The sequence below is a fragment of the Enoplosus armatus genome, chromosome 19, assembly GCF_043641665.1.
Source record: "Enoplosus armatus isolate fEnoArm2 chromosome 19, fEnoArm2.hap1, whole genome shotgun sequence".
Taxonomy (NCBI): domain Eukaryota; kingdom Metazoa; phylum Chordata; class Actinopteri; order Centrarchiformes; family Enoplosidae; genus Enoplosus; species Enoplosus armatus.
In genome coordinates, this window is record NC_092198.1 from 15,581,385 (window position 1) to 15,721,515 (window position 140,131).

A 140,131-nucleotide genomic window follows, 5' to 3' on the forward strand; every position below is an offset into this window, starting at 1 on the left:
CAGGTCGAAGAACAATTTCCAAAGAACAGTTACTTACAGTTCTGTACTGCATTGCTTTTAGTACAGACACAGAGCATGTGTTCATCAACAAACATCCAATCAATATCTTGTACGGCTCTCATCAGTGTTTGATTGTTACTGCTCAGCTCATTGTGACCGCACATTCAGTATAAATGGCAGAGCTGTACATAGCATGCCAGTATATTCAATGTGATGAGCTAATAATGATAATTAGTGGCGCTCAATGGGAAAGTCACAGTACATATGATCATGCTGGTAACTGCTCACAAGAGCGTGTGTTTACCCAGATGATTAGAAGACATCTCAAAGCTATTCTTTTTTTGTTGAGACAGTGGAAATCACACTCTTAATATAAGGCTTCAGTAGTCTGAATTACACGAATCAAATGGATGTCAGGAGGAAGGAAAAAATGTGTCAATGTTCATGTGAGTACCTGACTATTGTTTTAAAAGAAAGACGATGAACCTCTCCTTTAAACATCTCATTTTACTGTGTGAGTTTAAACTTTAAGAGCCTGTTTAGAGATATCTGATTCAGACTGAAGGTTCAGTCTCGACCTTGGAAACAGCAGGTTTGACAAAAACATAATAATTGTCCTGCTCTCAGGACTCTCTCGCAAAGGGGATCCTGATCTCAATGAGATTACCTGATTAAACTGCACTGTTTATTAACATGGACCTGGATTAACAGAGCATTATAAGCTAACTCATAAGCTAACTATAACTGCTGCCATTACCACCTGTTTGCCTCCTACTATTTACTGTACATGTGCATTCCTGTTCCACTGAAGCTCCTCTTTCCACTTGCCCATTTACTTTAATTACCACCTAGTTTCCTAATAGTAGGTGGTATGTTGACAAACTGAGGAGGGCTTTTGACTATAATGTGGGTGCTTGTTCTTGTGTTAGAAATGTAGTAATTCACTTTGTGGATTTACAAAAGGGAATCAGGGCTACACGTGTGTAATAAAGAGATTACGTTACTGCACTGAAAAAAGATGAATGTGTGAAAGTATTCGCTGCTGGTTGTGTAATCTCATGGCTGAGAGTCAACACTAATGAGAGATGGCTCGCACAGTGGCAAGCTGAGCAGTTTAGTCTTTAATAATGCCTAATGATTTGTGACAGCTGAAGCATAAACAATGTAACGTGCAGAGAAGAGAACAAACCCCAGCCCGTCACTACACAGAAACCTCCCCACTCATCTGAACAGAGGTTCATTATTTCCTTTAAAGAAGATCAAAAACACATGACGTGGCTATATTTGGCTGTTTGTGTTGTGAATGAAGTATACTTTTCATGGGAAGGTTATGTAATGATGCTTTGTTTGGCTATTTGAATAGTCAGTGTGACCTGTTATATCACAAATCAAATGTGCAAAACTGTCACAATCACCTTTGCCATGAAATCTCTGATATGGAAACATAGAAAAGTCCCATCTGACCACAGAGCTCTCATCTTTGTCCTTACAAATACAGTTTAGTGTAAATTGCCCTATTTTTCTGTGACACTTTCAGACTTTTCGTAGAGCTGGAAATGCTCTCTGTGGTTAACATAATCTTGAGTCAAGTTTCTGCTTTCCTTTACTAAATGTTTCATGCCGCCCACATCTCAGTGCCGCCCGTGAGCAAAACAAATGTGTTATCAAGTGCACAGTTTTGTTTTCCTTGTACACCGTTTAAGAATGCAAGAAAGGCAACAGATGTCAAGCCTGCACCGCAATTCACAATAATATTGTCTGGTTACAGAGTTGTTGTTGAACAAATAGAATCCCATCTTTTTTTAATTTTTTATTCTAAGTTCTTCCTTGAAGTGCAGTACAAAGTTAACTTTGTTTATCACCTTTTGACTTCTCTGTGCAGGAAGTGGCCCATGCATCAACAGGCTATACTCAGAATTTCTGAAAAGTGTTGTAACACAGAAAAAGAAAAGCCACTACAGGTGTTGACAGTTTTTCAACAAAGTCTGTTTGGCTTTAGCACTGCTGTGACACTATACTGTATTTCCGTTGAGCTTTCTAGTACTACTTCTACCACTTTGTTTATATGATATATATATACACACACACACACACACATATATATATATATATATATATATATATATATATATATATCAATTTAAGATTGACAGTTCATTCTTGACCCTGGAAAGTGCAGTTGACAAAACAATCTCATCACAAGGTCCATTTAGGTTTTGATGACAATTCCAGGTCAGGACATAACTTTTCAATCCTTAAACCAACATGGATGAGAAGTCCTTAAAGTGCTCAGAATAAATGGAAACCGCCACAACTGGACAAGCTGAGGAAGATTGTATGATAATGATAAAAAGCTCCAGAACTGTTTACATAGAGGCCATAGATAAATGTTATTATTAACATTACTGTTGGTGGTGGTAGTATTAGTAGTAGTAGTGGTAGGAGTAATTGTAGTAGTAGGACAAGTAGGAGTAGTAACAGCAGTAGTAGTAATAGTAGTGATAATCGTACTAGCAGTAGTGGTAGAAATAGTAGTTGTAATAGACATAGTATTGATAGCGGCAGTTGTAGTAGTGGTAGTAGTGGTAGTAGCCTAGCAGTCGGTAGTAGCAGTGAAAGCTGTAGTGGTAGTTAGGTAGGTAGTAGTAGTCATGGTAACTGCCTTGTAGTCGTTGGCACAGTAGCCTACTTAGCAGTAGTAGTGGTGGCAGTTGTAGTAGTAGTAGTAGTAATAGTACTAGCAGTAGTAGAAATAGACGTAGTACTGAAGACGCTAGTTGTAGCAGCGGCTGTAGTAAAAATGAAGCTCCTTTTAACGAATGTTTATAAAGGAAGTGACGTAGCGGCCGTTATATTACAGTTCCTGGAGACGGTTGCTACAACATTTCGTTGCATCCATCCCTCTTGGTTGTGCTAGTAGCCTGCCTAACGGTACCAAACAGTAACGTTAGCTAGTTAACTATTTCAACTGCGGTGTGTGATGGTTTCTGATAGTTTCTGAGAAAATGGCGTTTGTTTCGCACAGCCAGAGAGATCCAAACGGAAAATACATCTTCTCAAGTCGACCCAGAGCTGTTGAAACCCGGGAGCCTCGGTCTGATCAGTATGTGTGTTGCCTGTGTTTTTGCAGAGTGCTAACGTTGCTTCAGTGTAACTAAATGAAGGCAGATAGACCTAGCTACCATAGCTAACCTACATCACAATATTTAATCTGATAAAAAAAAAACATTGCAGACTTCCAGTGTAATGTAGTCTACAGTCAATGCGAATGAAAAGAAAATCTAGTTACACGGCTTTATTAACAGGAAATGTGTCAAAATATGTCAGCTGATTAACTAAATGCTATATTGACAGTGGTACAAAGTAACTAAGTACATTTACTCAAGTACTGTACTTTAGTACACTTTTGAGGTACTTCTTTACTTGAGTACGTCCACTTGATGGTACTTATATAACAACTCTACCACAGTTCAGAGGCAAATATTGTACTGTCATATATTTGACAGCTACAGTTACTAACTAGATAAAGATTTTACATCAGCTTATAAAACGTCCTCCACCGCTGTTACCAGACAGAAAGAAAATGCCTGAAATATCTGCCAATTAAATGCCACCTTATTCAACTGCCAAACACCAGCATAACATGGATCTGCATCACCTTTGAGGCTAAAAAGTGTCAAGGTCAGCTACTAATCAGCTGACTGCATGACTGCACTGTGTTTTTCCTTGATAATGTAGGACACACAGTAATTATGGAAACATTATGTATGACCGGCGTGTTGTCAGAGGAAACACTTACTCCCAACACATACAAACTGTAAGTATGAAACATCCGCTTAACTATGCTTGAACTCTGGTAGGTTTGCCTTTCTTTGGGCCACTATCTGAAAATTGTGTATTACCAACCACCTTTGACAGACTGCTCAGCCAGACCCTGTTGAAACACAAAGACAACAGGAGATCAGGAGGAGAGCCATTGCTCAAAATCGAGCTAGGGAGCATTTCAGACCCAAGACTCCCGAGGCCCTGCAGGGCAGAAAACACATTGATGTACAAACAGGTCAGACATTTCTCTAGCTTCAGAACACCTGTAGTATTTTCAATTCATTATGAGTTTGTCAAATGTGCTGTTGGAATCCAAATCTGATTTGTAATACTGCAAGCTTTCTTTTCAGAGCTTTATCTTGAAGAATTGAGTGATGTTATAGTGACTACAGATATTACGTGCCAGACTGATGCTTTCTTGGACAAACCAGCAACCCCACGCTTCATACCTGCCAAATCTGGCAAAGATGCTGAAACACAGATAGAGGAGGGAGAGGTAGGTAATCCAAATGGGAGGTCTGGCCTCACTTTCTATACTTAATTGCCTTAGCATAGTTCTAATAAAATTATTAGATCAGTTTATAGTTGCATAATGTCTGGAAGAGCTACTCCTACTAACCTGGGTTACACCACCATGTCATCAGGGCTATCTTAGTTGTAGTTTAGAGACTACAGATTTACAGTATAACAGAAACCCTGTGTTACAAACTTGGGGTTTGGAGTTTAAAAGACAGTTACCAGAAAGGGAGATTATAAAAATATAAAATATGTTGCATCATGGTGAATGTGGGAAGCAGCGTTTTTTTTTTTTTTTTACCTTGACCCATACTAGGGACAAAAAGTAAGGATATGTTGGCAGCCTCTGCTTTTATTCTAATCTCTCTCATGAGTCCCCCAACTTTATGGAAGTGCAATACTCATTTTCTGGATACCCCTTGGAAATAATTATTCTCATATAGGATGTTGATGAGAAAAAAACATGTACAATGTTTGCAGGACTTTAAAATGCACAATGTAACACCACTTACTACTAGTGTCCTCTGCAGTTGTTTGACTTTGACAGGGAGGTGCAGCCAGTGTTGGAGGTCCTGGTGGGTAAGACAATAGAACAGGCTCTGGAGGAGGTGATGGAGGAGGAGGAGCTGGCCTCTCTCAAGGCCCAGCAGAGGGCCTTCAGAGAGCTCCGAAATAACGAGCTGGCAGAGGTGCAGCGGCTTCAGGAGCAGGAGAGACACCACAGTGAAGAGAAGGTATGCAAATGATATAAAATCCCTTTCAAACCGCTATATACGAACAAGTTTATCCCAAAGGTGGAAAATCAGAGAAAACCAGGACATCAGTCCTGAACATTCAAGAAATGGCATCCTGAATTTCCATTTTGTTTAATTTCATTGTCTTTTCTACTTGAATTCCAAAAAAAAATCAGAAGGGCTTTTAGATTTAGATGTCTGAAACCCGGCTGCTAAAAGCATATTTCCATCCAGATTCTACATAAGCAATGTGACCATACATGACCTGAGCTGCTGGTTATTTCACAAGAGAGATTTCTATATTTATGTGTTTTCTCTGTACACTTCTCACTGCTGTGGGGCTGTGTAGGAAAAAGGTTATATCAAGTGCACCAATCCATTTGCTAGGCTGTTTGCTTATGTTGCCTGGGAGATACCGTCGTCAATGAAATCTGATCAATCAATAACCTCACAGTCCTGATGAAGCAGATCAGCTACGTCTTTGAGCATTAAACATTTATTTATTTATTTATAAAGTCTACTTATCACTGGCCTTTTTTGGAATAATCTAGTAATGCAATCTATGAAGTTATTAAAATCCTGTCCCTATCTGTGCTGCAAAGTGTTCCTCGAAACCACTTGTCACAATCAAAGAACGTGTCCACCACTATGACGGCTTTTCTTTTTCTTTTCCAGGGTGTTTTTTGAGATCTTGATCTTGACTGTAGGTTGTGTCTCTTTCTTTGTCCATTCAGAAACGGACGGCTATCACTACTCCATCTGAATCACCATTATATCAAGTCGACAGACTTGATCATTCACATTCAGAACCTGAGTTTGTGTTTAGCTGGTTTGTGCTTGCTCCTGCCCTCAGGAGCGTAGAATCGCCCAGCAGAGGGAGGTGCTGAAGAACGAAAGAGAGGTTGCAGAGAAGATTGCTGCCCGGGCGTTCACCCAGCAGTACTTGGCTGACCTCCTGCCGTCAGTCTTTTCCTCACTAAGAAGACACGGATACTTTTATGATCCCGTGGAGAGAGGTCAGCCTTCCTTTGCTGCATTGCTCTCCGACTCAGCTTTCTCATTTCTGACACATGAGGGCATCACTGCACTCCATTTCATAGAATCTGTAAAGTGATCTGTGACTAGTAATAGATGAGCTCATTGATACTCTGTGAATGAATATTTTGATATGAGTGTCTAACCTTTTATCATGTTTGTGGTTCTGATTTCCAGATATTGAGACTAATTTCTTCCCATGGCTGATGGCTGAGGTTAACAACAATTTGGAGAAGAGATACATAGCAAGGGAGATGCTGGACAGTAAGGGAATACATATATAATATACTTCCCTCAGTTGTTTATGAAACATTCCTCTGCTTAAGCTGAGCAATGCTTTAATTTGTAAACCTAACCCTCTAATGCACCATGTTTTTTGTTTTTTTAGCATTTTTTTCTCCAGGTTTGATTTTCTGACAAAGTTAATCCTACACAGCAACCATAAACACACCATCATTCAGCTCCAGTATTTATTTATTGTGTACACTACTAGTACAAAATTGTACACAAGCTCAAGCCCCGATTTGTCACAAAAAAATACTTACTTGATTGATAAGATATGTATAAAATATATATATATGACCTGCCTCCATAATAGTCTTGGATAAAAACTGAAAATTGTAAAAAACTACAACTAATCTACTTGTAACTGTTGTGACTGAGCTTTCCTGCTAAAAAAAACAAATGCTACAGGTATAAACATAACGTGTATAAGTTGTTGGAGGTAATTCAACATGTTCTAGAGGCTGATGTTATTATTCCTGACAGCTAAAAGGTATTTCTCAAGTCCCCCTCCAGGGGTCTTCAGGTCACAAGCATTGTTGGAGTGCCATCTAGTGATTCTTTTTAATAAGTACAGAGGTCATTAATGTCAGACATATTGTACACAGAGCAGTGACTGAGATGCCTTCATGCCGTCTCTCTCTTTCAGCTATCATCCATGATGTCGCCCAGAAGAGAGCGGAGGGCTTCAAAGAGCCGGAGACACAGCCAGCCGAATCCGACATATAGAGAGATTCAGTGGAGATGATTCACTGAGGAAAAGGCCAAGGTCATGAATGTATTCTCAAAAATAAAGTTTTTTCACTGACTAAACTACCACGAGTCGTCTCTTTGAGAACACAATACTAGTTTGTGTGTGTTGTTTAAAAAAAAGAAGAACACTAGTCTAATAAGGATTATTCTGTGATGACGTCATGTGTTTCAATTAAAATCAATATTATAATTCTAATGATTTGTAGTGAATCTGAAATAGTGGGAAATCAAATGCACACTTTTTTGCACACTTTTGCACTCATTTGTGTGTATTATATATCAAGGCTCCCTGCTTGTCTGAAGAGATTATGTAGCTTTATGTAACTTTCTTCAGTGTTTGAAGCAGTCGAAAATACTTTTTAGAATATAATGGGTACAAATGATCATTTTTTTCATCACTGAAAGCATTCATTTGATTTTTGTTATCCCAAGGTTTTCACTGTATATCACGGAGTTTTGCAACAGTTAATGAATGAAGCATTATGAGATATTTCATTTAGCTTGAGGGTTCGTTCTTGTCCTAGGAAAGCAGTTCAACAAAGAAAGTAATTTTTTTTCTGAAGCTTTCGTCCACATATTGTGGCCTTCATCAGCAGATTTCTGTCATTAGTGGGAGGATATTTCATGGCTGGTTTAGTCAAACAGATTAGTATAAAACTCACAATGCTCTGGTCACAGTATCGGATGTGGCCATGCTAGAGGCTCTGAGCTATTCTTACAAGAAACACCTTTTAGACAAAATCAGCTTTTGTTTTTTTCTACTAAATGTGTAGTTCTTACAGCAGTGTGACATTTCAGTCACAGCAAAACCAACAAAAATGGTATGAAAAGTCTTCGAAATGCATGCAAGGATTTGTTATTAATCTACAATCTTCCATGTCGCTGCCAATGAAAGATATGAAGTTGCTTCCTCCTGAAGTTCTTTCAGGCATGCAGTGCATTTGCTGCTTATCACACGAAAGTCCCAGCCTGTTAATCGGGCTTTCAAAACACCCACCCCACCACAGCGAAGCCTTATCTTAAATCCGAATCCGAATCCCAATCAGAAATAGTTTATTGATCCCCGGGGGGAAACTGTTCAGTATCGGTGCTCCCATTCAAGAGTATTTAGAAATAAGAGTATGCACAAAATATAAAAAATAAGAAATAGAAAATTATACAAAATAAAAAAAGTATAAACACATTTACGTAACATTTAAGTGAAAATTAAAAGTAAAAAATATATACAACAGCAATATATGTATATATATATATACTTGGTGTCTGACACTCAGAGGGAGAAAAAGAATGAATCAAAGAGGGAGATCAGCTGAACAACAGGTTTAAAGGAACTCCAGATATTTAGAGGGCCATTCAAAGTGCCTTCCTGTGACTTCATCTATTTGCATCTGGGATCGCTCTGCAAACAGTTCATTCAGGGGCCCTGACAGGCAAATTCAAGAATGTTTTGCATTGCTCAGACAGACTCCCTATTCCCTCTAAATGTATCTTTCAGAGTTCTGCATAAGTTTCAAACAACCACTTTTTTTTATCTTCAAAAACTATTGTTTTTTAGTAAGGAGTTAAGATGATGATGATGAATATAGCAGGTTAAGTAGCACAAAGTAGTCGGCAGAGCTGTCGCATCACTCTCTGGTGGGAAGTAGGTCTAACCTCCGATATATACGGCTCTATTTTAATCCCGTCGCCTCATTGGTCAGCTCACCTATGACACCGCCCCTCTCACTTGGCAGCGCTTCCCCGGTTCACTGCGGGGCGGATGACGCGCGCTTCCCCAGTGAACTACAGTGTGACAAAAAAAAAGTTTCTGTGCAGGAGGCGACACCTCAGCTGATACACGAGGTTTCAATTTATGTATCCAGAGTCATAGATTGTTTCAACAGCCACTGCTCACAAGATTGTATTCACATCACTGTTGTTATTATCTCAGCTAAACTGACTTACACGGTATTTAAAAAAACATCAATTAAGAAGGTCATAGAAATCACTGAGCAGAATCTGTCAATTAAATTTAAAGGTGTGATTCATGGACATATAGAATATATGATAGCCTACTTGATTTTGATATTTGATGTAGGAAGAAGGATATTTATAGCCCCTTCTATAGGCTATTTGTGTTATTGTATGTGTGTTTTCTTATGTTATGTTATGTCATAGTCTGCCACTTATTGTCCATGAAAATCAGAAAATATATTTAAAACATTGAAGTGTGATTCAAACAATAAAATCTTTAGATAAACTCCAAAATAAGAAAGCACACATAGGCCTAAGTAATAAAATCTATGATTATATATATATTATATTATTAAGTTTTTGAGCTTGTGCAAATATAATAAAAGTATCAGTGATTATCAGTATGAGAGATAAAATTATATAATTTGGACATACTAATTATACTGTTGGTTTTGACCTTTAAAATGAGAAAATGATAAATCATCATTAAAGTACAATTAAATGGACAATTGCACAGAAAGTCCACATTTATTACCAGAGAAAAGTAATAGCCATTCAGCATGTTTTCAGTAGGCCTACATTTTAGGTTGACCTCTTTGAGTTTTGGGTTTTATGGCCCCCCAAAAACCATCTTCTCATGGTGAATTCAGTTTCCATGCCAACGACCCTCATAAACATCATTATCTGACTGTTGTGGTTCGAGATTCAAAACTACAAACTGCCCCTTCTGTGGGTGGGGAAAGACCACATTCAGTTAAAATGTCCCTTAGACTATGATGAAACTGTCTCTGGTTTTGCGGGGAAGCCCCCCAGAGTTCCCCCATAGGACCCTGGTTTGTGAACCAGTGCTCCTCCAGCCTACCGGTGACAGCAGGAACAGGATCGGCCGGGGCGCCACGGTGGGATGGATGAGCGCCATATTGCGCCTGGGTGAACAGAGGGAGGGGAAATCTGCGGCTGCGAGCTTCGGACCGCCGAACAATCATCATCTCATCTCCAAACCTCACCGGCTCCGGTAAGACTTTGAGTAAGTGGACACCCTGTCCTCTGCACTGTCTGAAGCCTGCAGCACAGCGAGCTCGAAGCTGTGCGAAAAAAAAGACACTACTTTTCGCACTTTTTCCGCGCACTTTCTGCTGCTCTGCACAAAGGAGGCAAATCACACAACAGGTGTCTGTGGGATTACAGTGAGGATGTGGCTGACTGCGGCACAGATGAAGCTCCTGCACAAAGAGCAACGTCATTACAGTCCGAGTTTAAAGACCCAGATACTGAATCTAAAAAACATTTGTTTTCTTGTGGTATATTTGTCCTCTACCGGTGCCGGTCATAGAGGTGGAATTTCTCGTTTGCTTGTCTTGAATCGTTTCCCTGTCGCTGTGGGTGTGTAAACTACCCATTTCACCCACAACATAGACGTAACCCGTGGAAATATACAATGACAATCATCACTTTTATTACATATTCTTACAGTGTAACAACCTCAAAAGGTTATATGCGTCTGAGGCAGAGGTCCTGACCACTGATGGTTATTTGTAGTGAAAAGCAACATTGTTTCTTTGCCTTTTAAAGCGACATCATTAAGCGATACAGACCAGCACTGACAGTGCAAATGGCTTCCATTCATCTGAATTGGGGTGTGGGTTTGTTAGCAGATGAAGGCGTCAAAATAAAAGGCTAAAACAAAGCAGGGTGGGGACTATAACTTTATCATAGCTGGTGGGTGAGGCACTTTGAGTACCATATTTAACCTGCCTGGTGCCTGAATGAGTCAATACTGTCAAGGTGGAATAGAAATGCACTTCCGGCGTTAGATTTCACAATAAGATAATGTAACCACTGCAAAAAGGTTTGGCTGGAATATACAAGAGGTAATGCTAAATTCATTATACTTGATGGTTTTACGGAATTAGTTTTATCAGAGAGATCCACAGTAGGCCTTAAAATTATTACAAAACTATGAATTTCATGAAGGTTGTAAGTACTGTGTCCAAATCCTTTTTGTTGATTAATTGATTAGTCAATTGACAGGAAATTAATCGACAGTTATTTTTTTAATTCTTCAAGTATTATTGTATTTTGAGTGTCTATGGGCTTTGGACTGTTGGTAGGACAAAACAAGACATTTGAAGATGTCATCATGGGCTCTGGGAATGTTTGGCAGATTTTTTTTTACTACATTCAGACATTTTATAGACTTAATAAGTACTAGTTTTTGAATAAACATTTGACAGATGAATACAAAAATATTGTTATTTACTGTCAGTTGCATCTGTTATTTATTTTGTTATGCTGTTATTTACCGCGTTTCTCTGTGTCATATTATTGTAAATTTAGTAGGCTATCTCTGGGTTTTGCACTCACCAGTTTATATACAAAACTTATACAAAAACAATTTGAGTCATCATTCAATACTTAAAATATAATTATTTGTTTCAGCCCTACAGTTGGTTGGCTTTAGTTTGTATGACAAAAATGCTAAGTTGCTGTAGTTATTAATTATACGCATACATTTGAAAATATTTATGTTAAGGTAAAAATGAAAGATGGTTTGGGTTAGTTAAAGGTTTGTTGTGGTCAAGATTGTCAAGTACAAATGACCAGTGACTAGACTCGCTCTCTTATTTTGAAGTTCAGATCGCATAACTTCCGGTGTTGTGCTCGCTAGCTGCCGTTAGCTTGTTGGTTCTCGCGGTGATTCATCCTGATGACTGTCGCCTGCAGGAGTGCCGAGCTTCCCTCACCAGGGTTTAAGTAACGCCGAAGTGTCTGAAACTCGTTTCTCCTCTTTCTCTTTCCAGGAAGGCACAGTGAGAAGTACAGCCACAAGGAACACAAGTCTCTTCTTTGGAAAACACTTTTTTTATTTAACAGCTCACCGCACAGAGCAAGGAAAAGGACAGAAAAATGCCCAAAGCGGTAGGTAGCCCTTTGGTTTATTGTTGTGTATCACTGCTTTACCGGTTTGTCAAGCTCAACTGAATCATGACAGGTAACGTTAATGGAAGATTAAACGTCCTAAATTCACTATCATTTCTCATATTTTCTTACATTAATCTAGATAATTTATATTGAATTAAGAGTTAAGAGGGTTTTGGAAAATTATTAAAATTGTGGTACAGCGAATGGTAGCATACTTATGCTAGTACTTTCTGAGAATATTATATTTAGTGTAAAGAATTGATACAACATTGCTTTGTTGAGGTCTGAGAGGTGGTAGTGTATGTTTGGCTGTTAATGGTGTGACTTTTTTTGTATTAATTTGGATGAAACAAATCTTAAATCACTTCATGGGAGTGACAGACTGCCAGTGTTTAAAGTGATTTCCTCAACTTCCAAGCTGTGTGATCTCTGTGAAACATCTGACATGTCCATTTAATTACATGCCTTTAACATGTCACTTCTCTAAAACTCTGTGAATGAGCCATAAACAAAACACTGGGGCTTTAAACAGAACAGGAATACATTTATAGACGGAATCACAACCAGAACAATACCACTTTTCACTGGACTGAATATTTCATTGTGTCATAGAAACTAAAAGTGTCAGTAGGGTCTGTGTTAAAGGGGAATGCCACTCAAATCACATGCTCTTCTCATATCCTGGGGGTGTCCCATATGTGTCAGGGTTAGACTTACATTGCAGACATGGACAGTTAAGTAGTGTTTCATTTTAAATGTCCTCACATCATGGGTGGACAGAGTCACAGGATCTATATCTTTGAAACCATTCTCTGACATTATTTTAATGAAGCTGTCCTATATATTTGAACAGGTTTTTTGCCCTCAATTACTTTTGACTGGCTTTGCCCCACCCCAGCTATTACATACTGTACATTCGCACATGGCACATGCCCCTCCTTCAGCTCACTGTATTTGGAAACTGGAAATTTCTAATAAAACAGCCAATGTGTGTTTTACAGTATGAAGGAAAATGTGATGGAAATTTGTTAGACATGGATATGAGTAAAAAAAACAAAAACACTGTTCTCTATCCTCTGTTCTTTATATAGAAATTAGAATAAAAAGACCAGAGATGACTAAAACATACAGCTACTTACTAAAGTCTAATAAGTAACACATGTAAAACAGGATCAAAATTTGAGATTTTAGTAAAAGAAAATTGCTGCTGAAACGCTGCTCAGATCATGACAGAAACAGGCTGCTGTTGAACAGAGCAGCGTATTGTGATGACACTGACTAAAGTCCTGGTCACTGTCATAAAGTATGTTCTCGGTTTGTTTAGACAGGCCTCATGGTTGTCAGGAGCGTCGCCGTGGAAATTACATCATTACTGTCCGATAGCAGTCCAGTTGCCACAAAACAGCCTTTTTTTGGACGATAATGTCAGACTGTTTTCTTTTCCATGATATCAAGAAAATAATACAAGCCTTGATTTTAACTTTATCCTCTGGTTTACTGACTGTTATATATAACACGTGGCGTCACGGCAGACCTAGCCTTTGCAACATAGGACGAAAAATATCACTAGGATACTAAGTTGGTTTTAATGAGGTTTTTCCTTTGATGCTGTCTCCATCAGACAGCTTTGTACTCTTAAATTAATCCTACTAATGCAGAGTCTCACTTTTATGCCTTAAAATTGCTTTTTTTGCAAATAGCAAATTCTCATATTTGAGAAGCTGAAACCAGAGAAATTATTGAGCATTTTTTCTTGAAAAGTTACAGAAATTATTCATGAGTTATCAAAATAGTAGGTTCATTTTCTCTTGATGACTAATTGATTAATGGATTAATCATTGTGGCTCTAGTTTAGTCCCCACCCCTTCGTATACTGTCATGTTAAAGCATGATATTTAGAGATGCTCAACACATAAATTCAAGTCTTACCTTCTGAAGAAAGCTGTGTTCATCTTGTTTTTAATGCAGAAAATACTCAGTCTCATTTTATTTGTACTTACAATATAATGTAAATATAAAGGCAGACTTTGTTAATTGAACAAAACCTTCTAATGGCAAAAAGCAAAAAGAAAAGCAATGAAACAGGGTTCCCGCAATCAAAAGAATCCTGAAAAAAATCATTAAACCTGTAGGGGAAGTTTTACTTGTACAACATACAAGAGTAATTTGGGAAAACAAACCGAGAAATTTGTAATTGGGTGTGAGGTACTTGCCATATACTGTAAATGATGGCCTAGGTTTGAATCACTTCACTGTTATCTAATACAATGCAAAAATGTCCCTGAAAAGCAAAGATCAAAGAGAACAAAAGTGCTAACTTGCCTTAAATTGGATGCTAACTGGCAGAGAAACCTGCATGCTGTCTGAATTATTTCAGCTCAGATACTTGGCATGATATCAAACATTCCAGCATTGCGTGTTGCGCCCAGTGGCAGGACGCTGGACCAGATTTGAGGAGTAGTGAAGGCTCCTGTATTGGTGCCTCTGTGACTCATGTTTCACTTATCTGAATGACATATTGTCAGAAGTAAACGATATTGCTCCTTGGATTCCCAGAATCCTGTTTCCTTGTGGTCACAGCCCAGTGACACAAACCATACAAGGCGTGGCCACGATCAGCATGGATGGGTGTTTCCTTTTCATGTCCAGTCCTATTGTTTAGCGTTTGTTCCTTTAAATAATTGATAACTCAATCATGCCTGGACTCGAGGCCTGATTCACAAATCCAAAAATGGTTACAAGTCCTTAACTCCCATTCTTCAATTGCGTGTTGTTAGTGTTGATGGAGCCTGTGAAAGATGTCCCTTCCTTAAGCCGTAATAAAAGACACATTGGGTCCTTTCTCTCCATCCTTGTTGTACTACGTCTCTAGACTCAAATAGTAGCAGTCGTTTATGGCTATATTACTCTGAGACCAGTTCAGTGGAATCCCCATGGCAACTCTTGTAAAGCCATGCAAACTATGCCGAGTGTTAAATATTGAATGGTCCTCACTGAAGAATGCAGTACAGCCTATTCACAGTTTAACTACTGAGGTGATGACCGCCTCATTTCTTTAACTTGACCCAGAGCAGCTCCTTAACCTCAGCTTTGAAAAGTCTGAAGGAAGGAAATCCAGTTCATGATTATATGGGACAGGGAGAGGCGTTGTGCCCTTATACTTCAGGGGTTGGAACTAGGGAATATTTGGCATTCTTGAGGCTTGATTGATTAGATTACAGAATAGTATTCTTTTCGGTCATCTCAGTGCGGTAGATCTGTGATGCATCAGAGAGATGAGAGGTCACCAGTCTTTGCTTTAGTTGTTTTTTTCTTTCTTTCTTGTGGCTTCGTCCCCTTTTCTTTTTTCTTTGTTATATTTGTTCATTTATATTTGGCACCTTGATATTTAAGTGAAAATGTTAATATGGTAACTAGCACCTCTGAAGCCCGCTATCTAGGCTAACAAGTTATATATAATCCCTCATAAAACTTGATGACAAATGATATATAATGTGTTAATTAGTGAGCTTTAGAGGTGCTAGTATGTGGACTTTTGTTACCTTTTGAAAGAGCCATGCTAGCTGTTTCCAGTTTATATGCTAAGCTAATCTTCTGCTGGCTGTAGCTACATACAGTATTTACTGTTCAGATGTGAGAGTGGTATCTATCTTCTCATCTAACTCTTGGCAAACGCATTTCCCAAAATGTCAAACTATTCCTTTAAATGTTTTTTTTATACAACAGTATTTAACAGTAAGTAAGGACACTGTTGATCACATACTTTATTACATCATCATTTCGGTCCTCAATACTGTAATCTACTTCTTCTACTGCATCGCCTGTGTTACCATAGAGCTCATGTTAGTTGTTGTTATTGTTCCTGGTTACCAAAGCTTTATAACTTCCACTAAGAGTGTGGAAATGATGCTCTGTGTCATTATAGCAAGTTAGATTTGGGAACGTTACTACTGCAATGACTTGTGAAGCAGGGCTTTATATGTTTAATATGAACGCCTGTACTTTCCTCTGACTAAAGTTGCTCATTGTGGAACTCTGGGTCCTTGCCCGGTATATTTTTAGCATATGTGTCATGTTTTCTTTACCGCTCTGAATGGCCTCAGTTTATTGTGAGTTACCGTTGGAGGACTTGCTTTGAGATCAGATATCACTCACTCAGTGGTTTCTGTTGGCTTGTCTGCTCCGCACATTCACTTATTCCATTCTCTGCTGGTTAGGGTGTGTTTTTCTAGGTGCCTCCATCTGTAAGTGCTGTAGATAAAGTGATATTGAGAGAAGCATCTCAAATCTGTCAGAGCTGCTGCTACCAAATCACAGAATTGCTTTTAAACAAGGAGCATCTCAAAATATCACTTTTGCTGCGGTTTTGTGGTAGTTTTTGGTAACCTGGCTCCAGTAGGAGGTATATGATGATAGCGAGGGACTGCTGGGGCACTGCAGCTGAAAGGGGATCTTTGTTTTGCTGTGTGAAGTAAATGCAGTGTTTCCCCTCCTTCCCCTGCTTTTTAGCTGTTACTTGAAGCTGGCGCAAGTCGCCCTGTTGGACTCCAAAAGTTACAAGTCGTATGCACATGTGGCATTGCGGGGCAGAGCCACAAACTCTATGTGGTTCTGAGTGCTACATCATTCGATTTTCTTTTGGTGAAGCAAAGTTTGCCTTGCCACAGATCCTGGGTTTTAATCCCAAGTGAGTCAGCTCTGCTAACCTCACTTGGTAGCAGACACGTGGATGAAAAAAATGGGGCATCCTTGAATATCCACTGTCTAGACGACGTGTGTTCTGGACAGCACAGAGGCGAGGCGCTTTCCATCCAATGCTGTGATTGGATTTGCCTTCTCTGTAGGATTTAAGCCTATCAGTTAGCTGCTCAGCCTGCGTAGCTTCATAGGATCCGTGGAGATCTGAGTCACCATATAGTCACTGCTGCAGCCCAGACATCCCCTCTCCAGTGGGCGTCATTGAGTTTGCTCAACGCCGCTCACAATGGGCTGGAGATGAAAGATGTCATTGCGGGGCTCTGTTAGCTGGCTTTCTCTCTCTTCACTCTGTGTCCACTAACCTCTTTGTATGTTTTCACTGAGCATTAATAAGTTCAGTCAATGCTTTGAGGGTCTGTGTCTTTTCATAACCCTACGCAAATACCAGAGACATTTGACATTATACCCACAGAGAAGAGAGTCAGTATGTGTTTTACCTCAAAGCAGCTATTGTAAACATTTGTGCATTGTTGCGTGGCCTTTGTGTGAAATTCAGATGCCATATGCTGATTACTAACCAAACGTACAATACAGAATATTGTTTCTCTCCATTACGGGGTGCAGCTGACGTCAGTTTTCATTATTCTGCTCAGCACACCAGTCATGCTATTTGTAATGGTTTTGAAATGGCACATTAATCGCTGGGTGGATCCCTGTAAGTGGACATTAAATTCTCTGCTCATGAAGCAGGTTTCAGTTAGATTGACCACCTCTTTGTGTATACACAGGCCGTTCTGATCAATCATTAACCAGAGAACTGAAAGACATGCCTTTTCCTGTGAATGGGAGTGAATGACTGAAGTAGCTGCCATATTTTAGCTCTCCTCTCTTCAGTCTATCCATCCAGAATAACATCCATGGTGCCTCTTTTTAGCTAGGTGCGTTATAAGTGGAGTTAGTGTTAGATATGCCACTTCTTAAAACTCATATGTTCCTTTAAAATCAAAAGTTATAATAAGTTATATAAGTTATAATATTCTCACCAAAGACACCTCTGATTTTGCAGCACGATTCCCTTCAATCAACCAGAGATAAACACAAAGCCTTGTGTGTCTACTCTGCAAATACACCCCCTTTACCAAACACACACACACACACCAAAGCAGTGCTCTGTGGTCGAGCATGCTTTACCACGTATTGGTCCTTACCTGTGAGAACCTCTCTGTTGCTCTGGATCAGCTTTTCAACCCCCTGTTTTCTCATGTTTTTCTGCAGGTCAATGTTCGCGTCACCACCATGGACGCTGAGCTGGAGTTTGCCATCCAGCCCAGCACAACCGGCAAGCAGCTGTTTGACCAGGTACAGTACAGTTCTGTATTGACCTCTAGCATCAGTGTTGACCTATAAATATGGTTTCAATATCACTTTCAAAAAGATTTTGGAAACAAAATGATGTGGAATCGGGTTTTTGAATAAAGTCATTTTTGTTGAAAAGATCAATAAAAGTCAGCCAATTGTGGTTTAGTGCTGTTGATAAAAGCAGAATTGATAAAAGCAGATATACATAATACATAGAATATAAATAGTTTGTAGAGTTAAAGGAATAGTTCGACATTTAAATGAGATGGTCAGTACCACTCGATAAACATGAAGCCAGAAGTTAACTTAGCTCGGCCAACAGGCTTCTGGAAAACAGCTAGCGTGGCTCCACCCAAAGGAAACAATATTTGCTTACCAGCACCTCTAAAGCTAGTTAGCTTTGGACAGAGCCAGGCTAGCTCTTTTCCCCTGTTTCCAGCCTTGATGCTAAGCTAAGCTAAGCAACTGCTGGCTCCAACTAAATGTTTGTAGTATCAATCTGCTCATTTAACTCTCAGCAAGGAAGCAAATAAGTACATTTCCCCCAATGTTGGACTATTCCTTTTAAATGTTTTTTGTTTTTATTGAAGAAAAAGTATTTTGAAGTAACAGTTTTTCTACAAAAGAACCAGTAATTCATACATACTTACTGTTTATCACGTGTACTTATTTTATTGACAACATTTCGGCCCTCAGACCTTCATCAGGTAAAATGTTATAGAGACAAACAGAGTTTTTGATTAGACGTAACTGTCAATGAGATTTTCTGGTGTGCAAGAACTTTGTAGAATAAAAGCAGTGTGGCAACTTTTAACAAACTGCTACAACCTTCATCATCATGTCAGCTAACTGGACTGACGTCACTGAGAGAAATCTGTGTTAGGAGAAAGTGTCTGCCCTCATTATCATCCCTCCAAAGCTCCTTCCATTCATTACATCCAGGTCTGAAAAGTTATCTCCTGCAGACGAGATTACAGGAGCTTTTGGCTTCAAGTCTCCTTATCAGTCTATGTCTTCCTGGCGATGTTCAGGGATTATTATAAATGGTTTCCTGTGATGAAAAATGTCAGCTTAGCATAACTGAACAAAGAGAACTTGAGGCATTTATTAAACTAATGATTAATGGCATTAGTGATTTTTAAAGCCGTGAATGAAGTCTGTTAGGAAGTTACACACCCTCAATGCAGAGTGAAGGTGTGGCCACAATAATGGAAACATGTTACAAGTTTTCCTCTTGTAGTTGTAGCTTTACTTTACCGTGGATTTAAGCTAATCTATTTACTGATTATTCATTACTGACAGTATTGTTAAGTGAAGAATTTTCTTTGAATTTGCATTTTTCCTCTTGTTGTGAAATATTATTGTGAAGCTCAAGTGACTAAAATCCAAATGTAGATGACATGTCATTATCGTGAGCTCCTCTGAGGCCTTATGACAGCACTGGGGGAGGAAAGGCATTGTTTTAGCCACTTCCTGTATAACTTGTTTTTCAGTGGCAAGTGTAGCCGTCTGTAGATGTCAGGGGATTCATCCTGCATGTCAGCAGCACTGTAGGGAACATTTTAAAAAACATTTGAATACAGTCATGTAAGCACAATATCCCTAAAAATCGACTAGGATAACATATTCAGAAACTGCGTGTGTGTGGATGTCTTTTGGCTAGTTTTGACCAAGTCAGCACTTGTGACACTTGTGTTTTTTGACAAGTAAAGCAGCAGGGCCACTGCTCTAAAGCTCTCAATGTGTGGTTTTGTTAAAGGAAGGAATAGCTCAGGACCCAGATATTTGCCTTTGACATCTCTCCATTTATAGGCGTTGGCGAATTCCCCCGCCTACTTGTTAGAATGGCTCTCAGTGGGGTGTGCCACAGATAATCACTCACTCACTGTGATAGTGTCAGAGACAGTTCAGTGCTCTATTTTAGTGCTAAGATACTAATTTGAGCATGGGAAATGATGCTTCACACCTTGTCTGAAGTCCGAGCAGCTGTTCATAGTGTTCCCAGTGTTCACAGATTAATTTGGCTGACATTTAGCGTCACTGGTCGTGTCGCTGAAGTCTGTCAGCAGCCTGATTTGGCAGCAATCAGCTTTAAAGACACAGAAGTACACTCACAGAGTGTTAGACAGGTTCTGTGGAAATGCTGAGTAACAGCAGTGAGCTCATTTCCAGGGCGAGTGTGAGGCCTGGTGTGGCCTGTGTGGTCAGTGCTGATCATAGCCTCAGTCCCTGTCATGCTACTTTTAAAGAGGAACCTCTGCCACTCCCCTACACACCCTCGTACAGTTTCACTTCCATCTCGTTTCATTTTGCCGTGAGCCGCAATTAGAAAAATCACAGGTGTTGAACATATCAAACAGCTGGAAACATGGGCAACATTTTAAACAGTTCAACAATGTCTTGAACTGAATCCAAGTCTGAAGGAGTCAAAAATTAAACTAGTTCACTTACACACCAACCCACGTGTCAAAGCTGCACTCAGGGATTGCTGCAAAGCTCTTCCAAGTCATGAGAGGGAACATGTTGCATGATGGCTGTTCGTCTTTGCTGTAGTATTGTAGCAGAACTATTCTTCGATATCAAAGTCTAAAATACTGGCTTCGTAACCCTCCCTTTACTGTTTAGTCCCGATTAATGTGTGGTCTGACTGTAATAGACCAATTTCCTTTGGGCCAGAACCCGAATGCCCCCCCCCCACCACCACGAAACGCACTCTTTGTGCTGATCCCTGTTTGGGGCCCGAGTGGGTGAACCCCTCCCTTCCCCTCCTCAGTCACTGGAGGACTCTGCTTTATTCAGCTCAGAGGATGCAGTGCGTAATGCTGTTTCAGCCCAGCGGCATTCCTCTCTCTCACCACAGGCCAGAGCTCCCATAAACCAGGCAGAGAAACTTTCACTCTCTGTCAGACGGCTGTAAGACGAGGCTGAAGTCATGCTAACTCTTCCTATGTGGCACTGCGACCGTTTGCTCCTTCGACCTAAAACCAGTCTGAAGTGGGCGGCAACACTGTCCTTAAGAATTTGACAGAAGCAGTAAAGGTTTAGCTTCTTTGACCTGACTGCAAATGTTTCACTGAGTTTGCAGTTTTTTAAATCATTTCTAGAATGAAGTAGACTTGTGCTTCTGCTTATAATGGCTTGTGCAAGGAGTCTGGCCCCTAGATTTTATACATATCTATGGATTTATTTATTTATTGAATTTAGTTTCTTCAAAAGAAGTCTTAGATATTTTCTCTTGCCTGCTGTAGACAGTACCATTAGTACTTATATATGGTTGTTGGTTTGTACACCTATAAACTAAAAGTAGGATAGTTTCCACGGTGGGTTGTACCGCAGGTGGCTGTTTTATCCATTTTTTGTGGAGTCTCAGTGAGCACCATTAGACCTGCAGCAAGCACTGTCTCTGCTGCTAGTTACAGTAGCTAGGAAGCTCATTGACTCATAATGGGCAAGTGTTGATCCATCCATTTTCTGTTGCATAAATGTAATTAATTATATCATTAGGAATTATTGTTATGTACTGCTGGGAAGTACAAAAAATGTGATATAATAATAGATAATTATAGGCTACATCCTCCCTACTGGTTTCCCATCATACTTTGGACTGTATCTCTGTCAAACAGGTATTAATTTGCGTTCTATGTGGTGTTAGTCTTACATTTAACTCGCAGAAACCCTGCGTTTTGCATTGGAGCGTTTTGTTTTCAGTAATCTTACTTAGCACAAATGTCTGAGGTGTTAGGAGCTCTTGACGTTCATTGGAGCGACCTAGCGAGTCATTAAAGTTGAGGCAGGCTGCCAAACCAACCTGCTGCGATGTCAGTTTGCTAAACCTGCGTCCCCAGATTCAGATTTAATCCTCCTCTAATGAACTGTAGTATTTTCAGTATCCTTTGGCAGCAGGTGTTCATAACTTGTTCCACATGTTATTAAAGCTAGTTTATTATCTGTTGGACAAGCGAACAATGTTGTTAAAGGTTGGTAAGCCAGTGCCAAGGTTGTACCAAGCCTCTCTACAGTAGCTTATCCCCTGAGAAGATTGTTCATTTAGGTATCTGTGGCCCACTCTGTTTCTCTGCCTCTGTAGACCCCAAAGCAAAACCACCATGAAAGGGCTGATTGTTTTCTGAGTTTCATTACAGGTGAGATGCAGGGCTAGAGTTTAGTGCTCTCTCATTTCAGCCTCCTTCTAGTGCTTGTTGTTGTCCCACTAAATACAATCCATCAGAAAATCAAAGAATCAAAGCCATTCATCTTTACTCCCACAGGTTAGCCTGCCCTGTATTTCGTGTCGTCCACTAAGACGGGGGGAGTTTGATTTTAATTTTAATCTTGGCTGGGGCTTATCTTTGGGAATGGGCTTGGCCGGAGTCGAGCATGTTGATTCATACTTCACCCAGGCAACTTAACACCTCACCTGGTGACTGGGTGGGGAATTTGGCAGTGATGCATTCAAAAAGGGCCCGGCACAGAGATCGTCCCACTTAACGGCACACATATACACACACACACGCACAAACATTAATTCCTACACGGTGCTGTTGGAAAATTGCTGTGAAGGCCGTAAAGAGCCGTTGAGGTTTCTCCTCAGAAGCCAGTGGAAAACGGGAGCTCCTCCTTCAGCACAAGTGACTATTCCAGATCTATAACTGGGTTTTCACTTTCTGCCTCAGCTGCACACTCCTCAAATTGCTGATCTGAAAACTTTCTTCAAAGTGTTTCCAGTGCGGTTGAAATGAAAACTGGGTTCATGATCTGCCTTTTAGACGTTAATAATGAGGATTTTTGGCTGCAGAAAGTAACAACCCTTATAAATTGGAGCAGACACCCCTCCCTCCCTCCTCGCGCCGGCCTTCTCGGTCTGTTCCTGGAGTCAGAGACAGGATGCTCGTCATGCAGCATATATCACTCCTCCTCACTGGTCAAACAATAGGGCCACTTTGTTAAAGACCAGCCCTCATTGTGCTCTTGTGTGCTGTGGCATATTGCAACAGATGGAGAGATGTGAAGTAAGTGTTACTTCAAACACAAGAAGAGAAAACACTCTTAATTTAGTTTTGTGTTTATAAAAATGTACTGAGAATTACCTAAAATGAAATGTGCTGATATTGTTTTCATTTAGTCGTTTAGTTAGTCAATCTTCAATCAAAGCCTTCAGTCTCACATAGCTGCAAGATTCATTATTGGTAATGGTGCCAGTTAGAGCTGATATTATTGATCGATTAGACGTATTGATGTACAATTAATCAACTGCATCTATTTTGATAATTGTTTATGTAATTTTTCAAGCACAAATGCAAACACGCACCTGGTCCCAGCTCGTCACCTGTGAGGGATTTACTGTCATTTTCTGACATTTTATTGACCTAATGTTGAATTGATTAATCGGGAAAATAATCAGCAGATTGATCGATAATAAAAATATTTGTTAGTTGCAGCCCTAGTGCCAATCTCAACAGGTCAGGACCATAAGGATCGGTTTAGTCTCACTGACAATGGTAACCGTCCATGGGACCGTCTCCCTGTCCAGATCACATATTTTCCAGATTGCTTCAGACAACAAACATGTATTTTAGAGTGTACTTTTATTTGTCCTGGCAGCAGGTGACTGTGGTTTCTATCATCGCACGCTCAGGCCTGGGAATGTGTAATACTATGAGGGTTGTTCACCAGATTAGTCTGGTACCTGAGTACCTTCAGGTTAGATTCTTCAGGCCTCGCCAGCGTCTGTAAAGCCTTTAAAGGCCTTTTCACGACTCCTCGCTCTGCTGGGAAAAATCCATCAGTGATTCATTTACGTTTATTGGAAAAATTACCTCATTGATTTTTTGAGGTGTGAAGGCGTGATCTCTACTACAGTTACATCATCATCTCATAATCTGTTTTCCTGGAAGCGCAGGTGGTGAACTCTTTAGAGTAATGCAGTATTAAATCTGGTCAAATTTGGTGAAATTCCTGCCTCTCCTTTCTAAAACACTTCCACTTAAACCAAATCATGTGTCTGCTGTGAAAAAATGGGAACTCTTTTCTCATTACAAGGTTCTTTCCTTCAATCTGTGAAGAAGTTCACAGAAAATAATATTATCTGGAGTATGTTGATTGATTCTTTTAAATTCATCTTTGCTGATGTGGAAAACTGATACTAAGGCGTTTTCCCAGTGTGTGTTTTAGGCCTGAAACGATCAGTAGATCGGCAGAAAAATTGTCGGCAACCATTTTTATAATTGATTAATCGTTTAAGTTGTTTATCAAGCAAAAATAGTGAAGAAAATGCTTCAATTTCTCAGGTTCCAGCATATTTTTTAAATATTTAATAGACCAGAAATGATTTGCAGATTGATAGATAATGAAAATAATCTAGTTTGTTGCAGCCCTACAGTGTTTTAAGACTTAGAGTAATTCCTTTTCTCTTTGCAGGTGGTTAAAACCATCGGTTTACGTGAGGTCTGGTACTTCGGACTTCAATATATGGATGGTAAAGGCTACTACACCTGGCTAAAACTGGACAAAAAGGTAAGATCCAACTTAAAGAATATATTTGTATATATGTATTTTAAGTTATTATTATTTCAAATCATTAAGGTCATCAGGTCATTAGGGTTGGAGGAAAAATGCTTCCAGTGTGTTATAATACACTCAATCATGAATCATTATACTTTTAAATACTATTAAGAATTAGCCCACACAATGTTATTTATTCTGTCATGTTAGTTATTTAACAATATAAGTTGTTCAATTTGTTTCCAAAGGTACTGATGTCATTATCTTCCTTTTAATAGAGTGAAATTCCACTATCATTACATATCATACCACCTACATACACACATACGTCTGTCTCAATTGCCCACATCTCCCTAAGGAGTCAGTTTCTATTAACAATAGACAAAGAATGCTTTCTTTTGAGGGGACGATACAATCAGAGCTCCAGTGTTTGCCTTTCAGTCAATCAGTAGCCACGTATTACTGTATGTATATATTCACAATGTATATATTGTGGTTCCACATCCAACATGGCAGCTAATTTTGTTTGGATACTGTCTGTGCTGGGGGGTCAAAGCACTGCATGTAATCAGCTGGAGGTGGATTATTTGACAAGAGTGTGAACTCTTTGTGAACCAGATCTGCCTTCGTTCTTCTCTGTTGTCCCCAAGTAAACACAGGTTACTTCACCTTCACTAACTGTTAGTCCCGAAGCTGCTCACAATCTAACTGGTCTAATCCATAATGCAAAAAGAAAAAGAGCCAGAGGAATGAAGTCATGCCTGAAAAGAAGCAGAAGTCCAGATGTTCAAGATTGTTTTGGTGTCACAGTTTCTATATGATCTACCAAACCCTGCAGCCTTCTAGTCCAGTTGGTTCTTCATTAAGAATCTCTTAATGAAGAACCCCAGTGATTTTACACAAAGTAAAAGTGTGCTTACATCAGTTGGGGAATATGAGAAAAGTTGCATAAAGCCTTTTGCTGCTCCACAGGGAGCTGCGCAAAATCTCAAGTGATGTCACTTGAGTCAGTGTTGGTTGGGTCTGCATTGTGGGTAATATAGGCGGGTTTTGGCAATGAAGAAGAACGTGTGGAATGAAAAAGACGATATCTTTGGTTCTGCTGCATCGATTTTAATACTTTTTCTTTTCAACTGTCCACTGTGAGTCTGACAATGTTTTGCAATGAGTGCAATGTTAAATTGGTACTATTTAAAATACATTCTATTGGCTCTTATGCCTAATAGTGCAGCATTAACTACAAACTGTAAAGAATATAGTGAATAGAGTTTTTGCTACATATTTATATATATAGAATAGTTTTTCTGCAGAATGCCTTCCTGACTGAAATAAATGTAGGAAACCGTGCTAATCCATCAAAGGAAACTTCGAAAGTTGTTTGTTTAATCATAAACACGCGTCACTGAGAGAGAGAAAGGGTAATGCTTGCCTCAGTCAGCAGCAGTTAACTGTACAGTGTGTGCTGACACTGCGCTGCCGCTCATCAGCACAATGCCTCGCTCAAACTGGAATATTCCCGGCCCCATTCTCTCCATCAAGACCGCTTGGTTCCTGTGTTGAAATTAGAGGAAGAGGCACATTGTGTAAACACATACTGTAGCCAGAAGTGTATTTCCACTGAATGAGAATGGTAGATCCCCTTTTGTTAAGGGTAGTGCACCCATGACAAATCGGTTTCCTAATGCATTAAACATTGATTGTTGCTGATCTTTATTCTTTTGTATTTATACTGTGTACTGATTTTTAAACCATCATGATTTCCAGATGATCAGATCCTGGCTCTCAAATGAGAGAAAATCAATCAATATACCCCATATACATTGATAATACTCCATAATCCAGCTTTTCCAGCTGGTTCACATTGTAGGAATAGTGCGGAAATACGCTTCTTTGCTTTCTTGACAAAAGTTAGATGAGAAGATTGATGCGACGTCTGTGGTAAATAGGTAGCTGGAGCCAACAGCCGGTTAACTTATCTTAGCATAAAGACTGGAAACGGCTAGCCTTGCTCTGTCCCAACAGGAACCGTTGCCAAGCAACCAGTGGAGATAATGTGTTGATTATTAGCTTTAGAGGTGATGGTAGGTGGCTTCGCTATTTCTGGACAGATCCCATCCCAGTCTTTATGCTAAGCTAAGCTGGCTGTAGCGACATATTTATCGTACAAACATGAAAGTGGCATCAGTCTTCTCATCTAACTCTCGGCAAGAAAGCGAAATGTCCAACTATTTCTTTAATGCTCACATGATACTGGATGTAGTTTTAACCATGTTGTACTTCCTCTCCAGGTGTCGTCCCAGGAAGTGAAGAAGGAGAACCCACTGCAGTTCAAGTTTCGGGCCAAATTCTTCCCAGAGGATGTGTCTGAGGAGCTGATCCAGGACATCACCCAGAAGCTTTTCTTCCTGCAGGTGAAGGAGGGCATCCTGAGCGACGAGGTTTACTGTCCACCAGAGACGGCAGTGCTGCTGGCCTCCTACTCTGTTCAGGCCAAGTTTGGAGACTACAACAAAGAAGTCCACCGGCCTGGATACCTGCTGTCTGAGCGCCTGCTGCCACACAGGTGAGAAGTAGATTCAGAACAGTGAATCAAGCTTTGATATTGCATTAACATCTAGATCAAAGGCACGATGTTCTGTAGTAATACATTTGGCTCGTTATACTGAAGCAATCGGGTATGGCACTGGCACAAGTTTCATAATGTAGTTATTGACTAATTGGAGACATTTTAGAGGAAGAAGGAGCACTCATCAGCACTAAAAGAAAATCGCCACCAAGACACACAAGCGCAGGAAGAAGTTTGTTGATTTTTAGGTAATGAGTCAAAAACATTTGAATTATTTGCATGTTTCTGTGCCATTTTATGTGTATAAAGTTGCCATTTCAGCTCTCAAGGAATTCACACATAAATACATACACTTGTTAAAATTTAATAAAGGAGAAAACATAGATAACGGCGCCGCTCATTGGCTGCACCAGAGCATTCAAGCGGAAGATCAAAGCTTCATTACACTGATCATTAATCATTAATTATGACACGGGCCACGAAGCATGGACGGTGTGCCAATAGAGTGACTGCGTTCTTCGGCTCATTTAATAACAAGGTGTGATTTGGATGGGTGTGTCATTGACTGGTGGTACAATTGTATCTGCTCCTCTCATCACCTAGAAGTCAAGAACATGCAGTGATTTTGAAGTGTGTTAAAGCAGCAGCAGCTCAAATATGCTACCAAGGACGTGATGATGATGATGATGATGACCTCTTTTTAATTCACGTGTCTGAACACAAACTAAATGACAAAAATGTAGGATAGCATCAACAGCTAGTTTGTACAGAAGTGTATGTGGTTAAGTAGTGTCCCGTCGGTTGTTTATGGAATAAGTCAACTGAAAGAGAAAGCCTTAATACGTAATGCTACTGTAGCTGTTTTGGTGACGAGATGCTTTTAAGAATCAGATATTAATATTAACTCTGCCTTGCTAGGATTACCACAATCAAAGTAAAACTGATTTAAATTGACCTGCTTGTTTGAGAATGTTTAATGAAAGTAAAACATGAATGAAAGAGGTTTACTTTGCCAAAACAAAGTTGGACTTCTGCACAGTGCAATGCAATTATCATACCAAAGCCAAATGAATCAGAATGTCTTGTCTGTTAATGGTCTCTGTTTGTATGTAGCTGATCTTTGCTACCTTCCTCTCTCTTTCTGTAGAGTCATGGAGCAGCACAAGTTATCCAGAGAGCAGTGGGAGGAGAGGATCCAGGTGTGGCACGAGGAGCACCGTGGGATGTTAAAGTGAGTGTGTGTGTTATATCATGTCACTTACTGAGTTCATGCTCCTAAAGAATACATTTAAATAATAATTTAACATCCTCTGTCCATTCTTGCAGGGAGGACGCTATGATGGAGTACCTGAAGATCGCCCAGGACCTGGAAATGTACGGAGTCAACTATTTTGACATCAAGAATAAGAAGGGGACAGAGCTGTGGCTGGGAGTGGACGCCCTGGGACTCAACATTTATGAGAAGGATGACAAGTAAGCACTGTGTGTTAAACAGCTCTGCTGTTGGTGTCTGCTGTGGCTCTTTTTTTGTGCCTGCTGCTATAGTAGCTGCAGCCCTGTGACACAGAGCTAAACTGGCTGGGCCAGGTCCACGTCTGTACTTAATCACTATTCCTGTTCCTCTGCAGACTGGATGACAGGAATAACAATGAAAGCCAATTAGATACAGTCTTTGGGAGGAGTATCTCCAACGACAGAACTGAAAAATTAAAACTCAGCAATTTGCTTTAGTCTCTTATGTCTCTTTGTGACATTTTTTTGCAGTAACATTATTTGCAGATACCCTGAGCTAAAATAATGATGATGTTTTTAGGTTTTTGGACACAAATCTGTCACATAATATAGTTTAGAAGCATATAATTGTGCCTGCTTCGAGTGAGTGTATCACCCTCTCTTACATATATGTAGGACGAATAGGACGTCTTTTGTTCACACCTTTGCTTATACAGGCACAATTACTACTCTACATACTGCTGAATGACGACCTCCAGATGCACAAAGTACATGTTTGTGTGCCATGATGGTTTACATAAATTCTCTGCTATACATTTGCTGACCTTATTTTTCCATTTTTGTCTCCGGAGCCCAGCTTTATTTCCCCCTGACTTAATGCTGGCTCCAGCCTCAGACTTAATCACTACCCATTTCTCCTAATCATCCACAGACCGTATGGCAGAAAAAGAACATACTCCTCTGTTGTATTTGTTTGTTTTGATGTTTTTTTTCTTTGTTTGGCATTGTGCTTCAAGGGAAACCTACTTTTTGAGATTTGTGTAAGGGTGTTGCCAGAATCCAGCCTGGTCTTGGTTGTGATTGCCACTTTGTTTATAGGGCAAGACAGTCTGGGAGGTAATCACCCTCTATTTGGCGAAATGAGCTCTGAGACCTTTTGTGGCCGGTGGCCTCGTCTGTGGGGTTACTGGAGTGAAGTGCAGCGTGTTAAAGGAGCACTACACATCCCAGGTGACTTGCCTTTCAGTCACTGACCCGTACTCTGCTCTGGCTTTGTTGTACCTCTTCCCATATTAAACCTGCTGCACTGTTGAAAGCAGTGTGGTCTCCTTTGTCTGTCAGGCCTCTAATTGAACCTTTACTGGCTAATTCTTTGTCTTATATCAGCTCAAGACTTTCTTCTCAAGTCTAAATGATTTAATTACTTAAAGTTCACCTCAGTCTCTCATTTAGCCTTATATCTTAACTGTGGTGCAAACCCTCCAACAGGAGTGAGGAACACGTTGTTACTGGGTCCTTGTCCCTGTGTGAGTCTGTCTCTTTATGTGCTCTCTCTGGGATCAGCAAAAAAGAAATGCCTCTCCTCCACGGTGCCCTCTGCTGTAACCATGGCTACGCAGACTGGTTTTTCAAGCTGTGCAGCACTTAAGAATGTGAGGCTAACCTACAACACTGTCTCTCCAATGAGGGCAGCCGGCCCACAATGCAGCAGTGCAGGCAAGGCTTCACCGAGGCTCAGTCTGGTCCTGGTTTAACTCCTTCAGCTCAGCGCTGCTCATTTTATAGGATCAGAGTTTTTAGAGGTTTTCTTGAGCCAAGATTTTGTCCAAATCAAACCCACACACAATAAAAACAATTAGACATCAGAGTTGCAAATTAACACAGATTTTAGCATCTGAAACAAATATAACAAAAATGTATCAGCATTTAGTATTCTCTTTTTCTTTTCACTATTTGACACTGACTCAGTTGTAACTTTGATATCTAGCTGTCAAAGTCATCAAGTATCAGGCTGCAACAGTATCTGAACCCAAAGAATATGTTTTACTTTGTTCTTTCATTCACAGGTTTCAGCTTCTCAAATGTGAGGATTGGCTGCTTTTTATTTGTCTTTTGTGATAGTAACCGAATAAATTTGTGGTTTTGATTGTTAGTCAGACAAAACAATCAATTTGAAGACTTCACATTGGGTTTGAATACATTGTTACAGACATTTGACACTATTTTTGACTTTTCATTGACCAAACGATTAATGAATAAATGGAGAAAATAATCGGTATATTAATTGAAATTGAAAATAATTGTTAGTTTCAGCCCTACAGTATCGCAAAAATATGTTAAATAATTGCAATTGTCATTTATATTGACTCAGTTGTGACTTCGGTATCTACAGAGACTGCAACAGTACCTGAACCTGAAAAATACCTTTTATTACTGGTGTTTTTGAGCTACGGGTTCCACTATCCATTGCAAATGTTGATATTCCCTACAAGTTCATTCTCATACTTTAGTAATATTTGCCACAGATAGCCAAAGACGTGCAAATTAAATCCAGCCACTTTTTCTCCAACCGCAGTGTCTTTCCTTTTCCAAATCACTTCAAGCTGTCAGCAAACTGTTATGAACCGCATCGCTACAACAGTAGTTTCTACAAACACGAATCCATTGATAAAGCACAGCGCAATAAACCACAAGACTCTGATGGAAATATTCAGTCGCTGAGATAACTTCCACATTGTTTTCTCAATTCCTCAAGCATGTGTCAATGTCAGTAATTGAGTGAAATTCCAGTTCAGGCAGTACAGTTTCACAGCAGAGTTTCGCTGCGAGGTGGATGGCTGCCTTTCTAGATTACAACACTATCGGCTTGTCAATGTTTACAGTGCTACTTTGTATTGTGCTGAATGAGATTGGCACCCGTTCAGTTTGTCTGGCACAATAGAGCGGCGAGCCACACCCCAGATTCATCCCTCATACTTGAACAGTGGATACAGAAATCCATGTTCACAGTCGGCCTGAGTGAGGTCACAGTGTTAAGCAGTGGATTGACTGAAATGAATTGTTTTGTGTTTGGTTATGTCAAAACGGCACTTAAATGATCTATATTACTATAATAAAAGGAGCTGCAACTAGTTATTTTCATTGTCGATTAATCTGACGAGTATTCTCTAAATTAATCGATTACCCCTAACGTCAGATATGACAAAGGAAAGCAGCAAATCGTCCCACTTGAGAAGCTTTGAATGATTCATGAAACCATGAATCAATTAGCAAAATAGTTGTTTACTATTTTTTTATTTTATGTTTATTGGAGCTCTAATGATATATAATAACAACAATAACCTTTATTTGTATAGCACCTTTGTATAGCAAGTTAACACAGTAGTTCAGTATCACAGTATAACATTCATGTTCATGTGGTCTCTTCCTCAGATTGACCCCAAAGATTGGCTTCCCCTGGAGTGAGATCAGAAACATTTCCTTCAACGATAAGAAGTTCATCATCAAGCCCATCGACAAAAAGTCTCCGGTGCGTAAAACCACAGCAGCACCAGCCATGCTGACATTTCTAAACCGGAAAATACTCCATCTTCTCTTAACATTTCCAGCTTGATAGTTCCTCTTCAGATGAAATGAAGCTTTCAGAGCCTATTAAGGTGCAGTGTGTGTCTTTACTTAAGCCCTCTGCTTCCGTTTTACCTGCGGCATCATGTTTCTCTGTAGTGGAGAGAAAAACCATTAGCGACTTATCCTCAGTCTGATCTAGCATACAGAATAGCCAGGGCTACTTTCCAGGCAATGCTATTAGTGATGGACCCCAAACACTTATACCTTATCTGTGTAAGCCAGGCTATTTTACTATTTTACCTCTCACAATAAGTGGAGCAGTCTCTATAGTACTGTTTGTAGTAGTAATCTGTATTAAAAGTTTGCCTGCGCCTGCTCAGAGCCACTGCTGGAGTCTTTGTCCTTTTGCAGCTAAACTCTTAATTCAGCCTGGTGTTTGTTCACTTTTCCTGTCTTTCTTATTCCTCCTATCTGTTTCTCCTCCAAATTTCAGGACTTTGTGTTTTATGCACCGAGACTGCGCATAAACAAGCGCATCCTGCAGCTATGCATGGGCAACCACGAGCTGTACATGCGTCGCCGCAAGCCAGACACAATAGAGGTGCAGCAGATGAAGGCACAGGCCCGAGAGGAGAAGCAACAGAAACAGATGGAGAGGTACGCACACGCCTGGAAAAATGTATATATTACATATATATGGTATTATATATCATTTTGTCTGAACCAGCTTTACCAAAGGCAGATACGCAGTTCAACATGTAAAGTGAAACTACCATTCGTTGGGTAATAATACCGCATTCCTTTTCAAGTACGGGAAATCTGCTTCCTGTATTGGCTGAACTGAAAGTGAATGGATGTTGACCCTGGTCTCAGCTGTCGGCCCACTGTCTGTCCCGTACAGCTGTTCAAACATTGTGATGTAACGTTGAGCAGACAACACAGTAAATACCAGTGGGAGGACCATTAGATCACTGGGTCCCGGCAGAGAGTTAGGGTTCACACACAGTAGCTCACAGTGGTCAGTGTCTGTGAGAGAGGCTGGGCTGGAGTCCAAACACAGTTACATGAGTCCCTTAAGACGGCTAATTTAAACAGAATTAAACCCTGAGGGAGGCAGCAGGTTGTTGCTCCAGCTAAAGTAGAGTAATGCAAAGAAATGTCATCTGTGGTAGTGAAGACTGATAGTGATAGAAAGTGAATATCTTTGGGTTTTGGACTGTTGGTCAAACAAAATAAGACATTTTAAGAAGTTGCCATGGGAATGGTTAGGGTTAGGGAAGATTATTCTTTTGCCATTTGCTCACATTCAATAGACTTAATGATTAATCAAGAAAATGTAAATAATTGTTATTTGCACCTAACCGTTTATAATAATTGTTATTTTCGCTGTTAAATGTCATTGTAAATCTTTGGATTTTGGACATTTTATAGAGTAAACAGTCAATCTGAATACATTATTGTCAGATTAATGGATAATAATATTCGCAGCCCTAGACAAAATTCACACTAGAATATGTTCAGGGCTGAAATGATTAGTCGATTGAAAGAAAATTAATCTGCAACTATTTTGATAATTAATTAATCGTTTAAAGCATTTTTTAAGCAAAATGCCACAAATTCATTTTCTGTTTTTTCTTAATTCAGTTCTGGGGAATTGTGTTGCCAAATGCGCGTAAACGTGGTGAAATTTCAAACTGCAAACGGTCATCATGTGAGATAAATTGTATTTACACAGTTTAGTTTAGTTTACTGTATTTGACCATCACAGATGCAGAGATGTTTTAATTATTTCGAAACAGCGGTAACAGAGCAGCTTGTGCAATCATGTGGTGAATGTGTGTGTACAGATGTGTGTGTGTGTGTGGATCACCGACTGTTGTTCGCGTCGGCCGTAACTGTGAATCAGCCATGTCAGCTCTCTTTGTTGGCTGTGTCTTATCTGCAGGGCCCAGCTGGAGAACGAGAAGAAGAAGAGGGAGGCCATCGAGAGGGAGAAGGAGCAGATGGAGCGAGAGAAGCAGGATCTGAAGATGAGGCTCTTCCAGTTTGAGGAGAAGACCAAGAAGGCAGAGAAAGGTGAGGTGGGGGAAGGGTGGTGGCAAAACCACTCTGTAGCGTCCAGCTGGACCACACCCCGTTACTTCCGGTTAGAATATGTGTTCACATGTGTTTATGCGGGTAGGTGAACGTGAGGCTCACAGGTTGTGTATGCAGCTTACTTGTTTTGTAAACAACAGGGACGATGAATGCTGGGTTTGAATGTAACCTGAAACAGCTGAGCATCTGTAATTTACTTCAGCAGCAGTGTAATCTGTATATACAGTATGAAGCCTTATAGTTTAGTCTTTTTCTTAATTTTGTGTTTTGATTATATTTGGTTCGGTGTCCAAACCAGAAAAACAAAAACTCTGTGTGAGGCTCGACTCTTTACTTCTAGTTTTACCTGTTTCTGCTTGTGACGGTCTTGTCTACAGCCATTAAAGCAGAAACCGACAGTGTTTTTTTCTTTTTAAATTTGACTTTAGGAAGCTCTTATTGTTGACAAAATTACATTCAGTAAGCTAACAGGCTAATAAGATTATTAAGTGACTCCGGGGCTTCCTCTACCAAGTTTCCTGCTCATAAATTAGTGTCAAATGAGTTGTTGGTTTTTAAATGCTTTAGAATCTAAAGCATTTAAAAACCAACACAATCAGACCACAATCAGCAGGTATCTAAAGTTTAGATTCCTGCTGATTGTGGTTTGACACCCGGAATAATACACATTTTAGGGTGGTTTTAATATAATTGAATTGTCACAGCTATCTTAATGTATTACAAAACAAAAATGATATGCCATCATGCTCAAAGATTATAATGAAACCTGAGCTGAATCGCAACAAACAAAGATCAAGAAACATTTAATTTCTAAAATATGGATACACTATACTAGAAACGTATACTTTTATGCCATAGAGCTAAACACACCAGTGAGCCACACAGTTGCAATGGCCGACATGTTCCTTCATTACCATGAACACACACACACACACTAGTTTATTTTGAGTCAACCCCACATACACCATCTGGCTGCCGGTTTTGGTCTTTGTTAACAAAAAGGAAAATATTGAATAATGCCAGATTTCTCCTTCAAAATGGAGAGAGCAAAACCTCAGAGCTTTGCAATTCTGGTTTAAAAGGTAGGAAACTTGTGAAACATGTCATGAAATATCTGGAAAGTCAGCCTCTTTCTTTTACAAGCTAGTAGCTATGAACATATAAAAATATGAATTTCTGTGTGCAGTAGCGGCGCATTTGTCTCATATCTCTTTTCCTCTCTCCCTCCCTTCTTTATTTTAGACCTGCAGGACCAGCTCCAGAGAGCCATGATGCTGGAGCAGGAGCGGAGGAGAGCCGAGGATGAGGCAGCTCGCCTGGAGGCCGAGCGTCAGGCTGCCCTGCTGGCTAAAGAGGAGCTGGCACGCCAGGCTGAGGACCAGAAGAAGAGTCAGGAGCAGCTGGTCAGTATTTCAATGACAATTGTTTGGAGACTTTAAACCAGGTTTCCAACATTCCTGAATGTACCAACTGCTGTGATTAATTTAAACTTTGATAACACAAAAGGGTCTTTAGCAGCAGCACAACTGACGTAGAAAGAAGAAAAAGGGCTGTCTTGTTGCTTTCTCTTTAAATGAGAATAAAAGCAGAGCGGGTCCATTTAACAAAATCTCAAAGGTTGGCACCTTGTTTGCAAGATAAGATAAATGAAAACCTTTTCTCCAAGTTCTCACCACACTCAGCTATTATTTTGTCCAGGTCCGTACCAGGCACATTTCAGGGTGGTGCATTCAGCAGTGCCTGGCTACTGCAGCTCCAGACAAAACCACTCTGTAGCGTACAACTGGACCACACCCCACTACTTCAGACTAACTGCCCCCTCACCTCGAGCCTCTCAGCTGTGGACCACCCACAGGACTGTGTGCTGCTCCCTCTTTCACTTTAACAGGCTGGACAGTAAAGCTGCGGTTCCTACTCCACATTCAGCCAGAAACACCAGCACAGACACCTGCTGCGACACCCTTTATACTTAAACCCTATTAAGACGCTTGTGCAATGGATTAAGTCACCATGCAACTTCCACTGACTGTGACTGAAAGAGACATGTGGGAGTCGTGTTATCAACATGTAACTTATTGATAATAGTACACTGTGTCCCTGTGTTTTCACTGAGTGACCAGTATTCCAGCTGAACACCTTCCACATAACAATTTCACAGCCAAGTGCTCCACTGTGGGCTGTCAGTGTCTTCACAACGTGAACAACTAAAGCAGGTGTACTGTTTAATTCTGAGCCTCCGGTTAGTTCAGTCTGGTGAAAGACAAGCTGTTCACATTGTTGTGGCGGTCAGAAGGAATGAATCAAAACACCCGCAGAGGCCGCACAGAGTCTGGTCACGTTATTCATTGTTTCTGATAGTACTGAGAGCTCTGAATGCTTTCTTAGCTCAGCCAAGAGATTTTGTTGTAACTCTTAAACGTAGCTGTTGAAACCGAATCACTGTTAGTCTTGAATGACAGACAATGTCTTTGAAGATGACTATAATCTTTAGGAAATGTTTTCTTGTCCTGCAATAAAGGCAGTCTTTTAGCAGTGATTCATAAGTACACTAACATCAGAGTAGCAATTTGCATATTAATATTTGTCAGGAAGTGATGTTTTTCCATCCATCTGTTTTTATCAGATTTGATCAAATTCAAATTGCGTAGAAAAAAGAAGAGTGTAAACGCCACAAAAAAGTTTTTTAAGCTCTGCTGATGCGGAAAAGTTGGCGCCACTCTTCGTCTGCAATGGTCAATGACACCCGACTGGAGAATCAGCGCCACCAGCTGTTTATCTCGATGAACCTACTCCTAATATTTGCATAACAGTTGTGAATGGAAATGCACATTAATTAGCATTTTCTTCAGATGATTGAGAAGTATTTCTCCCGTTGATTTGCATCAGGCTGCAGAGCTGGCAGAGCACTCATCGAAGATCAACATGCTGGAGGATGCCAAGAAACGCATGGAGGAGGAGGCAGACTCATGGCAGCTCAGGGTGAGCGCTGCAACACTGCAGTGTACAGCATACTGAGGCTCATTTACAGCTGACAAGTACACTACATCACTACATTTGTTTAGACTCTTTCTCTGTATAAACAAGGTAGCTGTGAGTTCTGGGTGCAAATCAAATGCAAAAAAGGAAACAAAGGTGGGTGGGACAGGGATGGAATTTGTGTGTTTGTGTATGTACTTTAAGTATTTTGTTAAATTTAAAACTTAAACAAATAGAATATAAAATAACCCCCCCCCACAGTTCAGAGACAACAAGGAGCTGACTGTGTTATGATTCTTCTGTTCTCACCAGGCCAGGGAGGCCCAGGACGATCTGTTAAAGACGAGAGAGGAGCTGCACATGGTGATGACGGCGCCCCCGCCACCTCCACCTCCCCCCATGTACGACCAGCTGGACGACAACAGCGACAGCGAGGAGAACGCCAGCACGCACAGCGCCGACCTGCAGACTGAAGGCATCAACGACCACCGCAACGAGGAGGATCGCCTGACTGAGGCCGAGAAGAACAAGCGCGTCCAGAAGCAGCTGGAGGTGAGTTAGTGTGATCTGAACCGGAGAAAAAACCAACACCTCACACTGTCAGTCATCCTCGAGATATGCAGATACATTATTCCGTGTGATATCTGTCACCGTGTCGCCTGAAGTCTTTTTCACATCTGCAGGTTGGTTAAGAGCCGTGCAGCAGATTACCGAGCCTTTCTTTGTGTTTATTTATCCTCTCTGGTGCCACAAAGAGGTCCCAAAGAAGTTATGAGGGATTATGAGACTGCAGTCTGACCTTTTGTACAATAATAGTGATGAATGGATAGAAACATTTTGTGCTGTGATATTACTGGAGGACAGTTACTGCGTGGTAACTCAGGAACTGCTGAAATAAATGGAATAGGACTCAAGTTCATTTCACTCCTTTTAACTTCTTTTCACTCTCTGATTCATCAGGGATGAAGATTCCCTGTACTCACGTGCTGATGCGCTTACTTGTTACTGTGGTTACCAAATGATCCTGCGTAAATGAACACTGCTTGTACAGATCAGGAGATCGCTTTCTAACAATTGACAATCAGCAAATGGATTTAACAGTAGCTTAGCTAGAAATCAAATGTCAGATTGAATAAATGGTCACAGAATCCTGTGGTGAGTCTGCTTTTGCACTGGAGTCTGCTTGGAAGCGAACAGAGACCCTCCTTTTCAGTTTCATTTAACAGCTTTGACACCAGCCCAGAAGAACCAAATTAAACAGACAAATGCACTAGAGTTCGCTTAAATCGAACAGGTTAGGTGAGAATGCACTCTTTTCTTCCTGTGTTGCTGCTGCACACCCAGTTTGCAATTGCTCTGACTCATTCTCACCATTATTCATTCTGGGACCAGGTTCTCGTGCTTCGAGTTTGATGATGTTTCTGGTGCTTCGGCAAATCGTCGACTTTGCCGCCATGGACCACAATTTCTGACCTTGACACAACCTATCTTTTACAACTATGGTGTGATTTTAAGATAGAATTGTATTTAGCGGCAGTGTTGTAGGGTTTGTTTGAGGTTTCATCTCATGCCTCCTCTTCGTCTCTCCCCTCAGGCCCTGACCTCAGAGCTGGCTCATGCGCGTGACGAATCCAAGAACACCCAGAACGACCTTCTTCACTGTGAGAACGTCCGAGTCGGCCGAGACAAATACAAGACCCTGCGACAGATCAGGCAGGGCAACACCAAGCAGAGGATTGATGAGTTCGAGGCCTTGTAAAAAGCCTCCAGCCCTCAGCCAACTCACCCTTTCTGAATGGTCACTACGTCGCCCTCCTCGGATGACACACAAACACACTCAAACTCACGTATAAAACACATCCGGTGTCAGACTAAACTGGAGCCGCAGTATAAGCACAGCAGAAGCATCACTTACAGAGAGACACACTCCTGTTGGGAGTTTTTCTGGCCGTATGCAGGGCTTTGCAGATCCTTTGAAGAAAACTTAGTGCCAAAACCTTTCTCTTCTTAGTGTTTCAGACCTTATTTGTGTATTTGAATGTGTGTAATTTGATCAATTCAGACCAAATCATTACCGTTTTTATCCAGAGGTGTGATGAAGTAGCGGGACTAGCCAAATTTTATTGTTATTATTATTATTATTATTATTTCACATGACGTGCACATATAATATGTAATCAAAGCCTCACTTCTTTTTGATGTCTGTCATTTGTTGTGTAGGAAGAAAAAAGGACAGTTTGTCGTTCATAGCGACCACTCAGAAAGGGGAAAACAGTATAAGCAGGAAAACATGTCTGTTTTTGTTTTCCATTATATTTGAACACTTCCATTTATGTTTAATATTGCTATACAGTAGTTTAAAATCATGCCTAGTTTGATATTTATACTGTATATGGGACATTAAAAAGGGTATTTCATCTTGGTTTGTATATTTTTGCTATCTACTAATGATAATGAAAACATTTAATATGTTTCAAAGGTTTTATATATTGACCAAAATAATAGCATAGTCTTATGTTCCAATACGTTTTCCTTTAGATCACTAAATTAAAGAGATTTAATTGTACATTATTATTATTTTTTACTGTAGGAAATATCCAGCTGCATGCCATTGAATCAGTTAAGGAGATTGCTATCTTTCTAGGTACTTTTTGATTAGTATTTTTTGCCGTGCAGTTCACAGCATGCTGAGGACCGTCTTTATCCTCAGAGCACTGTGTTGACTGGGACACTTAGGTTTAATATATTTTATTTCTCTGTTCTGTGTCATGTCGCTGTTGAGTGAGAGATGAGCATGTGTTGTGTGCTTTTACCCTCCCAAGTGGCCTTTCTCTCTGGCGGCCCCCTCTGCAGGGTTCAGTCCCAGACAGTCGGTCTACACTTCTTAGCCAAGGTGCAGAGTCACAACAAATATGGATGTAACTTTGAAAGCCTTTTAGTGTTGAAATGAGGGTTGAGGTGGACGTTATATAAAGCGTTTTCATTTTGCAGCTTGGTCACGGTGGACTGACCCAGACAGTATAACACCAACATCTCACTCTCCTCTCTCTGGACATGGACTAGAGTAGCATCTACTGACTCTGTAATGGAAACACACAGTTCTGCTGGCCTTTGTATATGAGCAGGATTTTATAATGAGGTGTTCAACATATTGGCAATAAAGAAAAATCTATGATTACGCATCAGTGTGTTTTTACTTTGTACATAGTATTTGTGTGGACACCCCTGTCCACAGACATTTTTGGACTTTTGGACTCTGGATGTTTTTTTTTTTTTTATGGTTTAGGTTGAACCCCTTAGTTCCAGTAAAAAGATATGTTTGGTGTTATTCAATAGTGATGGGGCTCTAGGGATGGCATTGTAGGTCTATCTGTCCAGAGCTTTGGTCCCAACTGAAATATCTCAACAACTATTAGATGGATTGGATTTTTTTTACATTCATGATCCCCAGAGGATGAAACTTAGCGACTTTTGTGATCCCTTGACTTTTCCTCTAGTGCCACCAGGAGCTACACATTTGTGGTTTTGGGTGAAATGTCTTGACAAACTGTTGGATGGATTGCTATGAAAGTTGGTAAACATTTTCATGTTGCCCTCAGGATGGATTGTAATAATGTTGGTGATCCCTTTTCATCCAGCACCACCATCAGGGCAAACTGTATTCAACCTAGCCCTAATGACATTCCCATCGGCCTTAGCTGTACTTTGTGTTTAGCGCTAGTTAGCCAGTGTTATGGTAACATGCTAAACTAAGATGGTAAACTATACCTGACCAACATCAGCATTGTCACAGAGAGCATGTTAGCATGCTGATGTTGGCATTTAGCGTGGCTGTGGTCTGTTTGAGTGGGATGTCACATAGAGGTGTAATGTTTGCTTTTAATCATAAAGTGATTCAGTCTGACAGATGGAACAACTTAAAAACACATTTCTTTACAAACTTATGACTCAGTTCATAGTAATACAATCATGTGCATGCTAACGTTAACTGAATGAATCATGACTAGCTTATTAACAGAGCATGGAAAAGTGCTGAGTCTGTCTGTGGGCCTAACCCTACACGTTGAATGTCGTCATGTTCTCCTGTTGTTGATGTTGGCGACAACGGGCGAGCTGACGTCACGCCGCTTGTTGTTGGTTGCCATGGTGACCCTGGAGAAGAGAATTCCAGGTCAGTGACATCACCACTCCCTTCCACAGGAGAACATTTCTTTTTTTTCTTCTTTTTTTTTTTTTTGAGCGGTCCTGTGAAAGCAGAGACTGAGCATGTGTTTCACACGCTGCTCACACGGAGACAAGAAAGGCTTCATTGTGGAGAAGGAGACGCTGTGAGGAGTGAAGCCTGGGAGAGGCTCCCTCTGGAAATAACTCCAACCACTTCCTGTGATTCCTGCGGGCGTGGCTCCAAATTTCATTTATGAGAAACATCATCCCGGTGTCTTTTCCAGTAATTTCATTTGCAGGGATATTTAGCAGTTTGACTCCTCTGATAGAACATCACTTTAAGGAGGAAATTTAATTTGAAAAGATGAATGATGCACAGTAGCTTTAGTTAAAAACCGAATTGGTAACACTTTAACCCCACTTATTTTGCATTTAAAAGCAGTACATAGACACTTAATAAATTGTATAACCAGTGGTGGAAAGTAACTGAAAACATTCACACAAGTACTGCACTTAAGTAACTTAATTTTTTAGTAAGTTTTAACGTAACTTAGTATTTCTATTTTCCGCTACTTTTAATTAATAATTAATTAATTGATAAAACAAAATATAATCAACAGAGACATTATAATATTATTATATCATTAAGACTTTATTGGTCCCCAGGGGGAAATCTACTCACAAGCTACCCAGCAGTGTATTAAAGGTAGAGCGAGTAGAACTTGTCAGTTGCGGTTCATAAACACAACATTAAAGTTCTCTCCTCCCGGCTCTATGACACCAGTAGCTTCCTGTTTCCTCTTGGATGCATGCTTCTGATCTGGCACCTGGTTGCCAGTTTTTAGAGCCCCGCCCTCACAGCCTGCGCGCTGTTATTGGCTGGGGGCTACACACCCACTGTCCAAAAGTTGACGCCCCGAGAAAAGTCTCATACACAACAAAATAAGAAAACCCAGGCAGAGGGCAGGGTCTCTGCAGATACAGACACCGCCACACACTTCTAGTAGGTCAGGAGTGATGAGAGGGATTCTTTTTGTATGAGTCTACACACTGTTTTTTTTTTAGGAAAATCCTACTCATTCTGCCTTTAAGTAATATAAACATATAGATAAATATATACATTTAAATTGGCCCCACATTTACCAGCTGCCACATGAAAATGATTTACACATGAATGCAATAATGATCAAAAGGGATACTACTCAGCAATATTAGTACTTTTACTTTTGGTACTTCAAGTATATTTTGATGCCAATACTCTGCCAGTACTTTCACTTAAGAAACATTTTGAATGCTGGAGTATTTCTACACTGTGTTATCACTACTTTTACTTTTGTAAAATAGAGTACTTCTTCCACCACCAATTCTTCACTTCAGTGAGATCTGCTCACTCAATTTTTCCCAGAGCTTTCAGCAGCATGCCATGGCCTTCATTAGCAGATGGAGCTCAGTTGTCATGGTGAGTCAATATTTTTTTTCAAGATAGATTATATGATATGAATGATAATAATAAATACATCACATTTCATGTTTATATAAAAAACGCCTATTTCATGATTACAATTATTTTATATTATATTGTCAATCATTCATTAACTGTTACAAATGCTTTAAATAATCGATAATCACTTCAAAATGTCCGAACTAAGTTGTAAACCGTTTCATGATTGTTTATATACTTATTAATGCAACATAGGTGGGGTTAAAGATGGGGGAGAATTATTTATTTAGGATGTGATAAGGGTCCCTGCTGTTACCAGGGTCTATCTGAGCCCCTCTCAGTGGTTCCTCAAGGGGGCAGGAGGGGCTTCGGTCCCACAGCCGAGCCCGGTCTCACCCTCAGAAATGGGCGTCGTCTGGATGAGCTCTCCGCCTGCTCCCACAGTCAGACACTTAAACACAACACACATACAAATAGCTATATAAACACACCCTCATGCCTATTAAACACTTACACTCTTTAATGCATCATAAACACACACCAGAACACACATAACACACCTTGCGGGCCCGCAGACACTGAAATGCACACACAAAGAGATACGCAGGGCTACAATGAGGTGTATTTACTCTCTGACGCAGGTGTTCTGACCAGTGTTTGCCTTAATGGGAAGGTGTGTGGCACCTTTGATAAGGACAGTTAGTTGATCATTGTTATGTGACACAGTGTTAACCTCAGGAAGACTGTGTGACTGTCATTGAAGTGTCTAAAAGAGAAGAAATGTTCTTCTGACCCAGAGTGAACCGAGCTGGAACATGGTGTGTTTGTAAAGTGGTTCTTAAATGTGAGCTTTTATTTAATGTCTTCTTATCTGTAAAGCTCATTTTATCTTTTTGAAAAGTGTTGAATGCTTAAATTGTTGATTATCACATGTAGCACATCTGTAACACATTAAACCACATGGTAACCACACCTGAAAATACATTATAATCCACTATAATGATTTGTGGTAAATACACTGTTATAAGTCATATATTTACCACAGTATACTTCTTTTATTTATTAGCTGACATGTTTTATGAGCTGTGGAATTATCAGAGTGAATTGTCATTGTTTTTATGAATAATATAACATTGTTGGTGCAACTCAAGTCCAGTTTACAGTAATCAAGTTTATTTGTAAAGCCCAATATCACATACAAGGTCTCAGTCCCACAACATCTATGAAGACAATGAAAAAGCAGCCTTTGGTGATATTTATATTTTATTTTAGATTAAAAGATTTAATGCTCCGTATGGACTGAGAAAGTAAGCGTCAGAACTTGTCAGAAAAAAAAACAAATAAATAAATAAATAACAGTTGACATTATGTAGTGATTTTGTGCATCCATTTTCAAGATTTGATTCAAATTTAAGGATGAACAACAGACGTTTGATCAGGTGCAGATGCAGATATGTTATAATCAAATTATTATTGCAGTAAATTCATGTTAAATGATCTGGCGAACAGATCAACATGACTGTTTTTCTTGCAGATATTTAAGGGAGCCGAGCTGCCGGAGCTCACCCTGGTTTTTGGAGCTGAACTTGACTCTGACCAGCAGATCTCCTCCGTTCGGATCCACAGCGCCTCCCTCTGGACTCTCAGCCTGATGGACACAGAAAGGAGAAAGAAATAAGCTCTCTTGCTATCTCTAAACAAAACAGCCCATCAGGAAACTATGGATACCTAATGTGGTCAATATTCATAAATAAAAAAAACATTATTAAATAAATAATCATTTGAATGAATACAAACCATAACCATAAAAAAAGCTCAGTATACTATAACAGAGTTTATTGCAGGTCATTTGTACTTTATTATTTTATTTTAAAATGTCCCTGCTTGTCTTGATTAACAATGACTTCGTGATGAAAAATGGCATTATGAAATGAAATGGTCATGGTCAAATAAAAACAAACTTTATGATATAAAAACTGCTGGAATGAAATAAAAATGACAAAAACAAGAAGAGGGTTGAAATAACTTTTTATGATAATGAGCATAGAAAATGACTTTATATTTAATATTATATGTTTTGTTTGTATTTGTTCATGTGATTATTTATTTCATAATGCTTTTATATAAAGGAATAGTTCGACATTTTGGAAAATGTGCTTATTCGCTTTTACTGTATGCTTTTATATCACTACACCCAGCAGCCAGTTAGAATAGCTTAGCATAAAGACTCCTCATCTGTATAACATCAGCTCTGGATATCCGAACCTCCTTACCTTTGGACAAAGCGGGTACCAGTTGAAGCACTGGGAGGCCTTGTCCTCAAATCTCCAGCCATCCAGTGGGATGAGGATCTCACCGAGAAACACCTTCCTTTTCAGGGTTCCTGAATGCCACACGGAGGCCTGCAGTCTCTTTCCAAACAGCAGGTGGCGCTCTATGTGATACTGTCAAAAAACAGACAGAGAACTTCATTTAATTTGCCCAAGCCGAGCATGATGCGAAACCTAATCGCTTGTCATAGCCGCTGAAGTACCTTTACCTTCAAGACTTCATTATAAACCGGATCTGTTGTGTTTTTCTTGACTGTCGTCTTCATTTTGCCGCTCTTCTCTGGCAGCATGTAGAGTTTGACATACCTACACAAAGAAATGACATGTGGTTCTGATGGTTTTGATAGAGAATCACACCACAACAAGAGGTCATACTGAGTGTTATATTTATTATCCTTACGGCTGACACCTCTTCTTCTTGGCGTCTCCGTAGCTGAGATTTCTGCAGGCGCCGACTGTGATCTCCAGACAGGAGGTGTTGGTGTTGTAGGCCAGAGCCAGCTCCAGCTCTCCTGCCACGCTGACACTCTCGAAGAGGCCGCAGTCTGTGCTGATGCTGCCGTTACTGCCCTGAGGACGTAAAATACAGGTTGTAGCTAGAAAGTGACTACCTGAAGGAGTACAGAAAAAGGGACTTTGTATATGAGATAGGAGGCTGAAATGATCACAATCATTTGTGAAATTTCTGCTGTCACAGGATGTTGCTGGGGGACTTTTTTTTATCTCTCTTATCATCAGCTTCTACTCACTCTCTGTTCTCCTGAGTACTCAGAACCGAAGGACGTTTCGTCTTCCGCCCCGGTGGAGGAGCCTTCGTGATCGCTGTCTTTGTTTTTCTTGAACTGGTTTGGGAGGCTTGGGACTTTAAAGAGCTGAAAAATGAAGGAGGATCATGTCTTTACTGAGCTTTTACAGACTGATAGTGACTCCTTCTTATCACCAGTAGGTCACGCTAAAGATCTTAGATTACTTTGAGCCCCTTTGATGGTTCAGTGGTCTCATCAGCACATTTGGATTGTGAAAAGTCAGTCTAAATAAGTGTGCAGCATATGAATCAAGTGAATCAGTGATTGGGCCTGCGTTTGTTGGTCTGAACAAGACTTGTTGGCCAGTAAAAGTGGACTTTAAATATTGGTTTTTGTTTTGTATCTGGCATCTCTCAGGCCCTGTGCACCTAGAGCTCAATGACTGTCCTTGCCGTACTGAATGTATGTGTATGTGTAATGTCAGTGTTGCAGCTGACTTACATTGCTGGATTTGTTGATGTCGGTGTCAGACAGGCTCTTTTGGGTGCTGTAGTTGAAGCAGGACCCTCTCCGACTGTTGTCGACTCTCAACAGGTCTCCACGGACATCGTTCTGAGAAGCGGAAATCTCTGCATTGAGAAAAAGAGAAGTCAGACACTTCAAAATCACAGGGGGAAAAAGAACAAAGTGAATGTTTACTTACAGAGAAAGTCACAAAAAAACGATTTAGAGGAGGAGAAGATTCGTCCACTGCCTGGACAGTTTTTGTAATACATTTCAAATTTCACAAATGGCGTGTAGCGTGATATCAAAAGGGTTAGGGTTTTTTTTTCCTGCGCAACGTCTGCTGATGCAGTTAGGATGATGAGGTAAAAGGTTGTTGCATCACATTATCATTTCAGTGAAATGGTTTCCTTTGTGGTTACTACTCTGCGTATATATTCAGCTCAGCAGATTATGTTGTGATATCTTCCAGAGGAAGTCGTGCTTCTAATTCTGAAGAAAAAATATTTTCTAGCTGAGATGCACACTGTGCGATACTTCATGTGTTAAGTTTTCTGTCGTTAAGTAAAGAATCCCTCACAAATGTTGACCATTTAACTGACAAGACAACAAACTGTAAAAACTTACTTCTAATGTGACTGGTGAAGGAAACCATTAGATCTTCCACAGATTTGGTAAAAGGTTTTGAGTTTTTCAAATCCTGCAGATCAAAACACAACATTTATTGTCACTAAGTTCATACATTTTACACTTCTACTGTGAAATAATGCTGGAAATATGCCAGTATATTTTACCCCAGATCTGCCCAGAAACTGATAATCCAAGTAGGGCGGAGGAGTGGGAGGTACAACTGATATATAACTGTTAAAAATATAAGAAGAAAACATGTTACTTTGTGTTTAATGTTCAGTTATTTCATTTAATGAATTAAATCTAACATGTAAAGATTCCTCGTACTTCAGCATGTTGTAGGTCTTTAACAGTTTCTCTCCAACAGTCTCGTATTTGTCTGTAAAGAACATAAATATTATGAATGACGGCACTGCGAGCATGAAAGACGCATGTTTTCTGTCAAAGAGAAGGGCGGAGTTCACCACAATTTATATCATCGCAGGTAAGTTGACAGTGACACTAAATATGACTTCCCTGTGTCTGAAAGTCATTATACTCTGTACCTATGTGGCCAAATCTGACACAATTAGCAATTATGTAAAGATTACATATTTAATTATCCTTATACACACACACACACACACACACACACACACACACACACACACACACACACAATTAAATATTACCATTCTGCACTCTGTACACTGATAATATTGAATCATTCAGTAACTTCTAAACTGCATATAAAGCAAACAGCTGAAAACAAACACCACTCGGATCATCCATTTTTTATTAATCAGTGTAGTTCAACTGGATGATATCAAGGGAGCATCAATAATTAATAACGATGTAAACAGACCTGTGGTGACTGGAAATTTCTGTGCCCTCTCCTCCAAGAACCACTCTCCAGACCTGATCTTCACCTCCCTGTGAGCAAGAAAAACACTGTAATGAGCAGACAGATGTGATTATATAATTACATTAGTGGCACTCATACAGAGCTGACTTAGTCATACTGATGAAGAAGAGCAAATATAGCTGCTCTAGTTACTGTACCTGACTGCATTATTCATTTTAGGTTAGGCTATCCTTCTTGTTGCCTTTTACTATAGATATATAGATATAGAGCCTTACTTTGAGAGGAGTGACTGATATATTCTGTATATTAAACCTGCAATAACACATTTTTTTGGCCACTTGAGGGAAACATATGATCACCTTTTAAGTTGATATTGTGAACCTGTTATTCTGAACACAGTTGCTTATTTACACATCAAGAAGACACAAAGCAACGTTATCATACGTATGTCCAGTATTCACTCTTTTACCTCTGTTTTTGGTCTTCATCCACTCCTGAGGGAAATATCTGGAGCTTTAGCTGCTAAATGTTCCTCTATGTTCATTAACTAGTTCTAACTGTGTCTGTCTGCTGTTTGGTGCTGAACAGTGGGTTTTGTGAGATTTATTTTGCTGAAAACAGCTGCCTGCTGCAGAGAAAAACAGGCTATGAGGGCGGTGACAATGAACCAAAACAGTAAGGTTGCGGCAGGACAGCTAAACAATGAGCTGAAACTCATTGTACAACTTCATAAAGCTGATTCTCTGAGGGTTAATCATTAGGAGCAACCCCTTTCACATTGTCAGTTCAAACATTGTTATTAGAAAAACATTTTAAAGAAAGTTAGAATTTTAAGTTTAAAGGGGCGAAACAAGATTTGAAATAAAACATCTTATTATAGTTTTAAACTGAGTAAAAGTGAGCTACAGTAAAGAAAGTCCCACATATACAGTCATTTTGTGCTGTGATTGAAGTCATTGAGTCAAATGATTCGGTTGTCTTTGCATTAAGCAGGTGGTTTAGCTCACCTGTAGGCGTGGCAGACTGTGCACTTCCAGCCCGCCGCTCCCACGCACACGCGGCACTTCCTGCAGATCCGGTGGCTGCAGCTGTGGCAGACTTCGCCGGAGTTCCAGAACTTTCCCAGAGGCCTCTGGCAGCGGGCGCAGGTCCGCTCGCCGTACTGCCGGGCAAAACTCTTTGCACCTCTCCTCCGAAGCTCCTGGAGCTCATATTTCATGCTCCTGAGATGAAGATGGAGGGAAGCACAAGCATCTTTAACTGCTGTCAAGGCTTCACTTCACAAAGAAAAGTTAAAATTCAGTTAATTTGTGTTAAACATCCTTCTTTATAATTTGATATCCGGATTATAAAATATGCTAAAAGACACAGTGGGAACCAAAATGAAGTGGCTTTTGGTGACAAAATTATATTTTTCTGACATTAGTGCTTTCTGTTAACCTTGTTTGTTTCTCATAAGGTTTACCGACAGAAGGTAGCACAACATCCTTTCAGCGTCAGTATTTCACACAAGTATCTATGAATGTGGTCAAAAATGACTCACCTTATCCTGTCCTCTTCAATGGCACGCAGCTGTTTGTCTCTCTGAAGAACCTCCAGGATTCGTTCTCTCTCCAGAGCTTGAAAAAAACTTAAATCCATCTTCAAACGACAGCCTGTGATCATCTGCCACTGTCACCGGTCCTCTTCTCTATGTCGCTCTTCCTCTCTGCTTCACTTGTCTTATTTTGGTTCCTGTCTCCTCCTCCTGTCCTCTTTAACCCTCCCCCTTTACAGGACCCAGGCTCAGGCGTCCTCTTTAGACTTCTGGAGCTGAAAGAGTAGAATAAAGTGAGATAAAGGTTATTCTATGTGCTGCTCCCGATCCTGATCTCCACAGAGTATCCATCCACGTCAGAGCCAGATTTAGCCCTCCTGAGCAGATAGAGCTAGTTGTAGTGTTCCCACTTGGATGATTAGATTTTACCCCGTCAGTTGTGGAAATACCCTCCTTTAATATTCTTTTCTCTAAAGGCAAGTGAAGAACCACAAATCTGCTACCTGATGACGCAGATAGTCAGCTAAAGTAACCTTAGAGCTCCTCAGAACAACACAGGATCTGATGAGATCTGAAAACACACTACCACGTTTGGGCAAAATTTAAAGTTCCAAATCCTGATTTGTTTCCCCTCAGCTTTTCTTAGACAGCTCATGTCCTCATCTTCTCCTCCTTTGTCAGTGTCACAAGGTTTTTTTCTCCTCTCCTGGCAAACCACCACCGCTTCCTCAGCTGCAGGAAGAGCAGTGATGCTTCACTGATGACAGGGCTGCAAAACAAGCCAAATGCCAACCCTTGCATTATTGATGGCTGACGTGCATCTGTGTTCTAGTTTCTTTTTTCTTTTTTTGCAGGTCAGTAGACATTAAAGTCTCAAGCAGCTAAATATCCATTTCAGAAAGAAAGCAATCACTTGAAGCATAATATTATGGAAATAAAGATTTGAGGTCTGTTATGTATGTATGTATGTATGTAAATACAGACTTAAATGCTTAGTTTTAGAGGTATAGCTGGGAAACACGCTCGCTTGCTTTCTTGCCATGAGTTAGATGACAAAATGGACACCACTCTCATGTCTGTACGGTAAATATGAAGCTACAGGCAGCAGCTGGTTAGCTTAGCTTAGCTTAGTCTGCAAACAGAAGGAAACAGCTAGCCTGGCTCTGTCCGAAGGTGACAACATTCAACGACCAGCACCTCTAAAGCTCACTAATTAACACGTTATATCTTATTTGTTTAATTCATACAAAAAACGAGGTGTGAAAAAGACAAGAGGTGTTTTTTTTCAGGAGGTTATGTGCGAACTGTTTCTCTGCCGGGTGCAGTGACTTGTCATCGTCATCTTACGAGACTCCAGACCCGGGCTAGCTGTGTCCCCCTGTTTCCAGTCTTTATGCTAAGCTATGCTAAGCTTCTGGCTGTGGCTTCATATTTTCCTTACAGACATGAGAGTGCTATCAATCTTCTCATCTCACTCTTACCAAGAAAGTGAATAAACATCTTTCCCAAAATGCCAAACTATTCCTTTAAGCTCTCATTCATCTCATAAGAGGGTCTCATTTTCAAATAGTGCACATCTCAAGTAGGAGCACAACCATTTTCCTCTTCAGCAGTAAGACAAGTGAAGCATGCCGAGTTGAGAGGAAGTGGCCAGTTGAATAGCTGGATGCCAGTCTGTGTTGGTAGATAAGAGCCTGTCCTTGTTACTATCCAGAGCTGGCAGGAGGCTGGAGAAAACAATCAGCGTCAGCTGTAATTAGGGACACAGCTGTTATCTGTCCTCTGCTGACGTGCACCATGCCTAAAGGGATTCTCCCAAGTTGTAAATATCAATGAGGCAAGATGTGAAAAATGCTACCAGAGGAAGGTTGTGATGCAGGGGAATTTTTCATCACGCTCGTCAGTGATTTGATTCCTCATTTGAAGACCAGCAGCCCTCAGATTGACAGTTTGGTAGGAGGCTTTATTATGTGTATAAGGGATGATTTTAAGTGCAAGTACACTCATTTCACACTCGCCTCTACTATGCAAAGGACCATAATGATTCAGTCTGTCTGTGGTTTAGTGGTGACTGTGAGTTAACATCCGAGAAGAGAGGGTGGGAGCCCACATCTGCTCACCACAGCAGTGACAGTAAAGGACACCTGACTGATTACACTGGGACCCAAATATAAGGTCTGATTGCCGTGAGAAAGACCAAACCGATCATGAGGTGTCTGATATGTGTCCCACCCAGAGCGGAGCTTCCTGGAAGACCTGTTCGAGCGACTGCATACCTCAAGTCAGCCCTGGCAGTATGTCTGTGCTCACAGCCACAAGCTAATTCCAAATAAAAACCCATCGACTGTCATGGTCACGCTCACATACCACAAGCTCTGACACACAAACCGTGGCTCTTTTGTTTTAGAAAGTATTACTTCAACCAAATCCCACTCAGAGCTGAGAGTATCTCAAAATACTTTGCAGAAATTCGTCTGCATGCTGTTGACGTCTGTGTATTTTTAAAACCATGCAGTTGGTTTCCAAGTAGTTTCCAACAGCTCATCTTTATGCAGAACTTAACTAACGTAACTAAAATGTCATGTTAAAAATAAACAGCAAACTTAGAGTCACATGGAAACTCACACTTAAACTTTCCTTTTCACTGTACTAGGTTGCACTTGCTTTTGCAAACATTCATACAAGACTTACAAGACAAAGAAAATAATGATGAAGTTTTCTTCTACATGCACATATCTATAAATATGCCTTTGTCAACATGTGACACAAGAATGCAGAATGTCAATACACCTCATGCAGCCAGCACACTGGGAGAGAAGTTAACGATGCTAAACTGCAGAGCGAACAGGAAACTTCCACTTATACAGTGTATTCACAGGCTTTACAGCGGCAAAACCTTTGCTTCTAAATCTCATCTGCGACATCACTTTCACTCTGGAGACAAAGTAATGAGACAACGTCAAAAGGAAAGCAAGCTCAGGTTTGTGACATGAGAACTAGGTCACTGCAGAGTTAAGAGCAGAAATCTGCAAGATGTTACCTTTGGGCTTGTTGCACTACTGAAGTGGTCACTCTGAGGATGTGGCAGATTTTATACAGAGGGAAACATACAGAGCTCAAGTTCTTTCCTTTTTGCATTCACACGTACTGCTGCAATCTGGAGATGGCCAACAGAGCAACTGCTGGTTGGTTATATTTCACATTTTGTCTGACGGATTTCCTTTGTGTTGGGTGCAATGCTGTTTGCAGAAAGTGTTTCTCTGAAGCCCTAATCTAGGTGAAGTAGGTAAGGAACGAAAGAAAGAATACAAGTCACAAGGTCAGTGTAGAAGAGGTTTTTATATGAAATTGTGTATTTGACCATAGCTGCCATTTCTGACAATACTGGAAAAAAAAGGCTGTAATACTTTACGGAAATGGATACATCTGTTGAACTTTTCTTATTTTCCAAAAATGACCTACAGACCTCAACTTCCAGACAGTTGCTGTGAAGAGCAAAGATAAAAAGATTGAACAGAACTGTGTTGTTGATACCAGAAATCATTTCAGCTACACACACACACACACACACACACACACACACACACACACTCATGGATGGCTTACTTAATGGGACTACGGGGCACAGACAGCCTCTCTTCATCTCCAGCATGAACTAAACAGCTGCACCAGAGACTTCAGAGACACTTCACAGAAATCATAAATCATAAATACTTTATACTTCACCTGCAAAATATCACTGACAGATGAAAAATTACTAAAAAGAGACACAAAACAACTACAAAGACATGCAAAATGACTACAAAGACACACAAAACAACTACAAAGACATGCAAGATGAAAACAAAGACAAAAAATTACTACAAAGAGACACAAAATGGCAACAAAGATGAGACTATACAGAGATGCAGAACAACCACAAGGAGATGCAAAATGACCACAGATGCAAAAAGACAGCAAGGAGGTGCAACTGAAGTTCAAAGACATGCAATCGGCCACAACAAGATAAAAAAAAACCCATTACAACAAAGAGACACAAAATCGACTATAAAGAGACACAAAACAATAACAAACAAGCCAAGTTGTTCGTAGTTTTGTGTCTCTTTCAGTCTGGGTGTCTTGCTCCTGTGTAGAGAGGTCGGGGGCCTTTTACATATCAGGGCAAATTTTTCTCATAATCCATCCATGCATACAGTACATACACATTCACACACTCACTCAAAAACATAATAATTATCTCAAAAATGTCATTAACCAAACCAAAAATTTACAAAATACTAAAAACAACATTAGTGCTGTATGAAGAAAATACAAAATAACAACCATGAATGTACAATGAAAGCATTTGTCAGGTGAAACTTTTGTTTTTGTGGAGCAAAACCTCGTTTTTATTAAATTCTGATGTTGGGTGTTTTTCCGGTGGTGCAGCAAACTCTCCAGCTGTGTGGCAGCAGACACAACTGTTTCCAGATTGTCATGTGTTTCTCGAAGTGCCGCTGCCAATAAAAGCAATTGCAGTATAAATAGATTCTTCTTCAATCAAAAAGTGTTTTTTTTTCCCTTTTATTTTGTTCCTGCCAAACCTTCCCATCTGAGGAAATACTTTGGAGCCACTCAGCAGATGTGACGGCGTCTTTGGTTCAGAGCTCCGGAGCCTCATTTATAAAAATGCCCTGACTTTATTCTATAAAATCATTTATAAAAACATGATTAAAAACAAATATACAGCTTTCACACCTTGAATAATTATAAAAGCTTTTTTAGGAACCACAAAAAACCTGGATGGAACTTAAAGTTGGGATCAATTTGGTTTGAAACTTCTATAAGTGAGGCACCTGTTAAACCCACTGATAGTCGGTGAACGGGGCCCACGTGGACAGAGGCCTGTTGCGCAGACCAATATGGCTTCCTTTGGAAATTAAACTTCATTCAGTAATGTCTCTGGTTTTAAGCAGTCTGTAGAAACGTCTTGAGCTGTAGCGTCTCTTCCACTGATAACCTGTCGTGGTAGAAGCTGAGTCCAGTAAGGAGCTCGATGTCTCTGACTCGTGCCGTGTGAAACTGCAGCCAATCCTCCACCCACGTCAAGTCCGACCCATCCTGAAAAATAGACAGATTAAAGATAAAAGAGGAGCCGAGAAAGTGTCTTAATGGGCGATCATTTTTTTCCACTGTGGGATCTGTCAGCAGGTTTCCACAGAGATCGACTGAAGTGCAGAGACGAGTAGGAAAGGAGTCGGTGGTGTTACTCACAGCGCAGCTCTCTGTGTGGTCAGGTCTGTGGGGCAGGATGAAGGACTTGGCCTGCAGGGGACCCTCGCAGTTCACAGGGCTGAAGGTCGAGTTCCCGCAGCTGGTCAGGATCATGAAGAAATGCGTCGGGATGGGAGCCTCATTCCTGGAGAAACATGATCACAGGGCTTAAGAAGCTGCTGGCTCTCGTTTTAACTTATGATATGTGCAGAAAACTCAACTTATAAAACCTGAGCTGAAGTGTAAACGGTCAAAACTCCAGGTCTCAAACTAATTACCTGCTGGTTATGTTAAAGCCCCTGAAAACCAGGTTTCAAATTCATTCAACATTATTCATTAATAGATTAATACTCATCAGGACTGTGTAGGTAGGGATGTGTTGTATTTTCCCACTACACCCACCGTGTCATGTCGTCACATTCTGATTCAAATCTAGCTAAATCCTGATTGGTGCATGGGAGTACATGACATCACATTTTTCCAGCAGAGCTCCACCCACCTTTAAAACCACAGAGCCCAGAGAAAAACCAAAAAGAGATAGATCTCATATTCGTGGTAAACTGAAACCTAAAAGGAATTTTCATTGTCAACCACAACTTATTTATAAAGACAGATGAAGACATTGCTCTTTCCTCTCTAACCCATGTTAGAAGGCTGTACAACATTGAATTCACACCTATATTGCGAATTGATTATCATAAGGACAATTGATTCTAGAGCTGTAGATTAGCGGTTCAACAGGAAATTAACCTGCAACTATTTCGATGATTATTTTAGTTATTTTTCAGGCATTCACTGATTCAAGCATCTCTAATGTGAGGATTAGAGGCCCTAATTAATTGTCTGGAGTGTGTGACGCTGACTTACCCTGAGAATGCTTTGAGTGGGTCAACGTTTCCATCATAGTCTCCATCGAATATTGGCCCGCTCATGATGTTGACTCCGTTCAGCTGTTGTGAATATTTTGGAAGCAGGACATCATGGACGTGGGTCCAAACATCTGCGGTTAGGAAAAAATACACACGAATGCCTTTTAGTTCTCCACGAATACACCGCAATTGATGACACTGTGGTCTATAGAGAGAAACCAGTGATTCCATCATTACAAGTGAAAGCCAAAGGGAATAATTTTACATTTTGGGAAATAGACTTATTTGCTTTCTTCTCTCTTGTCTGTCCGTTCAATGTGAAGCTACAGCCAGGAGACTGTTATGTGCTTATCTTAGCACAAAGACTGGAAATGGGGAAAGAGCGAGCCTGGCTCTGTCCACAGGCTCACTAATGACTAACTAAGATAATATAACACGTCATGTATCTCATTATGTCGCTTTTGCACTTTGGTTTTTGTACAGATTAAACATACAACATATAACTTGGGGCTGGTAGGAGGATTGTGTTACCTTTGGACAGAGCCAGTCATTTTAAGTGGATTGTGTGTAAAGCAAATGTTTTCATGCGTTATTTATGTGTTGATTTAATTGTATTATATATGGAATATTGTTTGTTTTGTTTGATCATGTTAAAGTTGCTTTATGTTGGTATTGTGATATTTAAGTCAATAAACGAACTAACTGGCCTGTCTTCATGTATTTCCTGCCTCCTCATTCATACAGATTCACACAGTGTAAGCACAGTCATGTGCCACCAGGGGGCAGCATCTGTCAGCTGATATTTAGGTTTCCAACATACACAAACGACAGTGTTTGGAAGGGGGCTTTTCTTCCAATGGGACCTCATACTAGTGAGAGAAAGTTTCCATTGACAGTGTGGGTGGCCCCAGAGGAAAACCAACCAGAGCTGTGTTGTCTGAAACGCTCAACATTTCAATACATTAATCACCCGAAACAATCAACACGTTTCAACAAATGCATGGCTCATCTGTGCAGCCCAGCACACTACAGCATTAAATCCTATCAAACACCCACATACTCTCCCATGACACATGTGGTGATGTAGTGCTGGTACAGGTACAGACTTAATCCTCGCGGAACATACAGCAGAATTAAGCAACACATCTGTACAAGCAAAAGAACAAAAACACTCATCCAATTCCAGTCTAGTGAATCAGTTTAGTCAGATTACAAACTAAACCACCTTTAAAAGTGAATCTTATTGTGAAGAGAACTGCTGTGCCTGCAGTGGGATGGCAGGAGGATCAAGTCTGGACAAGTTCCTCTGACTAAACCTTTAATTGCGCTTTACAGAAAGAGTTGAACTAAATTAAAGTACAGTAGACCCATATAATCACAGCGGTTAGATCTTTGGACTCCTGCTATGTGTATTTAAGAACCCAAAGTATAGCCTGTTTTTAGGAAATCAGGTTTGAAAAGTATAATATTGAATAAAAATGGCTCATGAGAGCGGGCAAACCACAATACCTGCTCTCGGAAAACTTGAACAATTTAACAAAACAGAGCATGACATGATGTCTAGTTGTGATCGCTTCAGTTCACTTGTTAATGAAATTGTTCACCTCTCGTTCAGTCGGCATATGAACCCTTCTGACAACTCTGGAAGTACATTTTTAACTCATGCATCACCGTGATTCCCATTTCTAGTTTGGGTGCAGCTAGAAAACCAGTAAATATTTTCAAGAGTGACTCACCTTTAAATGCAGGGAACATTGGTGCCATGTTGCTTGAGATTAGAGAGTCCGTCTCGGGTCCATTGGCACTCAGATCTTTAGAGAGAAAATGAGAAGTGAGGTGAGGAAAAATCAAATGTGTTTGCAATTTGGGTATGGATTTAAAACACCAACAGCAGGTTGTAAAAGTCTGATGTGTACTATGAAAAAAAGGAATAAACATTGACTGGAACTAAACTTCACATGTTGGTGGAGCTAAACACAAAGACATTAAGTCATTTACGGCTGCAACTAACTTTTAATTTCATTATTAATTATTCTGCCCATCATTTTTTTCTATGAATTGATTAATCTCTTCTAAAAATGTCAGAAATATTCACATGTCCCCCCCTGAGTCATAGGTGATGACACCGAAACAGTTCAAAACTCAAAGATATTCAGTTTATTTTGATATAAAACTTTGAACCAGAGCCATGAGGAAAAATAACATGTCTAATTTTGTTGAGTCCAACTTCCTCACGGCTTTTACTTCCCTCTTTCAGTCTGTCACTTCCTTTTGTGGAGCTACCTGAAACCTGAATATCATTACAAATACAGTGAATCTCCAGCGACTCAATTAGGGGGGATGGGACACTCTTACTTTTACTGTTGCAGGCCAAAAGCATGGGTGCATTTTTACATGAGAATGTGGCTCTGAAACACGTCAACTTGAATTCAACACCCGGCTGGGGACGGCCTGTTATGACCCCCTCCACCACATGCACACACACACACACACACTCACTAACGCATACACACACACACACACACACACACACATACGCACTGGGGGGATGCAGCAGGCCATAGGACAGAGCGGGGTCGTCTCTGTAGCGCAGACACAGCTGGCTGGCGGCCGGTGGGATGCGTACGTCAGCACGAACACACTCCTCCGACTCTGGGCTCAGGGGTCGGACTCTGGTCTGAGAGAGAGGAGCAGTCAGTGGTGGACAGTGTGGAGCTGGACCCCAGGCTGGCACTCGGGTGTTGAGTGTTGTGTAAGATCACTTGGCTTGGTTTGGCTTTGCTTTGCCTGTGTATATGGGTCAGCGAGGGCATTGCACTGTTTCTGTTTGCAGAGCTCTCTAAAAATAATAATCTCGTCTCGCTCCCCTCCTCTGTCATAGAAACAAACGATCTGCTGTTTTTGAATTAACTACAGGGAAAACAGAGACATTGTTCAATTTGTAAACTTCTAATTAATGACATGCTAGCGTAAGCTCAGCTGGACATGCAACACAGCTCTTTACAGCCACGCCAGCGGCTTGTGAGGCTGTTTGTACGTAGCCACGGTGGTGATATGAGCTAAATGCTAACACGCTCACAATAAAATGATGTTTAGCAGTGTATATTTACCATTTTCACCATCTTAATTTAGTGTGTTAGCATGCTAACATTTGCTAATTAGCAAAGTAGGGAATGTCATGTAAGTATTGGGCAAATTAAGATTTTGACCCGCTGGTGGTGCTAAATGAAAACTCAGGGTATCGCCAAAGTTATTGAAATTCATCCTGATTCCATTTAGTTCATTCATCCCATTTAGTTAGTTGTTCAGATTTGTGGTATAAGTGGTGGACCAATTTTGCCATCCATAGAGAGACACTGTTAGCACGGCTAAAAATCTTAAATTTGTTTACAGGTAAGCATACAATTCTAAATCAAGTGATGAATTCATAATGAATGATATTCCCTCGGGTTTAAATAGAGCTTTTCTTTCAAGGACATTCCTATTATAATAGTACCAATTTATATAGCTCTTTACTGGAACCATATGTGAAATGAAGTATTACTGAATATTCTGTCCCTGATTACAGGGAGGAAAGTAAAGCATCAAGCATATTTTCAAACATCCGGTATGTACAAGAACAGAAATGTAAGCTTGTTCAGCAGCATGGTCTCACGCTTTCCACTGATTAATTGATTTTCTAGTAGGCAAACTAGCTTGAAGCTAGCTTTATATTGAGTTGTCAACTTTGACAAGCAGTGAAATTGAAGTTTTCTGTGGGTGCACACGTGGGTTTAGAATAATAATGTAAATTATGCTGTGACACAGATTAAAAACAAAACAAAAAAACAATCTAAACCATGATTCTTTCAAGCCAAAGTCAACACAGAGATTACAGTACGAGCCATATTTAGCTTGTACTGTATTTGGATGAAGCTTGAATGACTGCAAATCTACATCCTGACTTGCTCCATCATTCAGACAGTAGAATACAACAGTGTACACTCTCCAGGGAATGTATCACTCTGCCTGAAGTCATGATTTACACTAAAGCTCAACCGCATAATGAGAAAGACAAGAACTGTTTGAGCCAACACGAGCACAGAAGATGAGTAACAGCTGCTTAGAGAAAGGGTTCAGATACTAAACAACCTCTTACATTCTCCTGCCAAACCCTAACCCCAGAAGAACTGTAGCTGGGACAACTCAACTGCGCAGGCTATGTTTAGAGATGAAAGACAGCTCCAAACAGTGGACTCACCAGAGGCTGGATGGTATACGACACCCAGAGGGGCATGAGGCGGTCTTTGCTGTATCCGTTGAGGTAGCTGGAGTGGTGGAGAAGACAAAAGGTGGCGTCTGGTTGGACGACTCGAGGGGTGCCAAAGGGGTGGTGGAGGCGACGTAGGTTGGCTTTAAGACCTAAAGAGGAAAATGTACAAACGTCACTCAGGATTTTCTCTAAAAAAAACAAAGAATAGAAATGCAAAGAAAAGGTAAAACGATACTCACTGGAATTAGTTGTCATGAGATGTCTGTTCATATCTGTCTCCTGAAAAGAAATTCACACTTCTGGTTAGCATGCTTGCGTTAAATTCATTAGAATCTATCCTACCACACTTTCACCACTCACATCAGTCAATGAAGCCTGTGAAGTTTCAAAGTATCTGAACTGGTGTCAAGTGAATTCTTGCAGATTATTGTACAGAAAAGATCTGATTCTGACTTTGTGTCGGTTTGAGGGTCGTATAAGTGTACTTTTTTTTATCAACTGGCAATTTGACAATTTTATTTCACTAACCAACTGTCAAACATAATGCATCTGCTTCAGACTATAGCCACGTTAGAGGCTTTGTGAGGCTGTACAGGCTAAATGCTAACGTGAGCATGTTCATGGTAACAATGACAGTGCCAACATGTTTAGAGGGTATAATGTTTACCATGTTAGCATGCTAACATTTGCTAATTAGCACTAAACACAGCTGAGGATGACAAACTAGATGAAAAGTTAAGGGATCACCAACATTATTACAATTCATCCTGACGGGAACATGAGTCTTTGCACCAAATTTCATTGCAATCAATTCAAAAGTTGTTGAAACATTTTACTCAAAACCACAAATGACAATCTCAAGGTGGCGCTAGAGGAAAAGTCAAGGAACCCTGGATGTCTGCACAGAACTTTGTGCAAATCTACTGGTAGACGCTGAGATATTTCCACTGGATAAGTGAAAACTTTGCCTTGCTGGTGGCGTTAGAGGAAAAGAATGGGCATCACCAAAGTCAGGGGCATTTTGATATCTGCACCAAATTTCATGGCAATCCATCCAATGTCGAGATATTTCAGTCTGACAGACAGACCGCCATCCCCAGAGCCACGCTGCTAGCATGGCTAAAAACAACAGATGACCTCAAAACTTGTTGACACATACCATCGCCTGAGTTTGGGAACTACAGGTGCACTGCAGATTGTCAGAGGGGACGGGGTCGCTGGCCTCACAGGGGGTGTCATGTGAGAGCTGCGCTGGGTGAACTGGCAGGTGGACGGGGCGCTTCAGAAGGTGGTTCAGACTCCCGTGAGTCCCGTTGTTTGGAGCGGGACGAATACCGAGGAGGTCTGGAGGAGAAGGAGAGGAAAGGAGAAGAGATGGGAACAAAGAAGAATAATTTGTATCACACACACTGGACACAACACAGCATGACGGTGCATTTCATAATAGAAGCAAATTCAAATTTGTAACCTTTATTTCATAAAGTCGTCATTATTACTGACAGATATAAGATCTTATTCAAAGGAGTAATCGTACAGGTGAGATACAAGGACTACTACGTTGTAAGTAACATAAGGGATCACACAGGGTTCAAATGTATTTAAGCTAAACAAAGGAAGTTGCCTTTATATCGGGTTTCTTGAAATCTTTTAGGAGTCATATATAAGGCAAGCACTAATAAACTTTCTTGCTGCATTTTTCTTTTTAATAAATCATAGTAATAGTCCATAATTGAACCGTTTTACCTGAACAAATTATTTGGAAGTGAAAAGGTAATCAAACTGATACTTTAAACTGATAGATTAAGGAGAGCTCCTGCACTTGCTTCTACTTTGACCTACTGTACCATACTTACTGTAATTGTGAGCAGATGTCGTTGTTTTAATAGATATTTTGTGTGTGTCTCTTTATTTTGACTCACAAATGCTTTGGTTTAAACGACTGGGTTAAACTGGGGGTTTGTTTAGAACCTGCCAGTTCATCTGATTACTTGTGTTGCTCTTTTACTTTATGAAATTCGGTTTGGTTGCCTTTTATTTCCTGCTGTTCTTTTTTTGGAGGCAAGGGGCCAAAGTGAAATTCAGTGGGGAGAAGTGCACCTGTTTCCTCTTCTGAACTGTGTTGGTGTATCTTCTACAATTAACCTGCTGAGTAAAACGTTTTCATAACCAAGAGGAATGATGGCTATTGTATATTTGTTGCAAACTACTTTGATTTCAAAGTCACTGGAAACAACCAATAGCCTCATTAAAGGAATAGCTTGACATCTGACTTGCTTTCTTGCCGCGAGTTAGATGAGAAGGTCGATACCGTTCTCATGTTTGTGCGGTAAATATGAATTGAATGCCAGAAACTGTTTCGCTTCGCTTAACATAAAGACTGGAAACAGCTAGCCTGGCTCTGTCCAAAGGTACCAAAATCAGTCTACCAGCACCTCAAAAGCTCACTATTTAACACATTATATTTAGTTTGTTTAATTCGTACAAAAACCACGTATGTGTAAAAACGACACATTGTGGTTTTACAAGGGTTATGTGCAGGACTATTTCTTGGCTACAAGCAGTAACTACTTCCTGAAGCAATGATGACAACATTCATAATACTCATTTGAAAACTTCACTCAATTGGACATGCGAGTGGTCCTTCTCATCTAAGAACGTTAATAAGCTTATATAGGAAAATGTTGAACAATTCCTTTAAATACTAAAAGAAAAGAGTGAAGATGCAGTTTCAGCTACAGTACAGGAGGACAAAGCACAGGTCACTGAGTGTGTACTAACAAAGCAACTTACCACACATGAGGTTATATATTTCTATGTTTTCAAAAGGGGGCACAACAGTGTTGTCTTTAAATCCTGGACCGTAGCCAATGAAGATCGCCTGGAAAAAGTACATACACACGACCATACTGACATTAATTCATTTATTTCTAGATACAAATGAGAGTACAGTGAACTATGCAAACAACACCACCCAGCAGCTTTATTTAAACTCTCTCTGTAAATAACAAGATGTCAAACACTCAATACCATGATTAGGCCACATGTAAATATTTGAAATGAACTAAAGCAGTAAAATGACCTCACAGACGCTTGAAAATGTAAGTTAATTCTAGGAAAGATGTTGGTTGGGAGGGATTTGGAGATATTTGCAGGTGAATAAACTGTCTATTTCTGCTCTGTTTCTCTGCTGTGTAGGCAGGCTGAAAGCCATTTTTTTTTTTAGAGAAGTCAGCAGCCTTGTAAGCAAATTAAAGCAAGTCAAATTCCAGAGTAAACCACGTCCAGAAACATACACAGACGTATTGTGATGACTTTACATTGAAGGTGGCAGATAGAAACACAAAATTAAACAAACTCAATCCAAAGCAGGGGACGTGTAGGTGGAGAGCAACCTCTCATAACAAATGTAATTACTGTACTTGAGTAGAGTTTTAGAGCTCCACAGTATTTTTGTGTTTGTCGTGTGTCTTTACAGAGATATTTTGAATTTAGACTTAAACATTCATTCCTAAATCTAGTGGCAATTATTTGAAACATATTTTGAAGCATCCAGTAAATGTTACCGCTGCATCCTTGATGTAATCTTGTATAAGAAGTAAATAAAATCTTGAATAATTCTTGAATATGTTTTGTCATTTGTCCTTTCTGTGGTTTGAACCAAATGTAACTGAAGCAGAAACACTCTTTCCGTTTCCCAGAGGCCACTTTAAGATCTGTATGCCGCAACAAGATTCTACAAGATAAAAACTGCAACAACATCCTACAAGAAAAAGACTAAAACTTGCCGGCCACTGATGTGAATCCTGCATCATGAGCAGCTACTGTGGAGCTACTTTGAGCGGTTGTTGAACCTGGCAGCTGCCAGATGTGGCGGTAAAGTATGAATCATTCACACATTAGTACCAAAGAGGAGATCATGTGCTCAACAAACATCCTATAAATGAAACAAATTACGAAACAGTATGTTTCTCCAGTTACGTTAGTCAGTTTTTCAGTGAAGTGACATCAGTCTCAGAGGACTTTTTCAGACCGGAAATATTTTTCTCAATGTGTCAGTGAGTTATCACACTTCTTCACACAGTGTTTTCTTTTTGTTTTTTTGTTTCCAAACAGGGTGTCGAGACAAACACACACTGACCTGCATGTTGGTGAAGAGGTTGTCTGAGCCGTGGAATCCACCGGTGCAGTATTTCAGTTCATAGCGGTTACTGTCGAGATAGAATAACAGAAATGAAGGGTGGAAGTCACTATAACACCACTCTGATAGCTGCTGACATGTGTTTCCATCTTCTTTTGAAGGAACAGTACATCCCACATAATCTCAATTTCAGGGTCAAGCAAGTTTAATTGTGTATAACCTAAAGAGCGAGGCACATCACACTGCAACTACATTCTTGTTTATTGTGTCTCTCAAGTTGACTGATTGAATTCTTCAGCCTGAAGCAATTTTCCATGATTACATGCTGAGTTGTACAACTCCTCTCCAACATACCATGCTTCATTCATTATAAATGATTGCTTACACTAATTACTGTAAATGCTTCAATTTCAGTGGCCAATGAAACGGTTTCTTTTTTTGTTATCATCAGTCACAACCACCTCCATGGCATCTACTCTATTATAGAAGACTTGCCAACTCTGGACCGATTACTGTAACAGCTCTGGTATCTTACACTGCATATAACAACAATGTAATCTTACTTTATACTGTGAATCTTAAAGCATTCCCTTTTATATCATCATCACTGAAAGACATTAAAACAGCATTATGGCTAAGTGCTACATTTAACAGCATTTCAGTCTTTTACCAAGCTGAAGGTTATAAGGAATACAGTTTCCATATTGTATGAAGTCAGATTTCCATGTCTTGCTTCATTATAAAGCAGGTCTAGGTGCTGTATCAACACTATGAAAGTATCAAAACGCTCAGTCCAAGGAGAAATGCACACAGTATTCAGAAACTGTACATTTCAAACGAGCCGTCAGGACTTCCGCAAGGTTGTGATGTCACAACTGTAGAGTCACCGCACTCAGCCATGCCCCCGAGCATCTGCTCCAATCACAGCACACCCACCAAGTACAGGGACCTGCTCAGTCTGTCGGAGTTATTGGAGCGCTCTGCTCAGGACTACTCATCAATTTTTTGGAGGTTGTTCAGTTTGTCTAAAACAGCTCGTTTCAGACAGAAGGTGAACTGAGGGGCTGCATGAAGGACCAGTATAAGAGAAATAAGGACTTTTTTTTAACTGTGAATCATGTAAAGCTACTCTAGTGGTGTCCCAGAATAAGAATATAGAGCTGAAATTAGTATAATATGGGACCTTTAAATTAAATGTACAAGTAGGTGTACATCACTCGAGCACTTAAAATTCTTCCAAAGGTCAAGAATACATTTCCAAGCTCAAACTTAGTGTTTGGTAGTTCGAAAAACTTAAAATGAGTTTGACTGACATGGGTGCTAATGAATAACTTGATTTAAACACTACAAGTTGTCCTCTTTTAAGCTTCTTTCTTCCCTTCTTGACACTGTACAGTTGGATGACCTAACACAGTGAAAACGCGAAGACTTACAGCGCAGCCTGCCACCCGGGCTTCATATAGAGGTGGCCTCTCTCTATGCGTTTGTTGTAGGCAAAGTGCATCCTTTTGGGGAGGTTTTCTTTGAGGTACGGCCTCATTGGCTGGTCAGAGGTCCTGCACTTCAGAACAGACACAGGAGAGGAGAATCAACACAGCAGCAGAGGGAGAATGGGGTTGTTTGACGTGAAGCCAAGCAAGCAGATAATTCTTCATTCTTCTTATCAATACAGAAGTCGCATTTGGAATATTTCGCATACCGACAAGTTCTTCACCAGGCCTTCATAGTCGACTGAGGGAAGAAACAGAGGACAAGGTCAGCCACAGTGGTTACAAACAGACTGACAGTGACGCTGCAAAGCTGGCAGGAACTCACAAGAGAAGTAATTCGCTGGGAGGCGACTGGGTCTGATGCGAGCAGCAGGGCCTTGGATGACAGAAAAGTCAGCAGTGTTGTCCACGTAGTTTGACACATATGATGCCTTTTCACACGAAGCCTCCTCCATGCCTGTGAAAGGAGAGAAAATATTCATTTGTAATTTTTTTTCATAAATGGTGAAGATTTTGTTTGAATTTTTAAAGACGTGTCCAGGATAGTAGGAAAAGTGCAAAGTTTGTGCACCGTTACTGAAATGAATCCATGACTCCACGTGTCTGATTGTTCTTGTTTTAGTCCACTGCTGAGGTTGTTTAAACTTAAATGTTCTTCCCCTGTAGTGGCACAAAACTGCCTGAAGATCTGAACACTTACTTAAAGCACATTTATAGATTTTTATTTACATTTGTTGACATCATTTTGGGTGTGACATGTGAACATTGATGAGTCTTTCTTGCTTCTTGTCCTTGATGACTAGCTGCAGATTAATAACTAGCAAAGTATGTCAAAATGACTATGACTATCTTCTCATGGAGATAATGTCTTTGATGAGGATAGCTGGGCATCGCCCTGAGCCACACTGATCTTTAGTAAACCTAATTACATGTCTAAACATATGGTCTCCAGATGTCCAGAGAAACTTCTCGTCACAAAATATCCTCCTAACACGCCACTGAGAACATTTTTTCCCAGTTTACTCCCAGATAACAGACTCATTTTTCATCCGATTTCTCTCTGGCATGGACTTGTAGATTTCTCCTGCAACAGGTGCAGTGACTCAACCAAGTCAAACATTTGAAGATGACACTAAGCCGCTGAAGTCCCCCTCAGCGGCACACAGGCTCTAAAACGATGCTACTACTGTGAAGCCACAGATATTTTGGAGGGATGCACCAAGTTTGATTGTGAGCAAATGCACAGCTTCAAATAAAAGACAAAGAAAAAGGAAAGAAAATACCAAACATTTCTTTGAATTGCTTAAGAAGTGTCAATTTCTTTCTCATGGTACTATAGTTATAGATTGTTTTGGTCTTTTTTCTGTAACATTTGACTAAACTGTATCACAGCTGCGTGGAGGCGGTGTAGTTATCTCACCGTGGTCTGATATGATTATCACGTTGACACAGTGATGCAGGTCTCTCTCTATCAGGCCGTCCATCAGCATTCCCATAATCCTGTCCACGTTTTCCAAGGCCTGAATGACCTGAAAGTTCACACGCAACATGTGTTACTGTGGCAGGAGAACAATGTGAGTCTATCATGTAAAGACCTGAAGAACAACTTGCATCAGCAAATAAATTATTAGCAAATACAATGAATTAAAACAGCTTTGTCAGCATGGTTTCATAACCTTGACTGTTTTAAATGGGGTTTGGTTTAACTAAAATAATTTAACTAAACTGGATGACAAAGTTATATGTTAGATGATAAACGTTATCTGTCAATATGAATTTCAATCATTACATTACTGAGAGATTGCACAATCAATTGTTCATAACCTATGTTTCTTTGAATGGTTACTTTGATATATAGAGCTGGAACTATTAGTTGATAAAAAGAAATTGTCGATCAATATAAAACTTATCAACTAGCAGAAATGCCACAAAACGAAAATTTGCAACTTTTCTTCGTCTTATGTGACAGTAAACTGAATATCCTTGCGGTTCAGACCGGTGGTCGAATAAAACAAGCAACTTCAAGACGTCACTTTGGGCAGCACCTTGAGGACATTATAATCCTTAATCCGTTTCCTGACATTTTATAGACTAACCTATTGAAAAAAAGAGCAATCAATAATGAAAATAATCATTAGTTGCAGCTCTAGTCATATGTCACACAGCTCCACAAACAGAAATGTCCTTCCTTAACTAGCTTTTTCCAGAGCTTTCAACTGCATCTCACGGTCTTCTTCAGTGGCTGGAGTTTTTCCATGATCCTTCCCTCACATATCCAGCACGACCATTTGTTATCACATGACTGAAGTTACACATTTACTGAAAAACAAGCAAGCACTGTTGAAGACCATGAGGTGCATGTGAAACCTCAGGGGACCTCAGTGGAAGATTTCTAAGGGTCAATAATGAACTGTTCTGTCTCGTCTGTTGTTCTTTTAGGTAAATAACAACCTGCTTATAATTGCAGGTTTGATGTTTAGAGAGTGACTGACCTGGCTGCTCACTGGCCCATAACGATGTCCTGATGAGTCTGGTTCATCCAGGTACAAAGTGTAGAAGTCAGGCCTAAAATAGACAACAGATAAGGGTGATGTTCAGTGTTTTTTTATTTTTTTATTTTATGGCGACTCACAACATGATCTTTGTAATGATGATAATGAAGGACGTGTAATACCTTTCTCCCTGAGGTAAACTGAGCCATTCAAACAGCGTCGACACTCTCTTCTCAAACGTTACGCTCCTGCATATCAAAAAGGCACCATGTCATTTATGAACACATTAATGCACCACTGCATTATGCCATGACATGTGAGGAATATGTAACATAATGGCACCACTCTTACTTGTCATACAGCTTGTATAAGTCTGGGAAGGTGCCATTGATGGCTACATCTGAGCCAGGCCAGAAGAAGGTTCCTGTTTTCAGTTTGTGACGCATGGCAGTCAGCCAGACCTGAGAAGAGAGGAGAGGAGAGGAGAGGAGGAGAGGAGGAGAGGAGAGGAGAGGAGAGGAGAGGAGAGGAGAGGAGGAGAGGAGAGGAGGAGAGGAGAGGAGAGAGGACAGGAGGAGAGGAGAGAAGAGAGGAGAGGAGAGAGGAGAGGAGAGAGGAGAGAGGAGAGGAGAGGAGAGGAGGAGAGGAGGAGAGGAGGAGAGGAGAGGAGAGGAGAGGAGAGGAGGAGAGGAGATGAGGAGAGGAGAGGAGAGGAGAGGAGAGAGGAGAGGAGGAGAGGAGATGAGAGGAGAGGAGGAGAGGACAGGAGGAGAGGACAGGAGGAGAGGAGAGGAGAGGAGGAGAGGAGGAGAGGAGGAGAGGAGATGAGGAGAGGAGAGGAGAGAGGAGAGGAGGAGAGGAGATGAGAGGAGAGGAGGAGAGGAGGAGAGGAGGAGAGGAAAGAGGAGAGGAGAGGAGAGGAGAGGAGAGGAGAGGAGAGAGGAGAGGAGAGGAGAGGAGAGGAGAGAGGAGAGGAGGAGAGGAGGAGAGGAGATGAGAGGAGAGGAGATGAGAGGAGATGAGAGGGGAGGAGATGAGAGGAGAGGAGGAGAGGAGGAGAGAGGAGGAGAGGAGATGAGAGGAGAGGAGATGAGAGGGGAGGAGATGAGAGGAGATGAGAGGGGAGGAGATGAGAGGAGAGGGGAGGAGAGGAGAAAGGAGGAGAGAAAAGAAAGAAAAGGAGAAGAGATGAACGGAAAGAAAAGAAAAACAAAAGGAAACAAAAGAAGAGGAAAGGAAAGGAGAGGGAAAAACATAGAGGAGAGGAAATGAAAGTAAAGGAGAAGAGAGGAAACAAAATGAGAGGTGAGGAGTTGAGTCTGAATTAATAATGAACTTGTTAGTAGACTGATACCCAGTTCATTCATCTCAGTCCCTCCCAGCAGCAGTGTTTAGTCCATCAGGATAAAAATGTAATCCCTCACAGTCAAGACTGATGGAAATCTAACTGCATATGTTTATGCTAAATCAATACCTATCAGACTGATCTGCTGGTAGAAGTGTTTTATTTATGCTGCAGGCTTGTCAGCATGTTTTGGCAGACGCACTTAGATGCATTCCAGGGGCCATCATTCTCCTTCCCTCCTGGAAAGTCATATGGCCGCTGCATGGTGTATTGTTCGAGACCAGCAGCCTGTCACGCAGTTGAGGAATGAGATTTAGGAGCCGTCCCATTTAAATGGAATCCACAAAGAGTCTAAACAAGCACAACTCGCAGCCCTCACAAGCTGTCATTTACCCTAGCACGAGCAGAATCCATAATTATATCATGAGGCTCATTACGGGGAGGGTTGATTCCCAGCGATGAATGAGCACAATGCCCCAAATTTCTTACACAAGACAAGTGCCTTCTCCTGATTCATGACAGGTTAAAACAAAAATCAGGGGTGCGTTAACTTTCACAAGTTACAGGACAAAACTGTCTGGCTCGGCCTCTCAGATGTTTAAAGGAAATGTAACAGAACTGCCCTGCATTGCTCAACAAAAACTAAATTCTCCTGGGGTGGTCCAAAACTGTTTCATTAGGTCCCAGGTTTAGGGTTTTCAAGACTAACAGTTAGTGAACAGTGAATTTGCACCCTTGTACACAATATCGTGGTCGCACAGATTCACTTACTGGCTCTCCTTGGTACCATTTTGGGTTGAATTTCTCGTTGGTTTTCAAGCTGAAGAAAACGTCCCGGGTCACATCGTACATCTTGTTGTCCACAATGCCATGAGACTCGGGGTAAAGACCCTGCAGGAGACAAAAACACACAAATCAAGGTGAGTTGTTTTGATACTGTGGCTGCGGGGATTCAAAGTGATTACCTCCTCTCTCTCATCTTTCTAACCTAAATAACACTGGTGACCACAGCAGTTTATTTTAATTGCAGGTTCTGGTTTCAACCCAGAGAGAAATCCACCTCTGTAAGCCCCTCAGTTCTGCTGCTGTTCCTTTCCACAAGCACACGCAAGTCATTAGGCCTCAACGGTAACCTCCATACTGCTGTGAACAGACACCGACTCTGTGATACATTTACTCAAGTACTTTTTACTCCACTACATTTATTTGACAGCTATAATTACAGATTAAAACGTTACATAAAAAACTTAATAAACTTATGAAATATAATGAATTGATGAGGATTAAACCAGTGGTTTCCAACCTTTTTTGGTTTGTGACCCCTTATCATGTCTACTGGGGGCCTCTTTGTTCCACCAACGAGACATTTCTCCTCTAAACTTCTAAGATGGTTTAATTTAAATAATTGGCTGAGGCCCAAAGAGATAAAATGATTTCGTATAGGAGGACTTTCCTCTCACATTAATCATCTAATGGCCCCTCAGATTTTTCTTGTGACCCTTTGAAGGGGGCTACTAGGCTACTAGGTACAAAACTACTTAACTTACATAAAATAGTTCAATCTAGCTCCATCTCAAACATCTACAACAGTAAAATGCTACTTACACAATGGGGGGCATTTTTCAGCAGAAGTGCTGAGAATACTTTTTACCAAAGTAGGATTCTGAATGCAAGATTTTTACTTGTAACAGAGTGTTTTTACATTTTTAAATTAGTGCTTTTAAACAACATGAGTTCTTCTTCTACCACTGGAAAAACAAGTCAAACCATCTGACCAACTGTGTCCAACAAATCAAGCTTGACCAGAAGAGACTTACAGTCACGATGCTGTAGTGGTTGGGAAAGGTCTTTGTGGGATAAACCGGCCTCATGTATGCCGTGGTTGTTCCCATGTTTCCTGCAACACAGTAATGTCCAGTCACACCAGGATTCCCAGTGAACCGTGAAGAGCTGTGGAGTCAACAATGTCGGTGACTTACGTAACTTGCTGATGACAGGAAGGTGGCTGCCGTGATCTTCCAGGTACTTCGCCCGGAAACCGTCCAGGGACACCAAGATGAGAGGAGGCTTGGAAAAACTGGGTGGGAAGACAAGAGAGGAAGAATGATGCTTTCAGCGGACACTGAGGTGGGTTTGTGAATGGGAGATGGAATAATGACTCAGCAGGAGACATGGATATGTTTGGCACCAGTAGTGTAGCAGCAGTGTTATACAGGAGGGCCGGTGTAGAGAGAATACAAAGCAGCTCTTTGACTAAGCAGACAAGAGGAGAAATACAGTCAAATTACAGACCACACAAACACACAGAGGAGGAGAGCAGGAAGAGAAATGTGACTGCTGGCGATAAATCAAAGACTAAGAGAGTTCTGTTGGTCTCTGCAGATTTCTTTGTCCCCTGAAGTGAGGCATGGTCCCCTCCCACTTCATCTGGGAGCACTACATTAATTTTATTATCTGCAAGAGTGACAGGTTATTGCTTTATTACTTGTGATTAGTTATACAGCTATCAAAATGTTTGGTGCTGAGCAGGTAGCGTACAGTTAGATCTTTATGAGAGCTTTTTGCTGAAAACAGCAGCCTGTTTAAGAGCGGTGAGAGTGAACCAAAACAGGAAAGTTGCGGAGTGTAAAACTAAAATACTTAATACTAAAGTGCTGCGTTGGGACAACTTGTGCCATGTAAATGGTTATAAGGCATTCCATTAATTATCTAATTATCTTATTATCTAATTAGACAACAAAAACAGGAATCAAAAAAAAAAAGAATGAATAAATAAATGAACTAAATTACAAATTATACAATTAACTGATGATTAAATGGAGAACAAAAAGAAGACTCATTAATAGCATTTACAAATTAACACCAGCAATAAAATAGTCATGGGGTTTATAAAAAAACTACATAAAACAATTAATAAATACTTCATTTAAAAATAGATGAATGAATAATGGAATTTCAAAATCAATTTGGAAAATGCAGTTTTAAAAGGTCAAAATTCACGTGATACTTGCAAAATAATCTGTATATCAAAAATAGACAAATGTTTTGCAATCAGCACTTTCCAGAAGAGCTTCTTCTTCTTCTACTTTGCATGTGAAGACCAAACCACACATTAAATTAAAAGTGTGGTTTGCCAACAGAAACAATATAAACAAACAAGGGGGAATGAGCCACTTTGATATAAAAAAAAATACAGACAACATTCATTTGTTTTAAGATATTTTAAAACCAAAAATAGCTTCATTCTGAGCCACAGGTTTTCTTTTCCATAGTCTAATGAGTCTGTCTGGGGTTACTCCCTCACCAAAGCAGAAACACACACACACACACACACACACACGTGACCACACACTCATGCACGCACACACACCACTCACCAACACATGCCTGATTACTCAGAGTCATTAGCCTGGTTTCCATAGAGACAGTTATTTTTTTCCACTAAACTAACATCGTGTCATGTGTTTGGGTTGTTTACAGATAGTGACAGAAATGCCTTTCTACTTTTCTCTGTAGTCACAGTTTAATTTCCACTAAGAATTGCCTACTGGGAACAATGGACTCCACTCATGATAACTGTGGGCGATACAGCTGAAAAGCTTCATTCTCAGCACCAAAACATGGTGAAAGATATTGTACAAGGAGGAGGAGATGTCATCCAAACTAGGCCAGCTGAGAATTAAGGTATTATTTTCTATTAAAAACACATCAGCTCACATTACAACAGTAGAACAAGAGTGTTGTATTACCCAGGAGGACACTGCGGCTGTTGAACCACCTCATCGGGCTCCTGCATCCAGAGCTCCCCTTCTGCAGGAAAAGAGGAGTGTTGTCAGTGAAAAAAGGTATGTTTCCAGTCTATTTTTCTAAGCTAATGTGACTGTAACACACAATACTGATGTCAATAAATACCAGAACAAAAAAAGCAACTAACAAACCAGACTTATTTTGGAAGATAAAGTCTTAGACTGGGCTAGGCAAAATAAGCCACAATCAACGTTAAAGGGTAACTACACCCTCAAACTCCAGTGGAATATATTATCACTGCTCAGTGTAGCATGGACAGTGACGTAGAGCTGGTAGTCAGAGCTAACCAGCCAGTAGTTACTGTTTGACATTCATGACCCCTTGAGAGAGTCGCTGTGTGGGTGTCGGTGTTGCAGCTCGGCCAGCAGCTCTACTACAAGAGACTCAGGTGTATCTTTGGGCCTGTGTGGGTGTGAAATAACCAACATTGAGCATATTCTTGTGTTCATGTCGGACCTCAGGAAAGAAACTGATTAAGAAATAGGTTTTCAGATTAAATGGGATTTTTGAGTCATTTCACGGGGCAAACAACGGGAAGTGAAAGTGGAGAAATGCCACATATTCATGAGATGACTTCAGACAGAGAGAGGCTTGAAGGTTTCCTGTTCTTCCCGGCCAGTGAAATCTTTCCACTGATTCTTGGAGCTGGAAGAGAGCACATCTCTGCGAACCACATGAATATGTTGCATAAAAGCACCAATGGATAACAGCACAGAAAGACTCCACGAACAAAGACGACATATTCAACCCATCACATTTTGAAGCCAGATTTTGTGGCTGGACAGGATGTGTTCACATGCAATAGAAACCATCTGGACTTTGTTCTCATGGAAACAAAACAGGGAGATAAAAAAACAGCTTTTTTTTTTAAGGTGTGATCATTTAACTTGTGACCACTTTAAACATCACTACCTCAGACCCATCTAAGTTACTTAATATGCAACAAATAGGGAATATATGGAACTACACCATCCCACATGTACAGACTTGTAAAACCTTTTTTTGACACATCTGTCAAGTCTGGTGCTGACTGGACACATGACAGAGGGAGTCTTAGCAGGTCGGTGAGAAAACCCCTCCTCACTGCCTCTCGAGGCCAGCAGTGTGGTTTTGGACTCAATACGGGGATGCTCCGTCTCAGGAGACAAGCTGCTGTGGTCTGTAATCCACGGGAAAACCCGCTCTCAGCATTTTATACTACATGCTGTCTGCCTCTAGGACGAAGTGGAGTCCTGGGTTATTTTTGTTTCTTTTCATCTGCATCCAAAGGCCTTACCAAGAAAGGCAGCGTTATGAAAGATGTAGAAGTTCCAACAAAGCTGCATAGTTTTTAAAAAAAAAAAAAAAACTAAATATGAGTCTGGGTGAGTGAAAAGTCAAAATTTATTCTCCCCATATGGCTTTTATGTTAGCTGGGTAGGAAGTATAAGTTAAAGGGAAATGCCACAGCAGAGAGAGAGCACCCCGCCCAGGCTGGGGACAGTTGCCCACAGTCACCACCGCTGCCCCCGAAATGGAAGAGGGGTGTTTTGGCACGGCGGTTTGCAACAAAGAGCATACTGACGCCGCTGCCCACGTCTAACCAGAGAGAATCTATAGCTGCAAAACACATGCCAACCTCGGGTGAACATTCCTGTCTCGCTTAAATGTTTGTTTACGACGTGCTTTGCAGCAGCGAGCAAAGAAAGCTCGATTGCACCACCCTGACAGAAACATATCCTGTGAACAAATCACGTCTCAGGAGTTTACATTCATTTTACTCTGTGTCTCTTGTTCAGCGGCTGGTTGGTAACTTGAGCCTCCTTCACTGCTGCTCTAAATACAGCCAGTTTAGAGTTTCTGAGGGATCTACAGTGGGAGGTTAGCAGGCTCTGTATTAGGTACAGTACACATTCTGGTAGACCAAAACAGCAGGTTTGTGGCCTCTCAGTGGCAGGATGAAGGCTTCTTTTCTTCCTCTGCCCACTGACAACTTGTAGCATGTATTTTCACCAGCCTTTACTGAATAAGTGCTCAAAAATGTAACCTGAGATGGTTATTTCTGTCTGTCTGTTGCAGCCAAAGAGTCTTCATTAACTGTCTGTGTAGTAGAGTGAAGACCACGGCTCACAGACAGCTCAGTCAGATAACATGGTATGGTGTTGTGATATTTACATGTGCGTGAAAGCAAGAGCAGATGAACATTTTGAAATGTGTGTATGAAATCTTAAATCTGAGAATTATCGTATTTCTTTTAAAAGGGAAAAACTGTTTGTTTCCTATATTCTGGAGGAGCACAGGAACAGACTGTCCAAGTTAGTCCACAACTTTCCAGTTATTCTGATAGCATATGTTTTTGTCTCCAGGAAAATAAAATTATTCCAGTGGAAATTGCTTTCAGCCAATTCATTCTAGTGACACCCGGTCAGATCAGTGAGTAGGGCGGGGAATTACAGTGTGCACTGCTGTCTGCCAAAATGTCTGTTTTGATAATAAATTCAGAATTTCTCACCACCCATAAAACATTTGGTAAACCATTTGTTTTAAAGTTCAAAACTTAATTGTTCATATCCACGTTTGCTAGCTTGCAGCCAGTAACATGGACTGCATCACCCTTGTGCTTGTACACATTCAAGTTTGCGCGCATGAGATACAAACAAGATGGGGACCCACTCATCAAAACATTGCTCTGTTGTGATACCAGTGGTCAAAAACTCCACAGGTTACCTTTAAATTGCAGCCTATCTATATTGGAACTGAGAAGCCCTCCTCCTACAGCTGGTGAACACGTTCAAGGTGTGGAAACACACTCAAAATATAGCTGCTATAGCTGTAAAATCAAGACAGTGAAATGGTCATCAGTGCCTACCGTTCCCATCACTGCTCTTTCTCAGAGAAAACACCACGGCCAGGATGATCACCAGCAAGCACAGCAGCAGAACCTAAAATCCAGAGAACAAACGTCAGGATGTTTGTCAAAGTTACTGAAGATAACGGTTCATAAATCACATGCAGCTGTCAACAAACAGGAAGATGTTTAGACTGAACTCTTGGCCCTGGTGAGTAGAAGGTAAAAGAAACGAGAGTCAAACACTCCACGTTGAATAATGATCAACAATGTTCTTCAAATAATGTGCTGTTGTTACAAATGATGACCGACCACCATTTTACCTGACGACCGTTAATAATCAAAGTGAAAATGAACAAAAAATAATCAGATTTCAACAGAATATTTGAATGATGTTGTGGTGAAAATAACTTTGGCAGAAGCTTATTGTAGTAGTCACACTCTGGTGTCAGCTGCATGCCATGCAACCAGAATATAAACATACTGTAACAGACTTCTGGCTCCTTGAGAGAAGCCATAAATCAGGACATTCTGCAGAATCATCAAGATTATTTTTTATGTCGTATGTCGGTTGTTTGGTCCACCAGTTTGGTCTAGACGGATAAAATGCCATGAGATTTTGAATAGACATTCATGGTCCCCAGAGGATGAATACTTCTGACTCTGATCCCCTGACTTCTCCTCTAGCGCCACCAGGAGGTTATATCTGTGGTTTAGAGGGAATGTCTTGCATTAGCTGTACTTTGTGCTTTGTGGTAATAATTAGCAAATGTTAGAAGATGGTAAACATTATCTTATGTTAGCATGCTGACATTAGCCTTTAGCTAGAAGCACCACTGTGCCTGATTATAGCCTCCCAGAGGCTGTAGACTTTTAGTCTTCTTATTTTGTTTATTGGTGTATTTTTTGATGAATTAAATCATTACTTTATTTGTTTTATTGCGTGACTCCAATCATTATTCAAGGTGGGATAAAGGCCTTGCAGTGCTGGGCGAAGGTGGGCTGTTATTTATTTCCTTAACTCTGCCCAGTGATTCTAATCATTTCCACCTTCCCACATACACCATCTCCAACTGTCCAAATGTTGGTCTTGGCCCTCTGTAATTGAAAAGTCAAAGGCTGCTTCTCTATAAGCTGCTCGGCTCATGTCTGCCCAGAGACGGTGGCTCACCGGGGGCGAGGGGTTTGTAATACGAGGGGCGTTTCAAAGAAGTCTGAATCAGTACATTTAGAGAAGGGGGGTGTTATCAGAAGTCTCATCATTGCTGCTTATTTTGAAGCCCCTGCAACGCCCACAACAGGCCTGCAGAGGTTCTCAGGGCCATTTCATTAGTGTGGAGTTTGAAAGCTGGTTTTAAAAAAAGGGGTGTTGCCCATTTTAAACATCTCTCTAGTCCTGTAAGAAAGTGATATTCTAACTGTTTGGTTTGTGACACCTTAAAATGAAGAAATGTCTATTTGTGCCACTTCATCACAGTTTAATAGAATTACAACATGTCCATGAAGGTCCATGCTTTGTGTAAAAGAAGTGTATTTCTTTTCTTTTATCCCTTTAACCCCTCAGATTTATCTTGGGACCACTTGCTGGGGCCCGCCCACTAGGAACCACAGCTGGAAGTGGAATTGTAAATGCTTACTCATCACCTCTGAAAGCAATGATTTCAGACAAAAATATTAACTCAGCCAGCAAGAAATATTGCGTTGTTTCTTTTCTTTGTTTTAACTTTTTTCTGCTGCGGCAATCCCATTTCCTCACAGGAGTCATAACATTTTAACATCTTATCTACGCTGAACAAGTCACAAGAATCATTACAGTTTCATCTTACTAATCTTTTCTGTCCTTATCTTATCTTATCCTGAGTTGAAATACATCTGGATTCACTGGCAAAGTGTAAAATGGTAAGTGGGGGAATATAAATCCTCTTTATCTCTGTTCTGTCTTATAAACAAAGACTTAAAATAAAGCTAAATAACACATATAATTCAAAAAAAGCTCACTTGTAGGAGGATGTTTAAACCATGTTGATATACACAAGGAACAAGATATGTTGATGGCTGATACTTTGACTTGTTTTAAGACAATACAACCCTCGGACTCATTCATGCCCTTTAACTTACTCATTCTAAAAAAAAGAGTTTGTCTCAAAAGCAGGATTGTGGGAATCATCACCACCTACAAGCAATCACATTTGATTCACACACACAAGAATTCCTCGACGGGTATGAAAATATGCTGCCGTGTGTGTGTGTGGTGTCTGGGTATGAGCACACACCCATTTTCTCCAGCTATAGGTGAAGAGAGAGGGAGAGAGACCTGGATTGGATGGGCTCCTTGGGAAAGATGTGGTTTTTGTGGGTTGTGAAAGTAAACTGTCTGTCTGGTGGAAACCTACTCGCCTAACTCTGAAACACACAACTAACTTCAGTTGTGTCTCTACTGTCAACACAGTAAAGATCTGATTAGACTGTTGGGAGTCCACATGAAGACACAAGCATGAAAAACGTCTTCCTAAAGTCACTGTTAGTCCCTCGTGTTTGAGTAAGAAATAGCCCTGTTCTCTATCTTTAGTCCCAAGATGTTGCAATCATCCTTTTGCAAGACCTTGAATAACACTGCAGTGTAACAAGTACTAGTATCACAATTACTAACAGATGCACGGTGGCTGATGTGTGACGGGACAGACATATTGTTGTCTAGACTTTGCCACATGTGTATTTAATCAGTACCAAGCAGACGGCAGCTGAAAACGCTGAGGTTTTAGCTGGAGTTTGCTAGTAAATAGTTTGAAAGGTGTGTATACTGTGCAGATGATTTCCGATCTGTACAGTTTATTTTTCAGCGATGAGGTACATTAGTGGGGAAACAGCTACACACAGTTTTTCACTTAAAATGTGCCGCTTGGCCTCTTTGCAGTTCTTTCAATTATGATTTTAGTCTTCATGTAAAGCCCCAAATGTCTCCCAGATTTTGTTTTCTCTGTGGAATATGTGGGGTTTGTCTCAAGGAGCTGTGAACAATAAAAGCTGCTGTTGTTTCTGAGACGTTTCCTCTGTGACAAGAATACAATTCTGGGGAATACAAACAAAACAGTCATTCTAAAGTCCAAACAGATTCTCATCCAGCTCATAAGACAGATAGAGGCAGTTAAGTGAAAGGCAGCTGGGCAACAGTATCTACAAGATGATCAGGATGTGTCCTGTATACGTACCCTCACCTCCACAAGCTGTTAATTAAAGTGGACATGTTTACCCAAATAACTTTACAGTGCCACATATATGTAGTATGGGAACTGATTCTCTGATCTTAGCAGTGCGCAAAGATGTCAAAATAAAAACAGAGCTGCAATGTTTAGACGATTAGTTGATAGAAAGAAAATTACGATAACCAATTACTCGTTTAAGTTATTTTTCAAGCAAAAATGCCAAACATTTGATGGTTCAGGGGTCTCAAATGTGAGAATCTGTTGCTTTTCTTGGTCTTACTTTCAAGTAAAATGGATATTTTGGGTGTTTTCGATTGTTGGTTGCACAAAACAAGCTATTTCAGTATAACATGTTGTGCAATAGGAAACTGTGATCGCCATCTTTCATTTAGTTTTCATTGCTAAAACTAAACTTTGTCTCGTGCCTGTGTCCCTCCGCCGCGACGTCTCAAACATCCAGATTCAATATCTGAAATAGGATCTGCTGCTAAAAAAGTTGCCGTAAAAACGGACTGCCTGACTGCACCACACTTTCAGCTGAAACTTTCCTCTCTTGGATCACTGTGGTCTTTGAGGTCCAGTCCTGCAGATCATCTCCACCTGCAGAGACACTTCTGGCCTCTGTCTTTTTGCACTGGAGTGAAAACATTTTGTTTCCACTTTCACACTGGCAGCGCCGAAGTCTGGGCTGTTTGACAGCTGTGGATTAATTACACTGAGAGTAAACAGTGAGGAAATGTAGACCTGAGGCTGTGTGAGTCATGACTTATGATATAGTCAGACACAGTCACTAGGGCTGCAACTGGTTATTTCATTCATTCATCTGCTGATTACTTTCAAAATTAACTGATTCATCATTTAGTCGATGGAATGTCAAAGAATTGCGGAAAGGCCTGCCATCAAAACTTCCCAGAGCCGAAGGTGACATCTTCAAATGTGTTGTTTTGTTCAACCAAAAGTCCAAAAAACAAGGACATGCAGTTAACAATCATAATTGAGAAAGAAAAGTGGCAAATCTTCTAGTCTGAGTAGCTGGAACCAGAGGATATTTTTCATTTTTTCACTATTTTAGCTTTTATCAAAATGTTTTTTTGTCTATCAACCAATCATTTCAGCTCTTGCAGTCACCATAAACTAAGTATCTAGAGAGTTTATGGTCACATGTCAAGGTCCTACAGTGACAGTATAGAGAAGATAAATATTACATTTAAGTGACTTGTATGGAGTATTAGTTGTTTTTGATAATGTGGTTAAAGGGTGCAGCAAGAGGCACTTTGTTGCAGTTTGAAAGTGATCAAAGTAATATTTTACTGCAGAGTGAGTGTGAAAGTGAATGACACCATGTGGCCTTCAGGTGTTGTTTGTTGAGTTAGAGTAGAGTGAGGTGGTCAGACAGACACAGAGAGAGAGAGAGGTAGGTAGGTATCAGCTGTGTTGAACGTACCCCAGTAATGACTTTACAGTGGTTCTTCTTCTTCTTCTTCTTCTTTCCCCGCTCAGTGTTTCCGCTTTGACTCTCCAGCTCTGCTGCTCCAAATAAAGTCGCAGCCTGTTCAGCCGAGCGGTCCTCTCCTTTGGTTACTTCCATGCTGCTGAGCGCTGCACACTCCTGCCAGGGTTTTCCAGGAGGGAGCGAGTGGCAGGCAGAGCTTCCCGGCTGAGGAGTATATGCTGCGAGTAGGATGTGACCCCTCTGCTCAAGTGTAGCGCCGCCTTGTTTCTTGACGTCCCCGAGTTTTTCCGAAGCAGCAGCAGCAGCAGCAGCCTGTTATTGATCTGAGGGAGCTGCGAGGCTGCGAGGCTGTTTAAAGAAAGCTGCGCAGACCTCAACTGTCTGCTATTTTGGTTTAACTGTCTTTTTCCAGCAAAGTCTGTTCACCAGTAAATCTCATACTTGGCCACTTCAGAAAGGAGTTGGAGCTTTGAGTTTAAAAACAAAACAAAAACATAGATATACAAGATATTTATTTTTATACGTCTAATTTCTCAGCTGTAAGAAAACAAACTACTACGATTAACAGTCCAACTGCTGTAACTTCAAGAAACACTCACTGTACGGTGACTGAGTGCTGCCGCCATCTTGTGGTCAGACCGGAGTGGTGCGCTGGACCGAACAGTTTTTATAAGACCTGTATGTCCTAATAATCTTGGACACTTGAGTCCAAATACAGCACAATCTGAGAGGTCTGAGGTTTACATTTTGAGCATATAAAGTGACAGAATTAACTACATCTTGTCGGCCGGAATGAGTATTCAGTGTTATTAATTAGTTTCACATCCACAGAGATGGAGAATTTGCTTATTCCATGTAGCACCAGGTGTGTACTGCAGCTTGGATTTATGGGCTGGAGCTCTTTTATTAAATCAAGTAATCCTACTGGAATATCTGTCCGTCCCCTCCAGCTGCTGAGTTGAGCTGCTGAAAATTGGCACAAGTGATCAGTCAGAAGAGGTTTGCAATGCAAACCCCATCTGGAAGTCACTTAACCCATTGACCCTGTCTGTCCTGGGTATCCAACCAGCTGCCAGTCACCTGACTCCCTCACCCACCTGCACACCCGCCTCCCATCTCCTCCCAGCCTCCTAGTATATATACCAGTACATTTCCACCCACTCCTTCCTTCTTTGTCATGTGTTTGAGCTATTTTGCCTTTGTCCTGCCTGCCTCTCTGACGCAGCTGAACCCACCTACCTTGTCTGTGAGTCGTGCTCGTGATTTCAAACCTTGAAACTGAACTTTGCATGAACCTATATTCTATTCTGCAGTCTGCTGTTGCTCCCTTAGCGACAGATGTTTGTATACATGATCCATAAATCAGTAAACATCATTTATTTATTATTTAAAAATAATTCAGTCACAATGCATTATGTACATTTCGCAATCAGTACAAACACACTAGTAACAGCTGTAGTCCAGTTAGCTACAGTATAAAAGCATCCACAAGATGGTGATGTTGCAACACCCTTCAAGTGACACGAGCCGCCTTCCCTGTGGTAGAGATATTTTCATGAAGCTAAAAGAAGTTCTATTAATATAACATAACACTGCTCCCTGATCCATCACAGCTTTAACACTGGCATATTTCAGAGTGTGAGGTCCGGATCCAGATGTGTCCTGTGGTGTGACATATCACATGTGGCTGGAACTCCTGACCTTTGACCTCTGCCTTGTCTTGCACTCATAAACAGCCCAGGGTTTACTGTTCTCACTCCCTGTGAATGTGTGTGTTTACATTTATGTATATACTGTATGTGTGTGTGTGTACAGTGTGTGTGAGTGCCAGAATATGAACGTAAGCCTGATTTTGTGTTGTTATTTTAAGCTATAAGGGTGTTTGTGCATGTGTGTGTGTTTCTGTGTCAGTTTGTGGTTACAGTCACTGTGTGTGTGTGTGTGTGTGTGTGTGTGTGTGCGCATGTGTGTGTGTGTGTGTGTCCTGCTCAGTGAACTGCATGTCTCTCAGCAGATTGCCTCCCTGCAGCTGTCCCCCAACCCAGCTGGACTTTACAATATGACCTTTAATGTTGACCTACACATGTAGCACTTACTGTCCTCGTCACATGTTCATCCCGACTTCTGAGAGTCTTTTCAAGAAACACTTTTCACAAGCGTGCCCTTAATCCCTGGCCTGGCAAAAATCACTGCCAAATGCACCAAAGGCATGTTGAGCTTCAAAGCATTTTACGGTCCTGCAGAACTTCTAGTCCAAATCATGATATTTACAGAAATATTCCAGTCTGGTCTTCTCATGTTTGAATATGTCACTCAGTGCGTGCATTTCATTGCTTCAAAGAATCCTCAGAACAAGAAGAAAAATAATATACTACATATGCGAGGACATTTATTTATCAAACTTTAAAGCTTCTGGATTTGTTGTAACCCTTTGAACTCTGACTGCTGCCCTACACATTCAAACATAGAAAAAAAACATGTTCTCCCCACAGTATGACAGTTTCATATGTACAGTATATTCTGCACTTGCTTCTTCCAACACGCCATTGAAACAAGAATATCATGCTTATATCCAGGAAAATATTAAAATATGCAGTTATTATGGTTGCACTTCTGCATCAAATGGATTTTAAACACATTTTGCTGCAGTTTACTCCAATATAAGATGCATTTTGTGGCCTTTAAATACAATTTAAGCTAAGAGGGTTTGAACAATGCTAGGCTTCACAATGTGTTGAAACAGTAGACCCACTGGTGAGTCTGTGTGGGCTGAAAAGGTTAAGGAAATCTTTAATGGCTTTTGCTTTGTTACTGCACTCTCATACTGTAGTGCAGCTTTAATTCAGTTTTCAGCGGTTCTTTCGTTATTCTTGAAATATTTGCATTTTCTATTGCACTGTTGCATGTGTTTATTTAGTTGCTGTATAGTCCAGAATAAGTCCAGTATTAACGAGACAACCCATAACCCACACGTCAAGTGGACCTTTCTTTTATCAGCAACAAGTGGCAGCAACAAGTGATGCAGTTTTTATCAGTCTTACAGTCTCTGCCGTCTGAGTCTGGTGCTCTAAAATCAATTAGGCATCCCTGTTGGAACAATTCAAAGCCCCCCGGCAACACTTGAAGAAAATTGCACTGTCTTGAACCCAGACCGAACTGTGACTTATGAATAACACATTGGGGAAGAGCAGCAGAAGGCGTGCTTAAAGAATTCATCAGCTGACAGCTAAAGGCACATGTTCCCCATGAGACTTTCTGTAGGCGCTAGTAAATCTGCCATGAGTTAATAATTCAGCATGACACAATCCTCAGCACATTATATTGAAAGCTCCTGTCTCCTCAGACATATCTGTCACTGACTACCTGTCAACCAGGATTTACAGTAGAGCTGAATGTCTTTGGTCTGCTGTTTGCTTTTGTTGTTGTCCTGAAATAATGATCACCTTTCAAAGCTTTTGGTATACACTCACCCACAACTGGAACATAAAATAGTGCTGCCCACCTACTGACTTTGTGTATATATGTAGATTTTTTGGTTTGTTTTCACGTTTGCTATATTTGCAAAAACCAGCACAAATCTGACCAGTATGTTTTATATGTGTTTATATTCTATAGTAAGAATAGCCTTATACACGTCTACATCAGTAGGTGTGAATAAGGCTATTCTTGCTAATGATGCTCTGAGGTGTCATTTGACAGTTCAAAAAAACCAAAGCTGTGGATGCTGTCAAAGTTGCTCTTCTATAGCTGTGAGGAAAAAAAGTTGGCCTCCTTGCTTCTCTGGTTTATCGGAATATGACTCTAAACAGTTTCAGGCCAAAATGAGATATTGTTTTTGTGTTTTTATCCTCTGCCATACTTCAGTTTTATGCACAACCTCAATGTTTCATGTTGTTTCGAGTTTACTGACATATTTTATAACAAGACTGTAACCACAGCCATGCTAACGGCACAGGTGCTTCGAGCTAAATGCTAATGTCAGCATGCTAACATGCTCACAATGATAACGCTAACTTTAGATTTAGGTTTAGCAGATTAAATGTTTACCATGTTCACCATGTTAGTTTAGCATGTTAGCACTAAACACAAAGCATAAGGGGAGGCTGAGGGGAATGTCATTAGATTTGCAACATCGTTTTGTTGTTGAGATTCAGTCTGGACCATAGACTGTATATTATATATTATGTATATCATATTCTATATTCTATATATTATATACAGTCTATGGTCTGGATCAAAGTGGTGGACCTACCGGCCAACTGACCCAAGATCCATGCCGCTGGTCGTCCTGATACACAGATAGACAAAAAAAAGGAACAGATTCCCTCCAAAAAACTAGTATAAAAGGGTAAAAAGCCTTTATTATTGTGGCTACATGATTAAAAACAACTCCAACACATATAAACCACACACTGGTCCAGTGAATACTGTTTTATGACAGAATAAACCCTCCTCCAGTGGAAAGAAAGAGGTGAATGTCACAGGAGTTTTCTCTCCCTGAACAAGATATATTTTGAGAAACGTACCCCAGTGCAGCGAGCACAGCAGGACGCCACATCCATACAGTGCACAGTGACAGTGTGGGACACATACTAACAGACAGCGGTGTGCCCACATCTCTCCACACATAAATGTATCTGTGGAGGAGTTACGGTCAGCGTCTGCAGCTGCAAACATTTTCAGCTCAGGATTCATGCGGCCTGTCAACCCTCATCAGCAACATGTGACCTTGTTTTACACTTTGCAGTCATACTCAGTGTTCTTTTTCTTAGTGCAGCTTCTTCAGTCATCTCTGTCTGAACCTGAATCTGGGTTAACGTCTTCTATCCCCTCAGCTTTCCTTGAAGAGAGCAGCAGTGGCCTTAAGGTCCCATGAGGGTTTTAAAATATGAACAAAATGCAGTATAATCATTTTTAGAGAAACACAAAGCACAAGCCTGGCTGAGTGTATAGTACTGTTGATGAAGAGATGAAGAAGAGAAAAAGAATCAACATGGTGTTTCTTGAAACGATGATGAAACCTCTGAACATTTGGTGATGCTACTAAAAAAGCAACTTGTTGAACTTTGTCACGAAGGGGGAACAGGACAGCAGTTATAAGCTGCTATCAAGCCAACAAGTGTGACTCACTCACACAGACCCGTATGGCCGGTGCATATATATATATATAAATATATATATATATATATATATATATATATATATATATATATATATATATATATATATATATATATATAAATATATATATATATATATACATACACATATAGGAACATAACACAATTTGAGCAATTTTAATGTATATAATGTATATATATGTGTGTGTGTGTGTATACACACACACACACATGTTACACACACACACACACATGTTATTATCGTATATTATTATTGTGTGTATTTTTATTTTTCATTTTTCACGTAAATATTGTAATTGGGTGTATTTTATTTTTTATACCTTTATTTGCATATACTTCTCATTTCTAAATGATGCTACTTTTCTACTCTTGAATAGGAACACATGTAATTGTGTAATTTCTGATTCTGATTCTGACGTGATATATTCAAAAGTAAACCACATGCAAGACGACTGACAGCCATGTTGTGGGAACCGAGGTGTCTTTGCCTCGAAACACAAAGCGAGTGTCAAACACTCAGATGTGTAGAGATTTCACTACACAAGCTTATCTGGTTTTAGTTTGATGGCACTGCATTTACTGTAGCAGACATCACTGAAATATGAGGTTGGTTTGGCCACAATTACGCAAATCATGTGTCATGCTAATGCTGACAAGACACTTCTTCTCACAATTTTAAGTAGTTTTTGCAGCCGTTGGAAAAAATAAAGGAATCAGTTTTGTGTGTGTGACAGAGACAGACGCTGTGACTGATATTTTCAGTTGGATGTTAAGAGAAGAACACGTCATTGTCATTGTGCGTGAGTAGCTACCACTGAGAGAGAACTTAAAATATCTTAATAATATGAGCTGACTATGAAAATGAGTTTTAAAAAGCTCCACATTTAAAAAGCTCCACCTTTTCATTTCAGTGTTGTTGGTAGAAGTTGCCTTCCAGTACCCCTTGGAGATCGTCAGTGGAGTCAGTTATTAATGTAAACTGTGGGTTAAATATATGGTGGTTTGATCACAAATTCATGTAAGTTCAAGATGAGTCATCAAAAATATTTTGATGTTATAAAGGAAGAGAAATAATGGGATTTTGCTCTGAAATTACTCAAAAATAATAATTATTTTTTCATATATTTGGCATTTAACAAGATATAACTGAACAATACATACATGTAAATAATTAATTGTGTAAACATATTTTTACTACATTAACTCAAATATATGAAATGCTTTCCTTCTAAACATTACATACAACGTATTCAACACATCTGTTCTTAGACACCCAATCTAGATAAATGAGAAATCTTAACTCTGATATTTACTTTAATTGTGTTAATAACCTCTTGACAAGAAATGTATGAGGTACATATAAGCAAGAATAAACTTTTAAAGTTAAAGAGAATGACCTGAGAGACACTAACAGACAGACAGTCAGACAGGCAGTCTCTTGTCCACAGAAAGCTCAGCTGGAAACATAAGGAGCTGTTAAGTGTCTCATTGCCATGTGTCAGATGTGTCACTCAGTGGGACGCTGAATCTGCAGCAAGAACCCCGAGTTGACTCCCTCAATCATTAACATCCATCAATATCACAGGAGGGCCGGCCGATCAAACGCTGTAACCTCAGAGAACCTTATTAGGTGGTGAAAAGGTCACTCAGTCAATTCGCATTTATTCTTTTTTTATTAAATTGAGATATATTAGACTTCAGTTTTGAATGTAGACAATATCAGGAGACAAATGGAAACTGAGATCCAGACTGTCAAAAAGTATATTTAGGGAAATTGACAGAGGCTTTGTCTGGGATGCACCTTTTCACTGGACATCGCATGTATGAAAGCAAGTAAAGTATTGCTAATAAATTGTACTTTCAACATATATCTATAGTATATATAAATAGCTTTTCCACTCCATGACATCTAAAGTAAAAGAAAGTAATCTTCCTGTCTGTAATTTCACCATCAATTATATCCCGTTGTAATGAGCTACGTTCATTTTTCACCCACATGAGTTTATTTTTTGGCCTGATCATACCTGAAGAGCTCCTGGTGTCCTCATTTGTTCATGATTTATAAATACATCCCTGGTATTTTGTATGCCATCAATCCACTTCGAGCTAAATCAATAACTCAGAGTTGATACGTGACCTTTCAGTCTTTAGGTTTAATGAGGGTCATGCTGTCAATGTTTATTGTGGGTCTATGGGAAGAAAAGCTGGTGACAGCGTGGGTAATCACAGCTGAAATGTTCATATAGAGAGACAAGTGTTATGTAATATCACATCAGACATCTGACAGTGTTCATTAGAGTGGATGGTGGTAATGCAGGCAGTGGGGATGACTTGTTAGGAAGGACAGAGACTGACGGACTGTGGGATGACAGGTTGGTAGATGTATTCTTCTGACTGCATGTAAAACAAGTGTGTCCTTAAAGCAGCAGAGGAGTAGATGTTGACAGAAAAGTAATCAGTAATTCAATCAATTAATTGTTTAGGTGATCTAATGAGCATTAAATTGGCTTGTAAATAATCAGCAGATTGATAAATAATGAAAATGATCATCAGTTGCAGCCCTAACTCTGTAACGCCAAGTGTATCATATTTGATACATGAGTTTTGAAGACATCATCAGTGTGATATTTTTTTCCTGAAAAACCTGATGTATACAATCAGACACATGCAGTGCACCAGAAGAAATTGAAGCCCAGGCAGAAACCCAAGCCCCTGCAATGGTTTCAAGCTGCTGTTGGCACCTCTCACAAGTGCAGGAAAGGGCAAAATCAAGTGTGGCAGACCACTATCCTCTCCAGAAGCAGGAGGAACACCTCCTCCCCCCCGGAAAAGGCCAACCTCTAGTGTGCCCCCTGATGTGAGAAAGGATGGCATTGAAAAGTTTAATGGGTTAAAAATGTTGTGTTTTATATGTTTTTGTACAAAAACTCATATATGCAAATTGATATTTAATTTCTTTTTTTTTTATTTGTCAGAACGTTCAATAAACACTCCTGTTTCAAAAAATTTGAATTTTCTGGCAATTATTTCATGGTTCAGGCTTCACAGGGCTAATTTATAACTGTACATTCTTATGTAAATCACAGGTCTTGTAAGACACACGCTCTTTTGTTTGCGTATGTTTCTTAATACGGGAGATGTCCAAAACATTTGTATACAATGTAGTATGAAGCTGTACCAATTCAATTTCCTAATTGTGTAAATTGTGCACAATTAGCAAAATATACTGATATAATAATACCAACCATAGTTTGAGTATGTAGATTTGGATAAATTGTGAAATTTATTTAAAAAGATTTAGAAAACCAGCATGCATACTGACATTTGTTGATTTAGTTTGATTGAGTCGATTTAGATACAATCATGCCTCTCCATGAGGCTGTAAATATGCACAGCAGTGCTTTGAGCTAAATGCTCACAATGACAATACTGATGTGCTGATGTTAAGCAGGTACTGTATATTGTTTACCATATTCACTACTTTAGCATATTAACATGCTAACGTTTGCTAATTAGCACTAAACAAGTAGACCTGAGGCTGATGGGAATGTCATTGCTGTTGCAGGTATTCGGTCATAAACCAAAATATTGGACAAATTGAAATACTGAGGATTTATGGTCTGTAAAGCATGAATGTATGTACCTAATGTCTGAGCTTCCATAGTTTGACAAGTCAATACATTTCCCCATTAGACAGAAACGTATGTGTAACCTGTCAGATAAAGCAATCAATTCTGAAATTAGCCAGGTTCATGCATAATGATTTTAGGTCCAGTGGAACGACTCAACCATAACAAAACATCCAAAGGTCTGCAGGCTAGATCACCAGTCAGGTTACCACTCATACTGCTGCTCTCCTACTTGTCCCAGTACTAAAAAAAAATCCACAATATCTACAGTACAGTACGTCACTTTCTGCCATCCTCTCATCCTGAAGAGCAGCGCAGGTGTGTTGCACCCACTGGGGAGCCAAGGCTAATAAATAGATTCACCTCTAATTGGGGGGATGTTTGGAATAATTATCAAATGACAGCAGGAGCAGCGGCAGAGTCATGGAGGCAGAGCAAATGATGGGAAAATGAAAGACTTTAATTGAATGTCAGCGGGAAGCTGCAGGCCACGTTGAACCTCATGTAATGAGATGTAGGCAGCTGAAGGGCACCCCTCCCAGGATACTTTGCTGGTAGGGAAGAGGCGAGGGTGCAGACTGGGGGGGGTTTGGGATGGCTCCTGTCTCCCTGGCATTGCCTTAATGATGTCCTCATATCATGGCATTATGTAATGCACTCTCCACTGATGTGTAGTCAGCCTTATACACCCCAAGCCCTGCCAATGAGTGCAAGAGCTAACATGTGCAGCTAACATGCTAGCTGTGTGTGTGTGTGTGTGTGTGTGTGTATGTCTGTAGGACTATATTTGTATATGTGTGTGTACGTGTACACACATGTTGATTATGGAGTTGGACTTATTTTCGGCCGGATGGTCTCAAAATCAATGTGCGTTATTCCTATAGGAGTGATGGATTTTTCTTTTACCTCTGAGTTTTTCCAGTTCTAAAGACGGTGAACTGGGAATTTGTGAATGAGAAATTCATGCCATAAAAAGGACTGATCAATTGTCAGTGACCCGTTTAAAGATGCTGAATCATTCTGCAGAGGAGAATCAACTTGTTTTGTACACAGTATCTGTATCTGACACATCTGCCTATTTTCACTGATTGAAGCAAAACAACAGTTTATTTTCTCCCTCGATTCACGAGTGTTACACACACATAAAACATTGTGTCAGCAAGTCATGTCAATTTTATTTATACAGCCCACTATCAGAAAACTGCCTCAAAGGGGTTTACAATCTGTTCAACATGCACAAAAAAGGACAGACAGACAGACATGCAATAGATGTTGTATATAAAACAAAGTATTTTACTGTTGAAAGGCCGGATTATCCAAAGGGCAAAGCTGTCCAAGGGAAAAATGCACCGCACGTTTTTCCCACATCCCAAGATGATCTTTATCTTCAAATTAGTTGTTTTGTCTCACAAACAGTCCAAATTCCAAATTTAATTTACAATGACTGCTCGATAAAGAAATTCTTGACATTTTCAAAGCTGGAACCACTGAATATTTAGCATTTTTTTCTCGATAAATGACTAAAACTTAATTATCAAAATTCTTGTCAGTTAATTTTCTGTTGATCGATGGATCGATTAAGCGACTAATCATTTCAAAACCACATATTACTTAAATACATTTGAGTTAAATTTGTCGGGGCATCCACGTGACCTAGGCGTTAACTGTAACGTCCCCAGGACCTTTGTTGACCGATGTCATTCATCTTCTCCCTCTCCCCTCATTTCCTGTCTACTAATGGCATGAAAGCAGGTTAATCAGGCCATGTTGATGTAAAGTGTGTTTTGACCATCAGGACCTGTACATCCATATACTGTTGATCCTGCTTGAGCGTTTAGTGCAAGTGAGAGTCTCTTTTTCATGCTTCTGTTGAAGCGTCTGTCTCAAAGCAGGAGGGAGATGCCTTGTAAAGTAAAGATAAGGTTTGCTGACTTTGCCTCGTGGTCGCACTTCTTCTTCCAGGTCAGTTGGAGTCACACGTGGTGCCTGGTGACCTGCCTGTATCTGTTGTTTCTCCTCCTGAACTTTCCGCTGAGTGCCTTATTATCTGAGTGTCTTTGCATATTACAGAGGACACATTTCGAAGGAGAACGTCATCAAACCGAAGGCCTGTTCATGTGAGAGGGGATGAATCACAGCTAAATCACAGTTTACAGATGCACAGCAAATACACTGTGACACTTATTATGTCCGCTGGGTTTCCTTGTTTACTCGACTTGTGTAGTCTCAGATAAATAAGCTGTGGAGATCAAATAAATATTGCAAAGGGCTTTACTTTTGCAATTAGTAAATGCCATTTTACAGTGACACATGATTTACAGTGTGCAGTCTGGAGATTCCCTCTCAGTTGAGTCATTAGAAATTGATATTTAGTCATCAGACGCCTATTTTAAAGCACCGCAGTATAAATAAAACAACAATGGAATCAATATCTAACCTACTTCCTTATTATTTTTTCTCAGTAGATACTCGCCAGTGGGAACTTTTTGGAGGTTTCCATTCTGAACACCCACGAGGTTCAAAGTACATCAAAGCTCTGACTTTAGTGTGGACTTTGCAGCCTCTCCAAAAATCGCAATAATGAGGGTCCAGGCTTGATCCCTTGCTCAAACCGCCTGGGGCCAGAACCTGCCACTGGAAAATTTGGTGTGATGGGTCAGTGGCTGCAGGAAGTGCTCACGCTCATGAGGTTGTATTGGTGATCACGCAGTGGAGGATACGCAGAGAGCTGACCGGCCTGCAGCTGAAGCCCCGCAGGTCTGCAGGACTCTACAGCTGAGCCCAAGCCTTTTATTTCAGATAGGGACACAACCTGAGAAATAAATAATACACACACAAAACAGAGCACCATATTAAAAACATTTGTTTTTGTTTCTGTTGGTCTGTTGGCAAAGTAAAGTCGTTTCTCATTTGCATTTTTATCACCACGGCTCCGGTTCTCATGACATCAGTACCTGTTAGGGTGTCACAACTGTAACAATTAAAAGATGAGTGAGGTCATCTTCTGTATTTTTCTTATTGTCAACAAACCCCATGAAAAGACCCAAACCACCAATGAATTAATGCTATTAAGAGCTATTATCTGTGTAGCCAAAGCCTGATGTATCTTATTCCTCTGTGCCACAGAACTACAACTAACTCCATTAAAAACACATCAATAAACCACACTGTTGCACTGGGCGACATGCATGATGAACATGGGCACTGCAGTTTATTGTCAGTTTATCTCACATACCCCATCCTGCTGAAATACTTTCTAGAGCACCAAATGTGTATTAATCCGCAGCTGAAAATAGTCCCCAACAAACGCACTCCTGTTTGAGTAAAGTTTGCTAAAATCTACAATGGCCAGGAAATTATTGAGCCTTTTTAAAAAGTATAGTATATATTCTGACCTCTTTTTATAGATTTAAGTCTTCAGTAGGAACCAGTTGGCTTCAGACCAGGAGCCATAGAAAGGCTGGAGAAATCAGAAAGACATTGTTGGTTTGGGTCTTTTCATGCGATTTATTGACAAGAAATACTACTGATTTTATTATTGACATCTATAGCTCAATTATTCAATAATACATACATAATATTTCTGTATTGTACCTTGATTGAGACCATTTTAACCTTTTCCCTCATAAAAGGCCACATTTTTGATCAAAGTGTCATGGATTAATTGACATATTGATCGAGCCGAGGCATGCGGCACTTCAGTTTGTGAGGGGAGGATTTATGCAGGCTCAGTCACGGTTGACTTGACTGACCTGGTTATTGAAGCCAGAGCTATTTTTGGGCCTAGCTCACAGTGTGGAGCTTCAGATTGACCAGGATCTACCAGTTAATGATAGATCTGAGCAGGTGAGGTGCAGCACAGAAGCCATCGTCTGTCACAGGTTGGTTGGTAGAGATACGGTTATATACATATGTTTTGTAGGTAGTAAGGATGGGTGTGATTCTCTGTAATGACACATTGGAGAATTAACTAAGCTCACATTTGGATGAAAATATACTCTCTATCACTCAAAAGTACAAAATAAAAGCATTTTATTACCCATGAAAAAGAACCACCTGACATTTCAATAGAGCAACAACAATACTATGAAAATAACGTCTATACTCTGTTACCCCCATATGTGTTTGTGCAAAAGAAAACATTTGTTTGTGAGGATAAACCAGCAATAATGAAGGAACAAAAAGCAATGAAATCTGAGCGGGATTGCTTGACCTCCTCATAGCGTCCTCGCCAAACAGAGTCTCCATCTCCCACTGACGTACGACACATCGGGGAACCACCGACTGGAAACCAGTGACACTGAAGGTCATCAAATTTGGCCCCAGTTAGACTTTCACTTGACATTTTGTCTCTCTGCGTCAAATCATCATCATCGTGTGTTTCTCTTTCTGCTTAAATACACATTAGATTCACTCCACACACACACACACACACTGTTCTGGCAGCTAAATTGCCAGACAGTGTAAACATATAATATTTTACAAGGTCAGAAACTTTCATATGAGGTTTATTTACTCTCAAGTATGAAAAAAATGCTTTTGGTATTGCCTTGTTGTACAGGGGAAAGATAAGGTCATAGAGCAGACGTTTGAGTTTTCCTCGGAGCCAAAGCAACAGCTGGATTCTGTAAAAGTTTTGTGGTGAGTCATGTTGAGAGCATCACTCATAAATGAAAAAAAAAAAATCTCTCACAGGAGTGAATGAATAACGGGGGCTTTTTACCCCCAGCTGCTCTGCTGAAGTAGCTCGGGTCACCAAAACAAGGCTGCTGTAGTCCACATGGTCTCATAGGAATTCATATGATTTCCTGCAAAAAGCAAAAGGATTTTATGTTATACCCTGAAAAGTGACCACCCTGCTATGTGATACTTTTGTTTTGTTAAGTTTTGGGAAGTTACAGTTAGTTAAAAGTCAGTTTGGTCAGTTGTTTTGAGTATGTTTTGAGACATAGTCGTATTCAGACATGATATTCATTGTAATGGATTACTAAACTCAAAAGACAAAGGCAAGTTTAAAAAAAAAAGTAAAAAAAACATGTGGTTGATTTGTAGTAAACAGGCGAAAAGATGCACAAACACTGGTGTGATCCTTAATGTAACATTTTGAATTCAGGACTTGTACTTCAAATGATCTCCATCCTGATTCTCTACAGCATTAAAACAAGTATGCATCCGTAATGATAATCATATTCTGTAACACATAATAATACAGCTCTGAAAGGTGGAACTCAAAGCAGAAATTCAAGGTACTTGTTGTTGAGTATTTCCATTTCATTCAACTTTATACTTCTACAGCACTACATCTCAGAGACAAATATTGCACATTTTACTCTACATTTGTAGTGTACTCACCCGTCCTGTCCAGTGAAAACCATGCATCTCCAAACGTGACAATCGTGCTTAAGAAGTTGGAGAATTTTCTCGCTAAATAAACAATTTGAACCCCCTCTTGGATGAGCTGGAAAATGCGTCGTCTCAAAGCTGAAAACAGGGCTGCTTTTCTGTGCTCATGAAAAGTTGACTTTCTAGAGCTCCGTGGTTCACGACCAGCACAGCGATACTACAAACGTATGATGATCTTATAGATGGTGATGCACTGCTGTAGATGAAACTGAACAGTATGAACAACTGCAACATTAAAATGCAACACACACATCAATGCAGCAGTAATATTAATCCACAAACATCATATATAATAGTAAAACACTGCATAATGAGTACATTCACTTTTAATACTTTAAGTACATTTTTGCTGACAATACTTATTTTTACTTTTGAATGCAGGACTTTTACTTGTAGTGGAGTATTTTCAGTGTGGTGTTAGTACTTTTACTTCAGTAAACGATCTGTATAGTTCTTCCACCGCTGATGATGAGTACTTTTACTTTAAGTGCATTTTGCTGATAATAGATTTTGAATTCAGGACTGAGAGGAACTTTTACTTGTAGTGGAGTATTTTTACATTGTTGTATTGCTGCCTTTACTAAACGATGTGGATAATTTCTCCACCACTGCAGTAAAATATGACACATGCAATCAAGTAAAATGAAACACTCAGTCCACACAGTGGTACAACTGGGATACACGCAATGTTTTCTCTGAGGTGGGAGGGAGAAGGGAGAGAGATAGAGATGGATGGGTGGATGCAGGGGGAGGATTCCTCCAGTGGGAGGGAGGTAAGGGAGGGAGGGGTGGTGCTGAATGAACAGCTCCTCGGCTCATAAAGTAATCAGAGAGCCTCTCTGCTCCGTCACAGCAGCACAGCCATGAGCCAGCCGAGCTCCCCGTCCTCCAGACCCGCGCTGACACTCCGCCCGTCCCCCTGACACACACCACACACACCATGAAGAGGCAAAACGTGAGGACCCTCGCCCTCATCATCTGCACCTTCACCTACCTGATAGTCGGCGCCGCGATCTTCGACGCGCTGGAATCCCAGAAGGAGACGACCCAGAGGAGGGAGCTGGACCTGCGGAAAGTGGAGCTGCTCAAGACGTTCAACTTGTCCACGGAGGACTTTGACGAGCTGGAGAAGGTGGTGCTGCAGCTGAAGCCGCACAAAGCCGGGGTGCAGTGGAAATTCGCCGGCTCGTTTTATTTCGCCATCACTGTGATCACGACTATAGGTAAGAGAGCAGCACTCAGGTCTGTGGGAACTTTTATTTTCCTGCGCAAAAGAAAGTTGACATATGGGGCTTGTGTTTCAGGCAGATCCACGAGTGTAAACCTTTATGAAATTAATTATAGGTCATATAGCAAAGTATGTGTGTTTGAAAGACACTAACGTCACAGCAAGACTCTAAATCCTGAAGGGAATATTGTAACAGAGACCACAACATAACTGACCCTCACAAACTAATTTTTGGAAAAACATAAATACTTATAGGGACATTATATTATTATTTGAGTAATAACCACAGATTGAGGATATTCACAGTACAACAGGTGAAAGGTGACATACCACAAACCCCCTGCAGCTACAAATATGCAATGGTGAAAGAAGTACTCAGACAGATGCTTAATTATTAGATATTTACTCAAGTAAAAGTAGCAGTACTGCAATATAATATACTCAATTACAAGTAAAAGTCCTGTATTGAAAATGTAACTTAAGTAAAAGTACATGAGCATTATTAGCTAAATAAAGTACTGAAAAAAAAGTACTCATGATGCAGAAAAATGGCACCAGTGAATTTTTCATTATATTATTGTTTTATTGCCACTGATGCATTCACATGTAGCATTTTGCTGTTGTAGTTGGTCCCCTTGCAGATTATTTTGAATATTTTTTATACTGGGTTGTTTCATTTATAACAATGCATCTTAGTTTGTAAGATCTTTATATGTTTTGTGTGTAAAATCTGAATCAGCAGAGAAACTACAGCTGTCAGATAAACATATGTAGTGGAGTAGAAGTATAAAGTAGCATGACATGGAAATACTCAAGTAAAGTAAAAGTATCTCAAGTTCTTACTTATTTACAGAACCTGAGTAAATGTACTTAGTTACAGTCCACCACTGCTGAAGACATAGAAAACATGCTTATAGGCTGATAATACCACAGATTGAGGGAATACCATAAAATGTCATATTATTTATAAACTCAGTGTTAAGTACAACAGGTGTACCAACTGTATTTTAAGAATATGGTCCTAATACCATAAAATATTCCACCGCAGAGTCTTATAACACCTTCCTTAACTTCCTGTTTACATGATATGATTATTATAGTGACAGCAGAGAAGGTTAAAAATAGCATAATTGAGATAATCTTACACAATCTGAATATTGAACATCCCTGACACAAGTTTTTCATACCAGCATGAAGCGGTGGTGGCAGCTTGAAAGCCCATTATCGCAGTAGGAACATTGTGTGTGTTGCTCCACACAGGCTGAGCAGAGAGGGGACCTTTTTTTAAAAACTGAACACAGAGAAAATTGTTCTACAAACAAGTCGTCATCAGAGCCTTTTAAACGTGAGCATTTTCTCAAGTTGCGGTTTCGAAAAGGGGTCACCTCAAAGTCACATCTGCAGCAGCCAGTGAAGGACGATTAAGGACGAGCTTCTTTCCAAATATGACATTCTGCTGCTCATAACTAAATGTTGTCATTAAAGAAGACGCTTCAGGGAACTCAAGTTATGAGACATAAATTTGCCTCTTCTCTTGTGCTCTTACTCATTATTCCTGCTCCAAAAGGCCCTACAACACCACAAGGCTTCCAGCTCTTTATTCACTTTATTGCACAGCCTTTAAATATAGCCTGTTTGCTTTAGTGATTTCATTTTAACGCAATTCCACTCAGCTCTTTGCATAACACTCTGCTTGTAACGACAACTCCACGCTTAAGTTAGTCAGACATACTAAATATTGGAAGGTGAAACCAGGAAAAGGATGCATTTTTTCCATTTGTTTTATAATGCGTCACTTTTAAGGCTGTACCTTTAAAGCGACACTATATAACTTTTGTCTAACAGCGAACAGCGACCACTGTGGCCACAAGAGGTAATTACAGGACAATGGCACATTGAATTTGCCTTAAAAGAGTGCTAAAGGAATGACAAACACCTGGAAATTTGTTAACGTTTTTGCACTTTCGGTTCTCTCGTCTCTAAGTCAATGGGGTTTCTTGAATGGGTTTTTGGTTAGATGCCTGAAATAAGGTCTGTGGTTAACACAAGTGAATTTTGAAGCTTTTATGTGCCTTAAAAAAGACAGTTGCTAACAAGTGGCTAAATGAGACTAGAGAGATTGTCGGGGACATGAAAAAACAGAAACTCATATACTCACCAGTCCGTCTTTACAGCCTTGTTGTTTAGCCACGACCACTAGCTAGATCAGGTCATGCTAAGACGAAAGGTCTTTGTAGAAGAGCTTTTACATAAAATTGGTTTTCATTTGTGAGGTTTATCTTGCTGGACAACAAGTACAAGTATCATAAACTTTTGTTTGCCATAGAGCTTTTTTTCTGCAATAATCCAAAATTCAATGGAAAGATCCCATTGGCTTTTTGTCAAGGGAACCAGGGCGATGCTAACTTCCAGGTTGACCTACAAACATACATCATCCCTGCAGCACTCTATTTCCCATCATTCTTGTAAATCAGCTGCTTTGCTCAGTTGCGTGTTTAATGCTGATGTACTAAAACATAATGCAACAAAAAAGGGTCATAAAGTCAGGAATTGTACTCATTAATTTCAGTTTCACAGCATCTGTCTAAAGTTTGCAAGCATTAGCTAACATGAGCTAACTGGTCATAACAGACCAAGTAAGGCTGTACTGTCAAAACAGCGCATTGCAATATATATATAACCAAAGTTACACAGTCTCTCTTCTTTTCATCTCTTTAGAAGCCGTGCTTATCACCATCTCCTATCTGAGCCTTCCTCATGTATTTATTGACCGGGGCAGTTGTCAGTGGTGACCTGTGACTTGTAACCCTATCAGATGCAGGCAACTAATTGCACACTAACCCAACCCCGGGTGTCTGTAACAGCATTCTGTAATTGTGAGCCCAGAGGCTGCTACAAACACAGTGATTGGCGCTTCAGCCTGCCATTAAGTATTAATGACAACACCACACCCTCGCTGTTCCATTGGGCTCCTGGCACACAACATTAATGCTGTATGTACTGTACTGTACACACAATATCATGCAGCCATGACTTACAGTAAAGTCCACATACTGAGCTACAATATGTGGGTGAAACATGTCATTTGTTTTACATGAAGCTGAAGCTGTGATTTATTTCAATTTTATCTGATGATAAAAGAGAGGCTAAAACTATATCTGTCACCAACCAAAGTATAAAAATAGACGTGAACCTCTTATTTCCTGTCATATAATTATAATTAAAGTCGTTTTAGAAATGAGGACTCAAGACATTCAGATCCAACACAGGACACCCCCAAGGACCAGAGTGCTAGAGTTGATGTGAAAACAGCGTTCTCTGTGTGAAAAATCTAGTTTCTAAAAAGAGCAGAAGAGGCGATGAGTCAGTCTGAAGCCAACTACTGAGTGAAGTTCAAATTGCATACAAGACATAGGCTGTCGATCCTGTGAGGACAAATAATATCCTGGAAAGCTTTGAATAAATATGCGCTTCAATTCACATTTCTAAACTGGGAAAGCAGCTAACACATGACAAGATCTGGCCCCAGCATGCTCTCCTAATAATTAAACATAAGTGAAGGAGGGAGGAGAAGCCGCAAACAGTAATCAGTCGTCACTTTCCACCGAGGAAAAGGGAGGCACAGGGCAGAGTGTCCATTTACGCACCCACAGCTGGGGAGGAAAAGGTTGCAGCGATGTGAGAAACAGGGGATAATAAATGAGCTATAAGGGAGAAAGTGCTCTCAAGATGGAGGGAGATTTGGGCATCTCCTCTGCACGGTCAGGTGATAAAGGTCTAGGGCTCGGGGGGCTCTCCTTGTGGCTGCAAACACAGTCACCCACCTCCAGGGGTGCACATGTTGTCATTGCCTCATCAGTGTATGTGACCGCAGCACTCACAGCTTCAGTTCAAGGTCATCTAGACCACATAGAGGACAAATACTCAACATGAAAACACTGTCTTACAAATAAGACATGGCTCATGTCCTCTGTGTGTTATCTGACGGGACATGTGAGAGTTTTGTTCTTCTTGGGCAGCTGGCTTGTGTTTTTTCTTGTTTTTTCCGTACACAAGTTGACATACAGTAGTCTTTGTGTAACACGCAATATGATATCACAGTATGTTTATACAAGCGAAATTAAAGGATCAGTTAACCCAAATTACACACACAGACACACACACACACACACACGCACACGCACACACAAACAAAAGAAACCCATTTTCTCACTTACTTCTGGTAGCAGAAAGTTTTGATTTTTTATTTGTCCGGGTTTTGACATTTCTTCTTCCACCTCAGTGCAATGGAGGTGAATGGAAGTTAATTTGTGGTGCTCGCAACATTGAAAAATAACATTTAAAATAATGTAATATGTAATATCTCAACAATAACACCTCCTTCCAGAAACAGGCCTTGCTATTGATTGGAACAACTTTCTTGCAAAGAAAGTCTCTGTAGAAACTATCCCAAAGAATGACGTGCATTCTGTAGATTATTCTGATTAATGAGGACACTGTTTGTGGAAAGACTTGCTGTAATTTTTCAAAGAAAATCCGCCCACATTGTATTGGGCTGGAGGCAGAGTTACACATCACAAAACCTGGGCAAATAAAACCGAAACAATTAGATATCACTAGAAGTAGGTGAGACAATATGCTTTTTTGTAATTTGGGTGAACTGACCCTTTAACTACTAACTGGAATGTTCTTTTTGCCTTTCCAGGAAATCTAGTAGTATAATTAATCTTACAAAATAAAAACATTTTGACTTCTGACCTTGTGTCTAACATCTAATCTCTGAAGTCATTAACCTTCCTCTTTTTACTTACTCTTTTTAAGAATAGGACCCACCATATGGTCGTAGTTAGAAAACATTCCTTCAAAATCACCAGCTTTGCTTGGACTTTTATTATTGTGAATCACCTCTTGTTAAATAGTTTTTGTTCAAAGATCATTTGGCTGCTTGCCTCTTGCTTAGATAGACATGAGCTCAGCGCTTCGCTCATCGTCTGTAGTCTGTGAACAGATTATGGAGTCTGCTGTAGAGAGAGAGACAGAGGAAGTGAACCAAAATGCATTCAGGGCATGCAATCCCAAAAGATAGCATCCGGTCAGTGTTGAAGCCCTGGACTGGTGAGGAAAATCTGCTGGTTAGTTTGCAGGCAGCACTCTTCCTCCGTCACATTAAAAGTGTCTTGGATCAGAGAGCTGAAGCCCTTCCAGCTCCGGTTTAGTTGCTCTGTCACCACCAGTTCATCAGTTGTTGATGTCCCAAGTGTGGAAGCACATTAGTGTGTGAATGTGAAGCCGGCTGTCACCGAAAAAGAGCAGACGTGCTCAGCAAATCCTCTCTGGGTCAGTGAATCTAATGTTTCTATGCGTGGACTGACAATGAATAAAATATCTGATAATTTTTCTATTTTCATCGCTGACACAGACTTTGATTTGGCACCGGGCATGAATCCATTTTCAGCCGTTGCATAATTAGAGGGCACATCCTGAATTATTAATGGTAATTACTTACATTAGTATCATCATTATTATTCAGTCAGCTTAAGAGGTTAGCGCAGTAAGTGGTTGAGTGCACAAAGAATATAACTCTCACCAGCTATTCCACATGGGCACCTATCGTCATCAGACAGACAGATACTTCAGCACTTCTCAGAGGAGAGGTGGGAGAGTGTCGGCATTGAAAAGATAAAAAAAAAAGGTGACAATACAAATAAATATATAGCTGTAGCTTTCATCGAGTGCAAGTACATCAAACGGAATGAAGAGCTTTTTATTATCAGTCTGTAATCTGTAAAGTATCTCAGCTATTAGATAGATTGGCACATTTTGTTCAGATATCCATGGTTCCAAAACAAATGTCAAAATTGTGAAAATGCTACATGCAGCCCATATGAATCATTTGAGGATGAACGGTGTATAATCGACCATTGCAGTGTCAGTTAACAGTTAAATTGAATTGCTGCTGTTTCTTAAGTGATTTGGGAGATAAGCTTGCATAAAAGGGTCCCAAAACAGAGCAAATTGCCTTGCATAACCCAGTGTCGTGCTCTGCAGTGAGGCGCTGCCCTCGTCACTCATCATGCAGACACACTGAGATGCAATGTGACATAAAGCTGTTTGTAAAAGAATCCAGTTAAACAGGTTTTAAGGTCCCAAAGGTCACAGGACAAACTGTGCATGACATATATGTCCATGTTAGCAATGCGTTAATTAAGAAAGAGCATTGGACTCACAGTCTTTGAGTCAGTGCTGCCACAGGGCTGTCACTGAAAACTTAAAGAGCTGAAAGGATGACTAGGCTGTCTTTGTTTGGTTTGCCCAGCTCTGTATCACTAAGAAGATCACCAACTTCAAAACAAAGACAGCTTTAAGTGTGCAGCTGAATGAAAGACACGCTGGTTATGGTGGGAGAAGAGGTCGGGGGGGGGGGAGGGGTTCACAAAAAAAAGTTGTAAAAATGTTGTAAGAAAAATATCACATAAAAGCCTCCCTGTAGGTTGTTCTGTAGCTCTCCAGAAGTCATTTAAAATCGCTCTGAGCAAGTTGACATGCTGGCAGGCCTGGATAACTCACATATTATGAAATGCACTGTAACGACAGTAAATGTCACTGCTCACAACATGCACATACAGAAGGGATCATAAAGGGTAAGTTGTGTTGATAAGTCAGCTTCTCTCCGTTTGTCCACTGCCATTAGGACGGCTGTTCCCAACCTGTTTGGCTTGTTGACCCTTTAAAATGATGCAGCTCACAGCCCCTTACTGAAGGTCACATACCATATTTCTATTTCTAAGAGATGTGAGCAAGAAAAAAGAGGTTCCGTTTTTTGACTTTACTTGACTGTAATTTTTTGAGGCTTGAAGAGGTAAAACTATGAGACTGTCCTCCTGAGAAGAACGACAGCACCAGTCGTTTCAGCAAGTGCCCTCAAAACGACATATGTTTACGTTCAAGTTACAAAGCTCTCTATATGACGGGAACAAAGGAGGAAGTCAGGTGACAAAGTTCGTAGAGGGACGAAGTCGGGGCAGTTAAAAAACATTGGAGTTTAACACAGGAGATTGCTGTTCGTTTCCTGTTTTAAACAGGCAGACAGCGATTTTTTCAAGCATGATCTTTCCTTAACCATTATCATTTATTATTGATCATCTTGCTACCCCTCAGACTGATCTTGTGACCTCTTGTGATTACTCTGATTGGTTAAAATTATACCAACTGGCCAAAACCCCAGAAACTGGGTGTAGTCCTTTTGGTTTTCACCTGAAACCAGACATTTGTTGGACAAAAACCCACCTGTATAGGCTGGCCTTTGTGTAACTCCTTACTATAATGGTTTGATGTTGTTTTTCTTATTCTGTGTTTGACCATTCCCTGATATTCTTGTTGTATTTTATGGCATTGTATTTTGTGTGAACCTGGTTTTGCATTTTGTAACTCTGGTTTTGAAAGGTGCTCCAGACATTAAGTTTACCTATATGGAGACAAACAATGAGGTTTCAGTTAGAGGAGAAGCTCTTATCTGCTGTCACATGATGTTGTGGAGAGTGTAATTATAAAGCAAATTCTTGGCTAATGCTGCTTTAAAAAGTGCTTCTGTGAAGCTGAGCTCCTCTGTTCTTATGATGATAACTTTGTTGATTCGTTTGTTGAAAGTTTCTGAGTTTGCTAAGTGGACCTGAATGTGCAACAAACTTTAATGAGGACAGCAGCGCTCCACTAAAGTGGATTTTAATAGGTTCTTTGTTTTGTAATTATTGTACTGAAGTTATTGAATAGGGTAAATATTATAGAGCCACCCAGGAAAGTAAAACATGACACCTCCATAACTCAGTGTAAATAATTAGACACATGGCAAACAAATCCTTGTGTGTCAAAGTGTTTAATGGATTTTCAGCAACATTCAGTCTCTTTAATTAAAAGCATCGAAACAATAATGCTTAAATTTTCAGCATCACTGGCCGCCAACTGCACTGAGCTGTAGATATGAACTGAGAAACGTTGATACATCCACAGCTATTATTGGCTGAGAGAGCTCGTTGCAGTTCTGAATCTGGATCTGAAGGAGTAACGTCTGAGAAAGTTGATAGAAGCGACTCTCATTGCTGCTGCTGCTCGGTTCACATGACCAGCCAATGTTTACCTATTGTACGTCTGCTTTATGCTCCGCCGCCTCAATGGAAAGTTGAGTGCTTGCCTGACTCACTAAACAAAACATGACTTTGTATTTATTAGACTTCATCATCCAGCGGGGGCTGATTGGAGTTTAACCAAATAAAATAGTACACAGTAGTGAGATGTGAATCTTGTTTCCTACTGATTCTCCTCCAGAGTATAAATAGATACTGAATAATGTGTGAGGTCTCAGCTATATTGTGGCAGACTGACTCGTGTGAGGTTTATTTGCTCAGAAATGAGAACTCTCCTCTGTTTTTTTCTCTGAATGGAAGAATGCCTGTAATCTCATGTCCTGGAATATTGAATTATGTGGCTCTTTACAACCCAGAGCTTTTAGTGAGGGCTGGACACAGCTGCTCGATTAATGTCCTAATCCTTCCAGTGGAAATTTGAGATTAATTGAGATGTGTCCTGGCGCTCCAGACACTAAGTATGTGTTACAACTCCAATAACATTGTAGCTGTGTAAAGGAAATATACTACCTCAGTTTATGTAGGAAAGAATTTGTAGAATCTCATGTTTTAACGTTTTAAAGTAAATTGTGGTGTATCAAGTCTATATATTTGTCTCTCAACACTTTCTGACTTCCCTACCTTGCCTGTGGTACTCAACTGCAAGCAACATTTGGTTCCCACTGAAAATGTGTCATAAATCTATAATTTAATTTTTTTGAAAAAGCTAAACACTTTTGTAAAACAGCTGGGCAGTGTAGCTTTTAGCAAACATTACTAAAACTGGAGTAAATAGGGCTTTTGCTGGGGACTATTTTCAGCAGTGGATTAACACTGGTGCTCTATTGAGTATTTACAGCAACAGGATGGTGTACGTGGGATTTATTCCAAAATAAACTGTAGTGCCCATGTTTATAGTTATTGAAGGAACATGTCACATGTGTTTTTGATAGTGTTTGGACAACAATGTTTTATGGCACAGAGAAATAGGATAAATCAGGCTTTGACCACACAGATTATTTGGATTGTTGGTTTTGGTCTTTTCAAGGGATTTGTTGACAATAAGAAAAATATAGAATATCACCAGATTTACCCCCCATGCTGGAATGCTTTTGAGTATTTCCATGGTCTAAATTTGTTTGCATGATATAGTTATAAAATGAGATATGTAATGTGCACCTCTGTGCAGAGCAGGCTGACTGGTTGTAAAAGTGTCATGGGGCTGTCTCTTGAATAAGGCTGTGACACTGTGTTTCTCCTCTCTTGACCTGAAAAGGAAAGGTATTGGAGACTTGTTCAGTGCGCAGACAGTTCAGCTGGGATGTGATTCCAGGAACAATGCTGGTAATAAAGCTGTGGCTATTGTGGCTCTTTGTTTTTGCTGTGGACTATGCAGCCGAGAGGAAGGCTTCAGCATTTATATACAGGCAAAGTTGCCAGATTGGAAGGTTTTCCACGGAAATGGGATACTTTTGATTTGATTTGCCGAGTAAAAATAAGCAGCTTGTGATAATTTGGGCTACTTTTTGGGCCATTTGGGCAGTTTTGAAAGTTGATGAAAGTTACACTTCGTCTCTTCTATAATTAAGCCCCTTCCAGACATGCATTGATATGTTAATGTGATGGCAATTCAACATGTTAGTCTCAAGTCTAAAGAAGCACCCTGGTCACTTTTATGTTAAAGTCACGACAGCAATCTTTCGGGGTTGGACCTAGTAATGTTTCCGTCTGTCTACAGGAGAGATTAAATGCATGTCTTGTAATGTGAGCGTCTTCTTCGATCACTGTAATAAGTTTATTATCTCAGTCTTCAACTCTTACACACAAAGAAATAAAAACTGTTTGATAAACTAGGAAACACTGAGAGAGCCAATTTTCAGTTCTTGAGGAGATTCTTCTCAAATCAGATCAGTATAGTTCATTTTACAAAGGAGGTTAAAAAACCCTCGTACAACCACAGTGATAATCTAACCAACAGTCTCTCCCTATAGTTTAGATTTTTGTTCGTATCAAATAGGATAGCGTCTTGTCATTCAGTGCTTGTACTTTGGTGAATATTACGAAACATGCAGCAGATTTAGCTTTCTAATAACTTCAAATGATGAAATTGTCATTTCATTTTTTTTTAACTGTAAGTAGATTCACAGTAGGAAAGCAGCAGCGGTGAGTGTCCATTGCGCTCACAATGGTCATTAAGCTTTAAATGACTGATTTACTGATGTATATGTCTGTGAATGAACATAAAACGGTCTTCTTCCTCCTTATCATAACATTTCTGACGCATGTTAGATATTGCGCAAGGACACAACATTTTCCGAAAATGTGTGTCAGTCAAATCTGGCAACACTGCCTTCAGGTCACTAATCAAACTCACACTTATGACACTCAATAATATGTCTTCCCAGAGATTTAGTCTCTCAGAAATTGAATGCATTTGTTGTTCACACTGCTGCAGTTCATAAGGCTAAAAGAGCATTAATCCCAAAAATCCATGCCAGCCATTTCATAAGAACTGACTGTCAGGACATTGTGTACATTTTCCTCAATGACGCTTAAGAGACACATTGAAATGGCCCACAATGAGCCGCAAAATAAGTTTATTTGATCGAGAAATGTCTGAATGCTGATGGGAAATTTGCACCGAGAAGCCCATTATGTGTACATTGGTACGTGTGTGGTGTGTATGTGTGTGTCCTTGTATGTTTTACTGTTTGAACTCTTTTTATACCCTTCAATAAGCATTGGAGCCACCATAGTGATGTAGTATATATTATCCCACAGCACAACACACAAACAGCTCAGTCAATTAAACCAGTTTTTTCTGAGAAACAATATCTGAAACACCTGACAAATAACATTTATCCTTAAATATTAAAGCAAAAACAGATTTTTTTAAAAACAAATTATAGTCTGCTGCTGCAACAAAATACCAGCTGAAGCTCTGTGAAAACAAAAAAACAAAATTACAACTAGCCTGCTAGTAGTGCTGCTATAAAAAGCCGACACACGGCTCGTCACACGACCACACCAGAGAAATTCTCCCCGAGGAACACACAATGTCATGAAACGCAGCTCTCACACACATCTCTCTCAGATGGGAGGGGGAGTTTATACCAGCCGGCTGAGTGTTGATTATGTGCCCAAAGCACTGAGCTGTCTCCCCAGCGCCCAGAGATGGTGGAGCCCCGGTAGCCTTAGCTTTTCTGCCTCAGTACATACTTGAGTCAAAAGAGGAAGAAAAAAAAATCTTTCCACATCAAGCATGGTAGGCTCCTCAGCGGTGTGGAAAGTGTCTAAACACTGAGCTGAGAGGTGAGAAGCTAATACTTTATGTTTATGGTTCACAGACAAAACGGAGCGCTCTCATTGCCGTCCTTATCATAACAACCTGAAGTGACTTTCTAACAACTCACTGGCTCCTGGCGGCTTCAGCCTTTTCAGGGGATTGTGTCGAATGCTTTGGTAACCCGGGTGCTGTATTAGCTTTTACGCTACTCAAACTGGCTCAGTGCGCTGGAATGATTCGGTACGACGGCGCCAAGCGACTGTGGCTCGCCTGGCATATATACTGTCTCCCAGGGGAATTTGTTTTCCAATTTGTTTCCAGCATCTGTTTAATCTCCCAACAAGCCAACCTGGATGAAGTGGACTGTCACACACTGGGGCCTAATGATAATAACAATAACTGTGATAGGTGAGTTGTGTTTACCCCCAAGGGCTGCGATCAGAGCGCGAGCTTATGAATACACATTTAATATCCATACAAAAAAACCACACTCTGTGACTACCTTGGGCTAAAACAACAGGCTGCTAACCTATTTTCTCTGGAATAATCCAAATATCACAGCTGTCTGCTCCCTGTCCACATGCTGGATGTGTGGTGGTGGAAAACAGTGCCAGAGTATTTGTGGTTCATGCCATGTTTTCTTTTGCAATCACCAAGTAGTGCGTTGGTTGTCTTGTGCTTTCTCCTGTTTTTGTATGTTCTGCGCCTCCCAATTTAAATCCAATGCCAACATTTGGTGCCAATGAAGGAAGTAGTGTGCCTTTGCTATGTAGCAAGGTGGAAAGTTTATTGGGCGTTCAGAGGGTTAGGGTGGAACTGCATTTGCGTGTCAATCTACCAGGAATGTGCGCTTGCACATATTTAATTGGCCAATACAGCGCCTTTTTGCACTTCCATGAACTTTTTTTGCCAAAGCCATCTGCATTGGCACAACCACTGTCAACAGAGTGGCCTCATTCAAATGTATTAGGGGTGCCAGTATGCTTCATCACAAGTGCTTGTCGGATGGCCGAATAGCTTCATTAAACCCCCCCCAGACACCTTTTTGATGTCAGATTGGGGAGTCTGTGTCCTACAATTTCTGTAACTTTCTGAAGCCGAAAATCCAACATTCACACCAACTTCACGCTGTGATTGGTCAGCTGAGCAGAGCTGAGAAAGTAAGCAGTTTGAACTTCTCTCTCAATCTCTCTTTTTTTCATACCCACAACAATTTCTGTCATTTGTCTTCCAGGAAAATGTGTGCTGTTATCTCCATATTAAGAATACTATTGCGCCTCTTTTTACCTCACCTTCGAGTGTGTCCGACCGGCACAACTCTAAACATTTTTGCCTACATAGTCGATGACACATCGTATAAACTACTTACTTTCTTGCATAACCTGGCCCTAAGGGAGTGGAGGTTGGAGTGGCGAATTGATGTGTAGTGTAGAGGACTGAGCTGCAATTGACATTAACCCTGATCTTTCCCTAACCTTAACCATGCGATAGTTGCCATGGTCAGATATCATAGAAACAAGAATATTAAATATGTTGTATGTATGTAAAAATGTAATTTGACGTAAAAAAAAAAAACCAAAACATTGTTGAATGCAGAATTGTCCAATATCCACGTCTTGTCTGGTGGTAGGGTTGTAGTGAACACAAGCTTTGCATAAAAGGCAATAATTAATAATAAATACTGATGATTTCCATTCCCATCAGTATAGCGTTGCTTCATTATGTCTGTTCCTGTAAACTGCAGATTGCTTAATGCATGCAAACTAAGAATAGGGCTTTTTACTGTGGAAAAACTGCTCATGCGTTACAGGATTTTTTCCTCTGTCCAATTTTGGTCAAATACGATTGATAAAGCCTCTGAGTAATCCTATGTATTTGTTTTTACTACACTACACTAATGAGGCAGCACCTCCCACTTCGTAGTGATCCAAATACAAAAGCATGGAGTTTTTGAACTCCTTCTTTGGTGCTGGAACAAAAAGACATTTACACTAGCTTGCCAGTAAATCTACCAGCTATCATTGCAACATTAAAGAGTAATGGCCAGTGATATTTATGCTCTTTGGTTGCTGTGCTCTGTGTTCTCCATCAGAAAAAAGACAAAGCTGCTGTGTCTGCCACATGAGTGTGTTGATGAGTTTCAACACTATCTTTTCTATTTTGTTTTATTGTCATCATCTAGTGAATCAGTGGGACAGTCTGGCTGTTTGGGCTCCTAATGAATAATAAACTTGAGCGAAGTGACATTTGCGTGTCCTTATTATCGTGGTTGTTGTAACCTCTGTAGGTCCCAGACTGTCTGAGTCTGCCACATAAGAAATATCACTAAATAACAAAAAGACATCCTTTAAAACAAAAGAAGCCAATAACACACATTTTCCTGACACTACTGTATGTGCAAGATTCATAATAATAAATGGTACTTTTTGTATTAAATGATAAACCTCGTCCATCCAGTTCTCCAAGTAGGTTAAAACAAATGTTACGGATGGATTCGCAGATACTGTGTGACCCAGGTCTGGTAAGGTGAATCTGCAGATTGAGCGGAGGTGGAGCTGATGCTCTGCTCCCTGTCTGTCTGCTCCCGCCATATGGGCAGCCCGAGGCAGTGGTTACCTCACCAAGGTGACAAGGAGACACACAGTTAAAACTGGACATTCAGTAATAGTTTGGACAAAGTCACAACACTCTACATGGTTTGATTGGGAATTTGTACGGCACATATTTGCATGTAACATTATGAGCTGAAAGGCGGACGAAAAACCAGCCAGTGCTTCAAGGTAACTTCAACGCTGTGGAGTTTACAGATACACAAAAGTCTCTGTAAGCAACTGACTGATTACCTTTTACCATGGTAACACTTGACTTAATGTGTGTATATACTGTATGTTTAAAGAAATGGAGCAAAAGCACAGAAAATGTAAGAAATGCGTCACACTTGAAAAAGCAATTTGTTGCAGTTGAAGACCTTTATGTCTCCATGATTTTGTATGTTAAGTTTCGCAGCTTTTCCAGGCAATTCAATCAAGGCACTGAGTGCATGCTGTGGAAGACAGTTGAAGCTCTCTTATTAAACAGTATTAAGTTAAATAGCTTTTTGCTGTTATCATATATCAGGAAAATAAACTAATCCAAAGATAAACAACAGACAACATATTGTTCAGTACAGAAGAGGATCAGGAAACAGCCAGCAGTGCAGATAGAGGTTCATATAACACCTTAATAAGATCCATTACTTGATTTAATTGCATCTGGTCATCAAGCCAGGTGCCAGCGTCAGTCTCATGCATCACATAACATGATATATGATAGCTTTTCAATTCGGCAACGAGCCCAGTCAGTCGGCTCAGCCAGGACGTTGATGGGCACTCATGTCTTCAGTAGAAAGCCATTGTCAAAGGACCACACACACTCCTGCCTTCGTGAGAGGGTTGACGTGTACGCGATGTGTTGCAAAGCACCCACACATCTCCTCATGAGGGTTTGTGCTCGTGTGTGTATTTTTATGTAGCCAAATGTAAACATATTTCGTGGTTACATTTTCTTTAATGTAGGAGAGCAGCTATTAACACGTCGAAACACAGAAGCAGACAAAACTTTCTTGCCAAGAGTTACACGAGAAGATCGATACCACTCATAATTGTCCGTTATACATGAAAGCTACAACCAGGAGACAACAAGGAAAATAACAAGTTGTGTTTTTTACGGGGGTTGTTGCCTTTCGACAGAGCTAGGCTAACTGTTTCCCCCAGTTTCCAGAACTTATGCTAAGCTAAGTCAACTCCTGGCTCCAGGTTCATATTTACCGTACACACGACATGGGAATGGTATCGATCTTCTCATCTAACTCTCGGCAAAAAAAAATCCCAAATGTCACAATATTCCTTTAAAGTAGTGACTAATGGGTCTTTAATATAACCTAACTTTTGAGACCCAAACTCAGATAACAATATATTAGCTGATATTCATTTTTAAACTATGAATTTAAACATTTCCTTGATAAGCATCCCTTAAATGTGGTTATTAAAGAACTGTGACCAAGATATATATGTACAAACTGTTTCTAAAGTTTCTCAAATACACAGAATATTTGGCATTGCTGTAGTGCAGTTTCTTGTTCCTAACTGGTCGGGCTCAAGTCCTAAAACCTTTCCCAAACATTTTATTCTTAAAAACAAAGGTGACAAGGGTATACAGTACCCTACAATATGTGCAGGATGTAATTTCTGGTCACATTGTTCAATTAGAATTCTTTGTGTAACCAGGCACCGATGTTTATCAATGTGCCTCCATGTGTTTCTCTGTCCTCTCATGTAATCCAGGGTTTTTCCATATTGTCCTCCTTTTTGCTGAGTAAACTGATCTGTGTGTGTGTTATGTGCCAGAGTACGGGTACGGTTTAGGAGAGCATCTGCTCCCTGAGAGCAGCTGAACCGAGGCCACAGCGTGTAGGCATATATCAGAGGAATCAGGTGACAGAGGCAGGTGAGACAGGCTGCAAAGAGAGAGCAAATACACCTCTTTGAATTAGAGGCTGTTGGGACAGACACATGGAAAGATAAGAGGGTGGAAAGTCAGAACTGCAAGAAAAATAAATTGTGAGTGAGAGGAAAAGATGTAGTCAGAGGAGCAAGACAAGCAGCAGCTATTTCTAAAAAGAGCATTCAACTGAATAAAACATCACCCCGCTGCAGTCCAAATTACCAGAAATCACAAGGCAGGCATGAAATAACCATGTCAAATTATAGCAGGCTTGTCACATATGTTTTTGTTTTTAATGACACCAAGCTGGACTATTTTCACATGCGATTTCCCATATGCTGGACCGGAAAGGCCCCCTCCCATGTGTGTCAGGATTAACAACCACAAAATTGTTGTTCATGTATTACAGTATCAGCTGTCTCTTCACCGTGTGGCAAAAACAAAACGCCGTTTGGAGTGCAAATGGATCAAAGACAGTTAATAGTGTGTGAATTTTAGCAGTCGTCTCCTGATTCACACTTGGCCCAGTTCCTAGCCTAGATGTAAGTGTGTCTCTGCTCTTTTTATATTCCACTGAAAATTATCCTCGTCATCCTCACCACCATCATCAGCAGTGACATCTGTGACTAATTATGCACACTGTAGTCGAGGCAAGTGCCACCCAACCTTTTCTGTCTGACGTACCCCGCAGCCCTTCATCGACACCACGTCATGTTCCTAATTTATTCTTTTGAATTTAAACTGGATATATATCAATTATATAAAAATCAGTATTGTGGCGACAAATTAATGTTACTTCTAGCTAACTGTTTAAACTGTTTATCCATTACTTTTAGCCTATTGTCTTTCTATTACTTTTATTTCAACTATTACTTCAAGTTAGTTATTTAAACTACTCATTAAATACTTTTAGCTGTCTATTCCAACCATTATCCATTCATGTTTTAGCTACTTTAAACTGTAAACTCCAGCTAACCATTTAAACCATTTATCCATGAATGCTACTTTTATCTAATTATATAACCATTTATCCATTATTTTTAGCTATATTTTACCATTTCCATTGCATTTAGCTAACGAATCCATTACTTTTAAATAGCTATTCGATCTGTTTATTCATTAACTTTTGTTAGCTATAACCATTTATCCATTAATTTTAGGTCGATTTTACCATTTCCATTACTTTTTGCTAACATAACCATTTCAACTGTGTATCCATTACTTTTTTACTGTTTTAGCTAACTGTTTCTATTTCTCTGCTCTCTTGCTAATTCGTTTTTATATTCTCTTAATTGCAACATGTGGTGTTCAGGTGTTCCAGCTGACTCAATATGTGGATGTATCATTTTCTTTTATTTCATTTTATTTTTATTATATATTATGTAAGTATTTGAGCTACCCCACAGTCTTGGGAATCACTGGTCTAGGCTCATTATGAAGATAGTGGTCAGGTAATGGGGCACATTAGCTCAGCAATTATGTCATTATTCAGTGATCTCTGCTGGTTTTAACTTAATGTGTTATCATTCTTGGCAGTAATAGGAAGGTATGTTTTGCACTCCTGCCAGCTGTTTACCACAGGGAATAATCATCTGTCCTTGAAACTATTTCAAATTCTGGTATCATATTACACAACACGTTTTCGCTTTCTCTTCACTCTTTCTCTCTTTCGTGCCCACACAGGCACACTTTAAAGCAGATAGCCGAAATGGAGCACTTGAAACAGATACATCTGTTATTTGAGTTGACCTCCTAAAAGCCTGGAAAGAAATCCCTACATTGGCACTCACTAAATTAAAGACTTCCTACCAGCTAACTTCAGTTTGAAAGCTTTAAATGTGGATTGCCTTCTTTAATGGATCTTGTTATAAATTTACTAGAGCATGAGTTATGTGTTCAAAATCTGCGTTTCCCTTTCTTAACTTATCATCTTCTTGCTTTATTTCCCTTTACACTTCATCCCTCCTGTCCTGTCCTCTCCTACCCTTTCCTCCTCCTCCTCCTCCTCCTCCTCCTCCCCCTGCTCCCCTGTTGTGTACAGTATCTGCACATGTGAACCCCATTTCAGTCCAGCTGTGTTGTGAGTTTTAAAACAAGTCCATATCAACTGTGTATCAGGTACATAAATCACGTGATTTATTTAATTAGCCAACCCTCTCAGAGATCTCACACTCCGCTTGGAATGCCTTGCTTGCTGACCTCATGGAAAACTGCAGCCTGCCAAGGTTTTCTCTCATATCCCCTAAAAAGGAACCTAAGGAGTACTTTTGGAAATAGACCCTGATAGGGATTTTTTTTTTCACAGTGAAAGCCAAACATGAGACTAGGATGGTCGGACACACACAGACACAGATTGATGCTTTTTGATGGAGGATAAAGTGCTTCTGCAGATAACGTGTGGATGTTGTGGGTGTATTGCGTGACGATGAGAGAGATTTACTACAACACAGGTACATTCAGCTCACTGACAGCCGAGCCACAGCTCTCTGATCTAACCGCTAGTCGCTTTGGTCTTCGGGCTTGTGATGCTTTAGTGTTTGGGCCTCAGCTGTGAGCTGGATGAGAGCACATGCTCCCAGGCCCGATTTGGAGCCCACACAGGGGTAACCGAGTTAAAGTGAACCCAGACAGACGCTTTGCCAATGTGCTGTCTCCTCTGGCGTTACATCAGATTGCTTGTGATGAATACATCCCGTATCTCACTCTGTTTCTCTCTCTCTCTCTCTCTCTCTTGTACCGGCTGGACAGGCTCGTTGTTCACTGTCGAGGCACATAATGAAAGTCTGATTAGAGAGATTATTCTTACTATTTTACCGTCTGCCGACAGCAACGACAGAATGATGTAGAAGTTGACATAGCTGAATATAACAAAGTACATCCTTGCAAATATTCTGAAAAGCCAATATACAGTATACAGTGCCAAAATTACTGATGTCTGATGTCATTTAAAGATACTACTGGTAAAGTTTAAGTATCTGAATTTGGTACATGATGAATGGACTGTATTTATATAGCGCTTTTATCCAAAGTGCTGGGGTTTGGTGTCTCGCTCAAGGACAATCATCACGTTGATTTTATATTATAAAATATCAACTTTAACTGTGCCACATTGTGGAACTTTTGTGCTCTTTTTGGTGGCATTAAGTCTGAATAGACTAGACTAAACCACCTGCTGTATATTACCATCCATCTAACAAGCCCTCTAAATTAAGCTACAAAATATGTTGTTTGCAACTGCCCTCCAGAACAGCACAGATATTTTCTTGTGATTCATTATTTCTTGTATTTTTCACACAATAGCTAAATACAACAGGTACGACAGTAACAATACATAAGCCACATAAGTGTTGTCTGACTTGATGCCCTTGTCGGCAGGATAAGGATTATTGTTAGTGCCTTCCAAAAATGTTTCAAATCACCATCGCAAAACTAAAAGCATTTTCTGATCTGACACCGCTAAGGTTAAGCCTGGTTAGTTTTAAGCTCTTGGTTCGGGCAAGATAATGGTTTGTGAGCGATCACGGTCGTGGTCAAAAGAAACCAACGTTGACTGATGGTGAGAAACGTTTTTGGGTATTTGCTGAAATCAGTGATGCTGTCAGTGCTCATCCGTCACATGCTCTCTGGCCTTGATTTGGTTCATCACAATCTAAAAATACCACATTTGATATTCTTTGTTCATCTATCAAACTTTTCTTCACCAGAAAAACGACAGCATTGTACTTTTTTGTTCAAACACACAACACATAGCATGTTTTACGTTTTCACGTACCATTGTGGTCATGTGAACAATGACTGGTGTCAGAAGCGGAAGTGGAAGCATGACGTTTTTTCAGTGCAGCAACTGAATGAGAACAAATAGTGCAACATTCATACTGTTTGTGCCTGCAGTCTTGGAGCTAAGGGACATACAAAAGGGGTCACAGTAATTGCAATAATAATCTTCTTTATTGTTACAGGACAAATTAACTTGATCAACTGATGGCTCTGTCATATATTGCTGCTCACTTCCCCTTACGTCAAGTCATTAAAACAGCAGAAAAGGCTCTCCTAATCCATAATTCATTGAAAATAAAAAAAGTTTCTAGATTCGTGGTTGCACTCGTTGACTTATTTTATTACACACACATGGACATTACACAGCAGCTGTCAGCAAGACCTTGTGGTTCAAAAGCCGGACGGAGTAATGGAGGGATGTGGGAGGACCAGAGCTGCGTTTTGAGTGCCTGAATAAACAATCACGGGGTCGTCTGGAGTTTGAGGTGTCTGTGACTGAGAATTGATGGGGGTCTGCGGGGCCACGTTTTAGACTGAGATAGGACATCATTCGTGGGAAATACAGGATCATGGTCAACTTTTAATGTAACATCTTTGGGTGTTATCCATGGAAATGCTTAATGCTTACAAGTGAACAAGAGTTACAGTTTGTCAGGTCGTGTAATGATAACTCTGGCCGGACACAGCTGGAGATGAAAGCGAGCTGTGGAGAGAAGGCATGCTGGGAAGCAGAGTGGGCTGCTGCTCAAAGACAGGCTGTACCAAACGGATGACACCATCGGTGTTTATTTGCACAGTTGAACAGAACATTCCCCAACCTGCGTGGCATTTCAGGGGATGGCGTAAACGCAGATAAGAGTGACGCTACGCGGGGATGGCTGCTCAGGCCACCTGTACGTTGAAGAACTAGGCTAGCCATATACGGCTGAATATTGTGATTACACCTCTAAACACACTGCAGCGTTGCAAAAGGAATTTTTACTGTTTACGGACCACCATAGCAATAAGCACTGACAGTCCTGACAGCAGTTATTACAACTGCTCCGGTTTCTCTGCTTCAATGGGAGTTTCAAACAGCTGATGAGAGGAAAAGCTTGTGCTTGTCTTTCATTTTTAGTGTCAGTTTTGTTTCTTTTAAGTGTATGTCAATTACATTGAAAAGTCACTCCACCTTGATGTCACAATTCCTCCTGAAAAGTGTGTATTCTATATAAAGTGTTTTCAAATCTATCAGTGTTTCTCTCTCAAGGTCATAATTTACTCTTTTGTCCCCCTTGTTCGATTTACTTCACTTCAATCTCTTTAAACAGTGTCCTCATAGAATATAACTGCCCTAATCCAGATGAGAGAAGCTCTGAGTTGATCAAATGATAATCTGAGTCGCCTTCAGTTATTACCATACACTCACATCAATAAGCTTTACACGCAGCAGCGAATGCTTTGCGATGACCTATGTGCTGGATGGATTGTGTCCAGTGTGTTACAGATTTAATATTCCCTTTCGTTGTTGCTCTTTTGGATTTTCTTTTTTGTTCTCACTGCTACATATATTTTATAGTCAATTTGTGTGATATATGTAGCAAGGCAAGTTTATCCATATAGCATAATTTATACACTTTGGAAGTTTCAAAGTGCTTTACATTCAACTTTAAAATGAATTAAACATAATTGCTTTAAAGTTGGAAAAATCATCAATCATTAATCCACACTGTCTGACAGTATCATGTACATTTTTATCAGCTTGTTCCAGCTCTTTCACTGAAGCTTTGTGATGTAGTGATGATGAAGTGGCATGTATTCAAACCCAGGACTCCATGGTTTTCAATGGCTGCACCATTCAATCAAATGGAAATATTCTAGATCAATTGCTCATCATTTATACTAATTCACCCATAATTCACCTTGATATATATATATATATATATATATATATATATATATATATATATATATGCTGTCTTACAAAATCTGCTAAAATGTATATAAATAAAGTTATGTAGATTTGAACAATGTTTGGGTGCACAGTGTGAGTTTGTAATGGGTTAAAAGCAAAAGAATGAAAGACACATTTACAACCATTGTTGTAAGGGTTGATTGTTAAAAAATATAAAAAAATGTAACATTTTAAATGTTAATATATGTTAAAATATGTTAAAAAGCTCCACAGACACAAAATTATTTGTTTTACAGTAACAACAGACCAAACCTTCAATGCGTAACTATGACGGCGTGTTAGGGCCATTGTAAAAAAAAAACAACTATTAGAGCCGACGAGGGGGGTAATATTCAGAGAAAAAACCCAGAATTTCAGAGATTAAAGTTGTAAATTTACAAGATTTTTGTTACCTACAATGGCCCTACTGTAATACTCCGAAAGTAATCAGCCACATGAGATGCTATCCTTTCTTTATACACACACACACACACACACACACACACACACACACACACACACACTGATGAGTGTATTATACAGCGTGGCACTGGCTGGTCTCCAGGGTGCAGAGATGTCTGAGGACATTATCAGTCACCACAGAGCCCCAGAGAGCAATGCTGCCACCAGCATTTCTGTTACAGAGTCCACATCCTGAAGTGTCCTCTCCAGAGACTCTCCATCTTGCTAGATGTATGTGTATATAACATGCCATGTTTCATAACAATGATTTGTAATCCCTGTGTGGTCTTTTGTTAGCATGTTGTGGACATTTGAGTTCATTTTTTAGTCACACATGGGGTGCCGACAGCCTCTCCTTTTTTACAGATTCCTGATAAATTAGCCCCTGATGAATGCGCCGCCTCTTTGAGAATCCTGCCCCATTAGCTGAGGTGATGTGCTTGATGAATAGGTTGTGCTCCTCATCTTGTTTGGCGAAAACAAATTGTGCCTGGTAATCAATGAAAATTTAATTGAGTGACAGAGAACTGGAGCCCTAACAGGCACATTATGCCATTCTTTGATGTATTTTCAAAGCCCATTTTTATCCCTAATTAATCAGTATAATGAAGACTTTAGATGCAGCGAGTGATGTTGTGTTTTAGAGGCAGAAACCACAGGAAGGGAACTGTGTACACTGAGCTGTCATCTTTGGAGACAAACTAGCAATCACATCACCAAAAGGTGAAACGACATCCAGCACCAATTATTATTATTTGCATTGCTACAGATGAGCAGTGGAAGATAATAGACATTTAATTTAGAAAATCAGAGAGGGTTAATATGGCACAGCACTGAATAAAGCTGCCATCTGTTAAAACGAATATGGGAGGATTCAAAATTGTGAAATGAATTAGATTATTGCAGGATTGAAATTAAATCTTTAAATTACAAAATGTTGGCAAGGATATCATAAGGGAATATTTCTCTTCTGTGAAATGATTTGTTTTGAAGCATTTAAATTAGCGCTAGCCTTTTGCTAGAGGCTTTAAATGATTGGCTGTAAATTGATTCCCTAATGAGAGGCAGCAGCGAGGAGGGAATGAGAGTGGAGAGTATGGTGCACCTGTGCTCTGCTGACATTTATAAACCCCCCCACCCACCCCCACTCCCTCCTGCTTGTTAGTTTTGCCTAATAAGTCTTTTACAGGCTCTTATCGCCTTTCAATGTTATGCAATTTTCATATTTTCTTTTACATGATAATTACAGAAATTAGGTTATGAGACAATCAGCCCCGGGTTGTGGCAAAGTCTTTGATACCTCTTATATATGTTGCAACAATCCTTACACAAATTGAGAGACTGAGCTAATTTTAGAGGGAATTACTGTTTCTTTATGAAAAACCTGATAGCCTGTAATTTCCCAGATGTCTCCTCTGTGTTTTTCCCCGTCTTTCCATGAAATATGTGCAAATAGTTGCATACAAATGTGTTCAGTATTAATGCCTCAGCTTCAGACAGCTGGTTGCAAGAGTCTTGGGTTCTTCAGATGCCAATCAAACCTCTTTGGACCATTGTTTTTTTCACCTTTCAGAGCGGTGAGGTTGCACTTTTCCTCTGCCAGTGGCAATGACTGTAATCCATGTAAACAGAGCAAGTGGCCCTGGTGGCTTTATCCCCTGCGTGCCAGGACAAGCCGTGGAGACGTCCTGTCTCATGATAACTTTGTCACTGTTGTGGGGAGCGGGAGGGGAGGAGAGGGGAGGAGGAGCTTGTCATGCGGGCCTCTCTGCTCTCTCACACGGCGGCGGGACTGCTGGCCTTGTCGCCTCCAGCTCCTGCGTCCGCTGTTGACGAGCGCCGCTGTCACTCCGGTCGTCCCCATGTCTCGATAAGCTGCTGACAGGTCCTGACAGGCCTGCAGCTCACCTGAACACACTGTCCTGTTCTTTCTGTAGTGAATGGATGGTTAAGCGTATTTACCTTTTTTACTCACAGACGTGGACATAGCAAATACTTCTTAAAGTAGAGTAACCTTTTAAATAAGAACACAATCTTCCTCTTAGAATTTTAAAGTTCAATTGATAGGATATAAAACTCACCCTTGCTCAAATTGACCTGGTATGGCCAGTGGCTTATGTTAGCTAAGGTTAACTAATGTTAGCAGAATGTAGACAGATATTGCTGTGTAACTGACATTACTGAGTCAGTTTTCTCTGAAACTCTTCTCTACTTGTGCTATGTTTTAACAGGTAAACTTCATATTGACAAACCAGAAATATCATAAATGCGATGTGATACGAATAGGATTATTGTTTATTATGGATGAATGGGACTTTTATGCTTGGCAAAACGTGTAATATTTAGTGCACTGTACAATTCTGGGAACCTTTGGCTGATTGTGAACACATTTTGAAGTTTCTTTGAGATCAAAAGTAATGGACGAATGGTTGAAACAGAAAAAATAATGGATAAACAGTTCAAATAAGTATTTTAATGTTATGGATAAACCGCTGGAATAAAAGTAAAATAAAATGGCTGCAATTGGTAGCTAAAAGTATACATGATTGACTATAAGCTTATGATACATGGTTGAAATAGCTAAAAGTAAATGATACAATTGAAATAGAAAGTAATGGATAAATGGTTGAATGGTTCTGCCACTTTGGTTCGTAGGAGTACAAATGCAAACCAACCTGACCTAAACATTAAAAGTTCAATTCAAATGAGAGGTGCTTGAGTTCAGTTGAGAGGTACATCTACAGATACCAAGGTCACGTGTAAGGTCATGAATCGACCAGAGAATCAGCCTCTCTGGTAAAATGGACTGTAAGAAATCAACTACTAATCAGAACCGCGTATTCATCAATCATTTCTCCCTCATCAGAAAATGGGATAAATTTCTTTGGGACTAAACATGGGCAACGTCTCTTTGCTTGGTCGGGTTTTTCCTTCCACAAGGAGATCCATCAGTTGTAATGGCTTTCATTTTGGCGGCACAAGTGGGAAAGCTTTAAACAGATTTGGCACCAGACAGACAGATGGCTCAACCGCACGGATCAGTGTGACAATAAAAACCAGAGCCCAAAGAATTAAATCAACCACCCGGAGTAATTACATTCAAACTATTGGTCAACCTTTTCCATTTGCTGATGCCATTGTTATCCAGGACATCATCTCTAAGCTCCTGTGTGCAACAGGTCCAGATGTAGGGGAACATATTTCAGGCGGTAATGATAACGTTGCATGCGCGGGCGCCATATCCTTTGGGACGATGGGAGTGAGAAGATGACGTTATGAGACACAAAGGTTGGCGCTTAACCTGAAATGTGCTGTAAGAAAGCTCAGATCCGTCCTGAAATTCATGAGCTCTACAGAGTGAGTGCATGCAGGATCACTCAGTCAGTGTGAGTCATGCCATATCTGAAACTGGCTGGTGGTGATCACTCGGTAGTATTCTCCACACGGCCGTTTCAGTAAGTGCACGTGTCCCTGACAATACACTATGTCTATGTAGTGGATGGTTTATCAGCCATTCTCTGTTTCATAGGAAATAAATTCATGAAAAGTGCCTCCTTCAAACTTTGACATGACTGCTGCTTAATTAACTTTTGTGGGGAATTTTTTATTTTTTTTTGTGCTGTGTCACTGTTCAGTAGACTCAGTGGAGTGCACACAACTAGACTTCTTCTATTGTGCTTTAGGGGGGTTTATAATCCGAAGATTCAAAGGGCTGAAGGACACAGGGTGATTTTATTACATAAACAAAATAAAGACTGGTATTTGCAACGTACCCAGTGCTGTCCTGTTTATTTGATCTGGAAAAATGTAGAGGACTAATTAGGTGCAAATGCACTCATTAGCTAGAGCCTCTCCACAGAGGCCGATTGCCAATGAATTATTCAGGCTCTCTCTCCCGTACACGACATCAATACTTGGCTGTTCCCGCCACCACACTGCTGTGTATTCTCATCTTCAATTGCACTCTGCCACTGAGAGATGAAGAGTCTTTGAGCTTATCAGAAGTGCTGCTCAAAGAATACAAATCATGTATATCTGTCTACTCCTGGTGTGACTATCTTTCCCAGCCTCCAGCCTTCTTTTCTCAGACCTCTGTCCTCTGCACTGCAGATTTAATTAGTTACGCCCCAGTAACCCTGCTCCTTTCTCCTTCTTCCCCTCAGGATATGGCCATGCAGCCCCCAGCACAGATGGAGGGAAGGTGTTCTGCATGCTCTACGCCCTCCTGGGCATCCCTCTCACCTTGGTCATGTTCCAGAGCGTGGGTGAGCGGATCAACACCTTTGTCAGGTACCTGCTCCACCGCCTGAAGAAGTGCCTTGGCATGAGGCGCACTGAAGTCTCCATGGTCAACATGGTGACCATCGGCTTCATATCCTGCATGAGCACACTGTGCGTAGGGGCGCTGGCCTTCTCCCACTTCGAGGGATGGAGCTTCTTTCACGCTTACTACTACTGCTTCATCACGCTCACCACCATCGGCTTCGGGGACTATGTGGCGCTGCAGAATGAGCACGCTCTGCAGACCAAGCCGGAGTACGTGGCCTTCAGCTTCATCTACATCCTGACGGGCCTGGCTGTGATCGGAGCCTTCCTCAACTTAGCAGTGCTGCGGTTCATGACCATGAACGCAGAGGACGAGAAGAGGGATGCTGAGCAGAGGGCTCTCCTCGCTCATAACGGTCAGGCGGGTGGACACATCCACTGTTCTGTAGACCCGGCTTCCTCCTCATCCACGCCGTCCGGGTGCGGCGGAGGAAGCGCAGTCGGAGGGAGCGGGGGAGGGGCTGCGAGCCGGGGTCTACGTAACGTTTACGCCGAGGTGCTCCACTTCCAATCCATGTGCTCCTGCCTTTGGTACAAGAGTAGAGAGAAATTGCAATACTCCATACCCATGATCATCCCACGTGACCTCTCCACCTCGGACACCTACATGGAACAGGGAGAGGCTTTTTCCAACCCCCTGCACTCTAACGGCTGTGTGTGCAGCCTGCAGCGCCACTCAGGCATCAGCTCAGTTTCCACCGGCCTGCACAGCATCAACACCTACAGAAGACTCAATAAACGCAGAAGCTCCATCTAAACCAGGAGGACCTCATGCTTCGAGATCTTGTGTGTACCACCTGGTGAGCGGAGGCCCTTCTTCTGTGGTACTAGATTAGCTGTGGACGTCAGGGGAACACAACTCCTGATGTTTGCTTCTTTCTGGCACTGAAGAGCCTGCTGCTGCTCCAGACTCCAGCTGTGTGTTTAACTTCCATTAGCTAAGCACAAACCATTTAGGACTAACATCGTCACTGATGTCACTGAGAAATAAAAACTAATGGTTGTTTAAGAAGCATTCTACACAAACTCTGAAACTGTTGCTGTTAGAAGACAGGGAAAAAAACACATGAATTCTAATATTTGATATCATAATATTGAATTCAGTATTTTCTTTGTTCAGATAGAATTTCATGTTCTAATATGAAAAGGGACAAAGTACACTGTGAGATATGTTTGGAGGTGTATTAACTGTATATAACGCCCCGCTAAGAAATATTTTATTGAATAATCTTAGATTCAGTTTTTCCAAAAAAGACTTTCCAAAAGGAAACTTTGTAAGTTGTACGTTGTAAGTATTATACTCACATCAGTGAATTTAAAATGTGTATATATTTGGACACTTCACTAGTAGGTGTTATCGAGGGAAAGCCTATTTTTTCAGTGAAAGTTTTCAAGAATATTCTCAGTGTCTTCTCCTGTGTGTCTGTAACTGAAGTTCAGGTTCAAGCCAAACTTTCTCATCTTTTTTTCTCTCCTTCCATGAGAAAACTCACATTGATGGCATTTAAATGACTGATTGTTTTGATGGAGAATGATCGAGCAGGTTTGGCTGAAATGTCTTGCTGAAGGACGGGACGCTCGTAGCTGTTGTGGGGATCCAACTTGTGACAGTGTCTCTAACCACTCGGCCTCCCTGCCGACCCTTTCAGACCTCACTGTTGTATTTTGTACAAATCGCTATGAATTGCTTTTTCATAGTTTCTTCCTGTACATCAAACTATTTTATTAACTCATTGCTCGTCATATGTTTTCATATAGCACAACTATATTCTGATAGTTTAACTAAGAGCATGTAAGCTCACTTTGTGCGTAGTAGAGAGTCATATCTTATTCACTGCTGCACCTTCGAGGACTGTTGTATATGCTTTAGGACACTGGAATTCAGTGCACTATTTTATTTAATTCTATTATTTTTTTAATGGAATCACATTATGTTTTGTTATGTTAATGATACGCCCTAAATAATTCTTTCTTGTGTCATCAGTCTGAGATGTTTGACTTGATTCTCTGTGTTATTAATGATTGAGAATAATAGCAGTACACCTCACTAATAAATGGCCTCAGAGTTTGCACCTCATGCACTTAGGGGGTCTTTGCTCCAGCCCCACCTAAACACACTTGATTCAGCCAACTGGGGTCTTTATGCAGTGTTTGTTCTTGTTTTAGACCTCTGACGGAGTTTTCTTACATAATCCTTATTTTATTTTTGTAGTTTTACTTTATAATGTATCTATATTTTAGTCACATCACATTCAATTCAGTCACATTTTGTTTTCTACTGGAACATTCTTATTAACTGCAATATGCCTGTTTAACATCGTTCAGCATCTTTCATGAACCGAAAGAGGGACTGCTGTTGGCTCTGTGTGTGGCTATACATTTACAGTATGTTTTTTCTTTGATCATAATAAAATATTATTTAATTTAAAACAATAGTTTTTATTCATTTCAGTATCAGCTGGTCAAATACGTTTGATCTTGTTATCAATGGTGAAATATACATTTATTTATTTTATTTGATATTAACTGTTCATCAAGGCTGTAGGTATAGGTGTACTGAATAAGGTTGTTATAAATCTACCACAATGAGTCTTTAAATACAGCCAAGGCCTGCTGACAACTACATGAAGAATCAGGGGACACTAAAATAATTCACTTTTGTATTATATGATTTTGCAGTCATTTTAATACCCATTAAGTTTAAATAATTAATCATTCTGTCATCTGTTAGCTGATTTGTCTAAATAAAAACACAACTTAACTGTTGGTTTCTATTAATCATTAGTTTCATAGATATACAAACTAAACAAACTAAATTTGTATTGGATCACATTTTTCTACAAAAACAAACTGCCATCAGAATATTTTGATGCTGTAATCACATAAAGATTCTACACATAATGGCATCAATGAGTGCATTTACATGCCAACATCTGGTTTCAGAAACCTGGATAAGGCCTTATCCCGGTTTTGAGAAACCTGGATATGCTACCTGGAGTACTCCAATAGAAACCCGGATCCTGAAGCATGTAAACACCTTATCCTCGTCTCTGAACATACTTTGTTGGTACAGAACATAGCGGCTGAGGTGGTGAGAAATCAAGAAACAACTGCACACAGATGATCATGAACCTGGATACTGTTAGAATAATGTGTACAGAGATATGAATAACAGGTTTCTTTTGTTCCAGATATACACCATATCTGGAAAAAGGCTCAAAACCAGACTAGAAAAAGGTTGGCTTAAGCAATGAAGAAAATCATTCCCTTGTTTGCACACATTCACACACAGTCTTCAACATCATCAACAGTGGTTCAATAATGGCACACAGTGTTACGGACTGCTGATTGCGATGTATGCTATGTTATTCTACGTACATTCAACGTTCAATGTTGTATGGATTTCAGGCGATGTGAGCAATCTCAGCCCTTTGTGCCATCAGGGAATTAATACTACAATACAAATAGAGACGCATCACGAACTTCACAGAACCGACATTCAGTTGACTGAAAATTGGAGCCCTGTGGGATTCATAACAGGAGAATGCAACTTTTCACAAACCGAAGAATATATTTTATTTCTATGCTACAGAGGAAAGGTGCGCGAGTGCAGCATTGCTTTATAAAAACATGCATTTCTTCAGTCAAATCATTCAGAAAACGTTTGATAATTTTTGTGTCTTGTTTTGGATCTGGCAAACACGTTTCTGCTTTTGTTTCTACTTCCTCTTTTGGTTTTATGCTTCTGTAAAACACCAGGAATTGCCTTCTAATTGATAAAACATGCTGTATAAATGAAGCTTAAACATTTTAGGGGACTCTCCTTATATGAAGTAAAACACACAAACACCTACCATGTGACCTGGCCTGTTTGGACACTGTTGCAGCAAACCTCTGGATTTATAATCGACTATGTCACTTCTGCTTTCATCATGACTAACTTCTTAGCGAGGCTTCGCTGCCGCATTATGTAACCAAAGTTAGGATGGATGACTCTAAGTTTAGTCACCCCTGTTATGATATGTATTATATAACTGTCACAGTCGCACCTTTATAGCTGCAAACCATAAACACTTCTGCATCACTTCCAAGGAGAAAGTTCCCAGACGATCAGCTGAGATCTCGATGTCCTTCATTACCTGTCATCATCGCCCTGCGAGGCCTGACATGTACTGTAGCAGCACTCTGCAGATCAGCAGCTACACGGCGTTCCCCTACAGCTCATCTTTATCTTTACATCACCTGTCACTCTGATTTATGTGACAGCCACACACGACCACATATGACCACAGAGGAGTAACCGAGCTGTAGGAACTTTCTATATCTTTAAGAAGAAGAAGTATAACCTTATCATTGATGCTATAACAATAAAAGTTATCATTGTTTTGTTGACGATGGAGTTCCTCAGGGAAGCATTTTTGGCACTATTCTATTTTCTGTGTACGGTGCTTTCTCCATTTTCTCAGCAATATCATGCATCTGATCTACCCCTGTTATGCTGATGGCCAACAATTGTATATTTCAGTTTCACCACACAAGCCCAATGACTAGGAAATGATGGTGTGCAGCAATTTTGGATATACTGAGGTAGAGTTAAAAATTCCACTGTGTAACTCTTCCTCTTAAAAAAGGTTTTGAGAGCCATCAAAAAAGTGTTTTTGTTTTTTTGTTTTAACAAAATGAACAAAAAAAAAAGAACAGGCTTAAAATCTTAGAATATGTCATCTTTGTGTAATTCAATGTACTGTAGCTATTCCTCCTTTCCCAAATTCCCTGAACGAACAAGGAGAATGTCCTGTCCTGTGTCCTCAGTGATGCACGGCACTGATCATAAGCATGTTTTTGTCAGTTTTTTTTTTTATCTCTGATGTAGTAAGTCTGTTATTTCTTTACTATTTAGCCAAGTGTTCCAACGCCTGAAAACGTCAATCTCAGTCCAGTTTAAAATCCACTGATCAGCACCTCTTTAGAACTGTGTCGTCTGAGCAAGCTGCAGAAAATGACAGAAGAAATTTCATGGATCTATGAGTTTAAGGACACAAATGAAGTTTGACAGGCTGCAGTACTTCATGCTTGGACGGCCAAGCATTACAAAATGAGCTGAGGAAAAATTCAATCTGAAATGATGCTCGCATTAAACCATTTTTGCTATAGTTTTAACTTGTGTAAACACCAGAAAAGGTTAATGACAAATTTGTAAAAATGTCAAAGACATATGGATACATTGCCTCTTTTCTTACATAATGCTTTTCCTAACTCCAGATGAAAGAGAGACCACTTCTAGAGATTCTTAGAAGTGACAGATGAGTGGAAAAAGATAATATGCAAGGCCACTTTGGGCCAAATCCATGTAGACTAAATGTTTCCCACTGTAATTAGACAGTAGCTACACTATATGGAGCACTCCCTGCTATAAATCAGACTCAAAAAGCCATTTCTATCACCAAGAAACCAGCTGGGAAGAGTTGACTTTACCTCGTCTTGTTAAGGTGGAACTCTAATCAGCATGCTGTCAAAACAAGGCACTGATTTTGAGAGAAGAAGCAACACAAGTGTTTGTAACTTAACAAGAAGGTTAAAAGAGGGCTGGCAGGAGAAGAAACAATATGTTCCTCATAAACGGGGGCCATTTTTCAAAACATCTCAGGTATTTGTGCCTGAAAATGTGTGTTTTATACATTTTTCTTCTTGGGTGAACATTTGCAAACACACAATCACCTCCTCCTTCGTTTCCTGTCACTCTTTTGTCTCCCGAGATTGGCAACTTGTAGAGTACGCTGTCATTATTCAGCAGAATAATCTCTGGATGAGTCCCTTTCAGAGGTAGCAGAGCATATTCACAGGAATAAATGAAAGTGGAGAGGATGGTGGTGGTTGTTTAGCAGGTGATGGGTTTTCTAATCTTTCCAGAGCCGCCACCTCTGAATGTCCAGTATTCAGTTCCTCTCACATCTCAATCCAGTTGCATTGCATTAAACCAACTAATTTTCACAGGAAACTGAAAATACGCCTGTCTGCCAGGACCTTTATCTCACGAGCAGAGAATGCCATTAATGGCCTGCTCCACTCTCTGTTGTTAATCACATAGAGAGGAAATTTCTTTTTATGTGCTGAAAACCATGTCTCCTGAGGAAAGCAACAAGATGTTGTGTATTAGGAACTGACATGTCAGTGTCAAAATTACAAATTGCCAGCTTTCCCGTCCTGTTTTTTCCTCATCAGTCAGTATTTCATCTTCCAAGCACCCATCCACTTTATTTGCTTTAGATTGACAGCAAAGAAACACTTAAATATCACACTAATTGTTGGCAATCAACAAGATGTCAGCCATCAGACAGACCTGAACACATCACAAGGGGGATTTCTTTTTCTCTGTGGCATTTTATTTTCTCTCTAGAAAGTTATATATATATATGTGTATAATGTTTTATTCTCTTTATCATACTTTTTTTTCGTACCATTCTTCTCTGTCTCACATAGACATTGCAGCAAAGATGAGTGGCACACCATCAAAGCAGCTAATGCCTGTAGAGCGTCATCTTATTGAAATATCATTGCTGACATGTTTCAGCCACAGGCCTTCCTCAGAGCATGAACCAGGTCCTGGTTTACATTTGTATTCTTTTATTGAGCTTGACGATTAATCCTTGACCTTGGAAACAGCAGCTTGTTGGAAAAATTCTCAACACAAAGACAACACTGTTATCACATGGCCAGAATCTCCATCCTGGTGAGGAAGGTCATAAGTTGTGGCTGAAAGCTTCTGAAACAGTTTTCAGCCTATTCCTTTAACTAAAGATGAACAGTTTATTCTGCATTGTTCAGCGATGAAAGAAGTGTTGGCTTTACTGTTTAGTATTACCATTTTACTGTCTGCTGACACCAAGCAGTTGAGTGATGTTGGCACGGCTGTAACATTTTGATGATGACCAGATGTTGACACAACACCAACTCTCATCAACACTAAAAGCCCATGTAAATAAAGCAAAATCAAAATTGAGACAAAGTACATAAACATCCATTGTTGCTCCTTGTAACGTCTTGTGAAATCAGGACGTGAATATCTGCTGTTGCTGAACAGTCGCCGCTGAGATCTCACTGAACATTTACTTTCTCAATAGAAGGAGATGCTGTCTGTCTTTGAATTTCAGTTCTGTTCAGTTCAGATGGTTTTAGTGGCATTAGATGATAAAGGATCTACAATATGTTGCCAAAACGTGATTTCAAAAAATGAAATCTAATAATTGAGTGTTAATGTGTCCTGAATAAAGCAGTTAATGGATTCTCTAAATATCAACAACAGGATATAAAAACAATCTTCCAGGACATCAACCACATTCATTACAATTAAAATCAATATATAACAATATAGGCTGTTAGAAGGGAAGTGTGTTTTATTATAACAAGACAAGAAGTAGGCAACATTTGCAAACCTATTCTCAGTCGGGATAATTTCTCTCCTATTTGGTGACATTTAAAGACAAAAGAGAGAAAGATTTCAGAAAGGCTGACACATTTTCTCCCGCTAACACCTGGAGCTTTTCTCTCTCTGTCAGCAGATGACATTTTGGGATACTTGTCATAATGGCAGGTACGGTAAGTAGGCAACTTATTTTGTTGTGTTATTGGTGAAATGTGAAAGCAATAACTGGAGGAATCCACATGCTTTACATGAGCTGTACAAGGGAGTGTATGTGTGTCCGAATCAGAAATAGGCGCTCCAGAGGTGATAGATGGGATTAAATGGCACACTTTCAAAAAATAGAAATATAAAATATTTCCATTGAAGTCAGAACACACTGACCCGGTTCCATCTTCATTTTACACCTGAATCAACTGGACACGCGGTTTGAATCGGCTGGCTTCCATGTTTTCAGATCGGCTGTAATGTGATTATTGTAACTGATGTAAAGAGAAAATGGCATCCAGCAACAGGGATGCTGGGGAGGGTTTCATCTTATCTGATGGTCTAACATTAGTGGTGTTGCATAACTGTGACCTCCGGCTCTGCTGCCGCCGACTCTGGTACAGCCCCCCCGCCCTCCCATCTCCTCTGTAATCATTCTGCTTGCATGGCTTCAGACAAGAACCCAGCTTTGTGGCCAAACAAGCTGTTGGCACTTGCCGAGATGTTCTTCTGATCAGTCGATGCCGTCAGCTGAGATGAGTGGAAACACTAGCCAGAGCATGCAGAATCAGACCAGGAGCCATGTTACTGATTTCACTACAATCACTGATGTACTGCAGCGAAACTATGAAGCTGTGTGAACTATGATCTCCAGTCTGCGGAGACTAACATGAAGAAACATAAGAAAGGTCATTTTATTTTGAAGGAGTTGATGTTTGATACAGAAAATGCTGGATGATTCTTTTCACTTGAGCTGTTACTGATATCTTTTTTCTTTTGTTCGAATTATAAGGATAATTGTATATCACTATGTTGGATTTTCCTCAAAAAAAACAAACATATCCTCATATAACTCCACTACATGAATTAATCATAGTGAGTGACAGACTCACTCTGCTCTTATAAAGCACTTTTCCACCTTCGCAGACAAAGCGCTTTTACAGCTTGCCTCTAATTGACCCATTCACACTCTGATCGTGGCCAAGCTGTTATGGAAGAGCAACTTGGGGTTCAGTATATTCCTCAAGGACTCTTTGACACATGGACAGGAGGAGCTGGGGGCTGAACCAAGCACCTGTGAGACATGGATGACCCAGTATACCTCTTGGCTGAGCCACACCTGCTCCTAATTAATCCTACATGTTAGTCAGTCTACCCTCTAATACGGTGGTTCCCAACCTGGGGGTGTGAACCCCCACAACTGGTCACAAGATAAATCAAAGGGGCCACGAGATGATAAAATGGAAAGGAAAGCCACTAAAGTATGTTTATATGTTCAGACTTTTCTTTTTCCTTGTGAATAACTCAGAATCTGAATCTGTCTTTGGTTGAACTGGTCATAACTGGTAGACATATGCAACCAGTGACAAGGAATAAAAATACGAATAAACAGTGGAGAAATATACGTACAGGTCTTCACATGGAGTCCCATGTGAGACTGTTGCTGGTTAAAGTATCTGGTGTTGGATCATCAGCAGGTCTGTGTGTAGTCAGAGCTAATACGCAACTAATGGGGAGGTTGGCCAGGTTGATTTGATAGAGCGGCGCTGCAGAGGGACAATCAAAAGAGCTCCAGACATAAAAGAACATGTACTCCTGCAGTAACACAATCTACTAGAGTCTGTGACAGAAGGCCTTACATTCACTATATACAAACCAAACTCATTCAACATCTCCATTCAGGATTGAGGCTGTTAAGGAAGGATTCAAATGATTCATCAAATATCTTTCTGTTTTGTAGGAGTTGGTGTTTGGTGGAGATAACGCTGGTTGCCTAATTTCACTATAGGACATCTTTTATTAACATCCAGTCTTAATATATTTAATGCCCTTCTTACCTATTCCCTATGAGACTTTTCCTTTCTCCAATGTCACAGTGGATTGAGTTCAAACCTGAAAAAAGCGACACCCTCTTTTACAAGAGTAGACAGAGCTTCAGGGAGGCTCTGTCATATGTCAACCTTGGAACCTCAACTCTGCTTTGACAGCCAAAAAAAAGACTTCATTGTGTTTTTGTTTCATTTTTTATCGCTATTATATTTGTACATAAGAAAACAGACGAAACAGACATTAACATTAACATTTATGTTGTGACATGCATACATATTGTAAGAGAATAAGAGAACCTTATATTCAAATAGAAAAACACATGCCAGAACAACATGGAAAAACCCTGCACTGTGTTGTGGCAGATTTCAAATCTTGACAGTAAATTACTTGGATGCATATAGTCCACTTTTTTTACTCCCTACTCCTCGCCTAAGGTGTGTGTGAATGATTGAAATAGGTATCACATCACAGCCTTCACGGCACAATTTCAATTGCGCCCTTTTATCTAGAAAGAACGGCTGAGAGCCTCGGAAATGTTTCTGACTTCGGCATGGATTAACGTCAAATCTGCAGTGCTGCCCCTGTGTCACTTGTGATTAGGTGTCCTCCAAGGAGATCTGCAAGAAAATTTGCCAGGCCCTCCGTACCCCGCACACCCCAGCCCTGTCGCGAAGCTCCTCGACAGTTAGATAATCAGCCCAGATATGAGCTGAAGTGATTGTTGTGAAATCCATACACATCGCTTGTGTAAGATCAACAACAAGGAGTGTGACAGTGAAACGTAGAGGGATTAATGATGTTATTAATATCACTGATAATCATCTTGTAATTGTGCTCAGACTCATGATTATCATTCCCAACAGTGTTTCTCAAAGAGCAAGAACAAAACCATGTTAACCAACAGGCTGTTCCTGCTGATATAATAAAGGAATCACACTCAGTGATGAATGGACAGTCGGAGTCTCACAATCTTTAGCAAAGATCCAAGTTGCAGACCTTAAAATAGCCCTGATGAAGCTTCCTATGATGAAGGGTTGGCAGTAGAAACAAGACAGGTGCTGTGACATCCCACTTTCATAGAGCACTTTTTGCAAACCTTTTGAATTTAAATTCAGAGAATAAAACTCTACCCTCAAAACAAGACAAAACAAGTGGCACAAAAATGTATTCTGTACCTGGAGGGATTTCTCATGTTGTTATTTATTTGCAGAGGGATAACGCAAATCAATCAACAACAACATTTTAAAATGTAAACGTGCTGGAATTAGCTCAACGGCAAATTAGCATTCGTAGTCCCATCCCAACTAAAAACAGACGAACCAGACAAACAGTATTGACTTGGTATAACTCATTTAACGATAAAAACATTTAAATCATGTACCCGATTTAAACATTTCACATCCTAACAGAACATTTTTCTTCCAGCCACTCTTTACGTTTGAAGCAAGAGCTACAAAATGCTACACTGCGACTAAGCTCTTGTTTTATACATGAAATAATTTGGTTTTAAAAATAATATACACAGGTAGAAGTGTCCTGGTTGCAGTATGGACGGACATGGACATGAAAATGTGCAGAGCTGACATACATCATTTAATACATCTCACAAGTGGTGGATGAATTAAAGTAGGAATATGAGGGAAAAAACATGAAAAAACCCTAAGCAGAAATAAAAATGACAAAGCCCCCTCCTTTTCTGACCCCCTAATCTTTCACAGCACAAACAATACAATCAAACAAGTATGAAACTATACAACTACACGCAAGTTAGAGTTCATCTATGAAAATATAGGATCATACCTGAGAACATATCTCACTCTGTTGTATGGACTGCTGTTCCTTATATATTTCCATCATGTTCAGAGTATTCCAGTGATTATAATGCTAAAATGTCTGTAAATGATTGATGCAAACTTCATTTCAGTAATAGATAGATAGAGCTGTAGATAGATCTTTCTCCACAGAGTGTGCATTATGCATGCCCCCAGAACATAGATACATTTACATACAACAACATACATCTGTACAGAAAACAGTGTTATTGTATTTAAGGAGCTGTGGACTTTAACACCACTGTGGCAGAGGGGACTAAACTTTGTGTGCAGTATCTGTGGCCGGAGGGGAGTAGAGCGGTTATGGTGCATGCCATGCAAGTGATATTATTGAGATCTGAGAGGTTGGGGGGTGCGAGACTAATGAATACCACACTCTCTTAACATTAATATTGAGTGGGATCAAAGTGAAAGAGAAGTAAAAAAACAAACAAGGAAAGTGCAATCCCCAGGTGGCCATCAGAAGGTGGATTTTCTGTCTCAAGAATGCTTTCCATTTCAATCCTCCTCGACTGAATTCTCTCAAAGGGACGAGCTACTTAATAATTTCTCTAAAGCCACGGGGGTTTGATGGCCTCGTCAGGCCACGCGGGGACTTAAAAGAGCACCGGTTCCGGCTACTAGCATGCTGAGCACCACTGGAGAGCGATTGCATAACCAGTGACAGCCCTCAGCGGCTGATGCTTAATCACGACAACTGTCCTGGATGTGTTGCTGATACAGTAGATAATCGTTAGAGAGGAGACGAGTGGACAGGGAAGACAGTGGGTCACAGGTCAGGCGTGTCTGCGTCAGAGATTTTGTCATATTTTAAAATGCACAGCATCAAAGTGTTTTATTAACATTCTGCAAAGCCAACAGTAAAGTTTCTGTGCTAGATAAAAGGTTGCAGCCTGCAGTTTGTGAAAGACTTCGTGACTTTTAATTTATTTTCTTGCCACAGAGGCTGCTTGTAATGCTGCATGGTAATGTTGTATGATTTTGTTCAACATAGAACACATTCATTTCTGTTACAAATTAAAGAAGCTGTTATCAATCAATGCTTGTCCATAAAACACCGCTAAAATCTAACCAGTCCTGTTTTTTGGAAGCCACCAGGTTTCTGTTGAGGCAGATTTACAGTCCAGCAAATCGTGGTGATCTCACCCTCGCACAAAGAGGATCTGTCCTTGTGTTACTGTTGCCAAATATGGACTTGGGCTTCTGACCTCACTTGTGTTGCTGGAAGCCAAGTTCTGTCATGTAACAATAGTTAATAATATCTCAATCATTTGAATTTCAAACCTCCTAAAAACATGTGGATGTTCTATATATAGTTTGGCTACAGATTTGCAATCCTAATTTGACTCCTGAATCAACTCAACTCCTGTCTTAATCTGACCTTTCAATTACACCTGAATGGAAAGAATGATATTTAAAGGAATAGAATAGCTCTGCCTGGAAGTCTTGCTTTGTTCATGGTAGCTGTTTATTCTATTCTGGTATTAAAAGCTCATGCAATTAATTTCAGTCCAGTAACACGATGTATAAACAATGGCAGTAGTGGCGAGCCACTTTTTCAATAGGGAAGGTCATACTGCACTCACAGGATGATTGTAAACATCTGAAAGTGATCGCACAAACCAAACAACTGACAATTTCTGGTTTTCGTTGATGATAATACAACTACAACTACTTCATTAAACAGGGGTACCTCCAGGGGGGACTTCCGCAGTTGCCAGGGGTTACGTGGAAAGCTCAACTCAAGCTTAAGAATAGAAATGATGGTTGTTTGAATATATTCACATATTTGTATTAAGGAGGAGACAAAAAGGATTACAAATAGGTGTTATACTGGTCTTTAGTATATTTACAATAAACAGGAGCAAACCATCAACTTGAGTCAGTTGTAATATTAATACCAGATGTTGCAACTGAGAGTGCGTGAAAACTGGTTGTGTGCAGAGAAGTTGAAATAGTTAGCTAGATAAAAGTTATAGGTTATAGGTCATCTGAAAATAGTTACAGACAGTTAAATTGTTAATACATGAACAGTTTAAGCTATATTTATCACTATTTAATATGTAATAACTATGGTAAACAGTTAAAAATAATGGACAAACAATTGAAATAGTTAACTGGTAAGCAACTGATAAGCAGTTGAAATAGTGCATAAACAGTTGAAATATTTAGCTAGAAGTGAAATAGTTGAAAGTCCAACTTCTGTTGTAAACTTAAAGCAACCTAAACATTGACATTTGTGTGAAAAGCGTACGTTTCTTATGCGTGAAACTTTTCCTGCACCCACTGCAGTCATCTAATATGAATTTATGGACCAATAAATCTGGCAGATATGGAGTGTCTGTATTTATGGAGAGGAAACAACAAGATTATGATACTGTACATACTAATGTTATGAACATAATAACTATAATACCTGTGCTCCTCTTGTGCAGCAGTCAAACAACAGGAATTTCATGCTAACGTTACTTGTTTCATCTGAGAAAGTTTGGTCTCATTCGCAGCCGGAGGTTAGCATCTATTTTTCCATTACTATCACTTGATTTCTTAATGGACAATAAGTATCATTGCTACTGTCCCATTAGACAGAATGAACTCTAGATCAATACATGATTCAACCGTTATTTCAACAACAGGGTCAAGTTTTGGCCTTCAAATGAGAGAGCAGCTTGCATCACAGCATATTTAATTTTGCATCCCCCAAAATAACAATAAATAATATTTGCATCATTATGCATGATCTGACATTTCTGTTGGGCCTCTGCACTAACTAGTTATTGTACTTATTGACTGTCAAATTATGATATGACCTGTAGAATCAAAGTGGTGGATTAAGTGATGTTTAGGGTTAAATCATTTTTTTAAATACTGGCCAATAAAACAATCTTACGTGATTGTTCTTGATTGTTTCCCCTTGTTTCTTTAGACATGAAAGTGTATCACTCCTATTGGATGATATTGGATATTGGGCTGCTGATTGGACTGCTGATCTTAACGGTTAATTAACTTATTTGCGCTTAATCAATATGGCTTCGGCTCTCCAAGGACCTCCAGGTAATTTGTTGAAAAGCAAATGCATGAGGATACTCAGTGTTCGATGGTGCCCCAGAGGGTTGAGATGAATAATTACATTACAAAGGCACGTCAGGATCTGTTGTGTGGTGGCAATGATCAGCAGCAGCACACATGCAAACCTGTAGCATTTTTTCTGTGCTTTCTACCAATAAGGACTTTTAGTTCAGCCGTATGTGTAAAAAAAATGTACTGCAGTGCCTAATATTTTCCATTATAAGTCATAAAACTCCACAGAAATCATTAACCCTATCAGGCCACCATCTACCACAAAACTGCATTTAATCTGCATGGCACCATCATTTTTAGTCTTTAAACATTAAAAAGGAAAACAACCACAAAAATAAAATGTACTTTTTAGTGGCAGTAGTAAACACTTTCAGTAGTATTGCTGTGGAAATGTTTAGGTTGCCAGTCAAGAGAAAAGAATAGAATAGAATAGAGAAAGAAATAGAGCAAATATAAAGCAGAAAACAATTACATTGATTACAGAGGCTGGAAAAGTCCCCAAACAGGTCTGGCAAGATGTACAGTAGCTTAGCAACAGAGCTGATTAGGTTAAAGCCACCAGTTCTAAATTCAGTGTTACTCACAAAAACTCATTATGTGTTTCCTTCCCTCCTCATCAAATATTTGTAAAGCCGATTTTTTTAAAGTATTTTAAATCCTGTATTGTTTACATCCATGTTTACTAGCCTTGCCTTTGTTGACACACTGCAGCTCATCTTGGCCGTGTTACCGCAACCTGTTGAAAATGACCCACAGCGCTACCAGAGGTCCAAGACTCCACAGGGAGCCATTAACCACCATCTGCTTTAACCCTTATTTGACCAGACACACTTAAGACCAGGGACAACAGTGGCAGCTGATTTTGAAGGGCTTGTTAATTTTTGATGTTTGAATGCTTTCTGTCTTTACGAGCCAATCAGGCCTCTGCTTCCCCCAGTGAAGATCTACAAACCCGCTACAGCTGGGTTTGTAGATCTTCGGCGCAATCAGTGTGACGTTTTGGGATGCAGCACTAAAATCAAAAGGTGTTGAGGTATTTAACAGCTTGTTACAGACTAAAAGAACAATGTCAGGACTGCGTGAGCAACAATAAACCCTCAAATCAACAGTTTAGACGTTTTACAAGAATTTATGTACTGCCCAAAACAGCCAGGCTTGGTACTGATCCTTCAAAGAGTAGCAGGATAGCTGCCATGTTATTACAGGTCTAAGGGTGCAACTGGTAACACCTTACACGTAACACTCCCCTACTTAGCATTAATAAGTAGTTATAAGCACTATAATGGAGTTGTAAGCACATATAAGAACATTTGAAGTGTTTAGTAATGTATCACTAATTATGTATCATCATATATGTTATGTGATACTGTGTGTGTATATATAGTTGCTGAAAGATACATTAATAAACACTGAAAAGTCCTTACATCTTCTTACAACAACATTGTATGAAGATGTATGTGTTATGAACCATCTATTAAAGGTTTATAAACTATTTGTAAACGCTAAATAGAGGGGGTTATAATAAAGTGTTGTCAGTGATTGCTTGACTCAGCTTTTCCAGATATTATTTAACTACAACAGTTAAACTGTTTTTTAATATAAATGAGATTTTATTTGCATTGTTCATATCTTGAAAGACGTCTTAAACATTTTTGGATCGCAAGAATAAAAATGATTCTGTGATGGAGAGTACGTAGCTTTCTTAGTTATATAACACAACATGTTGTAGACTTCAAATCTGTCACAAGTAATTAAAGGTAATCAGATTATGGCAGAGATTTAAAGCGTCCCTGTGAATTACATTACTGATAACATTTGTCAGCAGGTGATCTTTGATCTAAGCAGCCCTGCGTTTGCTCGGCACAGTGCAGATGTACATGTTACGTAACAGCACGGAGTCACGGGGTCACCGCTGATATCTGTGTGAAGTATGCACAGGTGAGCACTGCTGAGCGGAGACATGAATAATTCTGTGGTCAGCTCAGTTTGGACTGTTGAGCTGCAGAGCAGAAAGGTGGTCGTGAAGCTGTTTAACAAGCTGTGACCCGCCTCGGTCTGCTCAGCCGACGCTGATATATGTGACATTTCGGAGGCCTCAAATGAGCTGCGTGTATATAAAGTGCTCCCTCGTCACCTTTATCTCCCGCAGGTCCAACCTCACACCACTGGAGGTTGGCTGTCAATCAAATGTTTCCAGGCCATTCAGCGTGAAATCATGATGCTCCTGGGCACTCATATTTTTTTCATGGCTGCCACAGATGTTGTGACTCTTCAAGGGCACGTTCAAAGAAATACAGGTTCACTGTAGATGATGTTTAGCAAAAATATCCTGCGTTTAATGAATGATTATTGATCCTTAGCTTACTTTTGTCCGCTATGGCAGGTAGGGGTTTAAATCTGATGCCAGGAAGTGATACCAGGGCCAGAATCACAAATTGCTACTTTTATTATTTATTACTATTTATTATTTATTATTGCTAATGCATGTACTGTAGGGTAGAGCATCATGTCATGTTTTTACCACCAAAGGATTTGCCAAACATTAGACATTTCTTTTTGTGAATTACTCGCGTACAGAAAACACAGAATAGCTTTTAATGATAAATAAAAAATGTTTACCATTTGAATTCTCTGAACTGAAAGGTGTTTGTACGCACAGAACAACATCACTGGAGCAAAGAGAGCACTAAGAAAGTATTAATGTGTCCAGAACATGATCTAATGTGAGAGGGTTACATTTTTGGAGTATTGATCCAATTGACGCTTGTATCAAGACTTTTGGTAATATTAATACTTTAGGTATCGGCAGGACCCATGATGCCAATGGGTGTTTTTGTCTGTCCATGAACTACTGGCCAGCTTACCATGAAATCTGTTGTTACTATTCAGGGCTCCCAGAGGCTGAATCTTAATGCGGTCAAAATGTCAACTTTTGGGCACATGATAGCTCATAATCTCATTCAATTCCCATTAAATTTGTTGTCCACATTCATGCTCCCAACAGGATTAACCATTTACATTTTTCTAGACTTGAAATTATGTTGATGTTATAAGTTTGATTTCCTCATTTTGTATGCCTTGCAGTACATATATATAAATGTCTGGCTTTTTTGTTGCAAATGTAGGTTTCTCCACTGTCCGGCTACAGCACTTTAACCAGTCTAATTCCCGGGAAACATCATTACAAGTACGTCCTGCTTCTATTTTTTTTTTTTGCATTCATGACTGCACTTGAACAGAGTTATGATAGCTAAATGTTAAGTGGTGGGAGCCAAGAGGTTTTACTGCTGTCTGCAGTGAGAGGAGAGATGAGACACTCTGAGCAGATGACTCCTTGATCTCATTCTGGATTCAACAGTCTGGGAAGTCACCAAGAATCCTGTTTAGCACCCTGTAACACCAGAGGAGTGAAACAAGGAGAGGAGCTCATAACAAGCCTATTTCTTCAGCAAAGAAAAATGTGTGTATGATATCTTAATTTCCTCCAGTTTGGTGTGTGCAGTGCCACAGAGGATCATTTTAATATATCATTTTTCATGCTCTTATGGTAGCTTTTATCCCATATGGCACACATGGATTAACCTGTACTGCACATCCCTAATTCAACTTGAAATCAGCTTCTTCTTTTTCAC

General features: G+C 40.2%; 5 protein-coding genes across 5 annotated transcripts; 3 read left to right on the forward strand and 2 right to left on the reverse strand.

Annotated features, from left to right (window-relative positions):
• The first annotated feature begins 3,005 nt into the window (after positions 1–3,005).
• rsph3 (radial spoke head 3) lies at positions 3,006–7,171 on the forward strand. The gene is made up of 8 exons (XM_070926346.1): positions 3,006–3,103; positions 3,739–3,817; positions 3,919–4,060; positions 4,176–4,321; positions 4,872–5,075; positions 5,929–6,091; positions 6,288–6,374; positions 7,042–7,171. The coding sequence occupies exons 1-8, from the start codon at positions 3,006–3,008 to the stop codon at positions 7,119–7,121; spliced, it is 999 nt and encodes a 332-aa protein (XP_070782447.1). The 3' UTR covers positions 7,122–7,171.
• Positions 7,172–11,842: 4,671 nt separating this feature from the next.
• Positions 11,843–40,199, forward strand: ezrb (ezrin b). The gene is made up of 13 exons (XM_070925400.1): positions 11,843–12,017; positions 17,994–18,077; positions 24,495–24,590; positions 26,867–27,141; positions 28,292–28,375; positions 28,471–28,617; positions 31,810–31,906; positions 32,438–32,601; positions 33,890–34,020; positions 35,284–35,444; positions 36,928–37,020; positions 37,330–37,569; positions 38,612–40,199. The coding sequence occupies exons 1-13, from the start codon at positions 12,006–12,008 to the stop codon at positions 38,774–38,776; spliced, it is 1,749 nt and encodes a 582-aa protein (XP_070781501.1). The 5' UTR covers positions 11,843–12,005; the 3' UTR covers positions 38,777–40,199.
• A 3,587-nt stretch (positions 40,200–43,786) lies between these two features.
• sytl3 (synaptotagmin-like 3) lies at positions 43,787–49,341 on the reverse strand. The gene is made up of 12 exons (XM_070925972.1): positions 49,220–49,341; positions 48,684–48,899; positions 47,677–47,744; positions 47,160–47,211; positions 46,997–47,063; positions 46,830–46,902; positions 46,200–46,327; positions 45,702–45,824; positions 45,353–45,522; positions 45,162–45,258; positions 44,896–45,066; positions 43,787–44,270 (listed from the first exon to the last, which is right to left on the reverse strand). Exons 1-12 carry the CDS (start codon positions 49,339–49,341, stop codon positions 44,133–44,135), a joined length of 1,425 nt encoding a protein of 474 aa, XP_070782073.1. The 3' UTR covers positions 43,787–44,132.
• A 4,661-nt stretch (positions 49,342–54,002) lies between these two features.
• On the reverse strand, positions 54,003–80,477 carry enpp1 (ectonucleotide pyrophosphatase/phosphodiesterase 1). The gene is made up of 23 exons (XM_070925688.1): positions 80,334–80,477; positions 75,708–75,780; positions 72,802–72,862; positions 71,032–71,129; positions 70,870–70,949; positions 69,824–69,943; positions 68,059–68,168; positions 67,890–67,955; positions 67,708–67,780; positions 66,636–66,744; positions 65,541–65,672; positions 65,425–65,456; positions 65,159–65,286; positions 63,726–63,795; positions 62,378–62,465; positions 60,747–60,931; positions 59,827–59,866; positions 59,576–59,736; positions 57,877–58,012; positions 57,072–57,146; positions 55,334–55,466; positions 54,467–54,611; positions 54,003–54,313 (listed from the first exon to the last, which is right to left on the reverse strand). Exons 1-23 carry the CDS (start codon positions 80,475–80,477, stop codon positions 54,161–54,163), a joined length of 2,412 nt encoding a protein of 803 aa, XP_070781789.1. The 3' UTR covers positions 54,003–54,160.
• A 14,978-nt stretch (positions 80,478–95,455) lies between these two features.
• On the forward strand, positions 95,456–122,886 carry kcnk3a (potassium channel, subfamily K, member 3a). The gene is made up of 2 exons (XM_070925885.1): positions 95,456–95,738; positions 121,967–122,886. The coding sequence occupies exons 1-2, from the start codon at positions 95,456–95,458 to the stop codon at positions 122,884–122,886; spliced, it is 1,203 nt and encodes a 400-aa protein (XP_070781986.1).
• The last annotated feature ends 17,245 nt before the right edge of the window (positions 122,887–140,131 follow it).

Coding starts and splice junctions, on each gene's coding strand:
- rsph3 (XM_070926346.1), top strand. CDS start 3,006: ATGGCGTTTGTTTCGCACAGCCAGAGAGATCCAAACGGAAAATACATC. Junction 6,092..6,287: donor TTATGATCCCGTGGAGAGAG/GTCAGCCTTCCT, acceptor TCTGATTTCCAG/ATATTGAGACTAATTTCTTC. Junction 6,375..7,041: donor AGCAAGGGAGATGCTGGACA/GTAAGGGAATAC, acceptor TCTCTCTTTCAG/CTATCATCCATGATGTCGCC.
- ezrb (XM_070925400.1), top strand. Junction 35,445..36,927: donor AGAAGAGTCAGGAGCAGCTG/GTCAGTATTTCA, acceptor GATTTGCATCAG/GCTGCAGAGCTGGCAGAGCA. Junction 37,570..38,611: donor GCGTCCAGAAGCAGCTGGAG/GTGAGTTAGTGT, acceptor CTCTCCCCTCAG/GCCCTGACCTCAGAGCTGGC.
- sytl3 (XM_070925972.1), bottom strand. CDS start 49,341: ATGATCACAGGCTGTCGTTTGAAGATGGATTTAAGTTTTTTTCAAGCT. Junction 47,745..48,683: donor ACAGTCTGCCACGCCTACAG/GTGAGCTAAACC, acceptor TCTTGCTCACAG/GGAGGTGAAGATCAGGTCTG. Junction 45,067..45,161: donor TTTATAATGAAGTCTTGAAG/GTAAAGGTACTT, acceptor GTTTTTTGACAG/TATCACATAGAGCGCCACCT.
- enpp1 (XM_070925688.1), bottom strand. CDS start 80,477: ATGGAAGTAACCAAAGGAGAGGACCGCTCGGCTGAACAGGCTGCGACT. Junction 65,457..65,540: donor CCCAGCGAATTACTTCTCTT/GTGAGTTCCTGC, acceptor TTCTTCCCTCAG/TCGACTATGAAGGCCTGGTG. Junction 58,013..59,575: donor CGTATACCATCCAGCCTCTG/GTGAGTCCACTG, acceptor CCTCTCTCTCAG/ACCAGAGTCCGACCCCTGAG.
- kcnk3a (XM_070925885.1), top strand. CDS start 95,456: ATGAAGAGGCAAAACGTGAGGACCCTCGCCCTCATCATCTGCACCTTC. Junction 95,739..121,966: donor CACTGTGATCACGACTATAG/GTAAGAGAGCAG, acceptor TCTTCCCCTCAG/GATATGGCCATGCAGCCCCC.